The sequence below is a fragment of the Schistocerca americana genome, chromosome 2 (assembly GCF_021461395.2).
Source record: "Schistocerca americana isolate TAMUIC-IGC-003095 chromosome 2, iqSchAmer2.1, whole genome shotgun sequence".
Classification (NCBI taxonomy): domain Eukaryota; kingdom Metazoa; phylum Arthropoda; class Insecta; order Orthoptera; family Acrididae; genus Schistocerca; species Schistocerca americana.
This window is the reverse complement of record NC_060120.1, coordinates 458,772,524-458,916,702: the sequence shown is the minus strand read 5'-3', so window position 1 is coordinate 458,916,702 and position 144,179 is coordinate 458,772,524. Positions and strand designations below refer to the sequence as shown.

The 144,179-nt window shown below is 42.7% G+C and overlaps 1 protein-coding gene across 1 annotated transcript; it reads right to left on the bottom strand.

The window, feature by feature from the left end:
- Window positions 1–36,483: 36,483 nt before the first annotated feature.
- LOC124594091 (allatostatin-A receptor-like) lies at window positions 36,484–108,993 on the bottom strand. The gene is made up of 4 exons (XM_047132442.1): window positions 108,805–108,993; window positions 102,703–102,900; window positions 55,635–55,999; window positions 36,484–39,108 (listed from the first exon to the last, which is right to left on the bottom strand). The coding sequence occupies exons 1-3, from the start codon at window positions 108,991–108,993 to the stop codon at window positions 55,646–55,648; spliced, it is 741 nt and encodes a 246-aa protein (XP_046988398.1). The 3' UTR covers window positions 36,484–39,108; window positions 55,635–55,645.
- Between the last annotated feature and the right edge of the window lie 35,186 nt (window positions 108,994–144,179).

The following is a 144,179-nucleotide window of genomic DNA, read 5'->3' as shown; positions in this document are numbered from 1 at the left end:
GGGGTGAGGAACTGCCCCCAGGGGCGGAAGAATCAGCAATGATCAACGGCATGTGAATCAGAAGGCAATAGAAACTACTGAATTAAAGACACATAACGTGTCTCCACAGGACGTAAGGCCTGCAATTGAAAATGTGTCGTGATAATCTCTCCATCGGCCAAAGATTCTGGAATAGTCCCTTTTTCGGATCTCCGGGAGGGGATGCCAAGGAGGAGATGAAGAAAACATTGATTAATCGACGAAAGGATAACGTTCTACTAGTTGGGCTCAGAATTTCAGAAGTTTGGTAGGGAAGCTAGAAAATCTAAAAAAGGAATGCTAAGGCTCAATCTAGGGATAGTGGGCGTCAGTGAAGTTAAATGGGAAAAAGGCAAGGATTTCTGGTCACATGAGTACAGGGTTATATCAACAGCGGCAGAAAATGGTATAAAAGAAGTAGTATTAGTTATGTGTAGGAAGGTAGGGCTAGGAGTGAGTTACTGTGAACAGTTCAGTGATACAGCAGTTCTCCTTGGAATCGACAACAAACCAACACCGACGACGATAGGTATTCAGATTGACGTCGCAAGCCAAAGGGTGAAGAGACACAGAAAGTATATGGGGATATTGAAAGGGTGATACAGTACGTAAAGGGAGACGAAAATGTAATAATCATGGAGGACTGGAATACAGTTGTAAGGAAAGAAGCAGAAGAAACGGCTACAGGAGAATAAGGGCTTGGGACAAGGAATGAGAGAGGAGAAAGACTAATCGATCTCTGTAATAAATTTCAGCAGGTAATATCGAATACTCTGTTCAAGAATTACAGGAGGAGGACGTATACTTGGAAAAGGCCGGGTGATACGCTAAGATTTCTGTCAGATTACTTCACGGTCAGAAGGAGATATAGACTCAGACCGCAATTTAGTAGTGATGAAGAATAGCCTGAAGTTTAAGAGATTAGTCAGGAAGAATCAATGCGCAAAGAAGTGGGATACGGAAGTACTAAGGCATGAGGAGGTACGCTTAGAGTTCTCTGAGGCTGTAGATACTGCGATAAGGAATATCCCAGTGGAAAGTTCAGTTAAAGACGAATAGGCATCCCTAAAATGGGCGACCACAGTTGGTGGAAAAAACTATCGGTACAAAGAAGGTAACTCTGAAGATGCCATGGGTAACAGAAGAAATACTTTAGCTGATCGATGAAAGAAGGAAGTACAATAATGTTCAGGGAAATTCAGCAATATAGAAATACAATCTCTTAAGAATGAAATAAATGCGTGAAAACTGTGAAGATATCGCAAACGAAAAGGCTGCCGGAAGAACTGACTCAGCATATAGGAAAGTTAAAACAGCGTTCTTTGAAACTAAAAGCAAGGGCGGTAACATTAAGAGTGCAGTGGAAATTTTACTGTTAAATGCAGAGGAGAGAGCGTGTAGTCGGAAGAACAAATTGAAGGCCTCTGTGAGGGGCAGATTTTTCTGATATGGCAGAAGAAGAAACGGCAATTCGATTTAAAAAAGATAGGGTATCCAGTATTAGAATCAGAACATAAGAGATCTTTGGAGGACTAAGATCAAATAAGGCAGAAGAGATACACAGCATTCCATCAGAATTTCTAAAATGATTGGGGAAGTGGCAACAAAACGACTATTCACGTTGGTGTGTACAATGTAAGAGTCTGGCGATATACCATCAGACTTTCGGAGAAATATCATCCACACAATTCCGAAGGTTGCAAGAGCCGACAAGTGCGAAAATTATCGCACAACCAGCTTAACAGCTCATGTATCCAAGTTGGTGACACGAATAATATACAGGAGAACGGAAAAGAAAACTGAGGATGTGTTAGATGATGATCAGCCTTTCTTTGGGAAAGGTAAAGGCATCAGTGAAGTAATTCTGATATTGTAGTTGCAAATGGAAGCAAGACTAAAGAAAAATTGAGACACGTTCATAATCTGCCGACCTGGAAAAACCATTCGACAACGTAAAATGGTGCAAAATGTTCGAAATTCTGAGAAAAATAGGTGTAAGCTAAAGAAAGGATATAAGTACTAATCTGAGTGTAGCAGATTTTGAAAGTGACCACCATTCATCTCTCGGCACTTTTGAGCCCTGGTCAGCAAGTTACTGAAGGCGGATCGAAGCTGGACTGCAGCAATAGATGGTGTATCATCCGAAATGTCTTGCCGCGGCTCATTTAGACTGTGAGGGTGGTCGCGATACACCTTTGACTTGACGGCTCCCCACACTAAATAATGGCACGCTGACAGATCACGTGACCTGGGTGGCCAGCTAGGGCCGCGACCAGAGTGACGTGGCGTGAAGACTGTAAATGTGCTTCGAGGAACCGGTGTGGATTACGTGGCGGGCGTACACCGTACACGTGTACACGTGATGTGCGCGTCACGGGGTGTTTTTTTATGCGTACACACACGTCCAGTCGTATCCACTCGTCCGGTCCACTTTTATTTGTTCCACCATATATACACTCCTGGAAGTTGAAATAAGAACATCGTGAATTCATTGTCCCAGGAAGGGGAAACTTTATTGACACATTCCTGGGGTCAGATACATCACATGATCACACTGACAGAACCACAGGCACATAGACACAGGCGACAGAGCATGCACAATGTCGGCACTAGTACAGTGTATATCCACCTTTCGCAGCAATGCAGGCTGCTATTCTCCCATGGAGACGATCGTAGAGATGCTGGATGTAGTCCTGTGGAACGGCTTGCCATGCCATTTCCACCTGGCGCCTCAGTTGGACCAGCGTTCGTGCTGGACGTGCAGACCGCGTGAGACGACGCTTCATCCAGTCCCAAACATGCTCAATGGGGGACAGATCCGGAGATCTTGCTGGCCAGGGTAGTTGACTTACACCTTCTAGAGCACGTTGGGTGGCACGGGATACATGCGGACGTGCATTGTCCTGTTGGAACAGCAAGTTCCCTTGCCGGTCTAGGAATGGTAGAACGATGGGTTCGATGACGGTTTGGATGTACCGTGCACTATTCAGTGTCCCCTCGACGATCACCAGTGGTGTACGGCCAGTGTAGGAGATCGCTCCCCACATCATGATGCCGGGTGTTGGCCCTGTGTGCCTCGGTCGTATGCAGTCCTGATTGTGGCGCTCACCTGCACGGCGCCAAACACGCGTACGACCATCATTGGCACCAAGGCAGAAGCGACTCTCATCGCTGAAGACGACACGTCTCCATTCGTCCCTCCATTCACGCCTGTCGCGACACCACTGGAGGCGGGCTGCACGATGTTGGGGCGTGAGCGGAAGACGGCCTAACGGTGTGCGGGACCGTAGCCCAGCTTCATGGAGACGGTTGCGAATGGTCCTCGCCGATACCCCAGGAGCAACAGTGTCCCTAATTTGCTGGGAAGTGGTGGTGCGGTCCCCTACGGCACTGCGTAGGATCCTACCGTCTTGGCGTGCATCCGTGCGTCGCTGCGGTCCGGTCCCAGGTCGACGGGCACGTGCACCTTCCGCCGACCACTGGCGACAACATCGATGTACTGTGGAGACCTCACGCCCCACGTGTTGAGCAATTCGGCGGTACGTCCACCCGGCCTCCCGCATGCCCACTATACGCCCTCGCTCAAAGTCCGTCAACTGCACATACGGTTCACGTCCACGCTGTCGCGGCATGCTACCAGTGTTAAAGACTGCGATGGAGCTCCGTATGCCACGGCAAACTGGCTGACACTGACGGCGGCGGTGCACAAATGCTGCGCAGCTAGCGCCATTCGACGGCCAACACCGCGGTTGCTGGTGTGTCCGCTGTGCCGTGCGTGTGATCATTGCTTGTACAGCCCTCTCGCAGTGTCCGGAGCAAGTATGGTTGGTCTGACACACCGGTGTCAATGTGTTCTTTTTTCCATTTCCAGGAGTGTATATTTCGCCTTGGTTGCTCACTTATGATGATTATGTCGAGGCGCTGGTAGGAGAGATGTCGTTTATGTACTGCTAAACTGCTTGTAACCATTGAATATTGAAAAATTTTTAGGTCAAGCAGTATACGTTTCCTTTGATGGTCATACTAATTTATAGTTTGAAGGTAATAACGAAGAAATTTGCCTGATAGATATAGCCTTGCATGGAACCTCTAGCTAAAAAACGTAAAAGCTATCTAAAACGGGAGTTATTGTGTGACAACAGACGCGAGCGATAGTGGTTTAATGTACTTACTGTCGGGAAGATTACAATTATGTAGGTGCAGAGGAGGGGAAGGAGGTTTATGTGTAGTCCTCATGTTTTGCATATTACAAGTTTTAATGCTTTACAGGACTCCCGTTTTGTGTTCATATGGAACAATTCGTTAAAGAGAGTTAATGACGATAATTGGTAACGTCGGGGACAGCTAGAGAAAACGGGAACAATGACACAAAGCGTGCAGAATACCAGCAAGTAAAAGTGATTAGGGATTAATATGGTTTGAATTGTCATCAACAGCATTCCGGAATTGTCCAGTGAAATAAACTCTTCGAAAAGCAAGTAGATACCTACATCGTGAAACAAGTTGCATTCAGCTGAGCAGAGTCGGGGAAGAGTTTGAAAGATTTAAGAATTATTTACTGATGATATGGAATGCAACTTATAGTGAACCAAATGCTAACTTATAATTTAACCAGTTCTATCATAAATTCACATCATTATTTGACAATAGCTTTCCTCATAATCTAGTCAGAAAGGACACTAAACAGCCATGTAGAAAACCATGGATCACTAGAAGGATTAAACTATCTTGCGAATTTGGAAAGGGAAAAAGTATCTTTCGGCAAGAACAAGTAGGGATCCTGCAGTATTTACACACTACAAAAACTACTGTAAATTACTGATATAGCTCTGAACGGTACAGAATGCATCATAACAGGCTGCCTCCGCCCAACTCCCACAAACCAGCTGTTCCAACTTGTGGGCATAGCCACTCCAGACATGAGAAATCGAGAAACAAAAACGAGAAACGGATCCCCCCCCCCCTCCCCCAACCTAAAAGACTTCAATCAAGGAAGAGTTTTCCACAAACAACTGATCAAACCCCTTTACCGCCAAAAGCACGACGAGAAGAATTGTGGCGAAATTCGAAACCAGGAAGACCAGGGAATAGTTCCAGGGAAGAACTTACAGCCGACTTCGAACTTCCACACAGGATCTGGAAAGCCTTTAAAATCAGATGTATCACGAAGCAAACTAAATGGGGCTATGTCAGTATAGACTAGCTCTGCGAATGTGGAGAACTACAAGATGCACAATATCTACTAGTTTGGAGGAAATTGGACGAATCTTCCACGATGCAGGTTTTACTAACAGTAAATGACAGGGCTGTACAAGTTGCAACGTACTGGGCTTTGAATGGAATAGAAAGATTTTAATTCCAGACAGAATTATACCAGCTCTTTTAAATGAACGTCGTTTCCGTGTTTTTGTATTTTACTTTATTTAATAGTCTCTTCTCTCACTACTATATATTGTATTGCTTTATGTTCAATATTTTCTCTTTATTATAACCCTAAAGATTTTGCAAAAATGATGACTTGGATACGATTAATTAAATAAAGTAACTCAAAATTACTAAGAAAGATTATTAAAACATCAAAGAAGATGCACATATTGCCAGAAATATGAACTTCCGACAACAGATATGAGGCTGTATGGAATATAGCGAAACGAGAGATAGGACAGATAGCCACAGAACAGGAGAACATCACTATTGAACTGAATGGAAGGGCTATAAATGATGAGCCAGAGGTAGCAAATGCATTTAATAATCATTTCTTAAATACAGTAGAAAGTATAGAGACAAACAGTTCAAGAGCAAAAACACAGGATTATGTTGAAATAGTAATTTGCATAAAATTCAGTCATATGAATGTATCACCAACTTCTCCTTCTGAAAATAAGAAAATTATACATTCTCCTAAAAATGAAAGCTCATCTGGCTTTGTTGCTGTGTCCCATGGAATACTAAAAATCTGTTCCCCAGTATTATCTGAAATATATACTGTATCACTAACTCAAGGCTGTTTTTTCAGAGAGACTGAAATGTGTCACTGTTAAACCCCTCTTCAAGAAAGGTGATGAAAGGGATGTCAATAGCTGCCGACCTGTTTCACTGATGACATCTTTCTCCAAAATTTTTGAAAACATACTGTATTTGAGAACAGTATCTCACCTTAGCCACAACAGTATCCTTAGCAAATCATATTTTGGGTTTCAGAAGAATTGCTCTACTGTGAATGCCATTTACGCTTTCACTCACCAGATTTTACAAGCATTAAATAACAAAATAGTGCCGGTTGGTATGTTCTGTGACCTGTCTAAGCTATTTGACTGTGTGAATCACAGAATTTTCCTATATAAATTGACTTTTTATGAGATGGATGGTACAGCCAACCAATGGATAGTGTCATCTCTAACCAACAGAATGCAAGCAGTTGTTCTTAGTAATTCAGGCGATGTAGTCCAGGAACATAATTGTGGCTTGAGAGAAATCATGAATGGGGTTCCCCAATGTTCTATCTCAGGTCCACTATTGTTCCTAATGTATGTAAACGATCTTCCATCTAGTACGCAAGAAGTAGAATCATGCATATGTACAGAAACAGTATCACTGACTGGTTTTTTGCGAATGATCTCACCTCAGTTTTAAGAAGACATAATATATTCTTAGTAATTCAGGCGATGTAGTCCAGGAACATAATTGTGGCTTGAGAGAAATCATGAATGGGGTTCCCCAATGTTCTATCTCAGGTCCACTATTGTTCCTCATGTATGTAAACGATCTTCCATCTAGTACGCAAGAAGTAGAATCATGCATATGTACAGAAACAGTATCACTGACTGGTTTTTTGCGAATGATCTCACCTCAGTTTTAAGAAGACATAATATATTCGGTTCTGGAATTCTGGAGGTACTACACCAATAATAAATGTAACATTGATGGAGGCGGATGACCAAAGTGAAGACTGGTCGTCTGGCCATTCACCCTGTCAGTGGACTGGTGGTCGCTCCTCGAGCAGTGTCGGAACAGGCACAAGAGGGAAGAGGTTTACTATTTATTGGGAGCTCCAACATAGGCGCGTTATGAGGCCCCTTAGGCAGATAGCATTCAGATATGGGCAGAAAGCCAATGTGTACTCCGTATGTCTGCCTGGTGGCCTCATCTGAGTTGTGGAGGCGAACTTGCCAGCGCGCAGGGTGCAGTCGTCTGCAGGTTGTGGTTCACGTCAGGACCAATGACGCCCGTCGCACAGGTTCTGAGGCCATCCTCGGTTCATAGAGGTGACTGGCGGAAGTGGTGGAGGCTGCTGGCCTCACGTGTGGGGTGTTGGCAGAACAGAGTACATTGGGGTTCTTTGGTTAGGAGCCGAGTTGAGGGCATCAACCAAGAGATTCGTGACGGTCTTAGCTGCAGATTTCGATTGGGGATTTGTAGGACCCCACTTGATAGGTCAGGGGTGTACTATACGAAGGAAGCAGTGACTCTGTCAGCAGAGTATTTGTGGAGTGCACATGAGGATTTATTAGCCTAGGTGGTGGTTTGAGGTACTCGATGAACACTCATCAGTCGATATGCAGCGACGGAAGTCAGTCCGCTTTCAGAGTAAAGGTACTTCGAGTGTCAAAATTATATCAGTAAAATTGTCGAAGTATTCGTAACTGTGTTCCCGAATTTACTGCCCTCCAGGAAAGTTCTAGAGCTCAAATTATTCTCGGGAGCGAGAACTGACTGAAACCCGAAGTGGAGAGCTCTGAGATATGGAACGTATATCGGTAAGACAGATTAGAGGCTATACAAAAGGTACTGTTCATCGCACTTGACAAAAATATTGCCTCTATTGAGGTCGAAGTTGAGTGTGACAGTTAAGTTATCAGGCCTTGTATAACAGGTCTAGGTGAAAACAAGCTAATTGTTGGATGTTTTTACAGGCCACTCGATACTGCTGTGACGGTCCTAGAGTCGTTCAAAGAATGTCTTTGTTCAGCAGCGCGTATATATGGACATCATGCATTACTAATTGGAGGTGACTTTACCCCACCGAGTATAGTCTGGGATGTCTATGGATTCAATGCAGAGGGTACAGACAGACAGTCATGCTAAGTACTTTTGAACACGTTTTCTGGAAACTGTCTTGAGCAGCAATGGAAATATTTTATACATGTTAGCTACAAATAGGCCAGACCCTATCGACAACGTCAGTATAGAAACGAGGATTAGCGATCATGATGTCATTATAGCAACTATGGTAATGATAGCTAATAAATCAGTGCACCATAAGGCTAGGAGTTAGTTTCTGCTAGAAAGAGCAGGTAAGCAGTTGTTAGCGTCTCACTTAGACAGTGAACTGACATCACTTAGTTCCAGTAAGTACTGTACCTAGTAAGAGGATTAAGTACGGAAAGTACCCACCATGTATAATAACGAGAGTCGTCAAATGCTGATGGAAGCAAAGCCTGTTGTACCGTCGGTTCAAAAGAGAGCTCGCAAATGAGGACAAGTGAAGGTCAGTAGAGATTCGCGATCCTGTGAGAAGTTATAAGCGCAAAACATACAACTACTATCACCGTCATATCTTAGCAAAAAATCTGGCAGAGAACCAGAGAAAATTCGGATCCTACGGTACGTAAAATCGCTAAGTGAGTCAAAGGCTTCCATCCACTCACTTGTTGACAGTCTGACGTGGCGGTTGAAGACAGCAAAAGGAAAGCCGAACTTTTCAATTTCAAGAAATCTTTTACGCTGGAGAATCGTAAAAACATTCCATCATTTGATTCCTGTTCATAAGAAGGACAAATGAACGGACCCGCAAACTTACAGACCAATATCCTTTACACAGGTTTGCCGCAGAATCCTTCAACATATTCCCAATTCGAATGTAATAAATTTTCTTGAGACCGAGAAGCTTATGCCCACGAATCAGCATGGTTTTAGAAAGCATCGCTCGTGCGGAACGGAGCTTGCTCTTTTCTCACGTGATACACTGCGAACTGCGGATGAAGAGCAACAGGCAGATTCCATATCTCTACAGTTCCGGAAAGCGTTTGACATGGCGCCCCACTGCAGGCTATTAAAGAAGGTACGAGCATTTAAAACTGGTTGGCAGATATGTCGGCCGGCTGGAGTGGCCGTGCGGGTCTAGGCGCTGCAGTCTGGAGCCGAGCGATCGCTACGGTCGCAGGTTCGAATCCTGCCTCGGGCATGGATGTGTGTGATGTCGTTAGGTTAGTTAGGTTTAATTAGTTCCAGGCGACTGATGACCTCAGAAGTTAAGTCGCATAGTGCTCAGAGCCATTTGAACCATTTGACAGATCTGTGAGTAGCTCGAAGACTTCTTAAGTCAGAGATCCCAGTATGTTGTCCTCGAAGGCGAGTGATCATCAGAGGCAAGGATATCGTCAGGAGTGCCCCAGGGAAGTGTGATAGGATCGCTATTATTCTCTATATACATAAATAATTTGGGGGCCAGGGTGGTCAGCAATCCGCGCTTGTTTGCTGATGATGCTATGGTGTAAGGTAAGGTGTCGAAGCTGAGTGACTGCAGGAGGATGCAAGATGATTTAGACAAAATTTCTGGTTGGTGTGATTAATGGCACCAACTCTAAATGAAGAAAAGTATTTGTTAATGTGGAGGAGTTGTTGTTGTTGTGGTCTTCAGTCCTGAGTCTGGTTTGATGCAGCTCTCCTGTGCAAGCTTCTTCATCTCCCAGTACCCACTGCAACCTACATGCTTCTGAATCTGTTTGGTGTATTCATCTCTTGGTCTTCTCTACGATTTTTACCCTCCACGCTGCCCTCCAATACCAAATTGGAGATCCCTTGATACCTCAGAACATGTCCTACCAACCGATCCCTTCTTCTAGTCAAGTTGTGCCACAAACGTCTCTTCTCCCCAATCCTATTCAGTACTTCCTCATTAGTTATGTGATCTACCCATCTAATCTTCAGCATTCTTCTGTAGCACCACATTTCAAAAACTTCTATTCTCTTCTTGTCCAAACTATTTATCATCCATGTTTCACTTACATGGCTACACTCCATACAAATACTTTCAGAAACGACTTCCTGACACTAAAATCTATACTCGACGTTAACTAATTTCTCTTCTTCAGAAATGTTTTCCTTGCCATTGCGAGTCTACATTTTATATCCCCTCTACTTCAACCATAATCAGTTATTTTGCTCCCCAAATAGCAAAACTCCTTTACTACTTTAAGTGTCTCATTTCCTGATCTAATTCCATCAGCATCACCCGACTTAATTCGACTACATTCCATTATCCTCGTTTTGCTTTTGTTGATGTTCATCTTATACCCTCCTTTCAAGACATTGTCCATTCCGTTCAGTTGCTCTTCCAAGTCCTTTGCCGTCTCGGACAGAATTACAATGTCATCGGCGAACCTCAAAGTTTTTATTCCTTCTCCATGGATTTTAGTACCTACTCCGAATTTTTCTTTTGATTCCTTCACTGCTTGCTCAATATACAGATTGAATAACATCGGGGAGAGGCTACAACCCTGTCTCACTCCCTTCCCAACCACTGCTTCCCTTTGATGTCCCTCGACTCTTATAACTGCCATCTGGTTTCTGTACAAATTGTAAATAGCTTTTCGCTCCCTGTATTTTACCCCTGCCACCTTCAGAATTTGAAAGAGAGTATTCCAGTCAACATTGTCAAAGTAGGAAAAGCAAACTCTTAATGTTCGGATACAGCATTAGTAGTGTCCTGCTTGATACAGTCGCGTCGTTTATATATCTGGGAGTCATGCGGCAAAGCTATATGAAACTGAACGAGAATGTGAGGACTGTGGCAGGAAAGGCGAATGGTCGACTTCGGTTTATTGGGAAAATTGTAGAAAAGTGTGACTCATCTATAAAGGAGACCTCCCACAAGACACTGGAGCGACCTACTGCTGAGTACTGCTGGAGTGTTTGGGATCCGCACTATGTCCGATTGAAGGAAGACATCGAAGCAATTCTGAGGCGGGCTGGTAGATACGTTATTGGTAGGTTCGAACATGAAAAATGTGAAGTGATCGAAGAGTACTGAAACGATTTCGCTAAATGCCACTTACACAATAAATCACACAAATCTAAAGGCTATGAATTCAACTACGAGTAAATACTTACGAATTATAATTGTGAATAACATGATAACATAAACTGGAATGATCACCTAGACGGAGAAACCAAACCAAAGACTGCGATTTATTGACAGAACAGCTAGAAAATGTAACAGATCTACTAAAGGAACTGCGTACACTACACGTTACCGTCCTCTTCTGGAGTGTTGCTGCGCCGTATTGGATCGGCATCAGATAGGATTGACGGAGGTCACCGAAAAAGTCCAACGAAGTGCAGCCCGTTTTGTACTATCGCGAAATAGGGGAGTGTGCCATAGACATGATACGCGAAATGGAGAGACAGTCATAAAAGCAAAAGTGTTTTCCAATACGGCAGGATCTTCTGAAATTTCAACTGCCAACTTTCTCCTCAGTACGTGAAAATATTCTGTTGGCACCCGTTGACATAGGGAGAATGACCTTCATAATAAAATAAGAGAAATCAGAGGTCGCACGGTAACATTTAAGTGTTCGTTTCTCCTGTGCTCTGTCTTAGAGTGAAGAGGTGGAGAATTAGTTTGAAGTTGGTTCGATGAACCCTCTACCAGGCACTTAATTGTGAATTATAAGGTAATCAAGTAGATGTAGATGTAGATCAAGTTCTTCCCATTCCCTTCGGAGCAACATGTACCTATCAACCTGTTAAAAAGCACTGTTGAAGCGAATTTGCAGATCTGGTGGCTTTGTTGGTAGAGGAGGCTTAAACACTGAAGCTTTCAGTAATTCCACACAAAAAAGAACAAAAAAATCGTGTGGGAGTTCGGGACTTGAATTGCTGATCATCAACCCCACCTTGACCGATTCATCGGTTTCTCAATTTCCTGTTTAAAAATTCATGAACATCGTGATGGAAGTGGGGTGGAGTGCCACCCTGGCGGTAGACGAAGTCCACACTGTCGGTCTCCAGCTGAGGCGTGGGCCAGCTAACCAGCATGTCCAGATACAGATGTCCTTTAACGGTCTTTTCGTTTAAAATTAAGAGACAATAGTAAACTTTAAATCACGAGACTGCACAGAACACATTTACTTTTGGTGAATATCGAATGTGCTGCACGACACCGAGGGGATTCCGATGTGCACATTGTGGCTGTCCACTGTGAAAATCACAAAAAATATCTCTGCGTCACTGGAAAAGAGTTTCTCGCAATACCCACTCTCTTCCGGAAGCTATTGCAACCGTACTGAAAATTCGAAGCGTCTCACTTTGTCTTCGGGAGTCAGGGTGTAACACCGAAAATGCAGGATGCATGGCACCAGCTACCGATATATAACTTTTTTTTGAATTGTATGTAAATATTTGTAATTCAAATGCTTTCTTTTATTAAGTAAGGACATTGATTCACTGTATGTGTACATTTAGGTAGAAATATGTTGACGTTTCATTGTATTTATCTGTGTTTTACTATGAAAATTGTAAGCTCTGGGGAAAAGGCAAAGCAATTGTTATTTACATCGACTAGCAACCATAACAGCAGTGTTTGTGCGTTGTAAAATCTTTGGGTAGGGAATTGTTGCGCAGAACGCGCGGAGAGAGCGGGAGACGGGCTCCAGCGCTTTTAGTGTGCAGAAGTGTGGTGTTAACGCTCTCGCAGTAGATAGTACAATTTTCGGCGGCAATATGTACGCTCGCCGGCCAGATGTCTAGAGCCGTAGTACGGACAGTGGACGGGCGGAAGGGGCTGTATTAATTACGACTGCCCGCTCCTGTAATTAGCCGAGGCCCCACAATATGCTACCGTCTTCAACAACAGCAGTAGTTCCAGCAACACGGTTTCGTCGTCAGCTCCGAGTTTCGTCGTATGCACAGCACTGAAGTAAGACTGTTCATTGGTAGAAAGTATTAATGGCTAACCCAGCAGCACAGATGAATGTGATTTGATTGATAAAATTTATTTAAATAATAATCAGTTAAAATGCAGGGCGATTGTGTCCTCATTGCCCCCAGACATTGTTACCAAGCAGGATACCTGTTCCTTTTTTTTCTAATATGGTAACTGAGTGTCATAAGAAACAAATTGAATAGTTACAGCCGGTTTATTAATGAATAATTTCTCTTTTAAGAATGTTGGCCTCAGTCTACTTTCAATTAACTGTTGTAGAACAGAGGTTTCAGTATATGACTAAAGTAAAGCACCTTAATTTTTCAAGTTTGAGAATCAATCACTGGAAAAAATCGAAATCTAAAGAAATGCACAAATTAATAGTGCGGAAGTTTTATTTATTTCACATATAGCTTGGAGCACGTTGCTATTTGGTTTGGTACGTATTTAATTCTGGTCAAGTGAGTAAAATAGGCTCAGCTGTTGAGACAATAATGCGAAATCCAGTTTGCAAAATAAGTAATGGCAAAGTAAAAAGTGCTTGTTTTTATTTCTAAATTTCTTTCATGACGTTATGCTGAGGTCACTGAAAGTCATTGTTCACGTAACGAAGTTCAGTACTGACATACAGTTTAATTGCATATTTTCAAATCATTACTAGATCGCCTTTTTCAAAATTTAATGCCAAACATAACGCAAGAGTGACTTCTCAGTTTTTTTTATCTTTACATACTCACTTAAAATTAGTGTCAAAAAACGTAACAACTTTCAGTAGCCACGTCAGTGTTTAATAATACATGCTTTTCTTTCCCATAATCTTGTACAGGGTGTTGGATATAAACTGCCCTAGTGGGCCGGCTACCGTTAATTACTTCCTTTTCGTCCATTAGTGTAACTTTTGCATTCATTATATCCCTTTCTGCCCAGTGTTGTTTGTGAGTGAATGGACAAAATAACTTTCATTTTCCAAATTATAGCCCTGTTCGGTTTAATTACTTTTATTTTTAGTAGACTTTCCATCGGAAGGGGCGGTTGTACACTTTCCTCCTACTTAATCGGTATCACTTTTTCGGGAAAGATAGTCTTACACAATTAGAAAAAATCCATTTGGCATACAAGCGATCTACGGTCATATTTTACATCTCAAGCAGGACAGGCCGATTAGTAAGAGGGAGATTACAAGGGCTTGCAGCAATTACTGCAAGCGTTAAGACTTCAGCTGAAGTCGTTTACTTAAGGTCCTCCAGACGATCGGTTGTGGTATATTCAGCTCTCTACTTGCTCTGTCTGTCAACTTACGCGGGCTGCGAGCGACACTCGCCGGCACGTGGTCTACCGTTTCTTCACCCACTGCAAGCCGACCCATTGATTTTTCCTAGCAGAGGCATCCTGCGGCTTTAAACCGCGCATATAATCGCCGAATCGAGTTGGCGGGTCTTTGTTGAACGGCTCTGAACTGTCGCTGGACTGTTACGACATATTGATGCGAATGCATTTCGAACACAGCGTACGCTTTCTCGGCGCCTGTTCGCTGCCCACTGCTGAACTTTCGTGGCAGAAATCTGAAGTGCGGCAGCAACAATACAAAACTTCTTGATTTTTCTATGAGCTACAGTGAATACATGAAGTCGTTTCAGTCATATAGTAACTGTGTATGTATGTAGAACAAAATCAATGACTTACTCGACATCTACATCTACATACGTACCAAGCAAGGCACAACACGGTGCATGGCGGAGAGTACAGTCGTTCTCTTCCCTGTTCCAATCGTAGATGGAGCGATGGTAAAATGTCTTTGTGCTTCCGTAAGAGCTCTAATTCTTCTTACGTCTTCGCGGATCTTAAGCGAAATGTACGTTGGCGGCATTACAATCGTTCTGCAATATACCGATGTCGTTGTCGATAGCGATCTATGCGTCTGGCGGCCACTGTTACCGGTGGGCTGACTACAGGTTGTACGCCCGGCTTCCCTTACTGATTTCCATTACCCTTCAGATTTAATCTGCAATCAGTTGGATATATATCCTTCAGCCATACGGGTGAGGTGCAGTTAAAGATACAAGTGCAAAAGCATCTTATTAAACTATGAATTTTATGAACTGAATCAAGTGAGCCTGTTGTAGCGAGGGGTTTTTGGAGTGGATTGGGGTTGGGTTGTTTGGGGGAAGAGACCAAACAGCGAGGCCGTCGGTCTCATCGGATTAGGGAAGGACGGGGAAGGAAGTCGGCCGTGCCCTTTCAAAGGAACCATGCCGGCATTTGCCTGGAGCGATTTAGGGAAATCACGGAAAACCTATATCAGGATGGCCGGACGCGAGATTGAACCGTCGTCTTCCCGAATGCGAGTCCAGTGTGCTAACCATTGCGCCACCTCTCTCGGTTTTGGAGTGGAGATGGAGTTATCGTCGCAGTGCTGCTTGTGCTTTTGATGATGGAGCATTGCTTTATTTACGGTGACGGCCTTCTTATACAGTGCCGCTACACTAGATATCAAATCCCCACTGTCGACTTGCTTTCTCTTAGGCTGCTCTTTTTACTTGTACCCCTAGTATCAGAACTTGTTCTAAAGACTTATATTATTACAGTTTTCCAACACGAGATTTCTTTACAGCCCATGGCCCCTGTACAGATCGAGGTTACGAAATATACACGGTCGTTCCCAAATACCAAGAGGTTAAGTACAATTAACAGCTTTGGGATACCTGACCCGAAAGCTGCTGCCCACGTCAGAACCACTCTTAAGGCGCACAACTGATAATATTCGCGCAACGGACTAAACGAAGCTAACAATCAGACTGTGGACCCCCAGCAGTGCACTTAAGTTAGGTAATTTAGTGCCAGAACCCTGCCCACCTAACGCATTCTCAAATCACAAGAAAATTAATAAATTCGTGAACGATCAGGAAGAAGAAGCTACTGGAATTAAATATTATTTTTCTCAGACTTCGTTTATTGTGATATAAAACATGTGTACATACAAGAATAGAGCATTGGCAAAAACTAAGAACAAGCACATACGAAAGTCACGGTCACAGATGAAACCGACGATTGACAAAGTTGTTAAACTGGGATGAGGTGATCACGTTAACACGTCGCCTCCCAAAAAATAATCGCAACGAACGCTCTAATACGTGTTGAATTGACAGAGATTGTGAACCTCCGGCTGGACGTTCAGTACAACGTACATTGGGTGAAATACAAGTGCTGCAGGTTAGATGGACCCGCTGCAGTCAAGACTGCGTTCCTCAATGAAAGATACCCGATATACACGCGCTGCAGATATGCTCTCCAATGTACTGCTCAATGAGTGACGTGGAGTTTGCTTAAAGGTGCGTACCTGCCAAGACCGGTGCACCCTTGCCAAATTGAGTGGAGAATCACGGCTGGCGTACGCCGGAAAACCGAGACTGTACCCTCCGGCGGACCTGCACTGAATGCCACGAGAAGTCTTCCCTTCCTTCCCTTTTCACCATAACTCCACCGAGAAGTGTGGCCAAAAATTGTCGTCTCCAGTTGTCAAGTGACTCGGGCAACTCGCGTCAATGGTGTAATTATAACACTGACCACACCTACCTCCTAGACACGGCATGGAGTATTCTCCCACTGGGAAAGCTTGCCGACAAAAAGTATGCAGACCTTCACAATGAGTTCTGACGTCAACGGCCGCACCGCTGTATCATCCCACGCGCGCAGGGAAGTCCAGCCACCGAAACGTTGTGGAGGGCACTTGGCTCCCATGCTGCCCTGGCGCCAGAGAAACGCGCAAGAATCTCCCCCGCTGCAGACAATGCCCTCCACCCCAGAGCGACAGTTTAAGTGGGCGCCAGACTGTCGGCCGCAACATGCTCAAGTCGTGTCGTAATTGGCCCAGCTCCAGCCAAACCAGACAACACGTCGCGTAGCGTAATGCAAGGCGCCGGCCAATGCCTTGCAGTGTGCCAGCCAGCATCCTGCGTCCCAGGGATCTGAAAACATCAAAGGCGAGAGTTGCCTTGAGCCTCCACAATGAGCTGCGGCGCGCCTTTGTGACAGCACGGACGAGTCTGTCTGCCTTCCGAGAACTGCCAGTCCCGCCTCGGCTCTGACCTCGGCCGGGGGTCCTCTCGCACATCACCATGGACACGTCTTCCAGGCTTACCCTTCGATAAGAAAAATAAAACAAAGTTATAATTGTCAATTTCTGCCAGCTATTAACCGTAGTGTCAAACACACTCTGGCATTCCATGTTATACACTCATTTAATTGCCCTGGTGGGTCACTACGTCTCTGAAATGACTACAATTCTACTGCTGTGATCATTTAGTTATTTAAGATAGAAGAAAGCGAGCACAAAGGCTTAGCTCCCTGTCAAGATTTATCAGGTATATATTTCTGCATCAGCTCCTCTTAAGTTTTTACTGTTCTATGGTCATAAACTTGAGTTAGTGACAATAGAAAAGACAGTTGAGTCTCAATACCTTCACACACAGACAAAAGTAATGTACCGTAATGAATTATCGGATACATGTTGGTGTTGCTGTTGTGGTCTATGTTACTGTATCTGTGCAAGCCACTTCATCTCTGAAAAATTATTGCAACGTACATCTATCGGAATCTGCTTACTCTATTCATCTCTTGCTCTACCTCTAAGATTTTTACCACCCACATTTCCCTCCTAAACTGGTGATCCCTTGATGTCTCAGGATGTGTTCTATCAACCGATCCCTTCCTCTAGTCAGGCTGAGCAACAAATTTCATTTCAATCCACTTCTGTTCCGTACCTCCTCAGTAGTTACACTGTCCACCCACCTGGTCTTCAACATTATTCTGTAGCACAAAATTTCGAAAGCTTCTATGCTCTTCTTCTCTAAACTGTTTATCGTTCATGTTTCAATTTCATACATTGCTACTCTACATACAAGTACTTTTCTCTGAGAATTCCTAGCACTTAAATCTATATTCGATGTTAACGTGTTACTCTTCTTAAGAAACGCTTTTGTTGCCATTGCCAGTCTACATTTTATATCGTCTATACTTTGGTCATCACAGTTATTTTGCTGACCAACAAACAAAACTCATATACGGCATTAAATGTCCCGTTTCATAATCTAATCCCCTCAGCATCCCCCATCTTTAATTCGACTTCACGCCATCATCTTTGTTTTGCTTTTGTTGATGTTTATCTTGCATCCCCTTATCAAGACTCTTTCTTTTTCGTTCAACTGCTCTTCCAAGTCCTTTGCTGTCTTTGATAGAATTACAATGCCATTGGCTAACCTCGAAGTTGTATCTCTTCTCCCTGAACGCTAATTCCTAAACCAAATTTTTCTTTTGTTTCTTTTACTTCTTGCTCAATGAACAGACTCAATAGAATCAGGCTAAATCCCTGTCTCATTCTTCTCAAGCATTACTTGCCTTTCATGCCTCTCGACCTTATAACAGCCATTTGGTTTCTGTACAAGCTGTAAACTGCCTTCTGCTCCCTATATTTTTCCCCTGTTACCTTCAGAAGGCTCAAGAATCGTGAAAGAAAGTTGTATTCATGGAAGAACCCTGGAGATGTTTCAGATAGATTATATAATGGTAAGACAGAGATTTAGGAACCAGATTTTAAATTGTAAGACATTTCCAGGGGCAGATGTGGACTCTGACCACAATCTATTGGTTATGAACTGTAGATTAAAACTTAAGAAACTGCAAAAAGGTGGGAATTTAAGGAGATGGGACCTGGATAAACTGAAAGAACCAGAGGTTGTACGGAGTTTCAGGGAAAGCATAAGGGAACAATTGACAAGAATGGGGGAAAGAAATACAGTAGGAGAAGAATGGGCTGCTTTGAGGAATGAAATAGTGAAGGCAGCAGAGGATCAAGTAGGTAAAAAGACGAGGGCTAGGAGAAATCCTTGGGTAACAGAAGAGATACTGAATTTAATTGATGAAAGGAGAAAATACAAAAATGCAGCAAGTGAAGCAGGCAAAAAGGAACACAAATGTCTCAAAAATGAGAGCGACAGGAAGTGAAAAAGAGCTAAGCAGGAATGGCTAGAGGACAAATGTAAGGATGTAGAGGCGCATGTCACTAGGGGTAAGATAGATACTGCCTACAGGAAAGTTAAAGAGACCTTTGGAGACAAGAGAACCACTTGTATGAAAATCAAGAGCCCAGATTGAAACCCAGTTCTAAGCAAAGAAGGGAAAGCAGAAAGGTGGAAGGAGTATATAGAGGGTCTATACAGAGGCGATGTTCTTGAGGACAATATTATGGAAATGGAATAGGAGGTAGATGAAGATGAAATGGGAGATAAGATACTGCGTGAAGAGTTTGACAGAGCACTTAAAGACCTAAGTCGAAACAAGGCCCTGGGAGCAGACAACATTCCATTACAACTACTGACAGCATTGGGAGAGCCATTCCTGACAAAACTCTACCATCTGGCGAGCAAGATGTATGAGACAGGCGAAATTCCCTCAGACTTAAAGAAGAATGTAATAATTCCAATCCCAAAGAAAGCAGGTGTTGACAGGTGTGAAAACTACCGAACTATCAGTTTAATACGTCACAGCTGCAAAATACTAACGCGAATTCCTTGGAAAAACTGGTAGAAGCTGACCTCCGGGAAGATCAGTTTGGATTCCGTAGAAATGTTGGAACACGTGAGGCAATACTGACCCTACGACTTATCTTAGAACAAAGATTAAGGAAAGGCTAACCTACGTTTCTAGCATTTGTAGACTTAGAGAAAGCTTTTGACAATGTTGACTGGAATACTCTCTTTCAAATTCTGAAGGTGGCAGGGGTAAAATACAGGTTCAAATGGCGCTGAACACTATGCGATTTAACTTCTGAGGTCATCAGTCGCCTAGAACTTAGAACTAATTAAACCTAATTAACCTAACGACATCACACACATCCATGCCCGAGGCAGGATTCTAACCTCCGACCGGAGCGGTTGCTCGGTTCCAGACTGTAGGCCTACAACCGCACGGCCACTCCGGCCGGCGTAAAATACAGGGAGCGAAACGCTATTTACAATTTGCACAGAAAGCAGATGGTAGTTGCAAGAGTCGAGGGGTATGAAAGGAAAGCAGTGTCTGGGAAGGGAGTGAGACAGGGTTGTAGCCTCTCCCCGTTGCTATTCAATCTGTATATTGAGCAAGCAGTAAAGGAAACGAAAGAAAAGTTCGGAGTAGGTATTAAAATCTATGGAGAAGAAATAAAAACTTTGAGGTTCGCCGATGACATTGTAATTCTGTCCGAGACAGCAAAGGACTTGGAAGAGCAGTTGAACGGAATGGACAGTGTCTTGAACGGAGGGTATATGATGAACATCAACAACAGCAAAACGAGGATAATGGAATGTAGTCGGATTAAGTCAGGTGATGGTGAGGGAATTAGATTAGGAAATGAGACACTTAAAGTAGTAAAGGAGTTTTGCTATTTGGGGAGCAAAATAACTGATGATGGTCGAAGTAGAGACGATATAAAATGTAGACTCTCAAATGCAAGGAAAACATTTCTGAAGAAGAGAAATTTGTTAACATCGAGTATAGATTTTAGCGTTAGGAAGTCGTTTCTGAAAGTATTTGTATGGAGTGTAGCCATGTATGGAAGTGAAACATGGACGATAAATAGTTTAGACAAGAAGAGAATAGAAGTTTTTGAAATGTGGTGCTACAGAAGAATGCTGAAGATTAGATGGGTAGATCTAAACATAATTAATGAGGAGGTGTTGAATAGAATTGGGGAGAAGAGGAGTTTGTGGCACAACTTGACTAGAAGAAGGGATCGGTTGGTAGGACATGTTCTGAGGCATCAAGGGATCACCAATTTAGTACTGGAAGGCAGCATGGAGGGTAAAAATCGTAGAGGGAGACCAAGAGATGAATACGCTAAGCAGATTCAGAAGGATGTATGTTGCAGTAGCTACTGGGAGATGAAGAGGCTTGCACAGGAGAGAGTAGCATGGAGAGCTGCATCAAACCAGTCTCAGGACTGAAGACCACAACAACAAACACCTTCAGAATTTCAAAGACAGTATTGGAGTCAGCATTGTCAAAAGCTTTCTCTGAGTCTGCAGAAGCGATAAACATAGGTTTGCCTTTCCTTAACATACTTTCTAAGATAAGTCGGAGGATCAGTATTGCCTGGCATGTCCCTACATTTATCCGGAATCCAAATTGATCTTACCCGACGTCGGTTTCTAATAGTTTTTTAAATTACTCTTCAAAGAATTCATCTTAGTATTTTGCAGCCATGACATTAAAATGATAGTTCGCTAATATTCACACCGTTCAGCATCTGTTTTCTATTTTTTTAAATTGAAATTATTACATTCTTTTTCAAGTATTGGGGTATTTCTCCTGTCTAATACATCTTTTACACCAGATGGAATAGTTTTGCCATGGCTGGCTCTCCCAAGGGTGTCGGTAGTTCTGACGAAATGTCGTCTACTCCCGGGGCCGTGTTTCGAATTATGTCTTTCTTCTCGCAGTCGCGTATCACCTATCTCGCCTTCACGTACGTCCTCTTCCAACCTTGTAATATTGACGTCAACTTGATCTGCTTACACAATGATCAAATATATGTGTGTACATGCGGATTTCTGTCTTTGCTTAATACAAAGTATGTATACGTAATTCTTCCCTTGATTATAACTGGCTTACAATCGGAGCTCTTGATAATTCTACAGTTGCTTTTCTTTTCTCCAAATGCCCCTTTAATTTTCCTGTAGGCGGTATCCATTTTGCTCCTATTCCTGCTCACCCATTTTGCAATTCCTGTGAATCTCATTTTTTAGACGTTTGAATTTCCTTTCGCCTGCTTCGTTTGCTGCATTCTTATATTTCAAAATTTTAAACATGGCTGAAGCAGCAACTGTTGAAAATCGTAACGGTAAAAGAAACAGCCAAGCAGTTGAAGGATAAAGATTTATTGAAATCCTTGATCACAGTTTCGGTATACCTAAATATACCTTCATCAGAAGCAAAAATACACCTGAACGGGAAGACACCTTCATTAGAAAAAAAAAACAAAAAAATACTTAACAACATAACTGAGATAAATAATAGCTTAAAACAAAGTGTGATTCATACCATTGGGGTACAAGAAGAACTTAGCACTAAATCCGGAATTTACAAAATTACTTGTAACGACTGCCCCAACTATTACGTTGGACAGACAGGTAGACCAGTTAAAGTAATATATAAAGAACACATGCGAGGTAAAAATGGGGAAAACGTGTAAAATTCCACGTTTGCTGTACATCTATTGCTGTTACAGGATACGCCAAGTAAACTGGATGACGTAGAATTGCTACACGAAGTGGGTAAGTGTTACAAACTGTCCGCAACTCGTGGTCGTGTGGTAGCGTCCTCGCTTCCCGCGCCCGGGTTCCCGGGTTCGATTCCTGGCGGGGTCAGGGATTTTCTCTGCCTCGTGATGACTGGGTGTTGTGTGATGTCGTTAGGTTAGTTAGCTTTAAGTAGTTCTAAGTTCTAGGGGACTGATGACCATAAATGTTAAGTCCCATAGTGCTCAGAACCAGTTGAACCAGTTGTTACAAACTGGACCTGTTCGAAGAATTAGAAATTTTCAAACATCTGTCTCAGAAAGATGGATTTATGCTTAACGGACAGGTGCAGCTTTGAAACAAAAATTTTTTGGATGGTTTCAAACCCCTATTGCTCTAACGTTATATAATTTGGCTGACTAGAAGCTAGTGCGTATCTGGGTGTAGAGCCGACTAATTTTACTTCTTGTCCTGTGCATGACGTATGACATGATACACTTGAAGAAACAACTCCTGTTACTCGAGTAATTACAAAAACCCAACATATGTACAGCTTCGTGGACACTTGATTTGCTATTATATTTCGTCCATTTCCTCACATGCGCATTGCATTACAGTCTTCGTCTCTGGTAGCTTAGTGTTTTAGACAGATTTCGTGACTGTGTGTTCTTAAACTCCCATCATTTCAGGCATAGCTGCAAATAGGTCAAATAGTGTGAAAAAGGAAATACTGTGGATATACCAGCGGCTTTAAGCATGAACAATCCTGTGATTTCTGAGCATTTCTCGATGTGATGGACTGATAGTATGTTTTTGATGTTTTTAATTGAGTTGACAATTTCATTCTGTGTGAGTTACGACATTACAACGACTGATATAGTGATCTTTTCAGAAAATCTTTGTATTTGCCCTTTGCCTGGATTCCAAACAGACTGTGCGGTATTATTACTGGAGCAATAGAATGCATGAAGGATCTTCCTTAATATCTCTGGTTGGGTTGATGTCTGTTCTGATTAGCTGATGGTAGGTGACAATCACGGTTCGTTGGCATTGGTAATAATTCCTTTTCTTCTGCTTTCCGAAGATGATGTCTCTAGTGCTAGCAGGCAAACCACGTTGTGTTGGTGCTACGATGGATTTTGTGTCCAAGTCACTGGTGGTCGTGTGGTTGTGGGAGTTTTGGGATTGCCTCAACCTCTTGTAAAAGAATCGTGCTGACTCCTCAAAATGCTTCCAGCGGAGTAGGGGAGGGATGGGGGTGAGGGCTGGGATGGGGGGAGCGGTTGTGACTCGCTGTAGCCACCCATCGAGGTAATACCTTGGCAAGTGTATTGCCAGATGCAGTGAACGATTCTCGCCACAGAGTGTGAACTGAATATTTGAATCCACAGTGTCTCACCTGATTTTGGCTGCATTTTGCAGGATCGACCGCATCTTGGACAGGGAGACTCCAGTCGTTCTGGTAACACTTATCTTGGGTTTAGTAACAGGCGGAGGTTCTTCAAAAAACCCATCGCCGCCTCCTGCAGTTGATCGATGATGGTGCGACGGTAGCCGAGTTTCCAACGTGACGCCGAGACTACTCTCAGCGCCACTACATTACTTCTATGAACTTGGACATCCTATGGGTTGACCGCTATAGTACGGTGGCTGACGACTGATGCAGTGCCTGCACTGAAAATCAGGTGTTACTTCGGGGCTCATGGACAAGGAGGCTATACGTCTTCCAGACACAGGCTGATGTGTTGGGGCGTTTAAGCTCCCTCTGAAGGATGTAAGTGTTCCGGTCCTACATTCACACGAGATGGGCTCCCGGTACCCGCTAAAAGCTTTGATGTGCTTTTTTTCGTTTCGTCCATTCCATAGAAAACGCATATTCTCTATTTTTCTCCGTCCGTGTGGTATCATTAAGAATTTTATTGAAAGGAGTGGTAAATTGTAAGAAACTGAATCCTCCGTCCAGGTTATGAGGTTTACAGCAATCCTTCTTGCGTTAGATTCGTTAATTACTTTGCCCATGTATAACTTCAGGTAGTGCTTGAATGACTTCATTGTTTTTGGACGTATCAGTTGGATGTGATTTTGATTTTCCATGGTCTGCTCCTTTGTTCTTTTGGTATTCTGTCCCTTTTACGATACGGTACAATGGTGCAGCTTTTAGAAAATGTAGGTCAAATCTGGCATTACAACAGACCTTTTATCCTACTTGTAGGGTGTGAAATGCGTTGGGGAAATGTTTTTTTAGCAGTCTAGTACTTGTTCCGGAGATTGCACCATCAGGGGGCGGACCATCGTTTTTAGTTTTCTTTCTCGGTTTCGACTTTGCCGCAGAAGTTGAGTTTGGTCGCAAAGCCCGCTTTTCGACCATAGCACCCAATCCTTTGAAACACTATTCGCAGCTGTAGTAGCTTTTCGATGAGGCTCTTCTAGTGTGCGAGCTGCATGGGCAAGAGACCTCACCACAATTTTTGTTTATGGCGAATGGTGATTGCTAGAGACGCCTAGATCCAGATCGGTGTTTGTACGTTTCTATATACGTAGTAGACCGAAAGATTCGTCCGGTCGTCTCTTACGTAATATCCCAAGGATACGTTGATGACCATCGTTAGTCCAAGTTTGATGATAGAGGAATGTTCAAATGTATGTGAAATCTTATGGGACTTAGCTGCTAAGATCATCAGTCCCTAAGCGTACACATTACTTAACCTAAATTATTCTAAGGACAAACACACACACCCATGCCCGAGGGAGGACTCGAACTTTCGCCGGGACCTGCCCCACAGTCCATGACTACAGCGCCCCTAGACCGCTCGGCTAATCCCGCGCGGCGATTAATTTTCCGTAACAAAGATATTTTTTCTTCCTATAGTGTATATTTATTTTCATTCCAGATGCGTTTCACCTTCGATGTTAAGGCCTCTTCCGTGGATTTAAGCTGGAATAATCGAGTTTCATTTTTATATGCGATACTTGTGGGCTAGAAAAAGTTCACGGCGTCAAATTTTACACGAATAAAGTGTCGTTCACTGATATTCGACTGTCCTGCCGAAACCTGCGTTTCTGCTAATCTGATCATAGGTTAGATATCGCACGTAGCTTCACTTATGAAACATTGCCACATTTTCCCACTGAGAGCTTCTTTTCTCGAAATTCTCATACTGCGGTTGCCAACCTAACGACTGTTCATCTCTCTCTCTCTCTTATTTTATTTGTGTGTGTGTGTGTGTGTGTGTGTGTGTGTGTGTGTGTGTGTGTGTGTGTGTATTTTGTGTGCGTGCATTAGTGCATATGCGTGTGCGTGCATCTGTTCAGCTAAGCCTTTTTATATCATCACTATAGTTTCACACAACCACTTTCCTCTCACTCTTCCCTGAACCACTACAAATTACTTCTAAACCAAAAATCGAAATGTGTGAACACGAAGAATACCTTACCACTCTCTGATTACTGTTCAACACACATCCAACTTGTGCACAGAGAGAGAGAGAGAGAGAGAGAGAGGGAGAGAGAGAGAGAGAGAGAGAGAACAGAAAAGAGCAGATGTTAGGTTGGCAACACTTATACTTAAATAAGAAAGGAGACATCAAATGAACGAACAGTGGAACGATAGAAATGGTTCACGGCTCTCGGAAGCAAAAAGTAAAATCTTGGCAGTTTTTTATAGCGTAAAGAAAAGTTCGCGATGAGAAAATAATATATATGCAGAATGAAGCGACGAATGAAAATTGTCACATGGTCAGGATTGGAACCCAGGTCTCCTGCTCACTGGGCAGATGCACTAACTACTAAGCCACCCAGGTACAGTGGCTTTGCACAAATGCACAACTGCGGGGACTGCCTTAGCACGCCTCCCACCTCAACCGAAACTGCCACTCAAGCCTCAGCCCACTTGGTACTTCCCGTAAACTTGAAGAGTTTAAATACCATAGATCTTTGAGACTTGAACAGGTCTCGGGACCATATATAGTTCCATTTGATTAAAACACCTGTTCCTGGTTTCAGGCTGGATCTCCCGTTTCGTTCTATGCTGAGGTGCTATTCAATACAGTTGGAGATCCTTTGCAACGCTGCTCGGGTTTAGGGGGAATACTAAGCGGGTTCTGGCGTGAATGGGAATTTGGGTTGAGGAGGAAGGGCTGCTAGAGTAGTTCGTGCAGTTACGCAAAGCCACTGTGCCAGGGAGAGGTGGTGGTTAGCGCATCTGCTTAATGAGCAGGAGACATGGATTCGAATCCCTGAATTGGCACAAATTTTCATTCACCTGTTCAGTTTGTATTCACCCTGAAGAGCCAAAGAAAGTAGTACACTTGCCTAATATCGTTCAAAAATGGCTCTGAGCACTATGGGACTCAACTGCTGAGGTCATTAGTCCCCTAGAACTTAGAACTAGTTAAACCTAACTAACCTAAGGACATCACAAACATCCATGCCCGAGGCAGGATTCAAACCCGCGACTGGAGCGGTCTTGCGGTTCCAGACTGCAGCGCCTTTAACCGCACGGCCACTTCGGCCGGCGCCTAATATCGTGTAGGGGCCCCCGAAAGTACGGAGAAGTGGCACAATACGACATGTCATGGACTCGACTAATGTCTGAAGTAGTGCTGGAGAGTACTGACACCACGAATCCCGCACGGCTGTCCATAAATCCGTAAGGGTACGAGGGGGTGGAAGTCTCTTCTGAACAGCACGTTGCAAGGCATCCCAGATAAGCTCAATAATTTCATGTCTATTGAGTCTGATGGCCAGCGGAAGTATTTAAACTCAGAAGAGTGTTTCCTGGAGCCACTGTGAAGCAACTTTGGATGTGTGTCGCATTGCGTGCTGGAATTGTCCAAGTCCGTCCCGTATCACTCCAACTGCACACTCCCTCACCATTACAGACCCGCCACCAGCTAGGACAGACGCATGCGGACATGCAGGGTCCATGGATTCATGAGGTTGTCTCTATACCCGTACACGTCCATCCGATCGATACAATTTGAAAAGAGACCCGTCTGACCAGTCAACATGTTTCCAGTAATCAACAGTCCAATGTCCGTCTTATGGGTCCAGGCAAGGCGTAAAGGTTTGTGTTGTGCAGCCATCAAGGATACTCGAGTGGGTCTTCGGCTCCGAAAGCCCATATCGAATGATGTTTCGTTGAGTGAATCGCACGCTGACACTTTTTGATGGCCCAGCATTGAAATCTGCCGAAGGGTTGCACTTCTGTCACGTTGAACGATTCCCTTCTGTCATCATTGGTCCAGTTCTTGCAGGATCCTTTTCCGGTCAGAGCGATGTCGGAGATTTGATGTTTTACCGGATTCCTGATATTCACGGTACAGTCGTGAAATGGTTGTACGGGAAAACCTCCGCTTCATCGCTGCCATGGAGTCACTGTGTCCCACCGCTCGTGCGTCGACTATAACAGCACGTTCAAACTGGCTTAAATCTTTATAACATGCCATTGTAACAGCAGTAACCGATCTAACAACTGCGCGAGAGGTTTGTTGTGTTATATAGACTTTGCCGACCGCAGCACCGTATTCTGTCTATTTACATATCTCTGTATTTGAATATTAGTGTCTTTGGTGCTTCAGCGTATACATCATAGATATCTGAGACGTGGAAAGGTTTCTGGAACCGCATACATTTTTATTTGGTAAGCCGATATTAATAACTGAAATGACGACCTCTAATGTATGACCAGATGAGAGGAATTGTTGATTCTGGCAGGACAAACAAACAACGTGTAACACCATAGTTAAGATCGTAAATATTTTTTTCTGATTGATTATGCTTCATATAAAGTATGTTTTCTTTGGTATGTAATCTTTGATATACTGTAAATATGTAGTAAGATATGCACTATGTTTTCTCTTCACCGTTAGAACACTTTGCATCATTTGGAGGAGGATAACTTTCATTGTATGTAATTTTTTGTTGATTTACTAATATGTGTAAAAGGATTTTGTAAAAGGTATCAATATACAACTACGTATATGCTGATTCAAACTTAGGACTTTTGAATAGTATAAATGAAAACTTGGTGTGCTTCCCGTCTGGTTTACTGTGCGCAAAATGTGGTTGGTGCAAGGGAAAAGGTGGAGCAATAGTCAGTCGGATACTGGCAACCGTACAGTCGGCAGCTAGTAATTGGATGCATCACTTCTAACGGAAAGTCCACCTGCTGTTATGTACTCACCACCAACATTGCGCAATCACTTCACAGCAATCACAGCAGTCAGAACATTTGTGAAGTATTGGATCACACATTAAGTATGTGCAAATATAAGGTAACTCATGTTAAATTCGTGTACCCACCTTGAATTGTTTCCTATCATGAGACCACTTAGGAGCCTCTCCTATTGAACAATGATTTCCGAGTGCCCTGAGTATGAGAACTGATAATCAAAAACAAGTGTTTGATTACTTTTGCTTGATATTGAGTGCAAAAAGTTGCCTAAAATTACTGCAGATTTTGTTGAAGTTGAGGGAGGAAGTAAGTGTTGTTTTTATGAAAGCCTCCCTAGTAATTGATTTGCTTTTGTGGTTTTAAAGATTACTTGCTTAAATTCTGGCTATAAAAGTAAATGATTACGCTGATGACGAACAGTTAACAAGTTATGTTGAGGTTAGTTAAAGTAAATGTTTTCAAAGGTATTTTTGAAATACGATATCTGGTAAAAATATCTACTGCATTAACTGTTGGAAAGACATATAAGGTGAGTCAAATTTATGAAAAAGTGTTACCAAAGTTTACTGATTTTAATTTGCTTCAGAGAAGTGTGTCCAGTTTTCTTTATAATAGCAGTCAAGATTAAGCGCCCCCCGCCCCACTGTAAATTGTTCAAAATGTATAAAGTTACTTGATTAATGAATATACCATCTGTTTTTAAAGTTTATGTTGAGTTTTGTGCACATTGTGTGATAAAATGTGTTATCAGATTGGGAGCCCCCTACTTACCGTTTTTATTACTGAAGGTAAAGCTACTATGATTGCCCTAGTCGCAGAAACAGTTACAACATTGCTTACTAAGGAATGTGTGAATGTTAATGCAAGTGAATTTTAATTAAATTTGTGCTGTGTAGAAAATATCTGATGAAACAAGACTAGGCCCATGTGCATTTCTAGTTTAGTAATGAACTGCAATTGCTGTGATGATGAAATAATTCAGGTTTGGAAAAGCATTTACTGTTGATGAGTGTTAAAGTGCCATTTGTGTTTGTGAGAACTTGAATATCTCACAATAACTGCTTTTATCCATTATAAAATTTTTATACTTGTGACAGGGTTCATTTCACTTCAGTAAGATAGGAGTAAAGGTGGTGTTTTTCCACCAAAACTATTTACTTTTTCTCTAAAAGAAATGTTCCACGTTTCTATGCCTGATTACACTGGCGACCATGTTCCTTTTCATTTGAATAAATTTGATTAGTTAAAAACATTATCTAAATTGGATCTGACACTCTCTGTGTTTTTACGTTATAAGCAGAAATCCTTTAGGCATTTCACGGTTAAATTTGTAAAAATCCTCCCAGAGGGTAACATTATACCGTATTCAAATTCCAAAGTTGGGTATTATCTATATGCTGACATAGCAAAACGGTGCAGTGATAGGGTTATATGTGGCGCCGTGGGACACTTTGCAGCAAGAGACTGGAAAAATGATAAATATTACGTGATTTAAAAAGTAAAGTAAGCACGAAACGTCCAGCGGCACGAACTTGCAAAACATTGGAAAGAATAAATAACAAGAGGTTAGCTAAGCTTGGAAATGAAAGATATCAAAATAAAATACTAACTAAAATGGAAGGAAAACTGCAAATTAACCAAGGCAAGCAGGATGGGAGTGGGCGAAATGCGCCGGCTGGCCGTAGTTAGAGCAGTGCAGACTATATAGAATTTCAGTTTAACGTAAATGAACAAATCTAAGCCATGAATGTCGCACAAATAAGACAAGGAAAGCAATGTGATTGAAGATAGTGGCTATACGAATGAGTCAAGGGACATGTTTGACTCACTAAAAGTAAAAAAAGGAAGTAGAATTTAAATGCGAAAATGTAGTAGAACCGAAAAGTGAAAAGTCCCCAGATATGATAGAATTGTTCAAAATGCTGACGCCCAAATTGGAGCACAGGGAAGTGACATTAATAATCAAATTAGTAAGCAGATCGAAATGCAAGGAACAAAAATTAGTAAGCAAATCGAAAAGGTGGACGCAAAAGTAGGCGTTGTGAGTAATGCGATTAGAAATCTTAAATCTGAAGTTGATGCTATTAGCAATAATGTTATTAACATCCAAGGACAGATTAATGACATCAACGAATGATTTGATTCTGAAATACTAAAAATTCAGGAACGAGCAGAACCCCTAGTCGTAATGAAAGTTGATGAAAAACTATTCGGTATTAAATCCGAAATATTAGCCGAATGCAACACCGAGTTTGCTCAAGTGAGACAATCGGTGACTGAAACTAAAAGAGAGCTATGGAAACAAATAACTACATGCGAAAAAATTGCGAATATCATCCTTCTTAAATCCAAGGCAAAATGTGCGACTTGGAAAGAAATATAGGGGAACGACCGACCCAAGTTACAGAAAGAATAGTTTGCAGCAAATTATTAGAGGGCGAAGAAAAGTTCGACCCCGTAAAAAGACACAACGGGTGGCATCCTCTTGATTTCACAAAGAATTGTGAAAGAAATTTTTCTGAATACTTGATAGATCAGGAAAAGATTAACGTAATGATTAGTGCATTAACAGGAGACGCTGAAAGGTGGGGGCTAAATTTGGAAACCGAACGAATGTATTTTGAAGAATTTAAGCAGAAATTCATTGAAGAATATTGGTCAGAACAGAAACAAGACCATTTGTGGCGCGAATGTATACTGACCAGGCTGTATGACCTCAGAGGCAGACAATCTGCGAAAGAATTTTGTGAGACCCGGTACCGAAAATTAATTCACTTGAAGACTAGACGAACTGAATCTGAAATAGTGTGGGAACTTTGGAAAAAAACTCCCTGAAGATTCCAGAAGATACGTAGGAAGTAATCATAGAAGTTTTTCAGCTTTGTTAGAAAGGGTTGAGGATGAAGATCACTGGAGAGGAAATCGTGAATTTCGTACAAACAATAATAATCAAAATGAGCAAATAGAAAATGAGAGATTTTGATGTTTTCCGCAATTCATAGTATGCTGAGGGGCACGTAATGTTTTGTATGGATACTGCTCTGAACTCTTGTATCAACCGAGATATTGAAACAGCTATGGTTTTCTTAATGGAACTGTATGATTTCCATAACTGCGTTCAATAGCTGTTGGAAAGGCGAATACGGTGGTATAGCGCTTGTTAGTACTAACGTTGAAACGTATCGCAAGAGAGTCCGAGAAACGCACTATATTTGGAAAGCAATGTGGCCAGAGTCGGCTATTGCGATGTAAACACCGCCAAACACAGCTCTCATGCGAGGCTCCGTCGTTATATACAGCAAGACATGCCGACGCTACGGAGATAAAACCTCAATTTCTATACGACATAAATACAGGATAAGCTATATGAAACATAATTATACTAGTTTCTGGCGCATCAGCTGGGGCTTAGGAAAATTATTTCAAATGTGTGTACGTTTTTCGGAACAGCTACAGCTTGCGTCAGGCAGCTTTCCATTACCAGTTCGACAGCATTCGTTTGACATTCGCCGTATAAAAGCAGCATATATGACTGCTCCTCATTGGTGCAGATATCTGCATGCAAGAAATGTTGAAGGAGAAATGACCTGTCGATAGACAACACAGCTGCTGCTAGTTCTGCAGTGCAGAAAAGCAAACATTCGAAGAGTTCTGCGTTTCAGTTTTAGATAAGTTCGTACCGACTAAGGTCCAAAGCGAGGGGAAAGATCCACCGTGGTATAACAATCATGTACGAAAGGTACTACGGAAACAAAGAAAGCTTCATCATAGGTTTAAGAGTAGTCGAATCATAGCTGATAAGGAAAAGCTGAACGAAGCGAAAAAGAGCGTAAAGAGAGCAATGAGAGAAGCATTCAACGAATTCGAACATAAAACATTGGCAAACAATCTAAACAAGAACCCTAAAAAGTTTTGGTCATATGTAAAATCGGTAAGCGGATCTAAATCCCCTATTCAGTCACTCGTTGACCACGATGGCACCGAAACAGAGGACGACCGAAGAAAGGCAGAAATACTGAATTCAGTGTTCCGAAACTGTTTCACTGCGGAAAATCGTAACACGGTCCCTGACTTCAGCCGTCGCACGGACGCCAAAATGGAAAATATTGAAATAAACGATATCGGAATTGAAAAACAACTGCTATCACTTAGTAGCGGAAAAGCATCCGGACCAGACGAGATACCCTTAAGATTCTACAGTGATTATGCTAAAGAACTTGCCCCCTTTCTATCAGCAATTTATCGTAGATCGCTGGAAGAACGTAAAGTACCTAGCGACTGGAAGAAAGCGCAGGTCGTTCCCATTTTCAAGAAGGGTCATAAATCAGATGCGAATAATTATAGGCCTATTTCGCTTACGTCAATCTGTTGTAGAATAATGGAACATGTTTTGTGTTCTCGTATTATGACGTTCTTAGATAATACAAATCTCCTTCATCATAACCAACATGGATTCCGCAAACAGAGATCATGTGAAACTCAGCTCGCCCTATTTGCCCAAGAAATTCACAGTGCCGTAGACACTGGCGAGCAGATTGATGCCGTATTCCTGGACTTCAGGAAGGCATTTGATACGGTTCCGCACTTACGTTTAGTGAAAAAAATACGAGCTTACGGAATATCGGACCAGGTTTGTGATTGGATTCAGGATTTCCTAGAAGAAAGAACACAACATGTCATTCTTAACGGTTCAAAATCTGCAGATGTAGAGGTAATTTCGGGAGTACCGCAGGGAAGCGTGATAGGACCTTTATTGTTTACAATATACATAAATGACTTAGTTGACAACATCGGTAGCTCCGTGAGGCTATTTGCAGATGACACGGTTGTCTACAAGAAAGTAGCAACATCAGAAGACTCGTACGTACTCCAGGAGGACCTGCAGAGGATTAATGCATGGTGCGACAGCTGGCAGCTTTCCCTAAACGTAGATAAATGTAATATAATGCGCATACATAGGGGCAGAAATCCATTCCAGTACGATTATGCCATAGGTGGTAAATCATTGGAAGCGGTAACGACCGTAAAATACTTAGGAGTTACTATCCGGAGCGATCTGAAGTGGAATGATCACATAAAACAAATAGTGGGAAAAGCAGGCGCCAGGTTGAGATTCATAGGAAGAATTCTAAGAAAATGTGACTCATCGACGAAAGAAGTAGCTTACAAAACGCTTGTTCGTCCGATTCTTGAGTATTGCTCATCAGTATGGGACCCTTACCAGGTTGGATTAATAGAAGAGATAGACATGATCCAGCGAAAAGCAGCGCGATTCGTCATGGGGACATTTAGTCAGCGCGAGAGCGTTACGGAGATGCTGAACAAGCTCCAGTGGCGGACACTTCAAGAAAGGCGTTACGCAATACGGAGAGGTTTATTATCGAAATTACGAGAGAGCACATTCCGGGAAGAGATGGGCAACATATTACTACCGCCCACATATATCTCGCGTAATGATCACAACGAAAAGATCCGAGAAATTAGAGCAAATACGGAGACTTACAAGCAGTCGTTCTTTCCACGCACAATTCGTGAATGGAACAGGGAAGGGGGGATCAGATAGTGGTACAATAAGTACCCTCCGCCACAAACCGTAAGGTGGCTCGCGGAGTATAGATGTAGATGTAGATGTAGATGTAGAATATTTCCCGGATTCTTTTGAGAAGAGTTTCAATATCAACATTAAGAATTTATATCACTGTTCTCGTCTTTTCAAGCGCTTTCGGGTGCCATTTAGAAAAGTATATCATTCTATTTTTTTAAAAATCGTACTTCCTTCAATATCTCGATCTATACAAGACTTAAAATCCTGTATAACATACAAAAATACGTAACACTTAGTGTACTATAATTTGCCGAAAACTTCGTTTCGATATCTGGAACCGTTCAAGGTATAAAGGTAAGGTCACGTCTTACGTCACTCATTCTGCGTATTGAGACTCTCCAGCAACAAAGGAGTAATTCCAGATTACTGTTTCTTGACGGACAGGGGTGGGTGGCCAACATTAAAAGATATTAGAAAGGAACAGGTATATTTCTGACCTAAGGCCGGCTGCTCTGGAGCAAAGCCAATATCCAAGGGAGCAGCGGCAGGTGACCTAAGCCTTCTGCCTCGGAGTAGATGCTAAATACAAGGGAGAGTAAATATTCGCGATCTCCCCCGTTCGTGCAGACAATGAAGACAGTCACATGGCCTCACTCTCAAGCCCCCTAATTGCTTACTGATAAAAGACTAGGCGGTATGCGTCTTAATGCAAGCAGTGTACTGGCCTAGAGCTTTAGTCCATCGATTCAGCCCTCATTTAGCGAGACATTTACTTGCAAACAACGTTTGTGTATGGAAAGTAAGATCGATAGAGGAGAAAAGACAATAAAATACCTAATATATTCAATAGTGATCTACGAAGCGACTGACAACTGGGTTGTATACTTCTACTTCAACATTAGTTTCTAAGCGTATATACCCTATATGGAGCTTATAGGTGCTTGCTGTTTTTGTACTGCACACAGTGCTTAAGGCATCCTTTCTTGACTATCCTCCTCATTATACAAGCGATTCTTTCTGTCAGCATCTAAAAACGTTCTCAAAGTACACTACTGGCCATTAAAATTGCTACACCACGAAGATGACGTGCTACACACGCGAAATTTAACCAACAGGAAGAAGATACTGTGATACGAAAATGATTAGCTTTTCAGAGAATTCACACAAGGTTGGCGCCGGTGGCGACACCTACAACTTGCTGACATGAGGAAAGTTTCCAACCGATTTCTCATACACAAACAGCAGTTGACCGGCGTTGCCTGGTGAAACGTCGTTGTGATGCCTCGTGTAAGGAGGAGAAATGCGTACCATCACGTTTCCGACTTTGATAAAGGTCGGATTGTAGCCTATCGCGATTGCGATTTATCGTATCGCGACATTTCTGCTCGGGTTGGTCGAGATCCAATGACTGTTAGCAGAATATGGAATCGGTGGGTTCACGAGGGTAATACGGAACGCTGTGCTGGATCCCAACGGCCTCGTATCACTAGCAGTCGAGATGACAGGCATCTCATCCGCATGGCTGTAACGGATCGTGCAGCCACGTCTCGATCCCTGAGTCAACAGATAGGGACGTTTGCAAGACAACAACCATCTGCACGAACAGTTAGACGACGTTTGCAGCAGCATGGACTATCAGCACGGACCATGGCTGCGGTTACCCTTGAAGCAGCATCACAGACAGGAGCGCCTGTGATGGTGTACTCGACGACGAACCTGGGTGCACGAATGGTAAAACGTAATTTTTTCGGATGAATACAGGTTCTGTTTACAGCATCATGATGGTCGCATCCGTGTTTGGCGACATCGCGGTGAACGCATATTGGAAGCGTGTATTCGTCATCGGCATGCTGGCGTATCACTCGGCGTGATGGTATGGGGTGCCACTGGTTACACGTCTCGGTCACCTCTTGTTCGCATTGACGGCAATTTGAACAGTGGACGTTACATTTCAGATGTGTTACGACCCGTGGCTCTACCCTTCATTCGATCCCTACAAAACCCTACATTTCAGCAGGATAATGCACGACCGCATGTTGCAGGTCCTGTACGGGCCTTTCTGGATACAGAAAATGTTCGCCTGCTGCCCTGGCCAGCACATTCTCCAGATCTCTCACCAATTGAAAACGTCTGGTCAATGGTGGCCGAGCATCTGGCTCGTCACAATACGCCAGTCACTACTCTTCATGAACTGTGGAATCATGTTGAAGCTGAATGGGCAGCTGTACCTGTACACGCCATCCAAGGTCTGTTTGACTCAACGCCCAGGCGTATCAAGGCCGTTATTACGACCAGAGGTGGTTATTCTGGGTACTGATTTCTCAGGATCTATGCACCCAAATCGCGTGAAAATGTGATCACATGTCAGTTCTAGTATAATATATTTGTCCAATGAATACCCGTTTATCATCTGCATTTCTTCTTGGTGTACCAATTTTAATGGCCAGTAGTGGATGTAGTTTCTATTTTTGCAGTTGTTGTAAAATATCATCTTCATCAGGCGTACCCTGTTTTGTAGTCTCTACGACAAATAACCGTATGAGGCTGGGTATGACAAACACGAAATATACCTTTATTGAAGCTTTACATGTTTACAGCTTACAAGTGAACAACAACAACGACAACAACATCAACAAGAAGTGGGCCAGCGCGCCGCCGGCTGCTGCCACCCCCGCAGGCCGGAGGGGGCTGCCCGGGGCTCGGGGCTGCTCTGTGGGCGGCGGGGGCGGCGGGGCGGCGGGCGCGGCCCACGCGGACTGGCTGGCTGGCACTTCCACGCTCCACGGCGCTCCACACTGTAGACAGGGCCGCCGCGGTGCAGCCTATCCGCCCGCACACGCTCCTGACACTTGTCATCGTGGAGTCTGGCGGCACACAGAGGCTGACTCCGACACTGCTGCAGGTATCGAGAGGACACTAAAAATCGCAGATGGAACAGCTGAAGAAAAAGGGGAGGAACACTGCACTTTAAATATTCGCAATAAACAAAAGTCACACAAAACGACACAAAAGAGAGTTTTTGTGTGTGAAGTTCTTTCATGTGGTGGGAACTTCAGGAAAAAGTAGACAGGGCTCTTCACAGGTGCTGCTGTTTGTTCACTTCGTGTGAAACGGACGATATTTTAATAACACAGCAGTCCAACGCTTAGAGCTGAGTAATGTGCGCGTTGGTGCTAGTAGATGCAGGAATGCGGTAGCGTTATGGAGTGTCGACTCCAAGCACACTCCGTTTCAAAACAGTGTTGACACACGTTTGTAGGTCAATGTATGCAGTGTACACCGAAAGGTCGCTAGTACTAGTGAGTTAGTTATTAGTTATCCCGGTAACTAAACATTACATACTCTCATATTTTGCCTTAAATAGTAGTTATGTAGTAAATAGTGGTTATCACGTGCCATTTCGAGTCCTGTGGGAGCTACGAATTCTCTCCACCGTTCTAGAAGTGTAACTTCCTCACTGTCCCTACAGCGCTTCACGTTTCGCACGAATAGTTATTACTTGCGCCTCCAAGTAATGTACCATCTGAAGAGTTATACCATAGAGTGAAACTTTACTGACTGGGTAAAAATGTCTTCATTTCCATATAATTCAACTTTATGAGAATTGTGGCTGTGGTGAGACTATTATACTTATGATTAGGGATAGAGGTGAAGATAATGATTCGCTGTCTTTCGCCGGCAAACAGGAACTGCAGTTTTGTTTCTGATTTTCCGATTCTACCTGTAACCACTGCCACTGGTCATTATGGTCGCCACAAACCCCACCGCCGTACGTCACAACGGAAATGTACATCGTTTAACAATAATGTAAGAAGTTCGTAATGTCGACTTCTACAGGTCCTTATTTAGTTGCAGAGTATTTCATTTTCATTTTTTTAACATTTACCAGTATTTTTCAAAATTAGGTTCTAATAATTTGGGCGACAAGCTACCTTCCTTTAATATTCGTTCATTCAACAGGGTGGAATAGTTTCAGTCGTAATGTCAGGAGCAATTTCAGCGATCGAAGATTCGCGAAGTATTTTATTTAAAATACAGCTGTGATCGAATTCTTGAAAGGAAACGTCACCGATTCCAAATTAATAAATGAACGTATTTTTTGGACATTTCACTGTAATTTATTCCATCTTTTATGAATTTTTTTCCATCCACATCTGCTGATAATATCAATGATAAAATCTAGCAGAGCTGTAAAAATTATTTATTGCTAGAAAGGAAACAACAACCCAGTTTCAGGACCTGTGTCGCGGCTTCATATGTATATTAAAATGTGAGTCCATAAACGATGGATGTCTGAGGTTCAAATAGGTTAAAACATGGTCAAATAATGCATCCAGGGATGCACTGTTTTAACACGTTTTAACCTATTGTAACCTTAGTTACCCACCGTTTGTTGGCTCACATTTCAATATACACCTGAAGACGGGACACGGGTCCTGATACCGGGTTCTTGTTTCCTTTTTAGAAATAAGTAATTTTTACAACTATAGCGAATTCATCATTGATGTTGTGAGAATAACTTCATTTATTCCTGGGAAAGGGATACGATAACTTAAAATTTTTGGCTTTGTTGATATTATCATATTAAAATAGTTTGTACGCTGCATGCTGGTAATTGTAATGATTTCCTTCGATATAGCAATCTCTTCAGATGGGAGAGCGTGTATTGGGTTATCACTCGGAAGTGTTTAGTGAACTGTAGCAGTCAGCTACATAATAAGTGGTTACACGATATGTGTTAGCGGCATTATGCTGGGTAAGAAGAAAGATGAGTGAGATTACAATGAAATGTTCGAATTTCACTTCGGCCTGTCTTGGACACGGAAAAGCGGCCTGATGGACGAACTTCTGTTTAAGACTGTTGTTGGGGAAACTGAGACCGCCATTTGTGACAGAGCCTAACGAGGCAGCAACCTCGCAGTGCGTCGCTGGACTGGTGTGCGGGCGGACAGGCGGTGTGAGGTGTGGCAAAGTGGCGAGAGACGAGCGTCCAGCGATAACACGCCGGCGCGCCGGTGAAAGCAGGGTCAGAGCTGGCTGTGTCCCGGAGTAGCGGCCGGCTGCTGTGCGCCGCAGCGGCTCCAGGTGGGGCGACGTCTGCACGCTGTGGCCGAGGGCGCCGCGGCGACAGCACGAAACCGCCGGGGGCTGCGCCGGCCGCCACGTCACTCTACAACTGCAAACAAGCAACGCCATGCTCACTGTACGACGAAGGAATTCTTACACATTTTCACTAGCAGTGCTTCACCCAAATTAACCCTTTCGTGGGCAAAATTATTGAGCAGCTTTTTTTTTAATGAATGGAGAGCAGATAGTAGTTAATAGATAGGTGTATTAATCATACAAAATATCAAATTTGTTCCAACTGTGAAAGTGAGGTCACACAACAAAGTGGGAAGTATTCTTCTCACTGCCTTTAAATGACAAAAACAACTTTTACAATATATGTCATACTTATTTGATAAATTTACTTCTCTTGTTACAATGATTGTTCACAATTACTTGCCATGAAAGTTTCTGAAACATGGTTCTATGCAAAGTGGTATTTGACAATATGTACAAACACAGCGAGTGCTCTTTTCCGCAGCTTTGGAACTACAATGACTGCACGTCCTGTAGGTTTCTCCTAAAATGGGTCGATGCTCCCCTACAGCCACATGACGAAAATCTTCAGGTACTTTACCCCTTTTTGCCAGAAAGACAGGTTTTTGTCCACTCCTTTTTTGGGATGAGAAGCCAGCGACCAATTGTCTGGCTAGATGGATCTTGTATGTGAGCTGATCATGCTGTCAACTTTCTCTTTTACTTATTTTACACAGGATAAAACTGCTCACTGCAGCAACGTCCACCAGGAAATAAAGTATTCTGTGCCGCCATTTTACAGAACGTCTGCCAACAGTATACCTTTCTCGTAATTGATCAAACTTATCGACACCACCCATTATTTTGTTGTATTCTGCCACAACTTCAGGACAAGAAATCCCTGTACTAGTACCATCCTTGTTTTTCCTTTTCACTGTGGCTGTTTCTCATGGGTCATGAATTGAGGACAGGAAAGTGACTGGATGGTTACCCATCCATTTTACTGCAGAAATGGCTCCTTTTGTTTCAAACTGGAATTCTCCTCGTTCCAATTTTACGTTTTCCTTCATAAATTTGGGCAAATCAAAAGTATTTACCTTATACTATAGCTTTGAGGAAAAACTCACAAAAGGTCACGCAAACAGCACTGAAAGGCTCCTCTACAGAGCAACACTCAGCTATACAATGCCTCTGCTTGAAGGTACAGCAAAAACGGCGGGAACCTCCGATTGGAAGTAGTACGCTATACTGTTCACTAGGTGGTAGCACCGTACAGAGGTGGGAACTGTGAATCCCACGGGACTAGGAGCGAGTTAATTGTAGTGGGAAGCATGTTTCCCAGGGCTCACGAAAGGGTTAAAATTCTACGTTTACTGCTCGCCATTAAAATAGTAACACCATGAAGGCGGCATTCAAAAAACGTCAAACTGACACTGAATGTACTACTTGATTATGTATACAAATCAGAAGAATATCAGTGTATCCATGACAGAGGCCTTGCTGCATTGAATACAATGGTCCTGCGCCAATAACCGAAGTTAAGAAATGTCGGAAGTGGTTATACACTGTAACAATGTAACTCTGTAACACAATCCCCGACTCAGAAGATATAGTTGCTGAACAGTTCAAAGAAAACTAGTGTCTCATTTCAAATAAGTACCCTGCTCATACAGTTATAGTCGGTGGTGATTTAATGTACCCTCGATATGCTGGAATAATTAAACGTTTAAAGGCGGCAGGCATAAAACGTCATCCGAAATTGTACTGAATGCTTCTGTAAGGTGTCAGACAAATCCAACACCTTCCATGAAAACCCTGACATAATAGCAAATCCGGCAATATGTCACATAGCTCCGAATAAATCCTGACATTAAATTAACCAAAGTAATACGATCAATGAGTGAGAAAATGGAATACCACAGATTAACACAAGAACGCCTAAATGCATGTCATACCTTCCCACCATGAAACAGACGCAGTTCCGAGGGAAGAAGCGAGAACAGAAGCCGAGAGCATAGCTGTGTAGGCTAGAAGGCCCTACGACACCCACATCGCTGGCCGACCGCCGGGAGGTCTATCCCTCAGCCCGTGTTAAAAGATAGAGCCCTCCAGAAGAACAGTATACATCTTACGATATCACTAAAAGGGCCACACCAGCTGCAAGTTTTAGAGTGAGACTATATGCGTCTCTGTTACATAGCAAACATTAAAAACATTTCCCCACCACGAAAAGTATAACGTTTCTCATTGGATAGACAGAATTTTTGTAGGCGGAGCTTAAGGTTAACATTGAGACGCTGATTAGTCAGTTGGAAACACAGCCAGATACCTTTTTCTTAAACCAACTTCGGTAAACTGTAGTAAGGAGAAGTTCGAAAGAGTTGCTACCGAGACGGCGAGGTGTGTGGAGCTGCGCCGCCCGCCGCCCCTGATGCTGCCTAACCACCGACAAGGTAATGAACGCACGCAATGCCGCATAAGAGCGCATAAGGCTTCACTCAGAACTGCAGAAGTCTCATCTGTTACATCTCCTTTTTACGTAATACTAGTGTCGATCATCAATTAAACTTCGTGGTATTCACATTTGCTACTTGAAGTTAAAATCTGAATCGCAATGAATTTTCTGTTATATAATTATTGAGAAGCCACGTTAGCCACTGCAATTTATGACAAGTTAAATAAGTGATTAAAGATAATTGAGGGTCACTGTAGACCATTTTTGATAGTTTTCTCTTTTATGAAACTTAATTTAAACCTAGATTATAGATGTGATATGGCATAGCTCATCCTTCGATCCATTATAGAACTTGGAAACCCATTCAGGGAATATTCGTTCACATTTTTGTTGAACGCAGTTGGTTTTTATCATCCTGTATTAATATATTTCCTTCAATCAATAGTACAATTTATAAACAATGTTTTGTGAGTAGAATAATAATTTCAATGGTAATCTTAACCGCTTTTTCGACGTTGTTTTACCAGCTAACTAAAAATAGGAAAGCCTTGAGCCCCTTCCATTAAATTTAGTTAGTATTAAGATTCTTTTACAGGGAGTGCAGTGGAGCTGACGCTGAAATCATTAAGTATTTGATTATATCATCGCTAGTCTCACTGAACACTTCTGAACTCTACATGTCATGTGTGGTCCGGCGTCTCCTCACCAGCAACAGGTCCCAGTTTGAAACTAGTCAATTCCCTAAAAAACACGCTCAGAGCGTCGTTGCGCGAAAGTGGTAGGGAGACACGACTTAGAACAGACACCATGCAGAATGTTAGACTTCCTCAGAAAATTATTTTTAACTATTAGCTCATGAGCCCACTCGAAGCGTAAATGGTTGTGAAAGCATACTTGACCTTTTAGCAACAAATAATCCTGGACAAATAGTGAGAATTGTGACGAATACAAGGATTAGCGACCACAAGGCCGTTGCTGCTAGGCTGAATACCGTAACACCTACAACCATCAAAAATAAGCGCAAAGTATATCTATTTAAAAAAAGCTGATAAAAGTGCTTATTAAGCCTTATTAAGACACAGTCTTCACTCCTTCCGATCGGATCATCTAAGTGTAGAAAAGTTGTGGAAAGTTTTCAAAGAGATAGTATCGACAGCAATTGAGAGATATATACAACATAAATTAATAAGTGATGGTACTGATCCCCCATGGTACACAAAACGGGTCAGATCGTTGTTGCAGAAGCAACGAGAAAATCATGTCAAATTTAAAAGAACACAAAATCCCCAAGATTGGCAAAGTTTTACGGAAGTTCCAAATATGGCGCGTACTTCAATGCGAGATGCTTTTAATAATTTCCACAACGAAGTTCTGTCTCGAAATCTGGCAGAAAACCCAAAGAGGTCCTGGTGATACATAAAGCACACCAGTGGCAAGACGCAATCAATACCTTCACTGCGCGATAACAACGGTGAAGTCACTGATGACAGTACCACTAAAGCAGAGTTATTAAACACGGTTTTCCGAAACACCTTCACCAAAGAAGACGAAGTAAATATTCCTGAATTCCAATCAAGAACAACTACCAACATGAGAAACATAGAAGTAGATATCCTCGGTGTAACAAAGCAGCTGAAATCACTTAATAAAGGTAAGGCCTCCGGTACGGATTGTATACCAGTCAGGTTCATCTCAGAGTATTTAGCAATTATATACAACCACTCGCTCACAGAAAAATCCGTACCTGAAGACTGGAAAATTGGTCAAGTCACACCGATACCCAAAAAGGGAAGCAGGAGTAATCCGCTGAATTACAGGCCTATATCACTAACGTCGAGTTGCAGCATGGTTTTGGAACATATACTGTATTCGAACATTATGAGGTACCTCGAAGAAAACGATTTTTTGACACATAGCACGGTTTCAGAAAATATCGTTCTTCTGAAACACAACTAGCTCTTTATACTCATGAAGTAATAAGTGTTATCGACAGGGGATGTCAAATTGATTCCATATTTTTAGATTTCCAGAAGGTATTCGACACCGTTCCTCACAAGCGTCTCGTAACCAAACTGCGCGCCTACGGAGTGTCGCCTCAGTTGTGCGTCTGGATTCGTGATTTCCTGTCAGAAAGCTCACAGTTGGTAGTAATAGACGGAAAGTCATCGAGTAAAACAGAAGTAATATCCGGCGTTCCCCAAGGAAGTGTTACAGGCCCGCTGTTGCTCCTGATCTATATTAACGACATAGGAGACAATCTGAGTAGCCGTCTTAGATTGTCTGCAGATGATGCTGTCACTTACCGTCTTGTAAAGTCATCAGATGATCAAAACGACTTGCAAAATGATTTAGATAAGATATCTGTATGGTGCGAAAAGTGGCAATTGGCCCTGAATAAGAAAAAGTGTGAAGTTTTTCACATGAGTACTAAAAGAAATCAGCTACATTACGATTACTCGATAAGTCAAACAAACCTGAGGGCGGGAAATTCAACTAAATACTTAGGAATTACAATTACAAATAACCTAAATTGGAACGATCAAATAGATAATATTATGGATAGAGCAAACCAAAGACTGCGATTCATTGGCAGAACGCTTAAAAGGTGCAACAGGTTTACTAAAGAGACTGCTTACACCACACTTGTTCGCCCTATTCTGGAGTATTGCTGTGCAGTGTGGAATCCGCATCAGGTGGGACTGACGGATGACATCGAAAAAGTACAAAGAAGGCCAGTTCGTATTACCGCGAAATAGGGGAGACATGATACGTGAATTGGAGTGGCAATCATTAAAACAAAGGCGTTTTTCGTTGCGACGGGGTCTTCTCATAAATTTCAATCACCAGTTTTCTCCTCCGATTGCGAAAACATTCTGTTGGCACCCACTTACATAGGAAGAAATGATCATCACGATAAAATAAGAGAAATCAGGACTCGCACAGAAAAATTTAAGTGCTCGTATTTACCACGTGCCGTTTGAGAGTTGGACAGCTTCAAGGTGGTTCATTGAACTCTCTGCCAGGCACTTTATTGTGAATAGCAGAGTAATCACGTGGATGTAGAACAGAAGAGAAAAGTGACTCACCTCGAAGGAATTATCCGAATGAGACATGTGTAGATGTACCCGAACAGACAAACATATTATTACAGTTTCAGAAAAAAGGAATGATTTATTCAAGAGAAAGAGCTTTACAAACTGACTGCTTACAGACTGTGTCGCCTGGCCACCAAGAGCTGTTGCAGGAAGATTGATTCACGGATCCAGTTATATGGCTCCTTCCATTACGACTATGACGATTGGGGCCTGAAGATGGCATCACTGTAATGCCGAAACTGGTAGCACATAGAAGTTCATAAAATAAAATAAATTTCTACAATAAATACAGCTGTTGGTAAATTATTGCAACAAGAAGATTGTCAGTTCTCGTTTGTGTAGTCGATAAATTAGACATTGGCTATTACATTTATGACCTATTGAGGATAGTAGCTGTATTCTGAGATCTGATGACGTTATCTTCCAACAAGATAACGTAAGGTCTCGTATTGCCCTTGCTGTTGTCATCTACCTTGATACAGAGGACGGCTGATTATTGCCCTGAACAGTACGTTCTTCAAAGCATTTAAATATATCCAAGGTCAAGGAAAAATTTAAGTCTGGGGACCTGGGAGGCCACACTTTTGGTTGCCGAAATAATATTTGCCAATACTAGATAAATAATGAAATGAAACGAGTGGAGTTCGCCATGTCGAATGGTACGGTTGTTTTCTCCACCTCCAGAAAGTAATTTTTAACAGAGTGTCGCAGTGAAGTCATGAGAGGAGGGACGGCGCGGACACGTGATTGTCGTGAGAGCTGCAATGGCGACCTGGCGGCCAGAAGAGTCGGCGGATTCGTCAGTCAGCAGTAGCAACTGGAGTCAGCAAATCTTCCGGAGGCCGCCGCCGCTGCTGCGGTGGAAGCAGGGATCAAGCCTGCAGCGCGTCCGTGTCCGTACGGCAGGATGAGCCTGAAGGTGTTGGAGTCAGTCAGTCATTGCACGGATTGCATGCTGGCGTAAACTGTCGCCAGCATACACGTAAGCAAAGATGTAACACGAAGATCTATAGTAGGCGCTGGATCAAGCTCGCCTATCGGAAAGGAGGCCAAAGACAGATTCACAAGCAACACGCCATCAACGGCCTCTCGACAACAAGTATTTAGATTTCACCCGCTGACCGGAGGGGCCCGGTCACTAGCTCAGCAATAGCGCAGTCACTAGCTCAGTGACTCTCACTGACTCATTCTAGTTTGGCGTCTGTCATTTATTCGCAGAGCGGGCTTAAGCTACAACAACACACAGCGTCAGATTGTAGCAATTACCGATATCGTCTGCAAGATGACAATGATTGGAGAGCTTGTACCAAAACACATGGACAGTATTAAAGTTAAGTAAAAACTTATAGTTCATATAAATAAAGAATGTGTTAATCCACGAGGACATCTGTGCTGTGAAAAGAAGATACCGGCCACCCATATTAACACTATGCCTTCTGGTGACACCACAGTGGTGTCGTTCGCTAAATAGCGGTCAACGGCCGGCGACACCACAGTGATGTCGTGAGCATACTATCGCGCAGTGGCCGGCTACAGCACTTCACTATCTTTTGCATTCTGTTGGTGTTTTGTTTAGGTAGCAATAAGTTACACACGTCAACAAGTACGTGCCCTTTCATTATGCCAGAACGAAAGAGATGAATGCGCGGACGTATTGCCTGACGTTTCGGACGACTTGGTCGAGTTGGAAGAAGACACTGAATATAAAAAAAATGAAAGTGAAGCAGAATTATCGAAAGATAGTGAAATACGTGGAAGAAGAATTCGGCGAACGCTACGGTTGCCAACTGATTCGGATGAATCAGAAGAAGGTGACAGTGCACAGTGGCCAGAATTTGATTTACCGAGGACTAAATTTGAAGGATCTCCCGGTCCAAACATATTTCCCAAAGATACACAAAGCGCCGAGGATATCGTAGAATTGGCTATTAAGAACGATCTATTTGAGTATATTAGCAACGAAACCAACAAGTACTACAGTCAAAGTTGCAATAGAAGGAAACTGGATAAAAAATGCCAAATTTGTCAACGTTACGGGACCCAAACTTAGAAAATGGTTTGGGCTTTTATCCTTACTGTAAACAAAAAAAAAAAACAAGGATCTATGATTATTGGTCAACGTTACTGGACACACCGAGATTTCGCAAAACGATGTCCCGCAATCGATTCAGACAAATATCATTTTGACATTTTTCCGATAACAACAATGAACCGGATAATGCCGACTGGCTTTTCAAAGTGCAATTCATAATTGACTATTTTTCCAAAAAGTTTAAAGAAATCTTTAATCCCAGTCAAAACATATCAATTGATGAAAGAATGATACCATAGCGTGGACGGATAAATTTACAATCCGTCGAAAATAACGAAATATGGCATACTCATTCGGATGCTGTGTGATTCGAGTACGGGATACATTTCCTTATTCAAGATATATAGCGGCGCTGGACAGCCTTTAGCAAAAAGAGTGATGGAACTATTGACACCTTCTTATGGAAAGTGGCATCACCTCTACATGGATAATTATTACAACAGTGTAGAAGTTGCAGAGAAGTTACTTGGAAAAAAAATTCGAGTTTGTGGAACGTTACGGCAAAATATAGGACTTCCAGAAACATTAAAGCGCGCAGAAGTCAATGTGTTTGAAGCTTTTCATCAACGGAAAGGTGAAGCACTCGCACAGATATGGAGAGCTTCGAAAGCTAAAACGGTACGAGTGATCTACAATACATAATATCACTTTGACTGACACTCAAAGAAAACGTAGAAAAACCAATTACACAACAAAAAGGCTAAAAGTGTATTACACTACAACAAATACATGAAAGGAGTGGACCGGGCAGACCAATAATTGAGTTGTTACCCTATACACAGAAAAACTATAAAATGGACAAGAAAGGTTTGGATATACCTCTTTAATTGCGCATTATTTAATGCGTACCGTACATGGCAATATTTCAATACAGGCAACAAGAGTCTCGTATTTCACGATTTTTTACTGAAAGTGTCTTATTCGTGAATAAAGACCATTTACCGGCTCCTGAGCAAAACTTGCGGATTGCCACTACGTCGCGTACGTCTCATCATGATCCGGTTGACAGACTTTCCGATCACATAAAGCAACACCAGCTAATATTTATTTCCGAAACGAATAAACGAAAACGAGGGAAATGCCATGTATGTTCCAAAAACAAAAAAAAAGAGAAAACAAACTTAATGTGCAAGTCTTGTGGAGTTGCGTTACATCTTGGAGACTGTTTTGCTGGATATCATACGAAAGAGAAGTACTAAGTACCAAAGACAATGCAAATAAACGAATATACGAAACAAACAAATTTTGTATTTATTTACTTATGTATATCTTCGAAATTTTAATAGGGGAACAGGCTTGTGAACTTATGAGAACTAACGACGAGATTAGTAAAACTTAACAATTTATAACCTCCCGATAACGTCAAGAACGGCCAGCGACAAGCCAAATAATCCGAACGACGGCAAGTGAATACATTTATACGAGACGAGCGGACGGCAAAGTTTTAACATCCTCTCCCTTGCTTCTACGGTACAAGATCCCACAGTGCCAAACGAGGATGCTACAGTGGCGATGGGGAAACTAAAGATAGGGACGAGCAAATTCCGGGCACAGGTGTAGATTACGGTCTACAGAATGTGATGTGTTACGGTCCTGTTAGGTGGTCGCCACTACGGTCTGTGCAGGGAATCGCCACTGTGTGCACACAATAGCGTGTTTGAGCAGTGGTGTATTTTTTCCGACCGGAAGGACAGCAATCGCAGTGGAAACGGAGAAAGGGGTATTGACACGTGTTGGTCGTTTTGTAGTTGGTACATTGCACTGTGTGTTATGCACGAGATGCATTGTGTACGTTTGCAAGTCACATTTTCTGCGCGGGTAACCTCGGCCGGAAGACTTTGCTTATAGTGTGACAAGTTGTGGTCGTTTATCGATGACATGCAGGTGTGCGGGCGTGTACGTTAAGCGCAAGAGCTATTCTACTTGGGACCGACACGTTGTGAACATGATTAATTTTGTTAGTCCTAAAGTGTTTTGTTTCAACTGCGCCATGAGCATTAATGCTTAAAATTGATATAGTTACTTTTTATGCGAATAATCAGTAGTTTGTATTTTGCATAAGAATATATGAAGAGACATCCTTAGCCAGTTTGGTAGAGCGATTTATATGGCTTGTTGTGGTAGCTGTCAGGTGACGATGGTTGTAATAGACCCATGCATATGTGTTTGTCGTGATTCTAGTATATTTTAAGAGCTATTTTTCTATTTTATGTCTTACTGATGAAGTTGTCTCAGGTATTATTACTGGTTAAGACCGAAGACCAAAAACTGTTAATAATAATGTTGCAGCCCGGTTGTGTCTGTTATATTTAATCCTCTGAATTAGCCGATTGTGTGGGGACAATATTTAAATATCTATGCGGGCCACTGAAATATTTTGTTTCATTGAAACTTGTATTTTATCCTATGGGAAGTAATTTCATGTCCGAATGCCGAATTCCAACAGTCGCATGTCTGTACTTATGCATACGTCGTGTCGGTGAACATACTGGTTTCTGGAGCTTTGCTTGCTAGCCCCTTTCGTTTGTACCTGTAATAATCAAACAGCGTATACGCTGTAGAGGCTAAACTACTAAACTAGATTCCGTTAGAACAGGCCTCGGAAGGCGCAACGGTACCGATCGACCGCCGTGTCATCCTCAACTGACAGGCGTAACTGAATGCCGATATCGAGGGCCAGCCGTTGTCGGTTTTCGTGATCGGAGCCGCTACTTCTCAGTTAAGTAGCTCCTCAATTGGCCTCACAAGGAGTGCATCCCCTTGCCAACAGTGCTCGGCAACGGTCACCCATCCAAGTGGTAGCCTAACCCGACAGTGCTTAACTTCGATGATCTGACGGGAATTGATGTTAACACCGCAGCAAGGCCGTTGACATTCCGTGGAGGGAGAAGATCTAAAATCTCGTTATTTGTTATCTTTCCTGTTGTTGCAGCTTTAATGGCCAGAAATGTATTATTAATTCGCGCTATACATTCAGGATTTGGATGTCATATTCAAGGATATTGTATTATATTTATATTTAAAGCAAAATTTGCTGAATACATGCGATTAGTCAAACACAATAAATTCACAAGTACTGCGATAAACTTTATTTTAAATGTCTTCAAAAATATTTTTGTGGATATTGTCTGGAACATTTTTAAGCACATGGCCTGTCATTGTTTCAGTGTGAAAGATAATATTGGCAAATAAAAACCCGCGTGAAGCAGTAGACGAAATGCTTGTAATGAGGATCATTTTACACGGGAGGTAGTGCATCCATGTGGACAGAACCAAAGCGATTTGTTTTGCGCTGAGCCTTACGCGTCAATTCACACGAGAGGCGCAGAGCCAGTCCTCGGTTCACTGTAACAGTTATTGCATCTTGTCAAGCGATACGCCGCTAGAACCGTGTACTTCATTGCGGTTTCGGCACACGTTTTTAAATCAGCACATCTTTTTTTCTATTGTCGGCAGCTGATTGGTAGATTGCGGTATGGTAAAGGTCTTCTGTATTTTCTCACGGTAGCAAAAACTGTATTTGATGTAGATATCTTAATTGCAGAAGTGAAGAGCAGGCCGATACTGTACTAGTGTTACGTAACATAGATTTTGACATCTTGTCTCCACAGGAGAAGTGAACCGCAGGAGAACAAAGTCACGTAAGCACCCCCCATCCATCCACAGACAGAGGAAATACTGCGTACACTCTCAACGTTACCATCGGCGCGCCCCAGACATCGAAAACACTGTGAGTCATCTGCCAGTTCTGCGCCACTGATAAACTTGATTTCACTATGTTGTAAACAGATGCAGTGCTTACATAGCTACAAAGTTCGAAAAGAAAATTTCACGAAACCAGGCTATTTGTTAATTTACTTTTTTCTATCTATAGAAAATAATTTGTTACGATAAGGTTTTTAATAACAGAAAAAATTATTTGGTACCCAGTTCAGAGTGGCCACCATTTGTTTCCTCAGATTTATGTCCACTCATTTCAGTAATGTACGGAGAATGTTACTGGGATGCGGTATACACGGCAAATTCTTAGCACCTGATTTAAATTTCTTGTGAAGCAATGGAGAACTATTAAATTTAGGAGAGATTTACTTAATAGGTGGTAGACAGTCTTTCTTTTTCGTATTTAGTGATTCTTCATGATGACATCACTTGCAGCGACCATAAGTGCTTCCTACAACTACCTGCCGAAAGGCGGCAGTTAAGCTCGCATATGATTTGTAGACCACAGTGGGCGGTAACTCTTGGTCCGTGTGCCGAAGAGCAACTAACTGAAGCCGCTCCGCTCAGCGCAGCCAGGTGCACGACCTCCCGTATCAACAGTCAATCGGCTTATCCTGCCGATGCGGCATCCCTAGGTTCAAGTGACTGGCTTATTACTTCGGCTGCCTGCTACTACAAAGCAGTAGAATTGCACTAATTAATTGGTGCGCACGAAGAACGAGTGTAGATCTAGGCCATGATCTTCACATCTGTGTAGATGTGAAGCGGCTCTGACTGTATTGGTTCACCGTCGAGTTGTAACAGCCTGAGACGCGGCAGTGACATGTCTGTCCACTGTGGACACCCATTGCATTCCTCGTCAATAAATTAACCCGCGTAATAATGCTCCTATCGGAGCGCAAAAATGCGAATATGCTCCTGTTTATGTAAAAGACTCTGACAAGTGTGGTTCCAGCAGCTTCATCCTACCTTCCTCAACAACTTTAAAATTTTTCCCAAAAATTCTGCCATGTGAACATACACTGCTGGCCATTAAAATTGCTACACCAAGAAGAAATGCAGATGATAAATGGGTATTCATTGAACAAATATATTATACTAGAACGGACATGTGATTACATTTTCACGCAATTTGGGTGCATAGATACTGAGATATCAGTACTCAGAACAACCACCTCTGGTCGTAATAACGGCTTTGATACGCCTGGGCGTTGAGTCAAACAGAGCTTGGATGGCGTGTACAGGTACAGCTGCCCATGCAGCATCAACATGGTTCCAAAGTTCATGAAGAGTAGTGACTGGCGTATTGTGACGAGCCAGTGGCTCGGCCACCATTGACCAGACCTTTTCAGTTGGTGAGAGATTTGGAGAATGTGCTGGCCAGGGCAGCAGGCGAACATTTTCTGTATCCAGAAAGGCCCGTACAGGACCTGCAACATGCGGCCGTGCATTATCCTGCTGAAATGTAGGGTTTCGCAGGGATATTATGAAGGGTAGAGCCACGGGTCGCAACACATCTGAAATGTAACGTCCACTGTTCGAAGTGCCGCCAATGCCAACAAGAGGTGACCGAGACGTGTAACTAGTGGCACCCCATACCATCACGCCGGGTGATACGCCAGTATGCCGATGACGAATACACGCTTCCAATGTGCGTTCACCGCGATGTCGCCAAACATGGATGCGACCATCATGATGCTCTGAACAGAACCTGTATTCATCCGAAAAAATGGTGTTTTGCCTTTCGTGCACCTAGGTTTGTCGTTGAGTACACCATCACAGGCGCTCCTGTCTGTGATGCAGCGTCAAGGGTAACCGCAGCCATGGTCTCTGAGCTGATAGTCCATGCTGCTGCAAACGTCGTCTAACTGTTCGTACAGATGGTTGTTGTCTTGCAAACGTCTCCATCTGTTGACTCAGGGATCGAGACGTGGCTGCACGATCCGTTACAGCCATGCGGATAAGATGCCTGTCATGTCGACTGCTTATGATACGAGGGCGTTGGGATCCTGCACGGCGTTCCGTATTACCCTCTTGAACCCACCGATGCCATATTCTGCTAACAGTCATTGGATCTCGACCAACGCGAGCAGCAATGTCGCGATACGATAACCCGCAATCGCGATAGGCTACAATCCGACCTTTATCAAAGTCGGAAACGTGATGGTGCGCATTTCTCCTCCTTACATGAGGCATCACAACGACGTTTCACCAGGCAACGCCGGTCAACTGCTGTTTGTGTATGAGAAATCGGTTGGAAACTTTCCTCATGTCAGCACGTTGTAGGTGTCGCCACCGGCGCCAACCTTGTGTGAACTCTCTGAAAAGCTAATCATTTTCGTATCACAGCATCTTGTTCCTGTCGGTTAAATTTCGCGTCTGTAGCACGTCATCTTCGTGGTGTAGCAATTTTAATGGCCAGTAGTGTATCTGTGCTCTTTTTAACCAGCAACTCACCTCTCACTCCCGCAAGCTCCCCTGACGATAACTCGCTCACACCCATTGTTCCATCGCTGTAAGCCACTCATCCCCATACACCCTCGCTTGTCCTTTCTCACACAGTCAGTCAGCCGTACTCATTGCCGTTATCTGTTTGTGTCACTGTGTCACTGTCTTCCTGTCTCACAGCCATAGTTTCCTTCGTTCTGTTCTACTACTACTGGCTCCTCTCACTGTGAATGTCTCCGTCTTGCTACTACCTCATTGATTCCTTTCCACTGACGCTGTCATTTCGCTCTGTCATTATCTCTCTCTTCCTCGTTGTCATTGTCGAAGGCTCTGTCTCTTATCAATGGCTCTCACCAGCTTCCACACTCTCCCTGCTTCCTTCACTCTTTTCCAGGTACTGTTCTGTCATTGTCGACTACGTCCCACTACAAGTGCGTGCATCCGTTTCACTCACACTGCCATTGTCTCCTTCGCTCTTTCTATTTCACAACCACTGTATACTATATTCCAGTATTTTTTACGCTTCCATTTGTTTCCCCCTGGCACTGTCTCTCTCTCAGCATAAAAAACGCGAATATGTTCGCGTGCGAAAATTTTTGGGAAAATTTTTAAAAGTGTTAAGGAAGGTAGAAAGAGGGAGCTAGTATTCTACTTTTCAGTCAGTCCTTTAAACGGAGTTATATGGAAAGAACTTTATGCGTCAGTAAAATTTTGATAGTTTACTTATGTGAAACAGAAATAGTTCAGAATTAATTTTACAACTCAGACCGGACTTGAAGTGTACAAAAAATTTTCATGTTGCTCAGTACTACAACATGGGATTCCCAAAAACCTTCTGAGGGTAACATACACACTTTACAGATTATTTCACCATGCTACGTCACTTTATAAACACTGGATTGTAAGTGCGCATTTTACGTGTGCTACTTGGCTAACTTCAAACCTCTGTGTTTCAGTAATGGATAAATCTATCACGATAATTTTCAAGCTTGCTCCAGATCGAGATCTTAGGAATACAGTGCTCTGATAAGTGGTTGTGAATAGACAAGATGAGTTGCTGACGCAACTACTTAGATCTGAAGATGATCCACAGCGATCAAAACATTTAATCTAATTGAAAATATGAGATGGAACAATGAATGAGAATTATCTTAATCTTAGGAATACATTACCAAAATTTCAGACGTTTGTTGTGCGTAGCCGTCTTGGAATCTGCGGCTTGGTTTTGGTAGACCAAGAATCAAGTTTTTTCGGTTTTCTCTGGAACCGGCCATGAACGCAATGGTTCCCCCACAACGCCCCTCAAGATACACTGTAGATCACATCAAGTGAAAAAGGACCAACCGATGTACTCCGTTTGCGTAAAGTGGAAGATGTGTGTAATATTCGAAGTTTGACCCTGTGACGTAGAATAGTTACAATAAGACGATCCTTCCGCAGGGTCTACAAGAGGCTATCCAAAACACTTGGCTCTGTCTTTCTATCACCTATTGAATCCGAGGTGTAAGACCATATTTTATCCGCAAATCGTTCTACGGTTTCCATATTTCTCTTAGTTACCCCTTTTGTAACTAAATTTTTATGTTTGCTGGCAAATTGTTGAAGATGAGTGTTCCTGAGTAGTGGACCCCTTTTTGAACTAAAGTAAGTGCTTTTAAGTCTTTGTGCAGATCATTTTTGTTCCTGGTATTGTATATATGAACTGAGCTGTTTGTTGGGAAAAGAGATATATTATTTAGGACAAATTTCATTAAGGAGTAAATATACTGAGAGGCAGTAGTTAGTATACCCAGTTCTTTGAAGAGGTTCCTACAGGACGTCCGTGAATTTACTCCACAAATAATACGTATTACACGCTTTTGGACTCTGAAAACCTTTGTTTGACTTGAAGAGTTACCCCAAAATATTATACCACATGACATTATGAAATGAAAATAGGCAAAGTATGCAAGCTTTTTCATTTTTATGTCGCCTATGCCTGCTAACACTCGAATTGCAAATACAGATTTGTTAAGGCGTTTCTGCAGTTCTGTGGTGTGCTCCTCCCAACTGAATTTATTATCAAGTTGTAATCCCAGGAATTTAAGACTGTCAACCTCTTCTACTTGCTCTCCTTCATACTTTACGCATATGCTGAGTGGAAACCTCTTACAGGTTCTGAATTACATATAGAGAGTCTTTTCAAAGTTTAATGTCATTGTTACATATGAAGAAAAGCGTCGAACCCTATACAGAGTACTTTGGCACCTTCAACTTTATGTGATCCCACTCACAGTTCAACCTCTTCCCTCTTTGTTGACACTAGGGAACCATCTTCTACTTTACAGATATGAAGGTAAACATTGTTGGGCTTTTTCCATAATGTCATAACCACCTCTAACGTCATCGTTGTCGATGAAACGTTAAGCGCTAATCTCCCTTTCTTCGTACCTAATGCCGTAATACTTTAGCCTACCAAAACGGCTAGAAGCGACGGTAGACGGTACTAGTGTGGTGGCACATAGGGGTGACCAGTCTGTCCGTTGTGCTTATTTCGTCCCGCGCCTCATGTGGTTTAGAGGACCCAAGGAAGACGCAACTAAAGAACCTCAACGCCGCTCCCTTTGGGTACGAGTCGAGTGACTGAAGCACTGCGCCACTAATTTAGTGTCACGCATGCAGAATTAGGTGGAAGGAGATGGGCTGCTAAGTTACAGAGAATGAACTAAGTGTCTAATGGAGGCCAAGTGTGTGGGGTACCTGGAAGAAGTTGGACTGCTGAGCTGCAGAGAACGAGTTGGGTGTGAACCAGAGGCGAGCGGCGCACGCACCTGGTGGGAGCTCAGAGCAGGTCGTCGGTGGAGGCGTCGGCGCGCGTGGTCTTGGTGCCGTTGGCGGTGTGCGCGTGCAGCGGCCGCAGCTGCGCGTCGCCGCCGTTGGCGCCCGCCCCCGCCGCCGCGCCGTCAGCCCTCTGCCTCTGCCCCACGCTCCGCCCCCGCTGCGCCCCGCCGCCGCCGCCCGCCGGCCCGCAGTAGATCACCTTCCGGAACGCCTTCCGGAAGTTGTCCGACAGGAACGCGTACAGGATGGGGTTGACGCACGAGTTCATGTAGGCCAGCACGTGCGACACGATCTGCAGCATCACCTTCGCCGTCGTGATGTCGTACATCCCGACCGTCTTCAGCACCAGGATCACCTGCCGAGCACACGACACACCTCTGATAAACAAACATCACAACACCGGTACGGGGAGCAGGTTACATTTGTGAAGGAGCTACGTCACACTCATATCAGTCTTCTACAGAGTATGGGCAAACAAACGGTAATGCTTGAAGGTAATGTCTATCTGCGAGGGCATGCTCAAAACTGATGCTCTGACTTTTGTATCTGGAAACGTGTAAGACTTTTAAAGTAGAAAACTTTAGTAACACATTACATTTTTATTCGTCATGTCTATATGCACTACTGGCCATTAAAATTGCTACACCAAGAAGAAATGCAGATGATAAACGGGTATTCATTGGAAAAATATATTATACTAGAACGGACATGTGATTACATTTTCACGCAGTTTGGGTTCATAGATCCTGAGAAATCAGTACCCAGAACATACACCTCTGGCCGTAATATTGGCCTTGATACGCCTGGGCATTGAGTTAAACAGAGCTTGGATGGCGTGTACAGGTACAGCTGCCCATGCAGCTTCAACACGATACCACAGCTCATCAAGAGTACTGACTGGCGTATTGTGGCGAGCCAGTTTCTCGGCCGCCATTGACCAGACGTTTTCAATTGGTGAGCGATCTGGAGAATGTCCTGGCCAGGAAAGCAGTCGAACATTTTCTGTACCCAGAAAGGCCTGTACAGGACCTGCTACATGCGGTCGTGCATTATCCTGCTGAAATGTAGGGTTTTGCAGGGATCGAATGAAGGGTAGAGCCACGGGTCGCAACACATCTAAAATGTAACGTCCACTGTTCAAATTGCCGTTAATACGAACAAGAGGTGACCGAGACGTGTAACCAGTGGCACCCCATACCATCACGCCGGGTGATACGCCAGTATGGCGATGACGAATACACGCTTCCAATGTGCGTTCACCGCGATGACGACAAACACGGATGCGACCATCATGATGCTGTAAACAGAACCTGGATTCATGCGAAAAAATGACGTTTTGCCATTCGTGCACCCAGGTTCGTCGTTGAGTACACCATCACAGGCGCTCCTGTCTATGATGCAGCGTCAAGGGTAACCGCAGCCATGGTCTCCGAGCTGATAGTCCATGCTGCTGCAAACGTCGTCAAACTGTTCGTGCTGATGGTTGTTGTCTTGCAAACGTCCCCATCTGTTGACTCAGGGATCGAGACGTGGCTGCACGATCCGTTACAGCCATGCGGATAAGATGCCTGTCATGTCGACTGCTTATGATACGAGGGCGTTGGGATCCTGCACGGCGTTCCGTATTACCCTCTTGAACCCACGGATTCCATATTCTGCTAACAGTCAATGGATGTCGACCAACGCGAGCTGCAATGTCGCGATACGATAAACCGCAATCGCGATAGGCTACAATGCGACCTTTGCAAAGTCGGAAACGTGATGGTACGCATTTCTCCTCCATACACGATGCATCACAACAACGTTTCACCAGGCAACGCCGGTCAACTGCTGTTTGTGTATGAGAAATCTGTTGGAAACTTTCCTCATGTCAGCACGTTGTTTGTGTCGCCACCGGCGCCAGCCTTGTGTGAATGCTCTGAAAAGCTAATAATTTGCGTATCACAGCATTTCTTCCTGTCGGTTAAATTTCGCGTCTGTACCACGTCGTCTTCGTGGTGTAGCAATTTTAATGGCCAGTAGTGTATTTATTTCTCAAGACAGTGATCCCAACGAGAGATCAATTTGCTGATACCGTTTCTGCAGAAGGCTTGACTTTGTTCAGGGTCACTCCACCTCACCTCTGCTCGCATCACTTCATCACTATCAAGGTAAAGACCTCGAAGGTATTCTTTAAATTTTCGAAACAGATGAAAATTGGATGAGACCAAGTCGGGACTATGTGGAAGATAGATGACAGTGAACTCTAGGCGTCGGATTGTTGTAGATGTTGCAGCGGTCGTGTGTAGCCTGGCATTGTCATGCTGAAGGACTGGGTGCACCATGAGTGGACGAACTCTTCGGATTCGTGATTTCAGTTTTCGAGGATCGCTCACGCACCGCCATGTTGTTCGTTACAATTCGGAGCCCTCTAACGGCAGAGGGTTGCAACTTGCTGTAGCAAGGCGGAAAAGTCGACCGAGTAATACTCATAAGTTGTAATGCCTCAGCCGATATAAAAAATTCGGAGACATTACTTTTCAACTCGACCTCCTATGTATGTGCAAAATGACGAAGCATAAATGTCTACAGCAGAAAAAAGAGGCTGGAGATCCATGCATGTCTACTGGAAAGACAGTTTCCACCTATTGGAAAATCAAAGTGAGCTTTAGACGAAAGAGAAGCAGCTGTTTCAGTATTAAAAGCTGAGATGGCAAACCATTACTAAAAACAGAAGGGAAGGCTGAAAGATGGAAGGAATATATGGAAGGCCTGTACAAGGGAAATGAACCTGAAAACAGTATTGTACTATGGGGAGGATAACCAGGTAGAGATGAGACATTTGATGGTGCGAGAAGAATTTCACAGCGAACAGAAAGATCTAATTCGAGTCAAGGCCCTACAGTAGACGACATTACCTCCGAATTATTGAGGTCCATGACAAAACTATTTACCCGATGCAGTAGATCGGTGAACAGACGAAATACAATCAAAGAAAAGGTAATAATTACCATTCCAAAAAAGGCAAGTGCTGACGAGTGTGAATCTTACGGAACTATCAGTTTAATACACTGAGGCGACATATGTCTTGGTATACCTCCTAATATCGTGTCGGACCTACTTTTGCTGGGCGTTGTGCAGCAACGCGACGTGGCGTGGACTCAACGAGTCGTTCGAAGTCCCCTGAAGAAATATTGAGGCATGCTGCTTCTACAGCCATAACTGCGCAACTGTTTCCGGTGCAGAATTTTGTGCACGAACTGACTCTTGATTATGTCGCATAGGCCGCGCGGGGTCGGGGTAGCCGCGCGGTCATGGGCATCTTGCCACAGTTCGCGCGGATCCCCCCGGAGATCTGAGTCCTCCCCCGGACATGGGTGTATGCGTTCTCCTTAGAGTAAGTTAGTTTAGGTTAGATTAAATAGTTTGTAAGACTAGGGACCGACGTCCTCAGCAGTTTGGTCCCATAGGAACTTACCACAAATTTTCAAATTTCGTATGTCGCATAAATGTTCGACGGCTGGTCAAACCATTCGCTCGAATTGTCCAGAATGTTCTTCAAATTAATCTTGAACAATTGTGGCCCGGTAACATGGCGCATTGTCGTTCATAAAAATTCCGTCGTTGTTTGGGAAAATCAAATCCATGAATGGATGCAAATGGGCTCCAAGTTCCAGAACATTTCCAGCCGATGGTAGGTACAGTTGGACCAGAGGACTCAGTCCATTCCGTGCACACACAGCCCACAACACGGTGGAACCACCACCAGCAGGCACAGTGCCTTGTTGACAACTTGCGTCCATTGCTGCGTGGGGTGTGCGACACACGTGGTGAACGCGGAGTCTTACGCGACGGCATACGTGAATAAAACGTTCTCGGTTTTCCAGCCGCGTCAATTCGAATAAAATCCTCGAGCTTTCGATGACCATGCATTACTAAAGACACACAAGGGAAGTGTTCCTCTGAGGCCCATTGTTAGTGCAATCAGTTCGCCCACCTACAGACTTTCAAAACATCTGGAAGGTTTATTAGCACCAAAATTGGGACATTGTGAAAACCATGCTGTCAACTCGCAGAAATTTGTTGAGATACTCAAAAGAATGAAGTTAGGCTAAAAGGTCCTAATGGTTAGCCTGGACGTTTTTACTAGGGTGCCAATACAAGATACGCTGGATCTTTTGGCCCAACATTTTCCAGCTTGAATCATTAAGTTGTTCAGTCACGTCCTAACGACAACGTACTTTTTGAACTGCGGTGAATATTATGAGATGACGGACGGCACAGCTATGGGATCACCACCGTCTCCAGCAGTCACTAATTTCTTCATGGAGAACTTTGAGGAGCAGGCTCCGCAAACTGTGACATTACGGCCGTCTTGCTTTCTACGATACGTTGATGACGCCTTCCTGATATGGCCTCATGGTGAAGATACACTACAGCAGTTCGTCGATCCCATGAATGGTATCCATCCCAACATTAAATTTACTGTCGAGATGGACAAACTCGGAAAGCTACTATTCTTGGATGTTTTGGTTGACCGGAAGACAGGAGGCCAGCTTGGCCATTCAGTGTACCGGAAACCAACACACACTGATCGGTACTTGAACGCCAATACTTTCCACCACCCTGTACACAAGAAAGCGGTCCTGAACACGTTCGTTCGTAGAGCCAAGATTGTCTCTGACGACGACCACCTACAGTCTGAATTGCAGAACTTAAAACGTCTTTTCGGGGAAAATGGATACAGCAAAAGAGACATCGCAAACGCTTTCAAGGGCAACCGACGGAAGACACCAGGTGAATCAGTAGAAGAGACCAAACGGACTGCATTCTTGCCATACGTTGGAGAAACTTACAGCAAGTTAGGACGTCTACTGCAGAAACATGGGCTAAGACCAGTGTTCCGGCCCGCCCCCAAGTTACGAGATATGTTGCGCCCTGTTATAGACGACATTGCTCTTCGAGTGTCCGGCGTGTATAGTGAACCCTGTGAATGTGGCAGCATGTATATCGGATAAACAATTCGTACGAGTGCGGAGCGTTGTACTGAGCACAAGCGCCATATAAAACAAAGGGAGATTGACAAGTCGGCCATAGCGGAGCATTGCCTAGAAAACGGACATAAAATACAGTTCGAAAATACAAAAGTGTTGGCTCATGCATCTACATATTGGGACTCCGTTATAAAGGAAGCGGCCGAGATTCGTTTAACAACAGTTTCAACAGAGACCAGGGGTACACGCCCAGCAGGGCATGGGGGCAGGCGTTGGGCATCGAAAGAAAGCAAAGACAGATGCGTGACGCGAGAGTGGCAGTTTCAAACGTGGCGCCTGCCCTGGCGCCACCTGACGTCACCGGTGCTGCCACGGGCAATAGCTCCGCTAACTGCCCGGGTCGACGGCAATAGCTCCGCTAACTGCCCGGGTCGACGGCAATAGCTCCGCTAACTGCCCGGGTCGACTTACGCGCGCGCTCCACGGTGGGTCTATCTGATGGGCTGCTGATGATGTCATCATGCCTATACAAGCGAGAAACCGTAGCAGCCCCTGCAGTCAGTGAACTCCTGACGACGATGGCGGAGACGGTCATCGAAAGCTCGAGGATTTTATTCGAGTTGACGCGGCCTGAAAACGGAGAACGTTTTATTGATACGTGGTGAACCCCACTATCAGCTCTTACTAACTGATCAGGTTATGGTTTTCCAGTCGTATAGGAGCAACCAACAGGCTCACGAGCCAAAGAGAGGCACTACAGGCAGTGTAGAGTAGTTAGCAAAGGCACTCGCGTCGGAAGTCTGTTGCCATAGCCGAAGTGTCCTAAAGGATACGTTAGTCGATGTCCAACATTGATTTCTTCGGTTATTTCACGCAGTATTGCTTATCTGTTAGCACTGACAACTGTACACAAACACCGCCGCTCTCAGAGGTTATGTACAGGCCGTCGGCCACTGCGTTTCCCATCGTGAGAGGTAAAGCCTGAAATCTGGCATTCTCCGCGTACTGTTGACACTGTGGATCCCGAAATAATGAATTCCCTAACGATTTCCGAAAAGGAATGTCCCCTGCGCCCAGCTCCAACTACCAGTCCGCGTTGAGTCCGTCACTTTCCGTCATTCAGCCATAATCGCTCCTGAGTACAAATGACAGCTTCAGCAATGCACTGCCCCTATACGCCTCGTATATGCGATACTATCGCCATCCGTATATGCGCATTTCGCTAGCGCATGACTTTTATCACCTCAGTGTAAGTCATGCCGAAAACAGTAATATGAGTTACTTACAGAAGAACTAGAGAACTAGTAGACGTCGAACTCGAGGAAGTTTAGTTTGGGTTCCACAGAAATAGAGGAACACGTCTGGCAAAACTGACCTAGCGTTTTATTTTAGAAGATGCATTGAAGAAAGCAAACCCTCGTTGGCAGCATTAATAATGGTTCAAATGGCTCTGAGCACCATGGGACTCAACATCTGTGGTCATAAGTCCCCTAGAACTTAGAACTACTTAAACCTAACTAACCTAAGGACATCACACACATCCATGCCCGAGGCAGGATTCGAACCTGCGACCGTAGCGGTCACGCGGTTCCAGACTGAAGCGCCTTTAACCGCACGGCCACACCGGCCGGCGCAGCATTAATAGATTTAGAGAATGCTTTCGACAGTCTCTACTGGACTACACTATTTGAAATCCATAAGGTAGCATGGATAAAATATAGCAAGTGAAAACTTATTCATAACTTATGTAGTAACAAGTCCGCAGTTATAAGAGTCTAAGCACGTTCAAGGAAAACAGAAGTCGAAAACCGAATAAGACACGGTTGCAGCTGATCCTCGATTAATTCAATATGTAGACAATGGGCAACGTGTAAAAGAAATCAAGGAGAAATTTGAAAAGGAAATTAAAATTCAGGGTGAAGAAATTAAAACTTTGAGGTACGCTGATGACATTATAATTCCGTGGGAGACGGAAGAACACTTGTAACAGCAGCTTAAGAACATTGTTAGTGTTTTGAAAGGGGGATATACGATGAAAAACAATAAAAGTAAAACAAGGGTAGTTGAATACAGAAAGACAATAAAAGTAAAACAAGGGTGGTAGAATACAGACAGATTTTATCAGGCGATGGTGAAGAAGTTAGATTAGGTAATGAGACACCAAAATTAGCCGATGAGTTTTGCTTTCTGAGTAACAAAATAACTGACGGTGATCCACGTAGGGAGGATGTGAGGTGTAGACAGGCAATGGCAAGAAAGGCGTTTCTGATGAAGAGAAATTTGTTAACATAGGTTTTAAATTTAAGTTATAGGAAGTCTTTTTCGTTAGGTATTTTTTCAGAAGTATAGCCTTTTATGGATGTGAGACGTGGACGAAATGCAATTCAGACAAGAAGAGAATGAAAGTTTTTAAATGCCGAAGATTAGGTGGGTAGATTGAATACCTAACGAGGGAGTACTGTTTCGCACTGCTTGAAAAGAAGTTTATGGTGCAATCTGTCTAAAAGAAGGGGTCGGGTGATAGAACACATCCTGAGACATCAAGGACTCGTCAATTCGCAAATGTGAAGAGCTGTTCGAGATAAAAGTTGTGAACGAAGACCACATTTGTCAGGTTGCTTTGGGTTCATGTGGCAGTAGTTATGCGGAGATGAAGAGGCTTGCATGTGGTATAATAGCGTGGAGAGGTGCATCAAATCAGTCTTTACACAGCAGACCACAAGCAACAAAATGTATTTCTTCAGATCTTAGATACTGTACTTTCAATAGTCTTGTAATTTACGTGTTTCAGCATTTCTGAAAATTTAAAGTGTGTGGGTGTGAAACAGTGGTCGAATGTCATTTTGGGAAATAAATCATTATTAATGAACTGCAAAGGCATTTTAAAACGGTATCTATGAAAGCTGGTATTTGACTTCTAAAGGAATAGATTAATTAAGAGAGTTGGAAGCGATACTTTGTATCAACAGTATTCATTTCGTTCGACAATGGTGAAATGCCGAAACACACAAGGAGGAAATAAAATAACAAATTTTTTGGTCAAGACTACGAGTTTCATTATAGGTGCAGAACATGACCATCGCTTCTCAATGCATTTTCGCAAGAAGTGTCCAATGAAATATATATAGGTTTCGAGTAAAATGAAAAACAAGGAAGAAAGAAATTCTTATGGCTATTGACGCTTTATATGATTTTTGGCCAGAATATTACAAGACTTTTGAAAGTACAGCAGGTCAGGTATTGAAGTGTGGATACATGAACGCAAAACAGATAATCTGTATTGACAGGTGTGGTCCACTTGGCGGCGCAGTTACGACAGTGTGGAAAACATCAAGTTATGAATTAAGTGGTGTGTTTACAGGAAGACTGTTAGACGCAGAGAAAAAACAAGCAAGATACAGAAGTGGGGACGTATTAAAGTAGCAATGATCTCAATACCTGTTCTTTAGGTAATTTCATACATGACTGATTCGTTCACTAGAAAAATACTGCCGTTATCTTTGGAGGTACTTGACCATAGATGTTACAAATACTGTTATACGAGCTACTTAATCTCTGACATAGGCCTGTAATCAGCCAACTACACTGAACGTAAGTTATCATACTGTAAACTGAATATGTTCTATTAGGTAAATTTAAAATTCTGTGCTGTAATACCTTGTAAATTCCACAGTATCTGACGATGCTCTTCTTAAATCGAGCGAAACAGGCTGATAAAAAATATTCATTGCAATTGTGGTTGTCTTACAAACTCAGCTTACGATATTTATCAGGTTACTCTATGGAATTCTGATGTTTGAATATATCCATTTGATCATCAATCTGACACTTGTATCATGTGTATTAATTAACGATTGAAGTGTGTGGAATACAGTTAGGGGACAAAAATACCACGAAAAGAAAACAGAGGGAGAAGAAAAATCGACTGTACCGTCGCGATTAATCCAAAGTCCTTCATCACCATCAGCTTATTTCTTGGCCCACCAGGATGTATTAGTGTGCAATGCCCTGTGCCAATACCACTAATAAATTATACAGACTTAAGCAAACAGCGTCCGTGTCGCAAGAGAAAACAACTACTTTCTCTTTAGTTTCGATAAGGTACACCATTATACACATGCAAAGAGCCTGCATATTGTAAGCGACAAGATGAAAGCTGCCTGATGTCTCATCTAGCCACCACGACAATGTCGTGAGGGAAAAAAAGCACTTAATGGCAACCTTTTGGGGGCAAGACCGCAAGGGAACTTCGAGGGCATTGTGATGTCAACCACTTAATTTTCACAAAGCCTTGCAAGGGAAAACAAAGAATCGCCGTCTATTATGAAGCACAGACTATTAGAAGGCTTCCCATGCTTGTCTTGAGGCACGCTTAATTTCTTATTAGCGCACGGAGAGAGCGTTTACCTTAGTGTGACTAATTTCGTAGCGTCAGATTCCTAACCGCGACAAGAATATCAGTGTGTCGCACCTGTGATTCATCACGTCGCTCGTCGCAGGCCGTAGCGCTTGTTTGCCTTCGTCTTTCGGGTGACCCATCAGTCACGCCAGTGTAAGCTTCCAGAAATTGAGCGCTCGGCTCCGTCCACAGCTGCGAGGCTCTCCCTCTGTCCGCAGCTGACGCTGACGTCGGGACTAGCGGACACGTCACTGTTTGCGACATACAGGAGACGAACAACAGTTTACATGTTCTCGAAATTTTCGTAACACACGAGCCCCTCCCAGAAAACGAAATCTCTTGCACCTGATCCCAGTTTAAGACAGGTAAGCTTTGCCTCTGTAAATTACTCCCTGAGAGCGTCTACTTTTCATATAAATTTACATTACTACACTTGTCTAAACAGATATCCGTATTATATTTTCATAAATCAGCTACTGTTTCGAACACGTCCTTTGCTCTATTGTACCAAAATAATATCTTCTGATATTGTTGCGGTCTTCCGTCCAGAGACTGGTTTGATGCAACTCTCCATGCTACTCTGTCCTGTGCAAGCCTCTTCATCTCCAAATGACTACTGCCATCTATATTCTTCTGAATCTGCTTAGTGTATTCATCTCTTGGTCTCCCTCTACGATTTATACCCTCCACTCTTCCCTCTAATACTAAACTGGTGATCCCTTGATGCCTCAGAACGTGTCCGACCAACCGATTCCTTCTTCTAGTCAAGTTATTCCACAAATTCCTCTTCTTCCCAATCTTATTCAATACCTCCTCATTAGTCACGTGATCTACCAAACTAATCTTCAGCATTCTTCTGTAGTACCACATTTCGAAAGCTTCTATTCGTTTCTTGTCTAAACTAGTTATAGTTGATGCTTCACATCCACACATGGCTGCACTCTATACAAATACTTTCAGAAAGGACTTCCTGACACTTAAATCTACACTCGATGTTAGCAAATTTCTCTTCTTCAGAAACTCTTTCCTTGCCATAGTCAGTACATTATATATGGTCTCTACTTCGACCATCATCAGTTATTTTGCTTCCCAAATAGCAAAACTCATCTACTACTTTACTAGTCTCATTTCCTAATATAACTCTCTCAGCATTATCTGAAATAAATCGACTACATTCCATTATCCTCACTTTGCTGTTGTTGGTGTTGATCTTATATCGTCTTTTTAACACACTGTCCATTCCATTCAAATGGTCTTCCTGGTCCTTTGCTGTGTGTAACAGGATTACAATGTCGTCGCCAAACTTCGAAGTTTTTATTTCTTCTCCATAGATTTTAATTCCTACACTAACATTTTCTTTTGTTTCCTTTACTGCTTGCTCAATATGCAGGTTGAATAACATCGGGGAGAGGCTACAACCCTGTCTCACTCCCTTCCCAACCACTGCTTCCCTTTTATGTCCCTTGACTCTTATAACTGCCATCTGGTTTCTGTACAAATTGTAAACAGCCTTTCGCTCCCTGTATTTTACCCCTGTCACTTTCAGAATTTGGAAGAGAGTATTCCGGTCAACATTGTCAAAAGTTTTCTCTAATTTTACAAATGATAGAAACGTGGGTTTGCCTTTCATTAACCTCGTTTCTATGAGAAGTTGTAGGGTCAGTATTGCCTCGCGTGTTCCAACATTTCTACGGAATCCAAACTGATCTTCCTCGAGGTCGGCTTTTACCAGTTTCTCCATTCGTCTGTAAAGAATTCTTGGTAGTATTTTGCAGCCGTGGCTTATTAAACTGATAGTTCGGTAATTTTCACACCTGTCGGCACCTGCTTTCTTTGGGACTGGGATTATTATATTCTTTTTGAAGCCCGAGGGTATTTTGTCTGCCTCATACATCTTGCTCACCAGATGGAAGAGTTTTGCCATGGCTGGCTCTCCCAAGACTACTAGTAGTTCTAGTGGAATGTTGTCTACTCCCGGGGAATTGTTTCGAGTTAGGTCCTTCAGTGCTCTGTAAAATTTTTCAACCAGTATCGTATTTCCCATTTCATCTTCATATACGTCCTCTTCCATTTCCATAAAATTGCCCTCAAGTACATCCCCCTGTATGGACCCTCTTTCGAACTTTCTGCTTTCCCTTCTTTGCTTAGGGTTGGTTTTTCATCAGACCTCTTGATATTCATATGGGTGGTTTTCTTTTCTCCAAAGCTCTCTTTAATTTTCCTGTAGGCAGTATCTATCTTACCCCTAGTGATACATGCTTCTACATCCTTACATTTGTTTTCTAGCCATTCCTGCTTAGCCATTTTGCACTTCCTGTCAACCTCGTTTTGAGACGTTTGTATTACTTTTCGCGTGCTGCATTTGCTGCATTTTTATATATTGTTCTTTATTCAATTAAATTCAATATCTTTTGTGTCACCCATGGATTCCCTCTAGCCCTCGTGCCCGTCGTTTTACCTACTCCGTCTTCTGATGCCTTCACTACTTTATCTCCCAAAGCTACCCATTCTTCTTCTACTGTATCTCTTTCCCCGGTTATTGTCAATTATTCTATAATGCTGTCTCTGAAACTCTCTACTGCCTCTGGTTCTTTCCGTTTATCCAGATCCCAACTCCTTAAACTCCTACCTTTTTGCGGTTTCTTCTGTTTCAGTCTACAGTTCATAATCAAAGGATTGTGGTCAGAGTCCTCATCTGGCCCTGGAAATTTCTTACAATTTAAAACATGGTTCCTAAGTCTCTGTCTTACCATTATATAATCTATCTGAAACTTTCCAGTGTCTCCAGACCTGTTCCACGTATACAACTTTCTTTCATGATTCTTAAACCAAGTGTCAGGTTCGTTTAAGTTATGCTCTGTGCAGAAGTATACCAGGCGGCTTCCTCTTTCATTCCTTACCCACAGACTATATTAACCTACTACTTTTCCTCTTCTTCCTGTTCCTATTATCGAATTCCAGACCCGCAATAACTATTAATTTTGATCTTCCTTAACTATCTGAACAATTTCTTTTATCGCATCATACATTTCTTCAATCTCTTCATCATCTGCGGAGCTTGTTGCCATATAAATATGTGCTACAGCGGTAGGCGTGAGCTTTGTGTCTATCTTGGCTACAATAATGCGTTAACTGTGTTGTTTGTAGTAGTTTATCAGCGTTCCTATTTTTTATTTATTATTAAAAATACTCCAGCATTACCCTTACCTGATTTTGTATGTATAATCCCGTATCCACCAGACCAGGAATCTTGTTCCTCCTGCTACCGAACTTCACTAATTTGCACTGTATCTAACTTTAACCTATCCATTTCCGTTTTCAAATTTTGTAACCTAAGGAATCTGACATTCCACGCTCCGATCCGTAGAACAATACTTTTGTTTCTGCTGATAAAGACATCTTCCTGAGTAGTCCCTGCTAGGAGATCCGAATCGGGCTCAAGACGCCTTCATTATTTAACCGTACAATAAAGCTGCATGTCCTCGGGAAAAATTACGGCTGTAGTTTCCCCTTGCTTTCAGCCGTTCGCAGTATCATCACAGCAAGGCCCTTTTGGTTAGTGTTACAAGGCCAGATCAGTCAGTCATCCAGACTGTTGTCCCTGAAGCTACTGGAAAGGCTGCTGCCCCTCTTTAGGAATCACACGTTTGTCTGGCCCCTCAACAGGTACCCCTTCGTTGTGGTTGCACCTGCGGTACAGCTATATGTATCACTGACGAGTGAGATGATAGGTAGTTCAACATTGTAGGAGTTTATGATAACAAATTCAGACCAAATGAGACACACAGAATCTGGTGCCCAAATAGCACACATTGTAGCCTCTCTGGCGCCAATCCGTGTGTGTATCCTCGCTTGCAAATGATCATAAAGGCGGGGAATGACATTCTGCTGTAGAATTCCCCAAGCATCTCGAGCCTTTGGTTGCAATTCGATGCTGGTTGTTACAGAGCCTGTAGAGCGAGTAAGTTATGGCTGCGACGTGTCCCACATAAGTTCAATGGGCGAGAGATCTGGAGATCGTGCTGGCCAGGTCAAGCGGTGTACAACACGAGGAGCACCTTGCATCGCGGCAGCCGTATGTGGACGTGCATTGTCCTGCTGGAAAAGCGCATCACCTTCCTGTCGAAGAAATGGCAATAGCACGGGGATAGCAACTTGTGCAATGTTGTGAGCACTGGTTACTTTACCATGCAGAAACATTAAATGTGACCGCGAGTTGTAAATTATGCCTAACCCATCCCCTTCTCCCACTTTATGACGCTTGAAGTGGGACGTGTGTGTCTTGCACGAATACACTTCAGAATAGACCTCTTACTGGATCTACGCCGTACACGTGTACGTCCATCACTCGCATACAGACAGAACCCACTCTCATCACTGTAGACGACAGAGTGCCATTCCAGTCTCCATTCAACTCTTTCACACCACCAGGGGAGTCATGATGTCGTGGTGTCAGTAGTAGCCCAGCCAGAGGTACACGTGACCTTAACCCTGCTGCTATTAGACGGTTCCCGATGGTCCCTGATGACACAGCAGGTGCAACATCTGGCCAGATTTCGCCCCTGGATGATGATCGGTCGGCCACCTCTACTCCCACAATGCGTCGATCTTGACGTGCGTCTGCACTACGCAGACGTCCAGGAACTGGTCTTCAGGTGTGGGAATGTTCCTCAGACAACTGCTCAAAGCACCGACACAGCGCCGATACAATGTGCCAATCATGTGCAGCAATCCGTCGATGTGTTCATTCGGCTTGCCGCAGGTCCACAATGTGACCCTGTTCAAATGGCTGAAGCTGTTCGACGAGAGTATGTACTTATCGTTGAGGGTTTTTTGTGCCATAGAATGAATGTTGCAAACACTGTTCATCTCTAAGCTCAGCACCGTTACTGCCCGCAGTTCCAAAAGATTCACAGCGTGGCATCCTGAGCGGCATCTGATCGCCGGTGACTGTGGCCAAGGCATTACTAACAGTACAACCCCTTAGTACGCACATATTGCAATGTCATGAACATACTACTTAATGGCCCTGCATTCTTTTCTGGCAGCGTAGATACAAGGTCTGCAAACAACAAACCAGCAGCGACATCATAAATAAAAAATATTCTCACATTATCTGCGCTAACGTAAGTAGCTCTATTTACACAACTAAAAATCGGTAAGCTCTACTCACGGCTCCAAGTGCGATAGTAATTTTTTAACTATACATGTAGTTAACAGCACACCTGCGGAATCCTACTCAATGTACAGTCACTTTCAATTGAAAACGAATCTTCTCTAGAGTATTGTTCCTCTTGATTATCAAGTAGGGATGGCAACAGAGATTGAACAAAATCAGAGATGTGTTGCTAGAATCATAAAAGGTCAGCATAGCCCATATGAAACTGTAACAGAGATACTCAGGTAACTAAAAGGTGAATCACTAAAAGAAAGGTGACATAGTTCTTTCGAAAGCCTATTGGGTGAATTTGGGGAACCTGTACTGGAGGAACACTGCGGGAACTTTCTACCGTCGTCATCGTGTACCTCACACAGGTATCATGGGAATAAATAATTATTTTGCATTGCTCAGTGGGCGCTTGTGGAACAGGACAGAAGATCGCATGTTCTGCTAGGACAAAAGGTGTGCAGCGCAATCTACAGTAACTTGCGGAGAATGTAATATGTACATGTAGTAACCGATACGAATCACAACTGGAAACGATTACTGTAAAATTATGTTTAAGAAACCGACAATCTTAATTGACGATTGAGCGGAAACAGTCCTTCTTTCTTTCTTTCTGAGATGGGCTGGTTTGTAAAGCCGTTGTTTCTTCTCTAAAGATATCTATTATGTCTGGAACTGTCTGTTTCTCTACTATTTTCACGTCTGCGCTGTCGTAGTGCACTTGGTCACATTGTCCATTCTGAATGGCGACAATAATAACACTAATGATAATAATAACAATAATAACAATAATAACATTACGATGCTCTAACATAAAAATCGGCTATCTGGCATTTGCACATGACATGGTAATACTGGCAGAAGACAAACTACCAAGATACAAGCGGACCACTGAAAAGACAGATTTAAAATATTATTTGAAAATATATAACTAAGATATAGAACAAAACAGACCCTACACAAATATATCTTACCAATTATAAGTAACACAAGGCCGAAATTTAAGTACTTAAGGCAATGGATAACACCAATATGGATACTAGCTGCCGCAGTAATGGAAAGAGCAAGAAAAGTATTTGAAACTGTGTACTATTTAGGCCAAAATTTTTATAACAAAATATCAATTTTAATCAATACAACACTCAGGCACTACGGTTCAGTGATGAAACCAAAATATTTGAATGCCGTCGAATTTTTCCTGTTAAATAAACTTAGAGAATTTGGAAATAAAAAGAAAGAAATTATGAGGACGATTCTAGAGAGCCAGAAAGAATTAGAAATTACAATAAAATAAGGAACTATAGGGGAGAAATATAAGAAAACTGAAAAACTTAGAATATCCTTAAGAAAAACAGAGGGTCTAGAGCTACGTCAAACACGTAGCAGCAAAGGGAGTCGTTATGGAACCCTAGAATACACGGAAAGCAGAAGCGCCAAATTAACAGGCCGAAAGATGCAAAGGAGGATATGGCAGAAATGAACACTGACTTTTTGTAGTAAACAACAGAATACTGCTTAGAAATACAGAGAGCCGGAGTTCAAATGCAATAGAAGACGTTAGAAACTACCTGGTCGCAAAAGAGAAAAGGTCTTTCGATGGGAAAACACTGACGACTGGTTTCGTGCCCACTGCTTTGAAGCCTGATGCACAGATATCGTGAGAAAGTGACAGCCAAGGGTCATTAAACATATCTCACTCCCGTGGCTTTGCGCCAAGTGGGAAGTGCCACTGCTACTGTCTTAGCAAAGGTGTCCTTCAACATGTCAATACTAACACCGATGGAGCGCCAAAGGTAATAAATTACACTGAATGTCAGTGCGACCAGAGACATTACACCACAAACGATCAACAACATTGTCAGGATAGACACATGAAAAGAGATAGCACAAGAGATGAGCACGTCTTGACGTTATCGGTATTTACTCGTGCAACAGACATAACAGTGAGTGACTACGCGCCATGCGATTCTTCAACAAGCGTAACGTTGCGATAAGCATTCTAGGTTCTCACACAGGACGGGCGATTAGCGTAGTATTTGGCGTCAAGGACTAACCACCTATTTTAGATAATATGAAAAGTGAGATCTACGCAGGATCAGTCTACTTCAAGAAACAGTGGGAGGTTGGGCTATATTCCGGCAGTACGTAGCTGTGCACAAGTATCCAGTACGTATAATGTTTCTCCGAAGAAAAGGCGAGTGCTGAAATGGATCCTTTCAACAGGCCACAGTCGATTTCTTTATGCTGTTTTGCCAAATCCTAATTAGTGCTCTGTGTCCAATGATCTTATCTTCAATATGACATTAAACCCTAACCTCTTACCCCTTTTTTCTTTTGCTGCTAGTTCTTTAATGTCCTCCAGTTTTTTGCTAGTTAGCGTCGATCAACACAGGACAACTTCCAAAATAGGTGACTACGTGAGGTGTTGTGGTTAAATCATTGGACTCATATTTGGAAAAAAGCAGTGTTCAAATCTCATGTGGACCATTCTCATTTAGATATATGAGCTGGATAGGATACCGACACTCTTCCACTGACAATGCCGTGGCTATCATCCTAATGCCGGCTTCCTACAACAGTACTTCTCCCTCTATATCCTACGTTTTTCACGTTTTTAAAACACAGATAATGCTCCACCTCTATCCAGTTCACTGTCTAAGTAACTTTAAATTCTCCTCTTCCGTTGTCAAAGTAGTTCTAAACGGAATGTGGTAGTAATACTTCAGCATCGTCAAAGATTATACACATACAAAAAAAAGTTTTTCATCACCTCGGTTCCTAGAACTGAAGACAGACGTTGACTGTGGATATTGTATCACAGACACAGTCCCTTTGACTGTTCAGAGAAGTGACTAAAAAAAATGGTTCAAATGGCTCTGAGCACTATGGGACTCAACTTCTGAGGTCATTAGTTCCCTAGAACTTAGAACTAGTTAAACCTAACTAACCTAAGGACATCACACACATCCATTCCCGAGGTAGGATTCGAACCTGCGACCGTAGCGGTCTCGCTGTTCCAGACTGCAGCGCCTAGAACCGCACGGCCACTACGACCGGCAGATGTGGCTAAACCCACCCAAAGTTGTAAACAATAATGTATGAGCAGCACCTATTAGACGGAGGGGGTCCGATAGCCGATCAGTTCCAGTCATTCCACCATGAAGGAGGTACAAGGCTCGTGTTGTCTGTAGTTCAACCATGCCTACACGGTCAATACCGCAGTTCGATCGCGTCCGCATTTTTACTTTGTGCCAGGAAGGGCTCCCAACAAGAGAAGTGGCCAGGCGTCTCGGAGTGAACCAAAGCGACGTTGTTCGGACGTGGAGGAGATACAGAGAGACAGGAACTGTCGATGGCATGCCTCGCTCAGGCCGCCCAAGGGCTACTACTGCAGTGGATGAACGCTACCTACGGATTATGGCTCAGAGGAGCCCTGGCAGCAACGCCAGCATGTTGAATAATGCTTTTCGTGCAGCCACAGGACGTGGTGTTACGACTCAAACTGTGCGCAATAGGCTGCATGATGCTCAACTTCACTCTTGGCGTCCATGGCGAGGTCCATGCAGCGTGGTACAGCTGGGCCCAACAACATTCCGAATGGACCGCTCAGTATTGGCATCACGTTCTCTTCACCGATGAGTGTCGCATATGCCTTCAACCAGAGAATCGCCGGAGGAGGCAACACGATCAGGCTGAACGCCTTAGACGCACTGTCCAGCGAGAGCAGCAAGGTGGAGGTTCCCTGCTGTTTTGGGGTGTCATTATGTGGGGGCGACGTACGCCGCTGGTGATCATGGAAGGCGCTGTAACGGCTGTACGAAACGTGAATGTCATCAAAAATGTGTTTGAAATCGTATGGGACTGCTAAGGTCATCATTCCCTAAGCTTACACACTACTTAACCTAAATTATCCTAAGGACAAACACACACACACCCATGCCCGAGAGAGGACTCGAATCTCCGCCGGGACCAGCCGTGAATGTCATCCTCCGAACGATAGTGCAACCATATCGGCAGCATATTGGCTAGGCATTCGTCTTCATGGACGACAATCCGCGCCCCCAATCGTACACATCTTGTGTATTCCATCAGGAGAACGACATCGCTCGACTATTGTGGCCAGCATGTTCTCCAGACATGAGCTCTATCGAGCATGCCTGGGATAGATTGAAAAGGGCCGTTTAAGGACGACGTGACCCACCAACCACTCTGAGGGATCTACGCCGAATCGCCGTTGAGGAGTGGGACAATCTGGATCAACTGCGCCTTGATGAACTTGTGGATAGTATGCCACGACAAATACAGGCATGCATCAATGCAGGAGGACGTGCTACTGGGTATTAGAGGTACTGGCATTTGCAGCAATCTGGGCGACCACCTCTGAAGGCCTCGCTGTATGGTGGTACAACATGCAATATGTGGTTTCTATGAGCAATAAAAAGGGCCGAAATGACGTTTATGTTGATCTCTATTTCAATTTTCTGTACAGGTCTCAGAATTCTCGGAACCGAGGTGATGCAAACATTTGTTTTTTGATGTGTATGTATACGGTTAGGTGGCAGAAATCGTGGGATAGCGATATGCATGCATACAGGTGGCGGTGGCATCGCGTACAGAAGGTATAAAAGGGCAGTGCTCCGGAGCTGTCATTGCACCCAGGTGATTCAAGTGAAGAGATGTCCCACGTGATTATGCCAGCACGACGGAAATTAACATTCTTTGAACGGGGAATGATAGTTGGAGCTAGAAGCATGGGACGTTCCCTTTCGGAAATCGTTAATTCAATATTTCATGGTCTACAGTGTCAACTGCGTGCCGATAACACCAAATTTCAGGCATTACTTCTCACTACGGACAACGCAGTGGTCGACGGCCTTCACTTAAGAATCGAGAGCAGCAGCGTTTGCATAGAGTTATCAGTGCTAACCGACAAGCAACACTGCGTGAAATAACCCCTGGAACGTATGAGAAACGTATCCGTTAGGACAGTGCAGCGAAATTTCGCGTTAATGGACTATGGCAGCAGACTATCGACGCGGGTGCCTTTGCTAACAGTACCACAGCGCCTGCAGAGCTTCTCCTGGGCTCGTGACCATATCGGCTGGACCCTAGACGACTGGAAAGCCGTGGCCTGGACTCCCGATTTCAGATGGTAAGAAATGATGGTAGGGTTGTTGGGCAGACCCCAAGAAACCATGGATCCAAGTTGTCAACAAGGCATTATGCGAGCCGGTAGTGGTTCCATAATGGTGTGGGCAATGTTTACATGTAATGGACTGGGTCCTCTGGTCCAACTGAACCGATCAATGACTGGAAATGGCTGTGTTCGGCTACTTGGAGACGATCTGCAGCCATTCATGGACTTCATGCTCCTAAACATCGATGGAACATTTATGGATGACAACGTGCAATGTAATGAGGCCGCAATTGTTCGCGATTAGTTTGAAGAACGTTCTGGACAGTTCAAGCAAATGATTTTACCACACAGATCTTCCTACATGTATCCCATCGAAAATTCATGGGACGTAAACGAGAAGTCAGTTCGTGCACAAAATCCTGCACTGACAACACTTTCGCAATTATGGACGGCTATAGACGCAGCACGGCTCAAAATTTTTGCAGGGAACTTCCAGTAACTTGTTGATTCGATGCCACGTCCACTTGATGCACCACGCCGGGCAAGAGGAGGTCCCACACGACCCAGTGTAGAGAATCTGCAGAATTCTGCTCCCAACTGATTCGTTTTAAATTCTGTTATTTCTACCAATGTGATTCGTTACCTTGCATAGCGAGTATTTAAGAGTACTGCATTTATGAGTGGGGTTCTTATGTTATTTTTCCATGAAATTAAATGCCGCAGGTTTGCTTGCAGTCGTTCTCATTAAGTAAATTAGTGTTCCACAGTTTTTCTGTACTTGTATAAGGATGAAATAAACATTTAATTATTACTAAACCATCTTCCTTTCCCCTGAGTCGCCATTCCAGTATCCTTGTAGACTTCAAACATATGAAGCTGACTGACGTGTTGCTGGCAGGGCAGCATGGTAGTTTGCTGACAGCCGATATTGTCACGATATCACAGTAGAGGGTGGTCCATTGATAGTGACCGGCCCAAATATCTCACGAAATAAGTGTCAAACGAAAAAACTACAAAGAACGAAACTTGTCTAGCTTGAAGGGGAAAACCAGATGGCGCTGTGGTTGGCCCGCTAGATGGCGCTGCCATAGGTCAAACTGATATCAACTGCGTTTTTTTAAAATAGGAACCCCTATTTTGTATTACATATTCGTGTAGTACGTAAAGAAATATGAATGTTTTAGTTGGACCACGTTTTTCGCTTTGTGATAGATGGCGCTGTAATATTCACAAACGTGTAAGTACGTGGTATCACGTAACATTCCGCCAGTGCGGACGCTATTTGCTTCATGATACATTACCCGTGTTAAAATAGACCGTTTAGCAATTGCGGAAAAAGTCGATATCGTGTTGATGTATGGCTATTGTGATCAAAATGCCCAACGGGCGTGTGCTGTGTATGCTGCTCGGTATCCTGGGCGGCATCATCCAAGTGTCCGGACCGTTCGCCGATAGTTAGATTATTTAAGGAAACAGGAAGTATTCAGCCTCACGTGAGACGTCAATCACGACCTGCAACAAAGGATGATTTCGCGGCTAATCCGCACATCAGTAGCAGACAAATTGCGCGAGAATCGGGAATCTCAGAAACGTCGGTGTTGAGAATGCTACATCAACATCGATTGCACCCGTACCATATTTCTGTGCACCAAGAATTGCATGGCGACGACTTTGAACGTTCTGCCACTGGCACAAGAGAATTACGGGACGATGACAGATTTTTTGCACGCGTTCTATTTAGCGACGAAGCATCATTCCCCAACAGCGGTAACGTAAACCGGCATAATATGCACTATTGGGCAACAGAAAATACACGATGGCTGCGACAAGTGGAACATCAGTGACCTTGGCGAGTTAATGTATGGTGCGGCATTATGGGAGGAAGGATAATTGGCCCCCATTTTATCGATGGCGATCAAAATGGTGCAATGTATGCATACTTCCTACGTAATGCTCTACCGATGTTACTACAAGATGTTTCACTGCATGACAGAATGGCGATGTACTTCCAACATGATGGATGTCTGGCACATAGCTCGCGTACGGTTGAAGCGGCATTGAATAGCATGATAGCAATGATAGGTGGATTGGTCTTCGAAGCATCATACCATGGCCCACACGTTCACCGGATCTGACGTCCCCGGTTTTCTGTCTGTGGAGAAAGTTGGATATTTGCTATCGTGATCCACCGACAATGCCTGACAACATGCGTCAGCGCATTTTCAATGCATGTGCGAACATTACGGAAGGCGAACTACTCGCTGTTGAGAGGAATGTCGTTACACGTATTGCCAAATGCAATGAGGTTGACGGACATCATTTTGAGCATTTATTGCATTAATGTGATATTTACAGTTAATCACGCTGTAACGGCATACGTTCTCAGAAATGATAAGTTCAGAAAGGTACATGTATCACATTGGAACTACTGAAATAAAATGTTGAAACGTACCTACGTTCTGTATTTTAGTTTGAAAAACATACCTGTTCGTCTACAATTGTGAGCCATATGTTTGTGACTATTACAGCGTCATCTATCACAAAACGATAAAGTGGTCCAACTAAAACATTCATATTTCTGTAATATGTAATAAAAATGGGGATTCCTATTTAAAAAATCGCAGTTGATATCCGTTTGACCTATGGCAACGCCATCTAGCGGGCCAACTATAGCGCCATCTGGTTTCCCCCTTCAAGACAGACAAGTTTCGTTCTTTGTAGTTTTTTCTTTTGACGCTTATTTCGTGAGATATTTGACCCGGTCACGATCAGTGGACCACCCTGTATATCCTACTGGCTTCTTATACATATTACTCCAAAGAAACAACTATTTCACTGAATATTCTATTTTGTCTTTTAAAAACATCTCCATGTGTATAATTATTTTGTGATAGTATGATATTTAACTAATTTAATGAGGAAAAATTGAATAAGTGGTCATTGTTGTCATTATCTCCGTTTCAGTGCAGTTTCTGCGTCTGAAAAACAACTCCTCATTGAGACTAAGTCATTATTTCTGCGTTCGGTAATCTTGAACACAAGGGCCTGTTTAACCTGTGAGGAGAGACATGAATGCCCTCTGCATGTGTGTCGTGGATGCGATGTCGCAGGTCTTGTATTTCTTTGCGTATTGTCTTCTCAAGATGGGCTGCGGCACTGCCTAGAAGCTAAACCCAGGCCCATACCAACTCTGCGGCCCTTAATTGAGCAACAGTCTGAATGACCAACTAATCTGTCCCTGTAATATTAATCAACGTGGACTTGTTATGATGGTAATACGAAAGGTTGAAAGCAAGGGGCCCCTACAGCCGTGATATTTCCGGAGAACATGCAGCTCTAATTTCTGGTTTAATGATGACATGCTTTTCAGTAAAACATTTCTGAAATAAACGAGATCCATTCGGATCTCCGGGAGATCCTAATGTTCAGGAGGATGCTGTCATCAAGAAAAACAAAACTGACGTTCTTCATGACACAGCATGAAATTTGAGGTCCGTTAATCGGGTATGTAAACCTGAGAATTTGAAAAGACAACTGTCTGAGCTGAAATTAGATATAGCGCAATTTAGTGAAGTCTGGTAATAGAAACAACAGGACTTCTGGTCAGGTGAGAATAGAGTTTTGAACAAAAAATCAAATAGGAGAAACTGTAGGAGAAAATTAGGAAAACAGTGAACGCTTGGACATAGGCAAAGCAGTTTCAACCCTACACCGGCCACTGTAGTACAAGCTCACATGCCTTCCAGCTTCGCAGATGACGAAGAGATTGAAGTAATGGAGGGTATTCAGATTTTCCCGTTATAAACTTCCAGGACTTGTAGAGGGGAGTGAGTACAAAATATTTTGAATAGAAATCAAATGGTTCAAATGGCTCTGAGCACTATGGGACTCAACTGCTGAGGTCATTAGTCCCCTAGAACTTAGAACTAGTTAAACCTAACTAACCTAAGGACATCACAAACATCCATGCCCGAGGCAGGATTCGAATAGAAATCCATTGCCCTTTCCGTGCTACGATGGTTTCAGTTCAGATGTTTAACTTATCCACTTCGCTTGAGAAATTGAATCCGACATGACGCAGTACGCTTATTAGGTAACAGCCCGAAAGGAAACAAAACGGACATCCATTTACAACTTAAAGACTTTTCTTGTATTAACACTTAAACATTATGTGTTTACATCATCCAAAAATAAAAATGACCCCAGCGCACTGTAGATATAGAACACTGCTGATGCATTACAACAGCGGCTCGATGTGGCGATCACCAGCATTGTTACAGACATTGGACCTACGAATCGTGTTCTGGTACACACTCTGCTGCCCACGTGGTGTCTCTTCAGTTTCCAGTACAGCGGCCAGATCTCGTACCAGCATATCTCTATCGGCGATGCACAGGCATTGAATAGGTCTCACAGTAAGGCAGGCGTTAAGTGACATCAGGTGAGCGTCTGACGTAATACACGTCATCCTGTCTACCCTACTACTTAACGGGACGAGCAACTCTGAGATTTTTCTCCTTCCCTCAGCAAACGTGTACGCGTAATGCATCTGCATCTACATCTACATCAACATTTATACTCCGCAAGCCACCCAAGGGTGTGTGGCGGAGGGCACTTTACGTGCCACTGTCATTACCTCCCTTTTCTGTTCCAGTCGCGTATGGTTCGCGGGAAGAACGACTGTCTGAAAGCCTCCGTGCGCTCTCGAATCTCTCTAATTTTACATTCGTGATCTCCTCGGGAGGTATAAGTAGGGGGAAGCAATATATTCGTTACCTCAACCAGAAACGCACCCTGTCGAAACCTGGCGAGCAAGCTACACCGCGATGCAGAGCGCCTCTCTTGCAGAGTCTGCCACTTGAGTTTGCTAAACATCTCCGTAACGCTATCACGGTTACCAAATAACCCTGCGACGAAACGCGCCGCTCTTCTTTGGATCTTCTCTATCTCCTCCGTCAACCCGATCTGGTACGGACCCACACTGATGAGCAATACTCAAGAATAGGTCGAACGAGTGTTTTGTAAGCCACCTCCTTTGTTGATGGACTACATTTTCTAAGGACTATCCCAATGAATCTCAACCTGGTACCCGGCTTACCAACAATTAATTTTATGTGATCATTCCACTTCAAATCGTTCCGCACGCATTCTCCCAGATATTTTACAGAAGTAACTGCTACCAGTGTTTGTTCCGCTATCATACAATCATACAATAAAGGATCCTTCTTTCTATGTATTCGCAATACATTACATTTATCTATGTTAAGGGTCAGTTGCCACTCCCTGCACCAAGTGCCTATCCGCTGCAGATCTTCCTGCATTTCGCTACAATTTTCTAATGCTGCAACTTCTCTGTATACTATAGCATCATCCGCGAAAAGCCGCATGGAACTTCCGACATTATCTACTAAGTCATTTATATATATTGTGAAAAGCAATGGTCCCATAACACTCCCCTGTGGCATGCCAGAGGTTACCTTAACGTCTGTAGACGTCTCTCCATTGATAACAACATGCTGTGTTCTGTTTGCTAAAAACTCTTCAATCCAGCCACACAGCTGGTCTGATATTCCGTAGGCTCTTACTTTGTTTATCAGGTGACAGTGCGGAACTGTATCGAATGCCTTTCGGAAGTCAAGGAAAATAGCATCTACCTGGGAGCCTGTATCTAATATTTTCTGGGTCTCATGAACAAATAAAGCGAGTTGGGTCTCACGCGATCGCTGTTTCCGGAACCCATGTTGATTCCTACGGAGTAGATTCTGGGTTTCCAAAAACGACATGATATGCGAGCAAAAAACATGTTCTAAAATTCTACAACAGATCGACGTCAGAGATATAGGTCTATAGTTTTGCGCATCTGCTGGACGACCCTTCTTGAAGACTGGGACTACCTGTGCTCTTTGCCAATCATTTGGAACCTTCCGTTCCTCTACAGACTTGCGGTACACGGCTGTTACAAGGGGGGCAAGTTCTTTTGCGTACTGTGTGTAGAATCGAATTGGTATCCCGTCAGGTCCAGTGGACTTTCCACTGTTGAGTGATTCCAGTTGCTTTTCTATTCCTTGGACACTTATTTCGATGTCAGCCATTTTTTCGTTTGTGCGAGGATTTAGAGAAGGAACTGCCGTGCGGTCTTCCTCTGTGAAACAGCTTTGGAAAAAGGTGTTCAGTATTTCAGCTTTACGCGTGTCATCTCTGTTTCAATGCCATCATCATCCCGGAGTGTCTGGATATGCTGTTTCGAGCCACTTACTGATTTAACGTAAGACCAGAACTTCCTAGGATTTTCTGTCAAGTCGGTACATAGAATTTTACTTTCGAATTCACTAAACGCTTCACGCATAGCCCTCTTTACGCTAACTTTGACATCGTTTATCTTCTGTTTGTCTGAGGGGTTTTGGCTGCGTTTACACTTGGAGTGAAGCTCTCTTTGCTTTCGCAGTAGTTTCCTAACTTTGTTGTTGTACGGTGGGTTTTTCCCGTCCCTCACAGTTTTACTCGGCACGTACCTGTCTAAAACGCATTTTACAATTGCCTTGAACTTTTTCCATAAACACTCAACATTGTCAGTGTCGGAACAGAAATTTTCGTTTTGATCTGTTAGGTAGTCTGAAATCTGCCTTCTATTACTTTTGCTAAACAGATAAACCTTCCTCCCTTTTTTTATATTCCTAATAACTTCCATATTCAGGGATGCTGCAACGGCCTTATGATCACTGATTCCCTGTTCTGCACTTACAGAGTCGAAAAGTTCGGGTCTGTTTGTTATCAGTAGGTCCAAGATGTTATCTCCACGAGTCGATTCTCTGTTTAATTGCTCGAGGTAATTTTCGGATAGTGCACTCAGTATAATGTCACTCGATGCTCTGTCCCTACGACCCGTCCTAAACATCTGAGTGTCCCAGTCTGTATCTGGTAAATTGAAATCTCCACCTAAGACTATAACATGCTGAGAAAATTTATGTGAAATGTATTCCAAATTTTCTCTCAGTTGTGTTGCCACTAAAGCTGCTGAGTCGGGAGGTCGGTAAAAGGAGCCAACTATTAACCTAGCTCGGTTGTTGAGTGTAACCTCCACCCACAATAATTCACAGGAACTATCCACTTCTACTTCACTACAGGATAAACTACTACTAACAGCGACGAACACTCCACCACCGTTTGCATGCAATCTATCCTTTCTAAACACGGTCTGTGCCTTTGTAAAAATTTCGGCAGAATTTATCTCTGGCTTCAGCCAGCTTTCTGTACCTATAACAATTTCAGCTTCGGTGCTTTCTATCAGCGCTTGAAGTTCCGGTGTTTTACCAATGCAGCTTCGACAGTTTACAATTACAATACCGATTGCTGCTTGGTCCCCGCATGTCCTGACTTTGCCCCGCACCCTTTGAGGCTGTTGCCCCCCTTTCTGTACTTGCCCGAGGCCATCTAACCTAAAAAACCGCCCAGTCCACGCCACACAACCCCTGCTACCCGTGTAGCCGCTTGCTGCGTGTAGTGGACTCCTGACCTATCCAGCGGCAACCGAAACCCCATCACCCTATGGCCCAAGTCGAGGAATCTGCAGCCCACACGGTCGCAGAACCGTCTCAGCCTCTGATTCAGACACTCCACTCGGTTCTGTACCAAAGGTCCGCAGTCAGTCCTGTCGACGATGCTGCAGATGGTGAGCTCTGCTTTCATCCCGCTAGCGAGACTGGCAGTCTTCACCAAATCAGATAGCCGCCGGAAGCCAGAGAGGATTTCCTCCGATCCATAGCGACACACATCATTGGTGCCGACATGAGCGACCACCTGCAGATGGGTGCACCCTGTACCCTTCATGGCATCTGGAAGGACCCTTTCCACATCTGGAATGACTCCCCCGGTATGCACACGGAGTGCACATTGGTTTTCTTCCCCTCTCTTGCTGCCATATCCCTAAGGGGCCCATTACGCGCCTGACGTTGGAGCTCCCAACTACCAGTAAGCCCACCCTCTGCGACCGCCCGGATCTTGCAGACTGAGGGGCAACCTCTGGAACAGGACAAGCAGCCATGTCCGGCCGTAGATCAGTATCAGCCTGAGACAGAGCCTGAAACCGGTTCGTCAGACTGGAGAGGCCGAAACCATCGTAGGGCGGAGTCAGTACGTTTCCGGGCGAGTGCTCCTACTCACTCCTCCTTGTAAGTCCGAGATATTTCTAACGGGAGTTTCCGAACACCGTGTATATGATGAGATGAATTACTCAGATCGTAAGGCTGAATGTAGTACAAAATTTAATCACTACTAACACTTCGTTTACAAATCAAGAGAGAAGGTCCTGTTCGTAGAAGAGATATGGTGCAGGAAGATTTCAGGCAGATTTTATGACAGTGAGACAGAGATACTAACATCAGATATTATGTTGCACTTAATTTCCAGGGACAGGTGTGGACTCGGATGCTAAAGTGTTGGTTGTGAATTGCAGAAATGAAGAAATTTCAGAAAGTAAATTAAAGATGACGCGACTTGGAAAAGTTAAAAGTACCAGATGTTGTTGAGAGACTCAAAGGGAGCAGTAGTTAACGGTTAATTGAAACAGGGGAAATGAGAACAACCAATGGTTAACTCTGAGAGATAAAATAGCGAAAGCAGCAGAGGAAATCCCTGTATAGTGCGCGAACTATAGAAAGACAAACCTGTGATGGCTATAGAAAATACGCAAAGCTGTAAAACCATTCGATGAATATGGGAAAGTTGGATGCCGCCGACAGGAAAATGATAGAGTCCTTCAGAGCAAAAAAGCAGACGTGTGAATAACAAGAGCGTAGATGACAGGCTAGTAGCGAACAAAGAAAAGAAAGCTGGCAGTAAGAGGAGTATACAGAAGGTCTATAGAAAAGTAGTGAACTTGAAGACAATTAATCTAAAGAGAAAAGAAAATAAATTAACAAGAGATGAGAGGTGAGACGCTGAGAGACAAATGTGACAGGGTTAGGAAAAGACCTACGTAGAAACAAGCCTTGTGGAACAGACTAAATTCCCTTAGAATTACCGCGCGACCGTTACGGTCACAGGTTCGAATCCTACCTCGGGCATGGATGTGTGTGGTGTCTTTAGGTTAGTTAGGTTTAAGCAGTTCTAAGTTCTATGGGACTGTTGACCTCAGAAGTTTAATCCCATAGTGCTCAGCGCCATTTGAACCCCTTGAACCTTCAATTACTGAAGTCCTTGGAAGAACATATCACGACATTCTACCCGGGATGCAATGTATATAAGACAGCCAAAATACCCGCAGACTTCTAGAACAATGTAATAATTCCAGTTATAAAGAAGGCAGTCGTTGACTGGTATGAATATTAACGAACCATCGTGTAACAGTCATGCTTGCACAATATTGATTCGTGTTATATGGGTCACTCTGCAGCCCCTATCGATGTCGTTTTACGCAACCCGCACTATTTCTGTATCAGGAAAACTATCTACACAGGTGACAGCCATATAATCGGTTTAAGTTTCCTCTCGGAGCATTGGGTGAATGTTAGCAATCGGAATCAAACTGTAAAAAATACAAGTGGAATTGGCCATTAGTTACACTTTTTTTTTATCAAGATGTACCTTACTTCCGCCATACTTACGGAAGTGTAGCCAATTTTTCTCGTTTAATTAATGGTGTAGTAATACAGGTTTTTGGATGTCTCTGTAAGTTTGTTCTGATTATAGTACTTAATCTTTCGTAAATAGTTTAAAAACGTTGCCTTATGAAGCGTGTTTCACCATCATGTCAATGAAATTGACCGGATATATCAAAATGAGTCCGCAGCTCGTGGTCTCGCGGTCGCTTTCTCGCTTCCCGAGCACGGGGTCCCGGGTTCGATTCCCTGCGAGCTCAGGGATTTTCACCTGCCTCGAGTTGACTGGGTGTTTGTGTTGTCGTCATCATTTCATCATCATTCATGAAGGTGGCGACATTGGACTGAGCAAGGGTTGGGAATTTGTACGGGCGCCCACAAGCCAAGTATCATCATCATATATCAAAATAAGCGTGGAAACAACAACTTCCCGGTATACAACCCAACGAAAAGATTAATATATGACACGCTGCGTTAATGAGCTAAACTAGTTTCACAAACAATATTTGTGCAATAGCTCTAAGATGTCTTCTTATATTTTACCAGTTATTCAGCGAGATTCTGACCATGTGCTTCACATCTGCAGAGCGTTCTGGTCAACAAAATTGTTCTGTTATGTAGGCTTGCATAAAATGTCATTGGTAGGAGCAGTTGAGTTACCCTCTATATAGAAGAATGGGAACATCAGCAGCTGCTGGCCATGGGGAAGATCTGTTTGGATTTTGGAGTAATGTGAGAACATGCAAGGTAGTACTGTCTTATTTTATAAGATAGTCTGAAGAAAGATAAAACTATGACTGCAGCATTTCTAGGTTTGGAGAAATCTTTTGACAGTGTTGACTGGAACCTACTCTTTGAAACCTGAAGGCAGCAGGGCCGGCCGAAGTGGCCGTGCGGTTAAAGGCGCTGTAGTCTGGAACCACAAGACCGCTACGGTCGCAGGTTCGAATCCTGCCTCGGGCATGGATGTTTGTGATGTCCTTAGGTTAGTTAGGTTTAACTAGTTCTAAGTTCTAGGGGACTAATAACCTCAGCAGTTGAGTCCCATAGTGCTCAGAGCCATTTGAACCATTTAGCAGCAGGAATACAAAGCAGGAATTGGAATGTTATCTACATCTTGTACAGAAACAGCAATTATAAGAGTGGAAGGAGATGAAAGGGAACAGGAGGTGAGAAGGCAGGGTTTTAGCCTCCCCCCGTTGTTATTCAGTCTGAAAATTACACAAGCAGTAAAAGAAATCCAGGAGAAATTAGGAAAGGGAATTAAAGTTCAGGAAGACGCCTTAAAGCATATTACGTATGTTTATGGTTGAATGAGATCACCTAAGAGCAACAAAAAAACTTTGAGGTTTGCTGATGCTGTTAGAGACAGTAAAGGAGTTCGCAGATCAGTTAAAGGGGATGGTTAATATCATGAAGAGAAGTTATGAAAAGAATATCAGCAAAAGTAAAACAAGGAGAATGGAACGAAGCGTTGCTGAAGCAACAGTACTTATCCACTAAAATTAGTGGATAAGTATTGTTACCTGGGAAACAAAATAACTGACGATGACGTAATATAGCGGATATAAAATAGAGACTGGCAATTCTGAGGAAAGCGTTTCTGAAAATGAGAAATGTGTTAACATCGAATAGAAATGTATTTGTATTTTCTTAAGGTTTTTGTCTGGAGTGTAGCCTTATACAAAGTTGAAATATGGATGAAAAACAGTTGAGGAAGAGTAGAATAGGTGCTTTTCAAATGTAGTGCTACAAAAGAATGCCGACGATGAGATGGGTAGATTGAGTAATTCTCGAGGAAGTACAGAACAGGACACATCCTGACGCGTCAAAGAATAGTCAGCTCGATAAAGGGGAAGAAGGAGGGGGAAGTTGCAGATGGAAGATATTCGGTAGTACAGTAAGCACGTGCACATAGATACAGGTTTCACTAGTTGTGCAGAAACAGAGAGACTTGCACAGTTACTTCCTGCCACTAATTACCCCGAAAACTCTCCCTTTGTTCGCTTGGAAAAAAATTTCACGGCAGTTAATGTTACCAGCCGTATTGTCTCCTAGAATGCATGGACCATGAAGCGCTGCGGAACACTCATAGGTGGGCTTAATTAATCTAAAATCCCTACGAATACTTGAAACTTTCAAGCGAGAGTAAAAGTTAAGCACCCGTGACTAATGAGCCCTTATCTGACAACAAAGACTTTCTGAAGTTCATTTGTTCCTGTGATACTTAATCCACTAGAAGAAAGTCTTAACAGCGCTGAAACACTAATTATATTAATATAAAAGCTGAAAGTAAAAAATAACTAAAGAGTAACATTTATTCGCCTTAATGTCTTGCCTAGTTCCAACAAATTTAATTTATTTGTTTCTGTATTGGCTAATTTAGCCTAATCTCCAATCTGTGCGAATGGTATGTTTGATTTAAAAGTTGAATGACACCGAATGGCTCTGTAGCAAGATCTTCTCCTGCCCTTCACAATTTTAAAGAACGTCACTTTAAATAATTCACTGACACTTCCTACAGTATAAGTGCGATGTCGACTATAGGCATTATATAATACTTGCTCCCTGTTTGGAAGACACAGTTCCTCATCTTACATCCGCTCTTTTGTGCCCCTACAGAAAGAATGCTGGAAAACGCACTACTTATCTTCATTCTGCACATCTTCCTCGCGTCCCATTTTTCCACCTTTAGAGCGTTGTTATTAATCACCAATAAATTGATCAGACTCGGCTAATACTGATTCCTCCGTTCGCTACTGATCATAGTAACGAGAACTGGAGATCAGAAGGGTAGCAGATTTTGCAGTTAGATCCGCTGCATCGTCAAGTTTTACAAGCTCTCAAAAGTCAATAGGGATTGCCACGTCACGACTCAACTTCAGCCGATCTCCGTTTCTCTACAGGTCAATGTTTTCAGATGGCCAAGGGCTGAGGTCTAACCACATAGAGCCTATCTTTCACAGTATGCATCTAGCTTTATTTTGCAGCCTGTCAATAATAGCACTTTAAGTTTCTAGAGTGATCAATCCACCTGTATCACCGCCGCCCTAATTTTTCGACTGAGGCCCACTTTAAATTATCGTGCAGACTGAAAATTCTTGGAAGAATAAAACTCTGTGCCGGCCAAAGTATCGAGTCTTGCCATTTGTAGGTAACGCTTTTGAAAGGAGTTTTGCTTTTCTTCCCTACTTTTATCATCGCTGAGATTTCTCTATCACAAACGAGTTAAGGCTCGATGAATTTCTACCTCTCTAAGCCTATAGGAGTGAAATAGTTCGTTCGCACAACGGCACATTAACTTATTCGATGTAAGACTGCTTCGCGGTTGTTTACTGAGTTTTGGCCGTTTCGTCCGGTCGTTAAGAGCTTCAGGTGGCGTAGTGTGCTGGCATTTGTTTCAGGAATCGGTGGCGTCTGCATCGGCCACCATGCGGAGCCGTATATTGCTGTGGGCTGGCAAATATTTAGAGGAACGTGGGTTCACTTTGTGCAGTTTGGTGTTTCCAGCGCAATTTTCCAATAAAACTTTCACTCAGTGGAATTTTCCAGAATTTGTAAAATTTGACAACCAAGAATTAAGGAAAAATGGTGGAAAACTGATTACTTAAGCACAAATTATTGTTTTTACGTATTCGTGATAATTTCCCTTAAAACCAACTGTAAGTAAGATAGTTGTAGTATCTCTACTTTTACTATATTTAATCATTTACCGGTGAATCTGACAAACAGTGCAATAAAGTTTATCTGCAAATATAAGATGGATTCCCTCCCTCACGTGGTAATTATCCCCAGTGTTTGGGGAACTTTGTGCTTGCGAAGGTATTAAGTATGTCCGCGTGAAAATAATCGCCGTGTAAATTACGTGTCACTTTGCTGTTAATAAATACAAATAAAACTCCACCGATGGCGTTGCAAGCTCGGTTGAGAAAGGAGGGGGGGGGGGGGGGGGGGAGGAGTAACACCTCCTTAAAAAACCCTTTGTTCTCCTGTCCGGTGATGGTACCTAGTGCGGTCCGCTTGTTAGTTTAGCGATGGAGACCTCAACGGTAGTGCAGACGGTGATGAAAATCATTGGTACAGCATAACTGGCGCTGAGGCAACCTTGGTTTTAGGGGCAATATGAAAGCTACAACCTATAAGTCCAAACGCCTTTGTTCCCGTATCCGGCGGCATTTGGTCAGCATTAGTACCCCATGTGAGGGGTGGCTGTAATAACTCTCTTGAGCCTCTGTTTTAGATGTGACTTGTCACATACCAATTCCCCAACAAGAAGATCAAATAGTTTATGCATGACGGATATTTCTGCAAATGTAAGTACCTCAGGAGGTAAGCTACGAAGGACATCCTGCATCACAGGAACTGGTGCAACCAGCGCATCGTAATCCTGGAGCAACGTGCAAGGTAGAGAACTCACAATATTCTGGAACCCTACAGGAAAATCAAGAACAAAGAGGAAATTTGGCATCTTAAACAAATATTCACTTTTGAAAACAGAGAAAGAAAAGTTGATATTAAAGTATTAGACGAATAGAAAATACTACTTTTGGCTCTTCAAGAAGCTATGTCTACTGATGATAGAATCATAAGGATACAGGATTCTGAATGGAAAGAAAGACAAGAATCCAATGGGAAAAGGCATTTAACATCTAGGAACAGGAATCGTGGTAAGCAGAACAATAGTTAATTCGGTAATAGGTTTTTATCCTGCAAGTGAAGGGCTCTCAATTCTTTCTGTCCACTTCTACCGTACAAACTGCCTTGTTCCAATAAATGAGGACACTAAAGGGAATACAGAAAAAGAGGAAAGCTTCTAGGAATCACTGGAACACGAACCATGAAAGGTTCCATTGAAGAACGTTAAAATTGTACTAGGGAATTTCAACGTGCAGACTGGAAAGGAAATAAGATGGAAAATTCGCCCTAAACAACCAAGAAAAATATTTGCAAGCTACTTCATGTTGTTTTTAAATTGTGAGAAACCAAAACCAAAATTTCAAGAACAAAATCGAGGATGCGCTTACACAAACTCAGAATTAAAGTGTCATTAAAGGTTTGAAGAATGATAAGGCCCCAGGGGAAGATTTAGTAAATGCTGAAATTTGGAAAGCTGCAGTTGTTGGAACAGTCAAGAAGCTACATGAAATCTTTCAAAAACTCTGGGGAACAGAAGCTATACCATGAGTTTGTAAGGCAGCATTAATTCACGCAGTCCACAAAAAAGGAGAGAAAACTGACCCCCAACAACTATAGAGAAATTTTCCTCCTTGCAATGAGTTACAAAATTTTTTCAAAATCATCACAAAACAGAGAGGAAAATCAACTGGAAAAGTAGTGAGAAGAGTCCAAGGGGGTTTTGAAGAAGGTCGATCCTGTGTGGAACAAATTTTTAATCTGAAATTTACAATCAGAAAGTGCAAAAGTAAATTTTTAGGCGAAATCTCCAAGGTTTTTGAGATAAAAACTGTGTGAGACAAGGACATGGATTATCCCAACTGCTTTTGAATTGTGTACTAGGAAAGAAGAAGAAAGATTAAAAAACAGCAGTAGGGGGTTTTGGTTTTCACGACGATCTTGTCATCTTAGCTGAATTTATGAAGATGCAACAATGCGGATGAATCTCCTACAAGAGACAGCTTGAAAAGCGGGCCTACGAATATCTTCTGAAGAAAGAGAGTATATGGCAGATGCGAAGGAGCCACCAAAATACATGGAAACTGATAATGAGAGAATAAAAAATACTACAAAATTGAAATATTCATGTGAAATAATACAACCAAATGCTATGAACAAAGAAGCTAACTTAGTGATGACAGGAAATCGGAGGTGGCTACTCAATTAAGAAAGTATTTGTGTAACAAGAAATCTATGTCCATAAACGCAAAACTCCGACACTGCAACGTTTTTATTACACCAGAATCCCTTTTTGCTTCAGAATGCCTTTCGTTAAATAAAGTCATCAATTAGGTGAAATAGAAAAAAAGGAAACGAAATAACCAGAAAAATGTTTGAGTCAAACATGACAAAGGGAATTTAAGAAGTAATACATAAGTTTATGAATAACTGGAACGAATGAGGAAGAGAAGAGTTGTATTCTATGGACTTCAAAAAGGGTAGATGAGAAAAGAATAACAAAAATGATTTTAACGTTTTTGATAGAAACCCAGGAATATCAATGACATGGATCTAAGAAGCTACAGCAGACCTGAGGGAAATGGAAGAAAATGGTTTTGCAGAAAAGGCAGCTGGAACTTAAAATCACGAATTTGTAAGAGTAAAGTGTACTTAAGAAGAAGTAGAATTCAAAAGTTGCTTAATACTGTTACTTGTTGCACGTAGCAGTAGGCAGCATTTTTTTCCTCCTACTTTCCTTACACGTATGATTTACTGCTACAAATTGGTATTTTATTTATGATCGCTTTCCTGAAAAAGCACTTGATCACCAGCAAAACACGAAAGATACCCTACCTTGCATTTGATCTGCTGCTGTGGAAATGGGTCTATGCCCTACATTAACACCAGGAACGTAAAAACACAATTTTGCACCTGAAGATTATCACATGGACCATCTAAACGGGTTACGGGAAAATAAACCAGTGACTGCACAGTAAACTTTTATTTCTAACAACTTGGAATGTGTAATCACTTTCATTCTCACAGTTCAACAATTAGTTTGACCATTTCTTGGATAACGAGTAATCACAAACTTATTCTTGGCGTGTCTTCTCCAGAATATTCAGCGTCTTCAAAACAAGTAGAGTACCAAACTCATCTGCACCACAATTCTCTCTCTTTTCCTACTTCTCCATATATGGAACATAGCACTTTAGGTGTAGATAATGATTTCATTGCACCAGTAAACTACTTATCGTAATCACCGTCACGAATACTGGAAACATCCAACACCTCCGATGAGTATAACAGTGGTAGTGGCGGAGGACATACGGTGCCATATGTAATTTTACTTATGTTCGAAACAGGCTTTTGTCTGTTAAAGTTATTTTATTGGTCTTGACGGACCAGCTGGGCTACGACATTTTTCATTTATTAGTTGAAATGACTTCTGAAGGAGACTATATTATTATAGCAGAAACCATGGTCAAGGTTTAAAATAATCATAATTTAGTACAAATGTGGGCTGTTTTTCATTCGAGACAACCTCCGATGACTCTTGTGCTCCTCCTTACTTGCTCCTTCTTACTTGTTCCTCCTTACTTCTGGTTTCCTTTTTCTTCTTATCCGGCTGCCCAGCAAAGAACACGTAAAACTTTCTCACACTTGTTCTTCAATCCAGTACGCTGTTTCTTTTCATTCCTTATCTTCTTGTCCATTTCAGGTTCTTCCATCTTATTCTTCCAGGACATACATGCCTATTCTCTTTTACTATACCGTTACCCAAGCATGTCATTAAAAACTAATGCGACAAGATTCTGAAACTTGAACTGTTGTAGTTAGAAAACTAACCCGCGCAGTGATACATAGAAATACGGGTTTTAATAACATACTGCGATAAAAGCAAATGGAGTAAGAATTGTAAGCTTGCCTTCTCGTTTTTACTCTGCTAAAAATAACAACAACCTGGCCTATTTTATTTCCCTCAGACTTACGCAATCCATGTCGTCATGTTTACCTCGAGCTTCGAATATCAGATGCGTACGAATACCCATTACGCCAGATTGCTGAACTCCTCGTTAGATGTATCTCGCCATTAGTATGGTCAGGGCCACGTGGGATAATAGAGGGAGAAATTAGTGCACATCAATATATGCTGGACGTAAGGACTGTACTATTCAAGTGGCATAATTTATTTTGAACTTATGTAGGTCCTTCTCGCCAGTTCAATATTGGCTATACATGATTACTAAAAAGGACGGATCCAATGTAATTAATTTGTATTTAATGAATTACAAATTGAAAATGAATGCTTTATGTACCTTTGGAAAAAAAGAGGATCTAAAGTTTCGTTTACCACCGATAGTATGGTAATGAGGTGTAAAAAACGACAGCGATCGTGTTCGCGCCCGTTGCCTGCCAGTGCGCATCAGTTCATAGGCGCCACCCGTGCAGCACACTTGAAGTTTTGAAGAAGTGAGTGAGCAGTTTCAGCACAGAGGGCATTTTATCTTTGACTCTGCCACCAAGTAGGAAAAGCACCAGGCGTTGCTTCGAGCAACTTCGACAACCTGGTCGTCTCACCAAAGATCGAAGCACGGGCCGACCGCATGAGTCAAAATGAGGACATGACCAGCAGGAGGGAGATACACTGCAGAATTATAACCCGTGTCTGTCAACTTAAAAACATTGTTTTCATCTGTATATAGATTACTCATATGCGATTCATATTTCGCGAATTTAATTAAATTGGATCCATGGTTTTGGAATAATAGTTTAGTATTGCTTGTCGGCACTTTTTTCGTTAAGTAGCTTGGACACCCTTTTCGGACCGAGCTTTGACCATATGTGAGACTCAGTATGTGCTGTGTGCATTCAGATGTTCCGAGGAGCAGCTGTATTACTCGTATCTTTCTCTGATGACCACGTGAGTCTCACGTTCAACTAGGAGGTTATATAAGAAATGTACATGTCAGGTATTTGGAATTCAGTTTTACAGGCTTTTAATGTATTTCTAGTGTACTCCATCTATCCACTGTAAACATATTAGTGTTTGAAGGTATCACACTATCTTGTCCATGTGAGTTAAGACCGGCATAGCACATGCTGGATCACAGTTCAGGACAGCATGTCTCAATAGAAGCTCATGAAATGGCTAAAATAACTACAGATGTATGTCTAACAATTTCCGTGAGAGAACTACTTATAGCCGCCGAGCTTCAACCCTGCCAGAACCTATCCGCAATTTTCCACACTTCACAGAAGTTCACTTACATACCTCGTAGACCGGGCATCCCTAGAGCAAAATATATTTATGAGACACCGCCTTGCCACAGCCCACGGGATTTCGATTGCGAATTATCTCTGTAAACTGAAATGATCGACGTTGTGTTGATGCAGTGTGGCACACTGCGAGGGTGTCAGTGACAGCAGTGCGGTAAATGTTAGATAATCCTATTATCACAAGGATGTATGATGTTCCACTGTCTCCGCCATTAGAGAATTTATTGCTGTTGTTTAGGATAGATGCGCTACAAACAATTTTAGCTCCCATTTGCAAGTTTATGCACTTTTTGTGTGGATCTACAACAAGAGTTGAGGGTACAGGGATTACTGAAGAACAGTATGAATTAAAACGACGAATTCGGAAGTAAGTTGTTGATATCCTCAGATGTTTCAGTGAAGAATGGTAAAACTCTGGATGTAATAAGTCCGTTTCATCTTCGCTTATTTCATCATTTCTCATATCGTTCCGATACGTACATGCTGGTACCTGATACATTTCTAGGTAGTTGATGCACTGGTGCACCAACGTTTTCGCTGAGACAATGATTAGTGATTAGCGATGGAAAAGTCATCTTAAGCGGTTTCGGTTTTAAGGGATAGCCTGGTGCGTTGCCATTCGTTTCTAGGATTTGTCGGCGTCTGCCTTCACAGCGTGCAGAACCTCGGCGTGCTACAGACTGGCAACGGTCATGTAAACATCTGATTCATTTTGTTGCTTTCATTTGCTCTTATTGTAGTCTAACGTTCATCCAGTCCCATTTTGTAACGTTTTTAAATCGATAAACCAACCATTAAATGTACGTCAACATGGGAATGACCAGGACCATATAGTGTAATAGGGGTAGAAGTCCTTTTCAAGGCTCATAAGCTATATTGAACCTTTGAAGGTGCTCCTTGTTAGTATTGTGAAAAATATATTTCTTGGTTGGAACTGTTTTCTCCACACTCATGGAACATTTAGCCAGGACTTCACGTTTTCCGTCTGAGTATAAATCAGTTTATGTTCTCGTAAGGTTAATATTATGAAAATGGGCTATGCCAAAAAGGCGTACTCAAAAGTCACACGTGTCCACATTTGAAGATTAAAACTGAAGAAGCTGCAAGAAGGCAGGAATTTAAGGAGATGGGACCTGGACAAACTGAAAAAAGCAGAGGTAGCAGAAGGTTTCAGAGGGAGAATCAGAGAACGAGTGACAAGAACATGGGAAAGGAATACAGTAGAAGGTGAATGGGTACCTTTGGGAGATGATACAGTGAAGGCAGCATTGGATCAAGTAATTAGAAATCCTTGGATAGCACAAGAGATAAATTTAATCGATGAAAGAAGAAAATATAAAAATTCAATAAATGAAGCAGGCCAAAGGGAATACAAACGTTTAAAAAATGAGATGGGCAGGAATTGCAAAATGGCTAAGCAGGAATGGCTAGAGGTCAAATGTAAGGATGTAGAAACATATATCACTTGAGGTAAGATAGATGCTACCTACAGGTAGAGAAGAGGACTACCAATATGAATATCAAGAACTCAGATGGAAAACCAGTCCTAAAAGAAGGGGAAGCAAAAAGGTGGAAGGAGTATATAGGTCTGTAAAAGGGAGATGTACTGGACGGGAATATTATGGAAAGAGAAGAGGACGTAGAGGAAGATGAGAAGGGAGATACGATACTGCGTGCAGAATTTGAGAAAGCATTGAAAGACTTAAGTCGAAACGAGGCCCCGGGAGTAGACAACATTCCACTAGAACTACTGATCGCTTTCGGAGAGCTAGCCACGACAAAACTCTTCCATCTAGTGGGCAAAATGTATGAAACAGGCGAAATACCCTCAGACTTCAAGAGGAAGATAATAATCCCGATTCGAAAGAAAGCAGATGCTTCCAGGTGTGAAAATTACCGAAGAATCAGTTTAATTAGTCACGGATGCAAAATACTAACACGAATCCTTTACAGAAGAATGGAAAAACTGGCAAAGGCCGACCACGGGGAAGATCAGTTTGGATTCCGGAGAAGTGTAGGGACACGTGAGGCAATACTGATCCTACGACTGCTCTTAGAAGAGAGGTTAAAGGTGGGCAAACCTACGTTTCTAGCATTTGTAGACATAGAGAAAGCTATGACAATGTTGACTTCAAAACTTTTCTTCAAATTATGAAGGTGGTAGGGGTAAAATACAGGGAACGAAAAGCTATTTAAAATTTGTACAGAAACCAGATGGCACGAAAGGGAAACAGTCGTTGAGAAGGGAGTGAGACAGGGATGTAGCCTATACGCGGTGTTATTCAACTTGTATACTGAGCAAGCAGTAAAGGAAACAAGAGAAAAGTATGGAGTAGGAATTAAAGTCAGAAACAGCAAAGGACTTGGAAGAGTAGTTGAACGTAATGGACATTATCCTGATAGGAGGATATAAGATGAACATCAACAAAAGGAAAACGAGGATAATGGAATGTAGTTGCATTAATTCAGGTGATTCTGGGTGAATTAGATTAGGAAATAAGACACTTAAAATAGTAAATGAGCTTTTCTATCCGGGAGTAAAATAACTGATGATGGTCGAAGTAGGGAGGGTATAAAATGTGGTCTGGCAATGGCAAGGAAAGAATTTATGAAGAAGAGAAATTTGTTAACATCGAGTATAGATTTAAGTGTCAGGAAGTCGTTTCTGAAATTATTTATATGGAGTGCAGCCACGTATGGAAGTGAAAAATGGACGATAAACAGTTTACACAAGAAGAGAATAGCAGCTTTTGAAATGTGGTGCTACAGAAGAATGTTGAAGAGTAGATGGGTAGATCACGTAACTAATGTGGAGAATTGGGGAGAAGACTAAATTTGTGGTACAATCTGACTAAAAGAAGAGATAGATTGGTAGAACACATTCGGAGGCATCAAGGGATCATCAAATGAGTACTGGAGGGAAGCGTGAGGGGGGTGGAGAGCCGTAGAGGGAGACCAAGAGATGAATACACTAAGCAGATTCAGTGAGATGTAGGTTGCAGTAGGTACTTCGAGATGAAAGGGCTTGCCCAGGATAGAATAGCATGGAGAGCTGCATCAAATAGTCTTTGGACTGAAGATCACAACAAAAACAACATGTGTTCTTCACTCTCAGATTCTTTTCACTTTCGTAATTCTTGTTGTCAAGTTGGTCTCATATTTGACAAGGAACTAATACAATAAATTTGTACATAGAGCATTTGCCAGTCTGATCAGTGAAGATTTTGTATTTCTGTTGTGTTCTCAAACTAATTATATTATAATGCAGTCTCCCACCATGTTCACGTGGGGCAAGGTTAGCACTAGCACTAACGTTCTATGCTCTGTCTCCTGTATAGACGAGCTACACTTTGCCTCCCAATAAACCGACGTCGACCATTACCTTTCCTACTAGCGAACTTACATGCCCCTTCTGTTTCTTAACAGTTTTCAACGTTACAACTGGTGGTTAATCGACGTGACTGTGTGAAGCACCACATTGCTAAAGCTATATTCAAACGTTAGAGTGTTCGTCTGCATTAACTTACATTTTGTTGTATTTATAGCAAGCTGCCTGTCATGGAGTGTCCCTCAATTGACTCCTGTTTCCTGGTTTGTTTGGAGTGAAAGGGACTGAACTTCAAGGTCATCAGTCCCTTTGACTCTCGCCCTACAGCCTCTGTGATATGTTGTCAGCAGTAAACGACGTATGGGAATTTGAGATCTGAAAGCAGCTTCCCCTAATAAGTATCAGACAGTACGTGGCGACACTTTGCATATAACCCATTCTGGAATTTCAGCGTTTCTCATCCGTTTATTCGTCAGAGCCATCAGAACAATTCTACGATGTTCTCGGGCCGTAGTCCTTCTGGAAAGACCCCTACTTAGACTTTCTTGCCACACTGTGTTCCGACTCCATCTCGTCACAACTGGTTCTGCAGACAAAGTACTACAGCCAACTGTATGTAATCTGTCGGCATAGTGCCTCCATGTCCTACATCTAGATCTCCACACACACTGCGCAAGCCACCATACGGTTCATAGAGGAGGGTACCACGTACCACTATCACTACTTATTTCATTTCTTGTTCCGCTCGCAATTAGAGCGAGAGGGAAGCGACTGTCTATAACCCTCCATATGAGCCCTGATTTCTCGCGTCGTATCTTCGTGATCCTTACACGAAATGTACGTTGGCGGAAGTAGAATCGATTTGCAGTGGGCCTCAGATGCGGATTCTCTAAATTTCCACAATAGACCCTCGCAAAAAGAGTGTCGTCTTCCTTGCGGGGATTACCGTTTGTGATCACAAAGCATTTCCACAATACTTGCGTGCTGATCGAACCTCCCCGTAACAAATCCAGCAGGATGCCTCTGAATTGCTTCAATATCTTCTTTTAATCGATGTGGTGGTGATCGCAAATATTATTTATTTGTTTGTTATTTTCTTTTAGTCCATTATCTATGTAACTAAACACTCTAACGGTACTCGGGAATGGGTTGCACTAGTTCTATGCTCCGTCTCCTTTATAGACGAGCTACAATTACCCTTCCAACAAGTCGACCATTGCTTTTCCTATTAGCGCCCTTACATGCTTCTTCCATTTAGTATTATTTTACCACGTTACAGATAGATGATTAATCGATGTGACTGTGCTAATCACCACGTTACTGATGCTGATAATGGTTTTCTTTACTCGTCTGAATTAACTTACATTTTTCTAGATTGCGAACACGTTGCCATTCAGCACACCCACTAGAAATTCTGTCTAGGTCATGTAGTATCCCCCTAGTCACTCAAGGATGACCCTGCCCTACACCAGAGCAAACAGCCGTAAATTGATGTTCAGCCTGTCTGCCAGATCATTTATGTACGTAGAAAACAAGAGCGGTCCTATCAGACTTCTCTGGGGCTCTCCTGACTGTACCCCTGTCTCTGGTGAAAACTCGCTGTCGATGGCAACATAGTGGGCTGTGGTACTAAAAAAGTCTTCGAGCTAGTCACGTGTTGTTGTTGTTGTTGTTGTGGTCTTCAGTCCAGAGACTGGTTTGATGCAGCTCTCCATGTTACTCTATCCTGTGCAAGCTTCTTCATCTCCCAGTACCTACTACAACCTACATCCTTCTGAATCTGTTTAGTGTATTCATCTCTTGGTCTCCCTCTACGATTTTTACCCTCCACGCTGCCCTCCAATACTAAATTAGTGATCCCTTGATGCCTTAGTACATGTGCTACCAACCGATCCCTTCATCTAGTCAAGTTGTGCCACAAACTTCTCTTCTCCCCAATCCTATCCAATACCTCCTCATTAGTTATGTAATTTACCCATCTAATCTTCAGCATTCTTCTGTAGCACCACATTTCGAAAGCTTCTATTCTCATCTTGTCCAGACTGGTTATCGTCCATGTTTCACTTCCATACATGGCTACACTCCATACAAATACTTTCAGAAACGACTTCCTGACACTAAAATCTATACTCGAGGTTAACAAATTTCTCTTTTTCAGAAACGCTTTCCTTGCTATGGCCAGTCTACATTTTATGTCCTCTCTACTTCGAGCATCATCTGTTATTTTGCTCCCCAAATAGCAAAACTCCTTTACTACTTTAAGTGTCTTATTTCCTAATCTAATTCTCTTAGCATCACCCGACTTAATTCGACTACATTCCATTATCCTCGTTTTGGTTTTGTTGATGTTCATCTTACAGCCTCCTATATCTCTCTCTGGGAACATTATCCGTAAGCTCGGACCTTTGTCAACAGCCTGCAGAGGGGCTCCGTGTTAAACGCTCGCCGGAAAACTACGGTTACGGAATCTGCCTGCTGCCCTCCATTCATGGTTTTTGGGACATCATGCTAAAAGAGGACGAGCTGATTTGTCGCAAGAAGTGCTTTTTAAATCCGTACTGATTTGTGGACAGAAGCTGCATTTGCAGCTCATATTGCTGAAGAAAACCATTAAGTGAGAAACATTGAGAACAACTTAAAAATTTTACATCTAGTAGGAAAAGGAGCCACTATGAATGTATTAGAAGAAATTGAAATACAAACACACAAAAACAGCACCTCAGAATATATCCTTAATGAACAAACCGAGTTAGCTGACACCCCTTTCCTGAAAAATTTCCAAGAATTATTTTCCACCCTCCAAAGCAAATAATATTCCTACGCCTATCTGCAGATCAAGTAGCAAATTTATATGTTACTACAATTCTCATGATGCTAAATGTAAATAAATAATGTACTGTCTTACCTATACAGTACTCAAAACTATCAACTTTGTAATTAATGTAACAGTATTCGCTCTAAAGCTCAGGAAATCTCTCTGTACTAGTGTAAAGGGCGTTTCAGTTGCATAAGTGAATTTATGATCTTTGTCCAAACATGGGACATCTTCATGATGTTACGATATATCACAGCATCTTTGTCACTCATATGTTTGTAAGCACTTTGTATTGTATCAAAACATGTGGTGTGTGCTAGAAATCTTTTCTGTGACAAATATAAAGTGTTTAGCGAAAACAATTTACGTATGCAACGATAAGAATGCAGTGGGAATATATTCACATCTGTAATGAAAACAAACACTTCAAACCGACATTTCACGTAATCACATCCAACGAAAATCTGCAATGGAACCATCTGCGTGGCGTGCTTATAATTATATATTATTTATATCTTAGGACAATTAATCTGTAAAGAAACGTTGTAATGAAAGCATGAAAACCGTCTGAAGATGAATCATAACTATTCGAGACCGGTAACGGTACCCTTTGAATAAAGGAACTGAAAATAAATTCGTGGTTGGTTGCTGTCTCAACACCATCGACATTTGTCTTCAAACAACAGCCATGGTCTCCAACCATGTCATCATATGACAAAATTGCAAGAAGCTTTTCTGTCTCAACCAATTTTGTTACCTTCTAATTCAGCATGTGTTCAAGAATTCTGCAGTAACCGGGTGTTACGAATATTGGCCTGTGACTGTGAGGGTCCGTTCTTTCACCTTCCTTTTATACAGGAGTAACTGGCGCTTTTACTCAGTTGTCTGGAACTTTGCCCTGGACGAAAGATTCGCGTTACGTGCAAGCAAATGGTAGCCATGAATATGACTGAAAGGTGGCGATAAGGTGCCTAGAACGTCGTCTGGGCATTCTGCGTTGCGATCTACGTCTCCAAAAATCCATTCAAGTTAGACACAGTAGGCATGATGTAGTTACGAAGGTCGTTCAATAAGTAATGCCACACTTTTTTTTCTCAGAACGTATTTATTGTTAAGAGTCAGAATTTGGTGGCAATGTACATCAACATGTCTCGTCCACGTCCTATTTTTCTACATAATCTCCATCACCTTCTATGACCGTACACCAACGTTGTAAAAGCTCTTGTCCCGTAGGCGTAGCCATGTTTCCGGCGCAAAGTGGTGCACCCAGCTTTCGTGCCCCATAACGATCCGTGACAGAACGACCCCTCCGTCGGTCTCAAAACGCTCCAACGATTCAGATCAAATGGCCTTTCCTTGAATTTTGTGGTCCGCTGTGAGCATTCGTGGAGCCCATCGCGAGCACCTCTTTGAATATCTGAGAGTTTCGGTCAGTGCAGATGCACGTCCAATGCTGACCGACTACTGTAGAGACAATTGTCGACTTGTGATGCGCTAGTCGGCACGAATAATTGCATCTGCACGATTCAGCGTGTCTGGAGCAGTGGCTGTGACAGGACGTCCCGAGCGTGGCTGATCATGTAGCTCTGATTCTGCATTTCCTTATGCTGTAACTTTATTTACCTATCGCCTAACAGTACTTTCTTTGTATCCCGCCTGGAAGGCGGCGCGTGGGTAGGAGCACGAAAGGATAAACACGTCGGTACTTCAAATACAGTTAAAGCACCTTTACCAGTGTATAAACGGTCGGAGGTTAGAATCCTGCCTCGGGCATGGATGTGTGTGATGTCCGTAGGTTAGTTAGGTTTAAGTAGTTCTAAGTTCTAGGGGACTGATGACCACAGATGTTAAGTCCCATAGTGCTTAGGGCCATTTGAACCAACCAGTGTATAAACATATGCAAACATATTACATAACTTTGCAATGAGGTGCGAAGCTCAAGCTGAGTGTCCCGGCCGTCTGCTCTTGATCAAATGGGCTGAAACTGGAGCGGAGCTCGTAGAGCTCTCCCGCTCCGGCTAGAGTGCGCTGTCGTCGGTGACTCGTAGTGCCAACTTACGAACCTATGCCGTGGCATCGTTGCTATCGATACCACACTTTTATCAACTAAAGCATCGCCATACACGGCACTCAAACGTTTATGGATGCTCCCCACGGTTTCTTTTTCTGCGCTCGAGAATTCAATAACAGCGCGCTGCTTGTAGTGTGAGTCTTATGTAGACCGCATTTTGACGATGTACTACAGGTCTGACATCTGCCATAAGGGTTCGCAGTTTCACCGTCGCGCAGTACAAACATCAAACATGAAGCACCAATAAGGACGTTTGTCTGTGTATATTAATGCCTCTTTCAAAAAAAAATGTGGGGCATTACTTATTGAACGACCCTCGTACGTCATCGTTCATCTGTAAGAATAGTTTTTCCTGTGTTAAAAATAAGCTCGCATAAGGATGAAATAATATTGGGGTATCAGTTTGGCATCATTCGGTCAAGATGTTCATGGCATAGCACTTCCCACTGCCCTCAGTGTAACTGTAAGCGATCGTTAATGTAGGTTGATTCTTACAAAGAAGAAGACAGCAACCTGCCACTAGTGGCTGGTTGCCACTAGTGGCTGGTTGCTGGCTCCTTCTTTGTAAGAATGAACCTACATTATTTGTACACAGCCACGGTCTCGCCATGTCAGTTTTAGACAAAATAGCTGTAAGCGATCGTGTTCTATAGTGAGAGACTTTATGAAGTGCTCACCTGTATGGGACACCAGCAGACGGCGAAGATGGCGACCACGACGACGACCATGCGCGTGACGCGCTTCTTGCCGCGCCGGCTCTCGGCGGAGAGGTGGCCGCCAGGCGCCCCGGCGCGCCACAGCCGCATCAGCATGCGCAGGTACAGGCTCACGATCAGCAGCAGCGGCAGCACGTATGACGTCAGGAAGAAGCTGATCTGCAACACCACCGCCGCAAGACACCCCGTCACTGCTACTGTCGTTCATCTTCAAAGTCTTTCATGGGCCACAGAGAGTGTTACATACACGAAGTTCTGAACCAGAAATAACCACCACGTTGGACCTTGAACGAAACACAGTTGCGTGTATTTTCTTCAAACATATATAATGTCCGCATGTGCGGACATTACGGAAGGCGAACTACCCACTGTTCAGAGGAATGTCGTTACACGTATTGCCAAATGCTCTGAGGTTGACGGACATCATTTTGAGCATTTTTTTGCATTAATGTGGTATTTACAGGTAATCACGCTGTAACAGCATGCGTTCTCAGAAACGATAATTTCACAAAGGTACATGTATCACATTGGAACAACCGTAATAAAATGTTCAAACGTACCTACGTTCTGTATTTTAATTTAAAAAACCTACCTGTTACCAACCGTTCGTCTAAAACTGAGACCCATATGTTTGTGACTATTACAGCGCCATCTTTCACAAAGCGACAAAAGTGGTCCAAGTAAAACATTCATTCTTCTTTACGTACTCCACGAATATGTAATAAAAAATGGGGGTTCCTATTTAAAAAAAAGCGGTTGATATCCGTTTGATATATATATATATATATGTTTCTACTTCATTGGTGTATTTCTCTTATTTTCTAACAACACTTTGTTGTACAAGTCGCTATTTGATACGAGAGTTGAAAGGTATCTGTTGTTTCAGCCATCCTGTATCTGGATGAAGTACGGGATTGTTCTTAGCTTCTATTTTCCGATTGCACTTTAATAAATTTCGATATTGCTACATCCGAAGTACTTGAATTTTCCTTTTGGTACTTGGAAGCGGTAGATCGGCCACTGAACAGATAGGGCCACATGAGAACGTAGAATTTGAAACGAAGAAGGAGAGTCAGTTGTACGAAGTCGGTCAGTCTGTTGTGGACACATGTGGGCTGTCCTAAGGGGACTCGCGCTGTAAAGCAGTTCATGTTGTTGTGAGGTAGTTGGCGCTGAGCGGTTGCGCATATGAAGTGTCTCCTATTCTGAGTTTGTAAGGGCAGACGGCACGGAGTCAGAAGAGGCCTTTTGATAGTCGTTTTTGTCAGACAGGTTGTAGTCTGAAAATTCTGCCGCCTTTCACTTTTTTTTCTGTTAACTTCCCGGCTGTTCCCATTCAGCCAACTCAGTAGTGGAATCTAAGTTGTGACGGTACGATTGTAAGGACAACACAACACGCACTCTCTGATCTCACTCTCTGATTCGGCCGGTAATCGATCCCGGGCCCTTGCGCTGACCGCGCAGCTACCGGGGTGGACCTGCCACTCACTTGAAGAGGAATGAATAATATTGTAATTTGTCATGAGAGTGGCCACACCATCATACCATGAGAGAGCGAGCTATATTTCTTAAATTAATTACGAAATGTGCAAACTTCTCCTCTGTTTTTATTCTGCTCAGCGATACGAGATAAGCTGTTACTGTTTTCCTCACAGTTAGATGTTATATGTGGAGACAGTGTCACTGTTAGGTTTTCCAGCGAACCGTGTAGCAAAGTAAGAGAGTGAGATCAATTTACAGCATTCTGACTACGTTCACCTCCCATGTTTGATCCCCTATCGGAAGTTAGCAAGTCGTTGTTTCTGTCACCAAACATCGTTGATATTTCTGTGTTTTTTTTAAACATTGTCGAACTGTCGACTAAAGAATCGAGCAGAATGTCACTGTATTAAGTGCAGCAGATGGTTTGAGTTGTATTAATCCGTGTGAAGTTTTCTGATGATAATCATTTTAACACATCAGAAGTTAACCTGAAATTTCCATTTTCACTATCTTAGTCAGACTGATGTTCCCGTCTCATGACGTTGTAAAATACACTGAAGCGCCAAATAAACTGATATAGGCATGCGTACCCAAATACAAAGATATGTAAACAGGCAGAATACGACGCTGCGGTCGGCAACGTCTATATAAGACAACAAGTATCTGGCGCCGTTGTTAGATCGTTTATTGCTACTACAATGGCAGATTATCAAGATTTAAGTGGGTTTGAACGTGGTATTATAGTCGGGGAACGAGCGATGGGTCACAGCATCTTCGAGGTAACGATGTAGTGGGGATTTTCCCGTATGACAATTTAACGAGTGTAGCGTGAGTATCAGGAATCCGGTAAAACATCAAATCTCCGACATCGCTGTGGCTGGAAAAAGACTCTGCAACAACGGGACCAACGACGAATGAAGAAAATCGTTCAACGTGACAGAAGTGCAACCCTTCCGCAAATTTCTGCAGATTTCAATGTTGAGCCATCAACAAGCGTCAGCGTCAGCTTGCGAACCATTCAACGAAACATCATCGATATACGTTTTACTCTTGTTCGCTGCAAGTAATACTGCAGACGCAGAGTTCTATGAGTCAGTTGTGAAACAGTTATCGCTACGCATCCAGTGGATTGGGGGGGGGGGGGGGGGGAGGCGCAGTGTCACAGTGAGACACGCGACATGGTGCAAACAATACTAGGTATACCGGAATGCTAGTCATCGGTCGTAGATAGTTTTCTGCTGTCTCCTAACATGAACACGTGATTTGTAAACAAAGCCAGATTCGTCGAGAGCAGAGTTATGAATGAGAGCCAATAATGGGAAGAAGAAAGTGTAGGTACAATGCAGGTTCGAATACAATAAGGAGAATGGAATGACGGTACTTCACAGACATCCTGCGTCATCTATTATTTCTGATCCAACAACAACATGGTGTCATATTTCAACAGGACAACACTCGTCCAGACATGGCACGTGTCCCAATGAACTGTCTGCGTTATGTCTAGGTACTGCCCGTGCCCGCATGATCCCCAGATATGTCTTCGATAGAATACGTGTGGGACGACCGCTGACGTCAAATCCGTCTAAGTGAGTTCCCTGTAACTATCAGTCATGACCTGACGTCATATTTGATGGCTCCTCATACACCACACTGTACTGGAATGAATCCCGGATGCCTACCTGCGTCGCTGTTGCGAGCAGCTCGGCCTACTCGACGTATCCTTGGAAGTGATCGTCAACTTTCAGCTGTAGCTTCTCTGCGGCAAGGATGAACATAAAAAGAAGTGAAGAAAGGGTAATGGAATTTGCTCAATTAAGCTGCCTGACAAAGAAAGTGAAGCGCACAGAAGGGGAGGAGGAAGCGGAATGAAACTTCAAAGGTTGAGAGGTTATTTGATATTATTTTAGTGATTTACAAAAAACTTGTCAGTAGGAACCCACTTTTCAGTATGACGTTGCACCCTCTCTGGCCTGAAAGTACGCACTAATTCTATTGTAAAGTGTAATAAAGACGTTACATCCTCCCCTGACGCAAACTGGTCCTCAGCTTTTGACTGGTCCCTGATATCCTGAATACTTTCACTTGGACGGATTTGACGTCAGCGGTCGTCCCACACGTATTCTATCGAAGACATATCTGGGGATCATGCGGGCACGGCTGTACGTAGACATAACGCAGACAGTTCATTGGGACACGTGCCATGTCTGGACGAGTGTTGTCCTGTTGAAATATGACACCATGTTGTTGTTGGATCAGAAATAATAGATGACGCAGGATGTCTGTGAAGTACCGTTGTGCCGTCAGTCATGACCTGACGTCATATTTGATGGCTCCTCACACTATGACGCCAGGAATAACTCTTTCGTGCCTCTCCAAAACAAAGGAGGACTGGGACCTCTTACCACGTTGCTACCGTACATGTTGACGACCGTAATCTTGTTAGTTCGGAACCGCGATTCATCGCTGTACGCAACGTAACCCCATTCATCAATAGTCCATGCTTCTCATTGATGGAATCACTGCAAACGTTGCCGATTGTTTCGTAGTATTAACAGTAGCTTACACATGTCTCACTGATCCCCTAGTGTGGCTGCTTCTAGCCTCTGTCCAACAGTGCAAGATGAGCAGAGTGTTGCATTCAGTCCATTACTTTTGCTGGACGGCAGGATGGCAGGCGCAAATATACTTGGTGCGCAATACAATGATCCTTCCTCGTGGTCAGGCGTGGTCGATCGGACCGTTGACTACTATTACTCATGCTTTCACGTTCCCATGCAGTCCAATGTCGGGCGACTGCCACATCTGAAAACCTGTACATTACACTATGCGACAAGCCAAACCCGCCAAATGGGCTTCAAACCCGGTAATGTAGTCAGTTGCTGACACACACGAGTAAGCTGCATGTTCGAGTCCGTAACAGTGATCATCAACATCTGACGCAGTTCAGGCCACTCATGTATGGTAACAACACTAAACACAAAGGATACAAAAGCTCTCTGGTGGCTGTTTTACCTGTCACAGGGAATTTGCAACTCGAATCATTTACATACCTGCCAATGGACTGTACGAAACGTACTTATATTGACATCCGATTATGTCTTATGGATACTTCGGCTTTTTGTTAGGTAGTGAAGACAAGAAGTAAGACAAAGTTGTAGCTGCTGACCTTCTCCATTTGGGCAGTAAAATAACTCATGATCGCCGAAGTAAAGAGGATGTAAATTGCACTCTGGCAATACCAAGGAAAGCATTTCTGAAACAGGTGGATTTATTAACATCTAATATATTCTTAAGTGTCAGGAAGACATTTCTGAAGGTGTTTACCTAGTGTGTAGTCTTGTACGGAAGTGGAACGTGAACAGTAAATACTTCAGACAAGAAGATAACAAAAAGATTTGTAATGCAGTGCTGTAGAAAAATGCCGAAATTAGACGAGCAGGTTTGACTACTAATGAGAATGTACTGAATCGAACTAGGGAAAAAGAAATTTAAACCGTAACGCGGCTAAAAGATGATAGGATACCTCTTGAGGCGTCAAGGACTCGTCAGTGTGGTAATGTAGGGAAGTGTATAGGAGCAGGGTACGGGAGGGATAAAAGTTGTAGAACGAGACCAAGGGTTGGTTACAACAAGGAGGTTCGAATAAATGTGGGTTGCAATAGTTCTGCAGAGACGAAGAGGCTTACATTGGATGGACTAGTGCTGAGAGGTCTAGCTAACCAGTCTTCTGACTAAAGACGGGGAATACATATATATATATATATATATATATATATATATATATATATATAAACAAAAAAAGAAGGCAGGTGCCTAAGTTCTACTGTAAGCCAGGACTGCTAAATCAGGTAGGACATATAGCCTAAAATCAGAATGCAGGAAAGACATTCGCAAAGATAGATGAACTTAGGCAGGCAATATGAAGCCTTAATATGTTAAACGACTATCTCAAAATATAAAGCGAACGAGCCAGAGTGAACCAATTACTGTAATGTTTATTAAACTTACGGAAAAACGGTGCGAACTCATGCACCAACCCAATAGATGTTAGATGACGTCTGCTCATGACCTCTGCCTACGACGTCTGTTACATGTACACTAAGCAGTACCGCACTTGTATACTGCATGTGTCAGATTTTCCTTGCATGATGTATGTTACGTGTTTCTATGTTGTCCGGATAGACTTCGGTATTCTTGATGCAATTATGTTTCGTGGATAGCCAGCTTACTGATGTCACGAACATGAGTTTATCTGGTCTATATACGTATCTATTGAATGACGCCAATGGCAAAACTTCTTTCATTCATCTCGTCATACATCTTTTCCGTAATCAAACATACTGTATTTGTACTCTACGTCCACTGTTAAAGAAAAATGGTAGCTTCTTTAAAGAACTCGATGTGTACGGCACTCGAGGTTGTCATAATGTAACTATTGCTCAGCATTAAGAAAATTAAAACGTCAGAGTGATGGTAGTTTTCTGAAAATGCGAACTAAATTTCGGCCACCTGAAGCTTCAAAGTTGCGTATCGGACAGCTGCGCATATCTCTTTCGTAACTGGCGGCCAACAGGCGCTTACACGTGTGGCGAGAAACTGCGCGCAGGCGGAGGTGTGGAGATATGAAACGGGCGAGTTTAGCGGGGCGGGAACTGGCGGTGAGTGGGTGGCTGAGGGAGGTAGTGGGGGCTGGACAACTGCTGCTGCCGCTGCCGCCTCTGTTCGCTGCCACTGTGCGAGCGAGCGCCCGCCTGCACCCACTGCCCTCATAACCGCCGCCCTGCCACGTTTCACAGCAGATTACGGGGAACGCCCCCGGCTACTCGCCTGCTCTCACAAGCGCCTCGCCATCCGGCGCTGTTGTTTCCTAACTGACGGGCCAATCTCGCGGCAGGCTGTACAGATTACTTAAACCACTACCGACTCACTGCTATCACCACAGCAAGGCTTTTTCAATTTATTTTTAATTACCCGCTGTGTACACAGCATTGCCCAGGTACACATTTATTCCAGTTTTCTATTAGTCCTCCTTCCCCGTATCTCTGTTCATCTCCTTCCTCTGTCCTCCTTCCCTCCCTCTCTCTCTCTCTCTACCATTCTCCTTTTCCCCTTTTCTATCCATTTCTCCTCCTCTGTCTCTATCCAATTGATATTCACCCACCCTCTCTATCCATCTCCTCCTCTCTTCTCTCTCTCTCTCTCTCTCTCTCTCTCTCTCTGCCCATCTGCTTCTCCTCCCATCTGTGTCCTTCTCCTCTTTACTCCTCTCAGTCTCTTCACATCCTCCTCCCCAACCCTTCTCTGTCCATCACCTGCACCCCAATAGGAGGCTGGCGGTTCTTACCTCCTCAGTATTTCCAGGTAGTAAGTAACATGTGTATCAAATTAGAGATGAAATCGATCCAGGGGTTTAAGAGGAGCTTTTTATGCGCAGCTTAACCTACGTACGCACATGTCATATTTCACGTATATTTAACATACTTCACACATATTTTCCCTGTATCTGTATCAAATTTCGCCTTGATGTTGCCAGTTTCACGAAGCTCAATGTTTATGACGTCGTATCTCCTGAACGTCATGTCGTACAATTATATAATTTTGCAGATATACAGAGTGTTTCAGGATGTCGTTTAGAAATTTGGGGGTAGGTGCCTTACACCAATACAAGGAAAAAAAAGATCAGTAAACATGGGCCCTAAAGTGCATACATACATTAAGAGCATTGAGCGCTTTCTCCAGTAGAAGAGATGTGTTTCACACCAGCAAAGATGAACATGTGCTCACAGCTCTTAAGATATACGTTTTAGAGCTTATGTTTAGTGGACAATTTTGTCTTGTTTTGGTGTAAGAGAAAAACTTCGTTCCTTTTATCATTTTGTTGGAAGAGGGGGAGGGGGGGGGGTCAGTGAGAAAAACAGTTTTGCAAAAGTATGAAACTGTGTATAAAGTTTGTTGCGAACTGACTAAGTGCTCTCACTCTCAAATACCGAATGAATAAAATCTGCGTATTTGTACGTCGTGGGCTGCACTTTTTTTTTACCGCCATCCCAACCTCTTTGGTAGGTAGGTGTTTCTTACCGCCACAGCGCTTCCTTTCAGACAGTAAATGATACATGTACCGAGTTTGGTTCAGTTCGGTCAAGTAGCTAATGAGATCTGCATAAATACATGCATTCACACATACATTTTTGTAATGTGCATATCGATATGACGTCTGAGCCAAAATTTAAACTGACGAATGGAGCTACTTCAGCTGTCTATGAACACAATATACTGCATTATACACTGTACTGTTAATTATGCATGTATGTATTGAAACACGTATGTAACATAGCAGCGATGGCGAGGCATTGTAGCATCTGTGACCAGAGAGTATGCGCTTGACCGCGCGAGTGTTGCGAGCGGTTCTCAGTCAGTCAGTCGTTGCGAGTCTGTAGCTCTGTTTAGTTGCAGAGCAGTTCGCTAATAGTCGTCATGCAGAGCGGTCGGTCAGTAGTAGTAGCCCAGTGCGGTTGTGTGATGTAGGCGGTCGGCAACACTGGTGAAGATGGTGAATAAGGTATACTGTTAATTAATATAATTATTAGATAATGAAAAATTGTAATTATTCTCCAACAAGTTCCCCAATAATAATTTTTATTTCAAAAGCATTTTTTCAAAAATTTAATTTTTTATTGAACTAAAGATCTCGTTGCACTTCCCATTTCATTCCACTTCTTTTGAAGAAAAATTTCACTAGAATCACAAAAAAAAGAGAATATTATTATTTGCAATGCAGTTCCTCCAAGCGGTGCGCAACAACAAGAGCAGAAATGTGACATCCATTTATTCTGAGGTAAGACTTTAATTCTGATTGTTTTACACAGGGCCAAAGACCGATATTTCGGTTTAATTGAATTTTCTTATCACTGAATGGACTTTAATTTTCTGGTGAAGAATTTATATTTGAGTCAGATTGCGAATTTCACATTTTTGTTCCCATTGTCAGTACATTTCATTGTGGGCAGGTTACGCATAGAGTAGTGTCCATTAGCATCCTTAAATAATATTGGCCATTCTTTTAAATTTCTGTGGGGAGGTTACACTTGGCGACACCCAGTCCAGGATCGTATTTCGTTGAGAGTCTTTTGAACAACAGTCAGATATCTGCTCTTGTTTGCTTAGATATAATTAGGATTTAGCGCAACGCTTTTAATAATATTGTGACTTTCTTTCTACAGGTCAACGGCAATTTGTTGCTTTGTTGTATTTGTGTGTTGCTTTTGCATTGTGCTTATTTATTTTGTGAATAATTTTGACTATTGTTAAAATGCCGCGAAAGATTGTGAATAGTGTATCGCGAGGTATTATGAATGAAATTACCGACCCAAACAACTTTACCGATAGGACATGTGACACGCAGTGTAATGATGACAATCCTGCGTTCACTAACAATCACTGCATTACAACCACTGATGATGACTTTTATCTTAATGATGAACAAACGAACTCAATTGTCTCGTCTGTTAATTTGACGACAATTGATGACGCGGGACGCTCTATTGTAATGAGCGCTGCCGAGCTTCACATAACCGATTTGGAAAATTCAAGTGACGTACAGACAGATTTTTGCAATGAAAATAACCAGGATATTCAAAGTACGACGGATTCATTTAATTCCGAAATAATGTCTGACAGTGTACATCCGACTGACAAACCTTTTTCTAAATTACAGAATGACCAAATGGTCACGGAAAGCGAGAGAGTTCTAGATCCACCACTAAACAGCACAGAGAATATAAACGCTAGTTTTGACTTGGTACAAATTATGAGAAGTTTACTACAACAGCAAAGTGAGAAAGCAGACAACAATTTCAAACACTTAAATGAAAAACTTGACAATAATGACAAAAAACAAGACAAACTTAGTGAACAAATTAGAGACGTTGCCGCGCAGTGCCATGACACTAAGGAACAGTTGCGCGTGGAAATTGAGGCTTGTTCTCAAAAAAATAGCGAAGAAATTAAGTCTGTTGCGCAAGAATTAAGGGAAATGCAAACAGCCGCAACAGAAACACTCAGAGACGAAATTAGCGGAGTCGCTAAACAATGCTCTGAAAAAGCTGCACAATTACGGGACGAGTTTAGAGCAATGACGGTAGAACTTTCGCGCACTATGGACGCAAAGATAGACGCGAAATTCGAACAGCAGAACACTCAGATTAACGAGCGCTTTAATCAGCACATTCAGAACAGTGATACGCGTTTCCGCAGATTTATTCAGGATCAAAACAAAGTAAAACGACAAGTCATGGAAACAATCACTGCACAAAGACAAGAGGACAAACGTAAAATATTCGCGAAAGCGAAGACGTATGTAGACAATAATATTACTACAGTGTCCGACAAAATTAATACCATAGAACAATTGAACGCGGAATTACGGGATGAAATTTCTGACCTTAAATCAAAAACAGATACACACACAGTAAATATTCAAACAGTGACAGATAGATTCGAACAATTAGATCTAACACAGGATTGTGATGTTATCAAAGCTGATGTTAAAAAACTGAGCGAAACTACGTGCAAGTTGCAAAAACAGATTAATGCGTCTGATTCTAAAACCGATGATCAGGTTAAAATACTGACTGAAAAATGTGATGAATTGGCCAGTCGTATTGATGCTATCGAAAATACTAATGACAATAAATCAGACGATACTGCACCGGTTTCATTTATCCAAACACCTGAATTTCAAAATTTACAGCAGACGATTAATGAGATCGATTCATCTAACAACACGTTACGTAGGAAGTTATCAAATTTACAACAAGAAGTAACAGAAATGAAAAACACTTCAGTTAATAACATACAACAGACGCCACTTAGCGAACATTTGTCAGACTTACGCAGCGCGTATAATGTGAGCAATTTACAGCAACTAAGCGACTTAAAATCCGAAAAGCCACGCGACTTAAAATATGAAAAGCTACGCAACTTGAAGTACGAAACGACACAGACAAACAGATTCACACACAAACCCGAACGTGTTCTCAAATTCAGTGACGAGAGCGTTGATAATAAGCAAGTTGTATTTGTAAGAAAATGTAAAGAATTTAATAATGACAGAACACAGGTACACACTTTGAGCTGTATACGACAAATTGTTTTTATGCTTTCACCGCTATTGCGTGTAATGCAGAAACTAGCTTTGAAACAGATGCGACAATTTATTTTTGTATTTACAACAGCATTGCGTATAATGAAGAAACTGGAATTAGCAAGAATACAGCGATTTACTTTTGGAATTTTACCGCTATTGCTTGCAACGCAAAAGCTAAAATTTATTTGCAGTGCGTAAAGACCTCAGGGGATTCATTACGCTTTAATGAATATGTGCCGTAGCGAGCATAGGGCCCCGAGCTGTAGTAGTGCTGTTTCATCTTTAGTTTTCTGCACTGCTGCCTTCTCTTCTACTATCCTTTATATCTATCAAAACTGCTCTTTAACTATTGCTCTTTCTAGAATTAAGAAACATATGTAATGAAAACCCGATAAGACAAATTGTTACGGAATGTGACAATTTTCATTAGGCACTCGAGAAATGACAACTACGAGAACTTTAATTACAGATAAAATCGTAATCATCAGTATGTGTAAAAGTAAAATTAACAGCAAACCACATTTTGGTAACAATAGACCTTTTCACCACAATAGCATGAAAGTCAGCCGCTTAGCATACCTAACCAACAATGCAGTCTACAAGGTCAACCAAACTTTAATGTTTCGCCGCGTGCACGTAAAGTCTCAGCTACAACAAATAGTAACGCACGGCAGCAAAGAAATAACTACGTACAGACAACACACTATTTCAATTCGTATCGCAATGCGCAGTATAGAAATTACTATCATGACAGACGTAAAAAAAATGATGAGCACAATTTTCAGCGTACATTTAATAACAGTCGATCTTATGAGCAGCAACAACACCAGCAACAACATATTGTGATGAATGAAACAGACAATAGGTGTCATCTATAGCGTAATACGTCAGTAAGAAATAACAGAGCAGTTCATATAATGGATATGCCACAGCATCCTCCCGTAAATAACAACACGTACGATAGATTTTAACCAGATACAGCACAGATTGCATATTACAGTAACGTAAGCAATAATTTTGACACGCAGAATCGTCTTCACGAAAATGTTATTAATTTTGACGACATCCGACACACGTTTGCATTAAGGACAGAATTACGACGTATGTAGACGATATTCTTATTGCAGAAGCTAACTGGTCTGAACACAATCTGATTCTTGAACAACTGTTACAAACTTTTCGTGCACAAGGACTTACAGTTAACCTCAGTAAATCGCATTTTGGCAAAACTTCTCTAAAATTTCTTGGACACGTAATTTCAGCAGAAGGCATTGCACCTGATCCGGAAAAACTTCAAGCTCTACGTGACATTAGTGTTCCTACGACGAAGAAGCAATTACGCAGTTTTTTGGGCTTAATTAACTTTTTTCGTAAATTTATTCATCACTCCGCTTTAGACACGCCTAGATTATGTCAATTAACAGGTAAAAACCCTATTTGGTCTTGGGATAAGCAAGCACATTCTGAATTTGTGAACCTGAAACATGCTCTGTTGAATGCACCACTTTTATCGCACCCAGATCTTACTAGAAATTTTTCCATTGCCACTGACAGTTCGAACACCGCTTTGGGCGTACATATTTTCCAGGAAATTGAAGAAGATGGTTCAATAGTAATTAAAAACATCGCATTTGCAAGCCGCATTCTGTCACCTGCTGAACGAAATTACTCCGTTACAGAATTGGAAACATTATGTGTTGTATGGGCTTTTACGAGATTTAGGCATTTTCTTTACGGCAGACATACCACCGTCCACACAGACCACAGAGCAATACAATTTTTGCTTTCAGCTAAATTTACTCACGACAGATTGAGCAGATGGAAACTATATTTGCAGGAATTTAATTTTACAATAGTTCACATTCCCGGCACACAAAATGTTATAGCAGACGCACTATCGCGTTCTCTCGGCAACAATCAGCAAGACGTAGCAACCAACTTCTGCAAAACAAATTTCAGTGTCATGTACATTCAGCATGTTGCATTTGAAAACTTTATTTCATCGTCATTACAGGACATAGCAAAGGAACAAAATAAAGACAATGTGTGGAAAGAAATTAAACACCTATGGCAAGATAGGAAAAATGTTACGATTAGGAACCATTACACTGTGCGCAATGACATTCTGTTTCGCCGCTCTCATCCTGACAGCAACAATTGGTTATTATGCATTCCTGACGAACTGGTTAACAAACTAATTTGGTACACTCATTTAAGTTACGCACATTACGGAGCAAGAAAATGTTTTCTTATACTGAGACAGAACTGTTATTTTACCAACATGGAGAAACGTATACGACGAGTTTTAGCGTCTTGTAAAATTTGCCAGAAAGCTAAATCAGACACCACTTCACATATTCCTCCGTTATATCCCATTATACCTGTTAAATTAAGACACATGGCCGCAGTAGATATTTTTGGTCTGATTCCCAGAACTAACAGAGGTTTTTGCTACATATTTGTCGCTGTTGAGCTCACTTCAAAATTTGTTACTTTCACTCCATTACGCAAAGCTACTGCTAAAACTGTTTCGAAAGCATTTGTAAAACATTTTCTATCTCATGTAGGGCATGTAATGAAAGTAATTTCTGACAATGGATCTCAATTCCGTAGTAGCGTATGGACACGCATGTTACGAGCCAGAAACATTTCTCCGATCTATATATCCAAGTACCACGCTTCTTCGAACCCTTGTGAAAGATTAATGAAAGAAATTGGTAAACTGTGCCGAATATACTGCCACAAAAGACATATTGATTGGGACACACACATATTCTCATTCCAAGATGTAATTAATTCCATTCCAAATGAATCCACTATGCTATCTCCGTCTGTTATACTGAAAAATACTGAACCACCTAACAAAATTAAAGAATTAATAACATTTCCTACATCTCGTCGATTACGACACCACGAAATAATTGACATTGCGCTGAACAACATCAAACGTGCCGCAGAGCGCCGGAGAAGACAGCAAAAACAGGTTTGTACACGCCGCGTCTTTCACGTTGGACAGAAGATATTAGTACGTACACACTATTTATCCAGCAAATTAAAAGGTAAGTGCAGTAAATTTGAACTTCTATACGCAGGTCCATATCGGATTCGCAGCATCCCTCACCCCAATGTTGTACACGTCGAAACTTTGAGAACCAGAAAATCGAAAGGCAATCACCATATCTCAAACATTAAACCGTTTATTGAATGAAGACACTTTATGATTCAACACACTATGATGTCATTTACTAATGCAATTAATTCACCTGACTAATTACTGATGATTATCGTATTTTTTCTTTGCAAGTGCCCGGCAAGGTAAGGTTAGCAGGTCGCTTTTCTTGTCGTTACACATCAGACCGTGCACATTTTCCACTTTTTTGTGTATATGATTGTACTCCAGTTTTGTTTGTATGTATTGTGAAATAGTTAAGATATAACACACACCAGTCGACTTTGACATTTTTTTTTGCCTTATGACATCTCAACATCGTGACTGTTTCACATTTTTTTTTTTTGCTACTGCATTGTATTATTCTGTGTACATTTTTGCATCTGAACACTGTCAATGTCTTTGACATATTACGTTTTCTGTCATGTTATGCTGTATGCTTAAGTATGTTACCATAAACCAGTCATTATTTAGTGGGTATATGATTTAAATGCAAGACATTAATCTTTGTTCATCAATTTCAGTAAGAAATGGTGCGTGTAAGAAATAAATTCAACAGAAATGGGAATTTCACCTACGGGATAAACGAAAGGAGATGCAATAACTTTATGAGGAAGAGTAAATGGATCAGGATTAACAAGCATTAACAAGACTATACTGTACTCATCACAGAATAGCAGTCTTCACTAATTTTTTCTTTCAGAATACAAGGTGATTGATGCAGGCTGTCAGAGAGAACTACACATCTTAGTTTTAGTGATGAAATATGCTAGAGATAAGGAATAGTTATGTAATGAGTAATGAAGTGATTTTTTGCAGATGATAATGAATACTGATGAATAAGGATGAAGGATATGGTATTATGGATAATGAAGTTTTTCTTTACAGGTGATGATAATAATGAAGTTATGGTAATGTGGATAATGAAGTTTTTTCTTTACAGATGAGGATAATGTTGAAGTTATGTATTTATGCTACGTAGTTATTTAAGTATATGTTGCAGTTTGCTTTGACAGCAGGTGTTACATTGCATAGTAGGATGACAGAAAGTTTTGGAAAGGACAGCTATGGAACACATTTTTATACACATTTCACTGCCTGTTAATTCGAAGTTCACTACTTTTCAGCATAGTGTGCGTTTCTTCTTTCAGGTCAATAATCCATTTTGTAATTTTTCCAGGAGAAGTTTTTCATGATACTTACTAAACCTGTTACTTATTATACCTGTTCTAGTACTTGCATTTTTATATTTTTACCCATTTGTGTCTATCGTTTATAAATGTGATCACATGTACTGCCTTGTTACATAATCTTGCTACAGCTGACTCATGACGAATGACGTTACCTATCCTCATTTGCTGCAATAGGTCAAAAGCAAATAGTGTTATGTTTCAGCAATTAATTATCGATCCCAACGCAATGCATTGCTACCAAAAAATGTATTACCAGTCCCACATAATGTCACTAGTTTATGATAATTCTGAATAATACTGATCAACTCTGAATAGCATGTCACTTGAGTAATGACCTCTTAATGAGACTATATTCAAAATAATGCTTTGTCACTAGCTAATAACTGCCACTGTTTATTGTAATGATACTACTTATAATGCCTGTGATTATTAATGATTTGACTGTAATTAACTGATTTTAATAATGACTTTGTAATGATCTGAATGCTACTGAAGGAGGAACACTGTTTATTGTAATGATACTACTTATAATGCCTGTGATTATTAATGATTTGACTGTAATTAACTGATTTTTAATAATGACTTCGTAATAATCTGAATAATACTGAATGATGAACTATATTTTATTCTATTCAATACTTGCTGGCCACTGAGTGCCAATAATTAATGTCACTCCACGAATTGTTATTAATTATGCCATTGATTAGCTCTTGTTTCCAATGTTGATACTTTGTAACCAGAAAGGAATGTGACTGTTTAATAATGCTTTGTAATTAGGAGAAGACTAATGATTCTTACTATATTAGAATGACAAATGATTAATTAACGACAAATGATTAATTAACTGTAATTAGACAAATGATTAATTAACGACAAATGATTAATTAACTGTAATTAGACAAATGATTAATTAACTGTAATTAGACAAATGATTAATTAACGACAAATGATTAATCAACTGTAATTAGGAAAAGGCTAATGATTATTATTGGAATGACAAATGATTAATTAACTAATTAGGAGAAGGTTAATGATTCTTAATTATACTCTGTAACTGAAAAGAATGCGATTATTTCATAATATTTTGTAACCAGGAAAAGAAGGCTACTGATTCTATGTAAAACAATTAATGAACATTTTTCTGTAATACTACATACTTGGTACAGAAATGTTCAATAACTGGGCTATGAATGCCACAAACTATCAATGAAGACTGTAATTGTCAATATTATGTGACTTGATGTCCTTCACCTCATAAGCTGACTACCCTGAATTACTGCAATGTCCATTTGTCCTGTTTATCCTAGTGATCATGGAGCACTATATTTGGTTTTTGCACTAATTCTACGTTGGTGTGCCTTGTAAGAGTGTGGTGTTGACACGACATGCTGTCCACCACCATGAGCGATGAAGACATTATTATGGTCCCACTGTTTGGTGTACCTAATGTACTGCCAAAATGAAAACATGGAACATTACTACGACAGTTCAGTGTCTTGGCGACACTGATAAATTCTGATGGGAAAAGAACTTCAAGTTGTGTCACTTGGTGTTGTACTTCTGTGGAAAGATATGGACTTTCAGAGCAGCTGTGTGCAATCTAAAGTGCTACAACCATGATGCAATCCTTCCCTTTCCTATCCTGATTCTTGTCTCATAAAAAAAAAAAAAAAAAAAAAAATTTTTGGTAACATCATTTATGTTCATAGGTTATACTTTTTTCGATTCGCTGAACTCCAGTGCGTGTGCACTTTGGACATGATTTTTTGCCATTATGTTTATTTATTGCGAAAATGCTAAAGACATTTATTTTTTCGATTTGTTCTGAAGTACAGTATATGTACACTCTTGTCTTTTATATTGTATATACATTTTTTTATTTTCTGAACTACAGTGCATGTGCACTTCTGTTAGGTGTTAATATGTTTTCTACTGAACTTCAGTGCCTGTACACTTATCTCATTTTTCAATATGTTTTCTACTATTCTGTATATTCAATACTTCAATGCGTATGCACTTATGTCATTTGTTATTCATTGTATATACATTTCATCATTTACTGATATGTTCTCAACTGCAGTGCATGTGCACTCATGTCACTTGTCAACATAATATTTTTTGCCAGTCTGTTTATTTGTTCTGAATATGCTAAAGAATTTTTTCGGTGCCTGTGCACTTTGTTATCTGTCAAAAAATTTGTATATACATTTTTCTGATTTGCTACTATGTTTTGTACTCACATTTTGTCTTTGTTTGATATATTTTGTACTTAGTGCGTGTGCACAACATTTAAATATTCTGTAAGTTGTAGAATTTTGTTAATTAAAGAAAAATTTTGCCGCGCTTGGCAAGTCCAAATGACTCACCATCGCTGCCAAATTTTTGCCCCCCCAGTGGAGGGTTATGAAACACGTATGTAACATAGCAGCGATGGCGAGGCATTGTAGCATCTGTGACCAGAGAGTATGCGCTTGACCGCGCGAGTGTTGCGAGCGGTTCTCAGTCAGTCAGTCGTTGCGAGTCTGTAGCTCTGTTTAGTTGCAGAGCAGTTCGCTAATAGTCGTCATGCAGAGCGGTCGGTCAGTAGTAGTAGCCCAGTGCGGTTGTGTGATGTAGGCGGTCGGCAACACTGGTGAAGATGGTGAATAAGGTATACTGTTAATTAATATAATTATTAGATAATGAAAAATTGTAATTATTCTCCAACAAGTTCCCCAATAATAATTTTTATTTCAAAAGCATTTTTTCAAAAATTTAATTTTTTATTGAACTAAAGATCTCGTTGCACTTCCCATTTCATTCCACTTCTTTTGAAGAAAAATTTCACTAGAATCACAAAAAAAAGAGAATATTATTATTTGCAATGCAGTTCCTCCAAGCGGTGCGCAACAACAAGAGCAGAAATGTGACATCCATTTATTCTGAGGTAAGACTTTAATTCTGATTGTTTTACACAGGGCCAAAGACCGATATTTCGGTTTAATTGAATTTTCTTATCACTGAATGGACTTTAATTTTCTGGTGAAGAATTTATATTTGAGTCAGATTGCGAATTTCACATTTTTGTTCCCATTGTCAGTACATTTCATTGTGGGCAGGTTACGCATAGAGTAGTGTCCATTAGCATCCTTAAATAATATTGGCCATTCTTTTAAATTTCTGTGGGGAGGTTACAGTATTTATGCATATATGTATGTACGTATGTAGTAACGTATGTGTGTTACTAAACTGCTAATTCGGTTCATGGTGCATGATCCAAATTGCAGATTGCCTGTTTAGCAGCTTCCATAGACAAAAGAATTTTTTTCATTATTTCAGATAAATATTGTTCGAGTTGAAAAATTTTAAATACTGACGTGATCTACTCATTAAGATGCATAGTTTTATGTTAATGGTTTAACACAGCAAGTCAAATATTAGAGTTAGAAACTGTATATACATTTATGATGAGGCAGGGTAATTCACGGCGTGCAATTTACCCAGAGAACAGTTGAGAAAGAAAACTGTTGAGAAAGAAAACAGTTAGCGAGAAACATAAAATATTTATAGAAATTTTTCTCGCTGACATCTTTCACAAAATGATGAAAGGATGAAAAAATCATCGCTGACTATATTTTCTCTGATAATGCACTAAAATTCATCAGTCATGACGTTTTAATTCATTATTTCTTTACTACTAACTTCGTTCGCAAGCCATTTTGGAGACAGTACCCACATACACCACCGAATGTACCAAAAATTGTATGATCCGTAGTACAGGACATAATAAGTCATGAACATCGAGATGCGTGAGAAAGTATCTTTCGCTTAAAACGGACCGCAAATTAGCCAGACAAAAGACATAGAGGGTTTAATAATGAGAGCATTTAGCAACTTTCAACAAGCTTTAAACATAATTTCAAACCTTTTTTGAACTTATCTCCCTTACATACTTGACGTCAAATATTTAACACATTAAACCTTTACAAGATATCTGACGCTTGAAACTGTTTTATACGTTTACATGGGTTATTTAAACAACAGAGTATGAGGGTCCACTGGTTATTACTAGGTTACATACTTTTAACTCTTATCCTAACTCACAAACATACGGACTTCAGAAGGTAAGTTACACAGTTGTCCCTCGCTAACACCACTACGCAACAAGAGCTGCTCGTTGTCAGCAGAGATTAAAGTATGTCCCCGTTTCCCTAGTGGCACAGTTCTGCTGCAGTCCGGATAATAGGTGCATCACAGTGCGCATTTGAAATGTCGTGGTGCTGGAAACTTACTCCGAAGTTGAAGTGCGTGAGATATGGAGATACTTTTGGGCAAAACTTCTAAATTCAGGGTAAAATTTAGGCGGTATATGGACCACATGCAATGTCGCGTCCAGTCGTAGAGAAATGGTGCCAATGTTATGTGACTCTTTTTCCAAAACTGTCCTGAGAGTGATTTAAACCTCGAATGAAAAATTCAGATCAAAAAATCGTTCAAATGGCTCTGAACACTGTGGGACTTACCATCTGAGGTCATCAGTCCCCTAGAACTTAGAACTACTCAAACCTAACTAACCTAAGGACATCCCACACATCCATGCCCGAGGCAGGATTCGAACCTGCGACCGTAGCAGTGGCGCGGTTCCGGACTGCAGCGCCTAGAACCGCGCGGCCACCGCGGTCGGCTTATTCAGATCAAATCGGAATAAATTAATCGCTGTGAGTAAATGAAACATGGATCAGTACCAGTGGCTGCCAGTATTTAACTATGTAGATTATAATTTCCTACATTGAACTGCATGTGAGAAGTCTCTATGACAACAAGTTGGACTTGGCTGTAGGCGAGTTCCGGAATAGTGGTTATCGTCAAAAGAACGGCAGGCAGTCAGAATTTGTCGAAATACACGGGCAGCTAAGGTAAAACCTTAAAAAGTGAAATAGGGAACAGCAAAGTTCAGGGCATCTTTGAAGACCGTGAGATACCACCACCGCGCTCACGTCCTACAAGAACGAAAGTTTAAGAAAGACAACTACCACTGGTTAACCTAAATAATTTAGCAGCAGGAGTAAGAATCACAGTTGTGATAAGAGTTCCGCCGTTATTGGCCAGCACACGAACGTAGACAACGAGAGGGAGAGAGTAGGACACAGTTGTGGGCACCAAGTGCAACGAATTTTGAAACTGATTAACCAAAGTTCCTTCCTTTCTGACAAATGACACACTTTCACAACCAAAAAATGTTTAATTTGACCGATTGTGATAACGGGTGGAGTGGGACACATGGGTTCCGTGAACCTACCTAGACCATGATTTCATACGTACCTAGGACTTTCAGAGTTAAATTTTTAATTTTAGAATGATTTTATCAGGATGTCAACCATGGATAAAAGTATAACAAATCATTACCAAAACATTTTTGTTCCCCTGAAAAGAAAACAAAAAAAAACACACACACAAATTTTCAACATAACATTTGAAGACGGCTTTGACGTATCACAGATCAATGTTTTCCACATTCTATGAAGTTTTCTGGGACGTATACGACTTCAAGAAGAATATAATAATTCCAATCCCAAAGAAAGCAGGTGTTGACAGATGTGAAAATTACTGAACTATCAGTTTAATAAGTCACGGCTGCAAAATACTAACGAGAATTCTTTACAGACGAATGGAAAAACTAGTAGAAGCCGACTTGGGGATGATCAGTTTGGATTCCGTAGAAATATTGGAACACGTGAGGCCATACTGACCCTACGGCTTATCTTAGAAGCTAGATTAAGGAAAGGCAAACCTACGTTTCTAGCATTTGTAGACTTAGAGAAAGCTTTTGACAACCTTGACTGGTATACTCTCTTTCAAATTCTGAAGGTGGCAGGGGTAAAATAGAGGGAGCGAAAGGCTATTTACAATTTGTACAGAAACCAAATGGCAGTTATAAGAGTTGAGGGGCATGAAAGGGAAGCAGTGGTTGGGAAGGGAGTGAGACAGGGTTGTAGCCTATCCCCGATGTTATTCAATCTGTATATTGAGCAAGCAGTGAAGGAAACAAAAGAAGATTTGGAGTAGGTATTAAAACCCACGGAGAAGAAATAAAAACTTTGAGGTTCACCGATGACATTGTAATTCTGTCAGAGACAGCAAAGGACTTGGAAGAGCAGTTGAACGGAATGGATAGTGTCTTGAAGGGAGGATATAAGATGAACATCAACAAAAGCAAAACGAGGAAAATGGAATGTAGTCTAATGAAGTCGGGTGATGTTGAGGGTATTAGATTAGGAAATGAGCCACTTAAAGTAGTAAAGGAGTTTTGCTATTTGGGGAGCAAAATAACTGATGATGGTCGAAGTAGAGAGGATATAAAATGTAGACTGTCAATGGCAAGGAAAGCCTTTCTGAAGAAGAGAAATTTGTTTACATCGAGTATAGATTTAAGTGTCAGGAAGTCATTTCTGAAAGTATTTGTATGGAGTGTAGCCATGTATGGAAGTGACATGGACGATAAATAGTTTGGACAAGAAGGGAATAGAAGCTTTCGAAATGTGATGCTACAGAAGAATGCTGAAGATTAGATGGATAGATCACATAACTAATGAGTAGGTGTTGAATAGGATTGGGGAGAAGAGAAGTTTGTTGCACAACTTGACTAGAAGAAGGGATAGGTTGGTAGGACATGTTCTGAGGCATCAAGGGATCACCAATTTAGTATTAGAGGGCAGCGTGGAGGCAAAAATCGTAGAGGGAGACCAAGACATGAATACACCAAGCAGATTCAGAAGGATGTAGGTTGCAGTAGGTACTGGGAGATCGAGAAGCTTGCGCAGGATAGAGTAGCATGGAGAGCTGCATCAAACCAGTCTCAGGACTGAAGACCAGAACAACAACAACAACATATGCAAATTGTGTAAAACCAGCAGAGTTATTGAGGCGTATAGTAATCTTTCAAAACAATGGCTGTTACGTATAAGAAAACACAATTAGTTACTTCAGACAATTAGTTACTGCTTGGAATCGGGAAGATGGTGATTTGATCTGGTTTTCATGAAACAGAAACACGTCGCCCCATTTGATTGCACACAGCCTACTATATGTCCACCCGATGGTTCGTAGTATTTTTCCTCAGCTTCCGAAAGAAGCTCGCTACATGCTAGCACAAGACATATATGAGACTCAGACGTCTCAACGCTTAAAATTGCGTACTACTGTAGTAGGACATATGCATCCCATCAACTACGAAAGGGTTAACAACCCAAATGAGAGTAAAGCAGGGAGATCCGCGTCTTTTAAGACAATTTCTTACTGGTCAGCACTCATAGTATTTGCCACTGAGCCAGTTAAAATTACGTGACGCTAGAAAAACGCAGATGGTAACGATGTCTGATTTGTGGGGCGCTCAACTGCGCGGTCATCAGCGCCCATGCGATGTCCTAATTTTCACAGTCCAATCTGTCACGAATGATGATGATGAGGACAACACAAACACCCGTCCTAACAGGGGACGTGCAACGTATACACAGAGAGGCAGAGCGAATACTCATGGGATTTTTTGACACACGGGAGAGAGTCACGGGAAACATAAAAACGTGAACTGGAAAACACTTGGAGATGGAAGTCAATTATCTCGCAAAAGCTTACTTCTTCAGTTTCAAGAACCAGTATTAAGCTAGGGGTCTAGAACATACCGGGTAGTTATAATTAAACTTTCCCCATTGAACACGTTATAACACGAAAATTAATTACCGTACGAGTTCCAAACTTGGTAGCATTAAAGTGCAGAGTTTACGCTATGATGTCCATGCGTCACACGGCCACCGTCCAGTTCCAACTATGGCCACCAGGTGCGGTGATCAGTCATCATGCTTCACAGTCTCACACACCTGACCAGCAGCAGTGCGCTTACTGACGTGTCAACATGAGCTTGGACAAAAGGGGCAGGGATTATTGGTGAAGCCCTGTTATCAAAACGACAGTAATGCTGCAGGTGCACTTTGAGAATATCGCCGGATGAAACGATTACGGAAGGGTCCTCTTTCTCCACCTGCTGTACGGAACATGATGAAGAAGTTGGAATCAACTGGAGAACTGGGAGTCGCTCCGCGAAGAGGGCGACAACCGGTTGCACCACAGGCGCTTGATGAAATCGCTGTTGCTATGGCAGACAACACAGCGCGCAATTCCCGTTTGTCAGGCAGTGCGCGTGCTGTGTCACGACAATTGAACATTCAGTGGTCCACTCTACGGAAGGTGCTTCTAACCATTCCAAAATTGTATCCGCAAAAGTTCCATATCGTACGGCAGCTTGCACTACAGGACGCACAACGACGTGTTGACTTCGCTCTCCACTTTCTCGCAACGATTGAACGAGGGCTGGCCCTGAACCATCCTGTGGACAGACGAAGCTCATTTTTCTCTGACGGGTGAGGTGAACACACACAATTGCCGAGTGTGGGGATCTTCATCTCCAGTCAGTGTACATGAAGTTCCTCTGTATGGTGAACGTGTAACTGTATGGTGTGGCTACACTGGCTACGTTCATCATTGGCCAATTCTTTTTTGAATAGCTGGCGCTCAAGTACCAAAGACGTGGAGTGTGATAGGCCAGCGTTACTGCGATATGCTTCGGCAGGTGTCATACCCGACCTACAGGAGAGAGACGCGTTGAACTCAACGGTTTTCATGCAAGGTGGGGCCCCACCTCCCATCGCTCGTGAACTCCACCTGCTTCTCTGAAACACATTTGGAAACGATCGAGTTATCAGCCGATCGTTTCCAAATGCTTGGCCGGCACGATCACCTGATGTCACTCCCTGTGATTGTTGAAGGACGGGGTTTACTAGGGGAACATTCACCATGTGCTGATCTGAAGCGCAGCATATCAAGAGATATAGTCAGCATACCTACGTACATGCTTCATTCTACTGTGCAGAATGAAATGCTACGCTTTCAGACTCTCCTGGACACTGATGGGCACTATATTGAGCCCCTTTTGTAGCACTTACGGTAGGGGCGTGTGATGGTATGATGTACCGTAGCAGCACATTAAAAGTGTATCAATTGAACTGATTCTGCACTATTTCTCTTCCCCATGTTCTTGGCATTAATGCTACCAAGTTTGGTATAGTCATTCTTCCCGCAGTCCAAAGCCAAATAATACGTTCAAGCAACTTACGGGAATGAAGCCAGATGCCGGCTTCGACAACCGCCGACATTTCGACAGATACACACCCTGACATTTTCGCTGCGTGAAGGCAAAGAGAGATATCTGTGAAAAGAAATTTAAAAAATAGTTCAAATGCCTCTGAGCACTGTGCGACAACTTCTGAGGTCATCAGTCGCCTACAACTTAGAACTAATTAAACCTAACTAACCTAAGGACATCACACACATCCAAGCCCGAGGCAGGATGCGAACCTGCGACCGTAGGCTGCAACACACACACAGACACACACACAAACACAAACCCACCCACCCACCCACCCACCCACCCACACACACACACACACACACACACACACACACACAGACGTACACGTTCTTGGAAACGTTACTTTTGTATTAAAAGAGAGAGAGACAGAGATAAATACATTGCTTGTGTGTGTGTGTGTGTGTGTGTGTGTGTGTGTGTATGTGCGTGTGACAGACAGAGAGGCGTTGGATTCGTACAGTACAATGCAGCGAGCCGGGGCGAGGCGACGTGAGACGTCAGCGGTGACCGGTCATGCTAGGATATCCGCATGTCCGGAATCCGGACATCAGACATGTGGCGAGTACGTGACCGAGCCGCGTCGTGTGGGGCCGGACACGAGCGGCTCTGTCCCCCCGTCAACAGACGAGCCGAGACCAGTCAAACATTGAGCGTTGCAGCACTCTAGTGTTTAGCACACCTGCCTAGTGAGCAGGAAGACTGGGTTCGAATGCTAACCCTGATACCAATTTTCACTCGTTACTCCAGTCTGCGCATACAGAGTGCTTCATTGATAGTGACCGGGCCAAATATCTCACGAAATAAGCATCAAACGAAGAAACTACAAAGAACAAACTCGTCTAGCTTGAAGGGGAAAACCAGATGGTGGTATGGTTGGCCCTCTAGATGGCGCTGCCATAGGTCAAACGGATATCAACTGCGTTTTTTTGTAAATAGGAGCTCCCATTTTTATTACATATTTGTGTAGTACGTGAAGAAATATGAATGTTTTAGTTGGACCACTTGTTTCGCTTTCTGATAGATGGAGCTGTAATAGTCACAAACTTATAAGTATGTGGTATCGCGTAACATTCCGCCAGTGCGGACGGTATTACCCGTGTTAAAATGGACCATTTACCAATTGCGGAGAAGGTCGATATCATGTTGATCTATGGCTATTGTGATCGAAATGCCCAACGGCTGTGTGCTGTGTAAGCTGCTCGGTATCCTGGACGACATCATCCAAGTGTCCGGCCCGTTCTCCGGTTAGTTGTGTTATTTAAGGAAACAGGAAGTGTTCAGCCACATGTGAAACGTCAACCACGACCTGCAACATATGATGATGCCCAAGTAGGTGTTTTAGCTGCTGTCGCGGCTAATCCGCACATCAGTAGCAGACAAACTGCGCAAGAATCGGGAATCTCAGAAACATCAACATCGATTGCACCCGCACCATATTTCTATGCACCAGGAATTGCATGGCGACGACTTTGAACGTCGTGTACAGTTCTGTCACTGGGCACAAGACAAATTACGGGACGATGACAGATTTTTTGCACGCGTTCTATTTAGCGACGAAGCGTCATTCACCAACAGCGGTAACGTAAACCGGCATAATATGCACTACTGGGCAACGGAAAATCCACGATGGCTGCGACAAGTGGAACATCAGCGACCTTGGCGGGTTAATGAAAAATTGTAGCGAAATGCAGGAAGATCTGCAGCGGATAGGCACTTGGTGCAGGGAGTGGCAACTGTCCCTTAACATAGACAAATGTAATGTATTGCGAATACATAGAAGGAAGGATCCTTTATTGTATGATTATATGATAGCGGAACAAACACTGGTAGCAGTTACTTTTGTAAAATATCTGGGAGTATGCGTGCGGAACGATTTGAAGTGGAATGATCATATAAAATTAATTGTCGGTAAGGCGGGTACCAGGTTGAGATTCATTGGGAGAGTGCTTAGAAAATGTAGTCCATCAACAAAGGAGGTGGCTTACAAAACACTCGTTCGACCTATACTTGAGTATTGATCATCAGTGTGGGATCCGTACCAGATCGGTTTGACGGAGGAGATAGAGAAGATCCAAAGAAGAGCGGCGCGTTTCGTCACAGGGTTATTTGGTAACCGTGATAGCGTTACGGAGATGTTTAATAAACTCAAGTGGCAGACTCTGCAAGAGAGGCGCTCTGCATCGCGGTGTAGATTGCTCGCCAGGTTTCGAGAGGGTGCGTTTCTGGATGAGGTATCGAATATATTGCTTCCCCCTGCTTATACCTCCCGAGGAGATCACGAATGTAAAATTAGAGAGATTAGAGCGCGCACGGAGGCTTTCAGACAGTTCTTCCCGTGAACCATACGCGACTGGAACAGGAAAGGGACGTAATGACAGTGGCACGTAATGTGCCATCCGCCACACACCGTTGGGTGGTTTGCGGAGTATAAATGTAGATGTAGAATGTATGGTGTGGCATTATGGGAGGAAGGATAATTGGCCCCCATTTTATCGATGGAAATCTAAATGGTGCAATGTATGCTGATTTCCTACGTAATGTTGTACCGATGTTACTACAAGATGTTTCACTGCATGACAGAATGGCAATGTACTTCCAACATGATGGATGTCTGGCACATAGCTGATGTGCGGTTGAAGCGGTACTAAATAGCATATTTCACGACAGATGGATTTGTCGTCGAAGCACCATACCATGGCTCGCACGTTCACCGGGTGTGACGTCCCCGGATTTCTTTCTGTGGGGAAAGCTGAAAGGTATTTGCTACCGTGATCCACCGACAACGCCTGACAACATGCGTCAGCGCATTGTCAATGCATGTGTGAACGTTGCGGAAGGCGAACTACTCACTGTTGAGAGGAATGTCGTTACACGTATTGCCACATGCATTGAGGTTGACGGACATCATTTTGAGCATTTATTGTATTAATGTGGTATTTACAGGTAATCACGCTGTAACAGCATGCGTTCTCAGAAATGATAAATTCACGAAGGTACATGTATCACATTGGAACAACCGAAATAAAATGTTCAAACGTGCCTACGTTCTGTATTTTAATTTAAAAACCTACCTGTTACCAACTGTTCGTCTAAAATTGTGAGCCATATGTTTGTGACTATTACAGCGCCATCTATCAGAAAGCGAAAAAAAAAGTGGTCCAACTAAAACATTCATATTTCTTTACATACTACACGAATATGTAATAAAAATGGGGGTTCCAATTTTAAAAAAACGCAGTTGATATGCGTTTGAGCTATGGCAGCGCCATCTAGCGGGCCAACCATAGGCATCTGGTTTCCCCCTTCAAGAAGGACGAGTTTCGTTCTTTGTAGTTTTTTTCGTTTGACGCTTATTTCGTGAGATATTTGGCCCGGTCACGATCAGTGGACCACCCTGTATAATCACTTACTTTCCTTAAATAATGTTGAGTACATTTGTAGTTTGTCTTTTTTTTATTCTGTTCATGGCTTCTTAGCAGTTGAAGCCGGTTGACCTTGCTATTAATTACGACGTTAAGGAGAATTTCAATAATAGGTCCTGATTTGGATTTCCAGTGATGTCCCTATATCGCTTAAGGTGACTGCTGGCATGGTTCCCCTGAAAGATCACGGCTGATTTATTTCCCTGTCCTTCGACGATGCTAGCTTGTGCCCCGACTCCAATGACCTCCTAGCCGAAGGGAGCGTAAGCCGTAATATCGCCTCATCCTTTGTGTAACAGGAAGGATGTGCAGGGTCCGTTGTTACATGAATTAGAGTTGCTCACGTGGCAAATCATTCCGCCGGCGAGGTAAGTTTACACGTCTGCACAAAGCAGACCAATATTTGTTTCTCTGTTTTGTTCTCCGCTCTCTGAACTGCAAGTGTGTGTGTGTGTGTGTGTGTGTGTGTGTGCGTGTGTGTGCGTGTGTGTGTGTGTACATCGCAGCGCCGGCAGTACAGTCGGTCTACGGGAGTTGTAGAATAATAAGAGAGGAAAGCGCCTAGTCTCGCGGTTAATTCACAAAGCCGCGGCGGTGCTGGTTGTAATCACTATCCGGAAGACTGCGCAGCGGTGACAGCTGAGGAGGAGGATGTGGTAGGAGGGGGAGGAGGGGAGGAGGGAAGAGTGTGGCGGGGGAGCGGCCTGGGCCGCCTTTTTCCTTTTTCAAGTGAAAAGCTGCTGGCCGTGCTCAGTGCCGCGCCGTGCCGCGCCGCGAGCGCAGTTATTGAAACCGGCACAAGTGGCAGCCCAGACGGCGGCGCTCGATTCCCATCCAAATATGCAAATGGAACTGCAGGGGAAGGGGTGGTGGCTTGGCGGGTGAGAGGGGTAGGAGGTAAAGGCGCGGGCCGCTGCCGCTATTGCCCGCGTCGGCGCCACCGTCGCCGATTTCAATGAAGCGGCTTGGCCGGGCCGGAGCCACAGGCTGCTCGCTTCACGGCGGACGCCTCGGCTCACAGTCCCCTGCCGCGCCGCTCACCCGCGCGCCAACAGACGGGTGCAGGCGTCGTATCACACAGCCCGAAACGTACTGTAGCTACCTGTTAGCGAGGAACGCACATGAAATTGACCGAAAATGTCATATTTCAATTTATTTCTTATTTCTTAACACACGAAGCGGCAGAAATTCCCGACGGGTTTCGTTGGTGTACAGTCGTGTGGGGGAGTGATTGGGGAGAAATTCCTTCGTGTAAAACGATTAAGTTGTGGGCCAAGAACTTCAGATCAACTAATTCAACATTACAACAAAAGTCTAAAGGACATTCAAGGTCAGTCAGAACACCAGAAAACCCTGGGCATGCGAGACAAGCCTTGATGTCTGCTAGCCAGCTTCCATGCGTGAGTAGTCAAGCTGCTGATCTTCGAATGCGTCACTGCTCAGTGCGAAGAACACTACACGAGGAGCTGCTCCTTCAGTAACATAAAACTGCAATTATTCAAATGTTCAAATGTGTGTGAATTATTATGGGACTTAACTGCTAAGGTTATCAGTCCCTAAGCTTACACACTACTTAAGCTAAATTATCCTAAGGACAAACACACACACCCATGCCCGAGGGAGGACTCGAACCTCCGCCGGGACCAGCCGCTCTGTCCATGACTGCAACGCCCTAGACCGCTCGGCTAATCCAGCGCGGCGCAATTATTCAGAAGCTTAATATTCCTGACTATGCCAATCGTCAGAGATTTTCGGAAAGAATGATTGGTGTGATAGATGACGACGAAATTCTTCTAATGAGTGATGAGGCTCATTTCCACCTTGATGGATATGCTAACAAACAAAAATCTTGCTATTCGTCGGACACGGCGCAGGTTCGAGTTCTCCCTCGGATTTGGGTGTGTGTGTGTGTGTTAAGCATTGTGTAGGCTTAGAAACTGATGACCTTAGCAGTTAAGTCCCATTAGATTTCACACACATTTGAACATTTCTTCGTCGGACACAATCCCACAAGTTACACGAACGCCCCCTGCATATTCCAAAGTCACAGCGTCGTGTAGGATTACTAGCAAATGTGTTATCGAGGTGCCCTTTTTTTGAAGAGGGAGGGAGAAAAGTTACGGAAAACCAAGAATGTTGCTTGAGAAAGTTGGACACTTTCTTAACTCCTGAACTGAAAAGAAAACGTCTTGGTATGAAAGAGATTTTGTTCCTGCAAGAGGACGCAACTGCTCACACAGCAAATGATGAAATAGCTTACTTCAGGAGGGAATGTAGTGGCCGCGTCATCTCTCGTAACGCCGACAATGCTTGGCTTATTCGTCCGCCCCCCCCCCCTCCCAACCTCTGTGTTTGTGACTTTTTCTTTTGGGGTAACCTAGAATCGAAAGTGTGCACAAACGAAGGCTTTGCACTAGAAGACTTGAAAGACGTTATACGACAAGTGAATGAGTCTATCTGAAAGGAAATGTCTGCCAGTTTTTGGAATGTATGCTGAGGAGTGGCCATCACTTAAATGACGTTGTCTTTAAATAATGTAGCTTTTATATTTTGTCTTTTTTGTGTCTGCAAAAGCCTACATTTACGTTTTTCGCAATGGTTTTTATTAATTGCCATCTTTTGCAATTCATGATAAATAATAAACATGCAAAAACGTTTATAAAAATTGGAATTATTTTTCTTTGGAAACAGTCTGATGTTTGTACCACTCCCTGTAGGACTCGAGGACAATAGGTCTCCAAGATATCGCATCTAAAGAGCCTGAAGAATAATTAAAGGTGTGATGCGACCTTCTATCACGTCCACTTTTTGAAGCAAAACTTCAATACTAGCTCGGTGACCAATAATTCCATGGATTACTGAAACAAACAAGCACGAGATACGTCCAGATGTGTAAAATTTCTCATTCCATCCTGCTGGACCCTGTCCATGATGCAGCCATTAAAGTAGCTCAGCTGGCTGCAACAGAGACAGAAGAGTACATGTGCACTGAAGCACAGTGGTTAAAGCAGGCCAACTTGGGTTTCTGCAAAACTGGCAACGTTCACGGGACCTGTTCAGCATGCTGCACCTGACAACAGGTTGCCGTGTCATTCCAGCATAACTAGCCAGGTACATGGCTGCGTTGGCAGCTTCATTGCAGCTCATTTACCACAGCGGTGGGACCAACAAAACAAACAAACCAAACTTAAAGGAAACTGACGGGAAATTAAGAACTGGGGAATGTATACCACTCATGAAACGTAACACAAATCTAATAAGAGAAAAGTGTTCGTGAGTTTACGAGGCACTTTCAGATAACATCGAATATGTTACGACACGTTTCTCAATTTGACCAGTAGTTTGCTTACTCCATAAATACTATGAAAGATGACACAGATTTAGTGTCTGACAAGTGTGTGGAAATGGGCTAAGGACCTGAAACCATTTAGCAGCAGACAGGCTTTTTTAAATGTAGGGCAAACATTGATTGACAGAGGACATAAATATGGTTCAGTGAATATAAAAAAACCAGGTCTTGGTGGTATGTACTTCAGTGCAAAGAAAGATTTGTATGAAAGAAAAGCTGCTTCATTCAGACATGTAGTTGTTAAATTAACATAATACGAATTCTGCAAACTTCGTGTTTGCTAAAATGCATTTGGAGAATTAAAGAACTATTTTGGTCACTTAGAATGAATTCAGTGAACTCGAAGCACATCCTGGGAAAAGCAATTAAAATTGATATAACTGGGGTCATATTTCGCTGGCACACAGTAATATTACGGAAACTAGATTTCCAAAACCTTACTTCAGTTGGCGTTGAATTACAACGAACACCATCAGGTTCTTAGGTGCAAATGACCTCCACTACCAGAGATGGTTCTGCTTACTACAGCAAACATGATGATGGTTAGAAATGAGAACAGACAGTACTAGTCGAAAGACGGCGAAGCTGCAGAGATAATTGTTCATATCGAAATAAATAAATAAGCCTAAAATACGCTGAAAAGAAAAAAACAAATAAAATACACCATTTTATGGCCTACGATGACCCAGAATGAATGTATATTTCATTGAGTCTCGTCTTGTGATGTTTATGTAAAACAAAAGACTTTTCATCGACTTCCCACAACTACTCATAACATTACAGAGAAAGTGTACGGAATTAACTGCTACAAAGCGTACCACTGCATGAAGACAGGCACCTACATCTCTTTGGTTTTATAAACCATCAGTGACTCTGTCACGTACCTCCATGTCTCTTAATTCACACATATGGAAACGATGTCCTAATTTTCACAGTGCATGTAGTCTATCCTATGTAACCGATAACACATTGACAAGGCATTTTGTAAACACCGACCTTCTGCAATAAAATGTCGTCCTTCACTGATCCCAAAAGCCTGCAGTCTTAGATAATGGACGGAAAATCACTTCCACCTGAAACGAAATGTTGCCCACAAAAGGAAGAAAAGCTAAAGATTTTGCCGGTGTGTTCCCATCTTCATCCACTTCCACATTATAGGTTTTAACTGACAGCACCCTGTTAATCTGCCGAGTGGAATAGCCATTTTTTCTAAACTCTATCCTTGGGATGGTGAGCTCTTTAGTCAAACTATCTAGGGCAGAGACAGTGTGAGCTCTATGTACGAGTGTTTTAAGTATGCTCATAATTTTTGTCGGTTGGTCATAGCTTGAGTTGAGTCCCTAAGTCCACTTACAGCTGGACAACCATCTTTAATAAGTTTTGTGTGCTGAAGAAGCTGTATGATGAAGTAAGAGGGGAAATTTTCCATGCTCACTTCGAAGCTCTTCCTCAACGTAGTAACTTCCTGTGCAGAAGGGGCTGGACAACGAAATCTACGAGAGGACCCTGATGTAGGGGTCCTGAAAGCTCACAAATGTAATGTAACCAATTTGGTAGCTCATAGTTTGTATAATGAAAAGATGCGTGCTCTGCTAAGTGATTCTACGGCTATCTATAGCACGGTTGACTGTGATCTACACGTGTGCAATTCAAAACTTATGCATTACTGAATTCCTCTTGTAAGCGTATTGTCATATCGCTGGCTTAGTTCTGGAGTATCTTTGCGGGCTGCCGCGTCTGTAGAGTCGAGCGCGGGACACGGAAGTGTTATGTTGTGTAGTGTGTTGCTCTGCATGTGAGAGGCATTGTTAGCATGGAAGTTGAAGTGTTGCTACAAGTGTTATTACAGTAAAGTGATAAAATAAGTAGATGATTCAGAGGAAAGTACGTCAAGAAGTAATTTAAAAATGAGCAGTGCTGCTGATAACGTATTTGTGTGTCCTCTCGTTGCGTGTCGTACCGTACAGTATCAATCATCCGCGCCGTGTTCGGTCTCCAAGAATGAACTAATGTGAATCGGTAATACTATTTACCGCAAAAGAGGCCATTTAAGTGCCAGTGTCTTGTAGCGAGCGTGAGGACGTGCGTTCGGTCATCGCGTTCCGCGTTACCAACAATCAGCCGCACAGCGACGATTACGCGCACGCTCGTACAAGTGAAAACTAAGAACTGAAAAATTAACTTTACGAATAGTGTTATATCATCACTAGTGTCAAGGAGGACTGGTACCAAATATCTGTGTACGTGTGACGAGCGTAAGAACTGTCGTGCGATCATTCGGCTTTCGCATCATCAACAATCACCCACGTCGTGTCGTTTACGCTTGCGCTCGTTCGAATGATATTGTGGACTGTTAATCAACCATTAATTGGGATAACACTTTTGAATTAGAATGTAAACAGTGCAACCTGCGACTTTCTTTTATCGTCTCAGAATATAGTTGTTCATACCAGACGTCGGACAGTGTTGTGTTTTAACGTTGAGTGGCTCCCCTAAACCCGCTTGCATATATCGATAGATAATTTCAGGCAAGCCAGCAGCAGTGTGGAGCAGAACAGTACGACCGCCGCGGGATTACCAGGTACGTGGTGTGGATAGGGCGCACGGTCACGTAACGACAAACAGTTTAAGGGTCCCTCCCCCACCATTTGTACTCCCGGGCGTGTTACACTCTTCCTTACTTCAAGAGATCATCACGAGATTGAGACTACATGATTGTGTACTAACAAGACTGTATGGCCTTCCAACAACTCATAGGGAAAATGTTCCATTACGTCCAGTAGCGATCAACGCTGGAGCTCCTACAAGTGAGACTGTTGATGGGCAACTGCTCACATCACATCTGTAGCTTGGCTGACTCTGTCAGTCGACTGGGGGTGTTCTTCATCTAAACAGTTCTGACCTCATAGTTAGCTTTGATGTGGCGTCACTTTTTACAAAAGTTCCTCTTGCAGATTTTTTGGCACTGATTGGAAAAAGTTTCAAGTGGATACCACTGATTTGTTTCGGTATGCTCTACCATAAACCTATTTTATGTTCAACCAAGAATATTTTGACAGACTGATGGCGTCGCCATGGGCAGCCCTCTGTCTCCCTTAGTAGCCAACCTTTTTCTGGAGGATTCTGAGAAGAGAGCGCTTGAAGCAGGTGGCCCTGAAACCAACTGTGTTGTGGAGGTATATGGGCGATACTTTCACACTGCGGCCTCTTGGAGAAGATAAAGTGATGGAATTTCTTCACAATTTCAACTCTGTTCATAACATAAAGTGAGAAGGTTGTCTGTCTTTCCCGAATGACTTGGTTGCCGAAAAAAGGTGTCTCTCTGCTGCATTTAGTTTATCGTAAGTCCACTTATACGGATTTGCATTTGAAAGTGTCAAGTTGCCATCAGAAGTCGGAAACTGTGAGCGTGCTTTAAACACTCACATATGAAGCTAACACTGTCTCAGACCTAGACAGCTTGCTTAAAGAGCTCGCCCACCCAAAGACAGAGTTCAGAAAAAGTGGATATCCCACTCATCAGATTAATAGGGTGCTGTCAGTTAAAATCAAGAATCAGGAAGTGGATCAAGAGGAGAACACGCCGACAAAATCTTTAGCTTTTATTCCTTTTGTAGGCAACATTTCGTTTAAAATAGCAAGAATCCTCCGTAAAATTCCTTCCAACATCTAAGATTTCGGACTTATTATGATCAGTGAAGGACGGTTGTTTTTGCGGAAGGTCAGAATTTACAAGATATCTTGTCAGTGTGTTGTGGCTCGCATAGGGCAGACCACACGCACTGTGAAAGAATGTTGCCATGAACATCACGTTGCACTCGCCTTTTGCAACCAAGCAAGTCAACTGAATATTCAATAGGACATGACAAAACTAGTATTCTGATCACAGTAATATCTTTTTAGTACTCCACTGTTACAGAATCCGTGGAAACATGTCTTGCAAAAACACAGAGCAAAAACTGTCTCCGACGAGGACCGCTTGAGTTCCGAAAACAATCATCTGAAGTATGTGAGCCGAAAGAACGACTATGGGGCACGTGATACGTTCTCCAATACTAGGAAACGTGAAAATGTTACACATTCACTTGATGAGGCACGGATTGAATTCCTTTCCTTCAACGGCGCTACAGCCCGCAAAATAGGTAGAATTCTTGGAAGAGGAGGTAACAGATACATTTTCCGACCTCCTAAAAAGGTAAAGGAGATGCTACGTCCTGTTAAGGACAGTCTTGGCCTAAGGAGCCCTGGGATTTATAACATCCCTTGTGAGTGCGGTAGCTATTACATCGCGGGATTAGCCAAGCGGTCTGAGACGCTGCAGTCATGGACTGTGCGGCTGGTCCCGGGCATGTGTGTGTGTGTGTGTGTGTGTGTGTGTGTGTGTGTTTGTCCTTAGGATAATTTAGTTTAAGTAATGTGTAAGCTTAGGGACTGTTGACCTTAGCAGTTAAGTCCCATAAGATTTCTCACACATTTGAACATTTTTAGCAATTACATCGGTCAGTGCACCCGCACCGTTTCCGACCGCTGTGCGAAACATCAACGACATATTAAAAATCCAGGACTGGAAAAACCTGCAGTTGCTCAGCATAGTAAAAAAAAAAAAAACTGTTTTACGAAACAGCTGCAGAAACAAGAATATGTGAGGAAATCTTGAACCGTGACAGCGAGATGCAGGGAAGCGAGCTCTCGATGCAGAGAGGAGCCAGAATTATTCGTCCCAATGTTCACCCTATGGGGGGGGGGGGGGGGGGGGGGCAGTGGTGCAAGCAGCACAGACGTTGTCACCATTTGTGACAGCATAACGAATTACCGACCAGTCAGAATCCATCTTTGGGCTACATAATGCACCTCAGCAGCAACTTTGACAGTCAGTTGCTTCTGAAGAGGACGATAGATGTAATCGTCGAAACTTGGTATTGTACTCTAAAATGATCGGGGAGAAGTCGGAGAATGTTCTGTACAACTATTTTAGGAGGTATTCCATGACTTTTGTCACCTCAGTGTAAGTTAACCTAGCTGACCCTTTTGGATGCCCATAATAACTGTAATCCATAGAACCGGCGACCTCAAGGCTGTTCACAGGGAACTGAATGGCATTTTTGGGCGCAGTCTTAACAGAAGCTACACCACTCTATATTAACAGCTTAAACAAAGTTTACTGTCGTTATATCATCCGTTTAGGAAGTACTCGCAATGTTTAGTGGTGAATGAAATTACGTAATATAGTAATGAAAGATGTTATAACACGGTCTGGGGCGTTTCAGACTCAGAACCTCAGAATAGAAGTCGCGACTGTTACAGAGTATCTCTCCTGCGGGTCGCGCCATTACGAAGCAGAATTGCAGGCGGCGCGCGATTCGTTTTGACGCGGCTGGCAGCGACCCCGGTAACGGCCAAAGTGCGAGGCGGCAGAGTGCCGAGTGATGCGAGACACACGGCCGCGCCGGACGCGGCGTATAAACAGAGGCGGCGCCGGCGTGGGCGTCACCTGTCCTCGCCGTGCCACGCCGCCAATTGTTTGCGGCACCGCGTTTACTCGGCCCGTCTAATTCCAGCGCGCCGCGAAGCACGTATTTATACCGCCGCCAAAGTAGATTCATTGTCACCAGCATTGCCAAGCGACGATGCGAGAAATTTAGCAGCACGCGACCCGATCGTTACTTCGTTGCAACAAGAGCTCACTTGCCGGTTCACACACACACACACACACACACACACACACACACACACACACACATATATATATATATATATATATATATATATATATATATATATGTTCTCCCTCCCTCACACACACACACGTAGCGCGTCTGTTGTTTTGTAACCGATGCGATCCTACACTGCCATTGGCAGCATATACTTTTATACTGGGCACTGAAACCTTTCGCTAATTACGAGTTCGAAGGACGTCGCTTCTCACTGCCGTATAAATGAACTTCGTTGACATTCAGTTGGTGAAAGGGGGAGAGCTACAAACAAGTAAAAGCGTTCTCTACTCTGTACTGCCAGATGAAAAAACAACTTGAGACTTTCGTTTCTGCACTGTAGTGCGTTCTGGCAAGACTAGATTCACTTCTGGAGAATGTCGAGCAGATACTACAACATACGCTAAATATTATATCAGTTTTAATGCATACTAGTTTAGCAAATAAAAAATCGCCTTTTTCTTGGAGGAATGTACTTTGTTTGTTCCAGACCCCCTTTCGCCTTTTACGTCAAGGTATCTTCAGTGGAATATATTTACTAAGATGGCTCTGAGCACTATGGGACTCAACTGCTGAGGTCATTAGTCCCCTAGAACTTAGAACTAGTTAAACCTAACTAACCTAAGGACATCACAAACATCCATGCCCGAGGCAGGATTCGAACCTGCGACCGTAGCGGTCCTGCGGTTCCAGACTGCAGCGCCTTTAACCGCACGGCCACTGCGGCCGGCGATTTACTAAGATGGTATCTGTTCTTTCGGACATGTCCGAAAGAACATATACCATCTTAGTAGATATATAATTAAGGCTCACCGGCCACTTGATCATCTTCTTCTTCTGTGCGAATGCAAAAACAGTGCCCGAACTCTTACGGGAATCGGCAACGCGCCGCGAGTAATGAGTATAATGGACGGAGGCACTACGAATGTAGTGCGGGACAATACGTTGAGAATGTGGGTTTTGTGGGAGGCGTGCCAGAGATAAATCCCTGCAGTCGCGCTATCCTCTGTGTCCTCGGTGGCTCAGCTGGATCGGCGGCACGGTAGCTCAGCGTGTTCGGCCAGAGAGCCGGTTGGCCTCTAATAAAAAAACTGAGTGGAAGGATCAACCACAGAACTTGAACAGGATGTCTTGCGACGTCCGCGACGACCGAACACAACGATAAAAAAAAAAAAAAAAATGGATAGAGCGTCTGTAAGCAGGAGATCTCGAGTTCGAGTCCCTGTCGGGGCACACATTTTCATCTGTCTCCATTGACGTATGTCAACGCCTGTAAGCATTTAAGGGTGTTCATTTCATTGCAATTTTAGTGGAATAGTTATTCGAGTTTTTGGCTGGTATATGTTTATCCTTTCATCGTGTCACTGTAACTTCACTTACGTAACATAAGTACATTTTCTCGTTACGAACTTCCTTGTTCACAATTTTCATGTTTTTTTCGCTAATTGCTGTAGAGCACTATTATTCTTCTGTCACTAGTTGTTGATATTTTGCCGAAAACAGTGATTTGAAGTCGCAACTACTGTAGGTTAATGAATCTTCCTATTTGATTTGTTTATGTGTATGTTGCCAACCTAAAGAAGTATATGTGTTTGTCTCTCTCTCTCTCTCTCTCTCTCTCTCTCTCTCTCTCTCTCTGTGTGTGTGTGTGTGTGTGTGTGTGAGTGTGTGTGTGTGTGGAAAAAAGCGCAGGTGACGCCTGTATATAAGAAGGGTACAAGGACGGATCCTCAAAATTACAGACCAATATCCTTAACATCGGTTTGTTGCAGGATTCTCGAACATATTCTCAGTTCGAATATAATGAATTTCCTTGAGACAGAGAAGTTGCTGTCCATGCATCGCTCCTGCGAAACGCAACTCGCCCTTTTTTCCCATGATATCTTGCGAACCATGGATGAAGGGTATCAGACGGATGCCATATTCCTAGGCTTCCGGAAAGCGTTTGACTCGGTGCCCACTGCAGACTCCTAACTAAGGTACGAGCATATGGGATTGGTTCCCAAATATGTGAGTGGCTCGAAGACTTCTTAAGTAATAGAACCCAGTACGTTGTCCGCGATTGTGAGTGTTCATCGGAGGTGAGGGTATCATCTGGAGTGCCCCAGAGAAGTGTGGTAGGTCCGCTGTTGTTTTCTATCTACATAAATGATGTTTTGGATAGGGTGGATAGCAATGTGCGGCTGTTTGTTGATGATGCTGTGGTGTACGGGAAGGTGTCGTCGTTGAGTGACTGTAGGAGGATACAAGATGACTTGGACAGGATTTGTGGTTGGTGTAAAGAATGACAGCTAACTCTAAATATAGATAAATGTAAATTAATGCAGATGAATAGGAAAAAGAATGCTGTAATGTTTGAATACTCCATTAGTAGTGTAGCGCTTGACACAGTCTTGTCAATTAAATATTTGGGACAAGCATGTAATGGCAGTTGTGGGAAAGGCGGATAGTCGTCTTCAGTTCATTGGTAGAATTTTGGGAAGATGTAATTCATCTGTAAAGGAGACCGCTTATAAAACACTAATACGACCTATTCTTGAGTACTGCTCGAGCGTTTGGGATCCCAATCAGGTCGGATTGAGGGAGGACATAGAAGCAATTCAGAGGCGGGCTCCTAGATTTGTTACTGGTAGGTTTGATCATCACGCGAGTGTTACGGAAATGCTTCAGGAACTCGGGTGGGAGTCTCTGGAGGAAAGGGGGCGTTCTTTTCGTGAATCGCTACTGAGGAAATTTAGAGAACCAGCATTTGAGGCTGACTGCAGTACAATTTTACTGCCGCCAACTTATATTTCGCGGAAAGACGACAAAGATAAGATAAGAGGGATTAGGGCTCGTGCAGAGGCATATAGGCAGTCATTTGTCCCTCGTTCTGTTTGGGAGTGGAACAGGGAGAGAAGATGCTAGTTGTGGTACGAGGTACCCTCTGCCACGCACTGTATCGTGGATTGCGGAGTATTTATGTAGATGTAGATGTGTGTGTGTGTGTGTGTGTGTGTGTGTGTGTGTGTGTGTGTGTGTGTGTGTGTGAGTGTGTGTGTTGAAAACACATTAATTAGAACTTTAAATTACAGTTTTCCCAAAATATGTGCAACTAGTGACAGAAAAATAATAGCGCTCCACAGCAATTAACGCAAAGAACGTGAAAATTGTGAAGAAGGAAGTTCGTAACGAGAAAATGTACTTACGTTTCGTAAGTGAAGTTACAGTGCCAGATGAAAGGAAACTCAGATTTCAGCCAAAAATTCGGAATAACTGTTCCACTAAAGATACCTTAAAGTAAAAGGCGAAACTCTTTTGGAACGAACAAAATTCGTTGCAGAAACAAAAAGGCGGTTTTCATTTACAAAACCAATATTTGTGTGCTTGATGCGGATGATGGCCACTTTTAATAACGCTGAAACAATCTGAAAAAGTTAACATGGAAACAATGCATGTCCACCGGAATGTCATCTATTTGTGTACTCTATAGCTTATCACTTGACACTATATTGAATGAAAGTCTCATGTCAGGGTACAATTCACTATTAACTTCCATATAGTTCTTACATCTAATAGAACTCGCATTGCTGGATCTGAAGTAAGACAACGGCGTGTTCGTAAGCGATGAATGCAGAGTGGTTCTGAGCGGCACAGCGCTCTGACGTAAGCACTCTTCAAACAGCGGCGGCTTACAGATCCTCTTGAGGGCGTGTCTGTGCCGACGTCATTCATTCGTTGCTGGCTTCATCGTGAGGTATCAACTCTGACATGGGACCATCGTTCTTCGAACGACAGGACAAACCAAAAGCTTGTCTGAGCACCACAATGCATTGCTAACTTGTTCTATTGTGGCTCGTATAACCTTGGCTTCCTTCGGCCTTGAAACTGACTTTCTAGCGTACTACGAAGATAGCACAGACTCTGATGCCGACAGAGAGATTTTGGAAATTCACAGGATTTCAGACAGGAGGTGCCCAATCATACTTCCGCTGCAATGGGACATTTAGCGTTAATGCGGAGAAACTGAACCGCGATGGCAGCACCAGAAGGCCCATTAGTTTTATCTCGCGGGCCATCCCGTGGTGCAGAAGAGACCAATATAAGCGGAACCGCTAGACAGAACCGCCACTTCTTGGTCGAAGGAGGAGTTTGCATTACTTAGAATACATCGCTACTAAAACCCTGGAATGCTGTTATAGCGTATGTCTCAGACTGTGAAATGGACTGTTTACCAGCGTGCTGTCGACGAAATTGGTTTTGAGTTCGGACTTTAGTGGAAACTTTTGGAATCACGTTTTGAGCCAGCCTGCGTCAACCAGGAGGTTTCACTGGTTTTTCATTCGTTTCTGCCCGTTTCACTTTGAACTATGTAGCAGCTTTCACAATGGCAAGTCTTTCTGCCAGAGGTACAGGAAGCCGTGAGGGCAGCGAAAGTCCTATCACGTACTAAGGGTACGCAGTATTGTGAACAAAAAGTTTCCGTTTGAGGGGCGTGCAGTCCAGAATCAGTATGCCAATGAGGCGAAATAGTGGTGAGCATTGAGGCAACCATCCCACCGACGCACCTGGCTGAAGATATCGTTTGGTAAAACATCATGTCGTGCTACGTGAACAAGTTCGTAACTGCCTGTTGCACATCTTCATCCGACAGGAATCGTCGACCCTTCAAAGCCTTTTATACTAGACCGAAGGCGTCATAATATCATGTGAAGAGCGCAGAATCACAGGGCGGATGCTCGAGTGTACCTAATTTGAGTTGCGTAACTTCTGCGTTACGATATTTGCGATACTGGGATGTGCGTTA

Bases quoted from the DNA above. Each gene is read 5' to 3' on its own strand.
- LOC124594091 (XM_047132442.1), bottom strand. From the start codon at position 108,993: ATGAGGGCAGTGGGTGCAGGCGGGCGCTCGCTCGCACAGTGGCAGCGA. The intron at 102,901-108,804 runs GTAAGCGCCTGT...GTGGTGTTGCAG, and splicing joins CGCAGTTTCTCGCCACACGT to ATCAGCTTCTTCCTGACGTC. The intron at 56,000-102,702 runs GTGAGCACTTCA...TGTGCTCGGCAG, and splicing joins TCTGCTGGTGTCCCATACAG to GTGATCCTGGTGCTGAAGAC.